Source organism: Macaca thibetana, chromosome 3, assembly GCF_024542745.1.
Source record: "Macaca thibetana thibetana isolate TM-01 chromosome 3, ASM2454274v1, whole genome shotgun sequence".
NCBI lineage: Eukaryota > Metazoa > Chordata > Mammalia > Primates > Cercopithecidae > Macaca > Macaca thibetana.
This window is the reverse complement of record NC_065580.1, coordinates 132,114,183-132,258,361: the sequence shown is the minus strand read 5'-3', so window position 1 is coordinate 132,258,361 and position 144,179 is coordinate 132,114,183.

Below are 144,179 nucleotides of genomic sequence, written 5' to 3'. Positions count from 1 at the left end.
CTCTTGACTGCCTCAGTGATGTTGGTTTCTGACCATCTGCCCCACCTTGTCTGCAGCATCCCAGGCAGTTTGAAGTCGTCCGTCCACCCGCTTCTTACCTTAATCTGCTTTCTTTTGCTCCCAGCACCATGTCTATTTGTCGTTTTCTGGGAATAGTGGCCTTGACTGGCAGGTGAGCTCTTCCTTCTCTTCTTTCCCCTCTTATTTAACCTTGCTTGAGCCTTGAGTCCTGTGCCGGCTCAGGCACTGACATAAAACTGGATTTCTGTCCTCAGGGCTCATAGCCTACTGGGGCCAACGTGATACATAGCAGCATATGACAACACACAGAAAGTGAACCAAACCCAGGCTGGAGGGAGGATGGGTCAGTGGAGACTTTTTCTATTGTTTTGTTGTTTTGAGACAAGGTCTTACTCTGTTGCGTAGGCTGGAGTGCAGTGGTGACTTTTTGTGTGTTTTTTGATTTTTGAGACAGGGACTGATTCTGTCACCCATGCTGGAGAGCAGTGGTGCAATCATAGCTCACTGCAGTCTTGACCTTTTGGGCTCAGGTGAGTCTCCTGCCTCAGCCTGCTGAGTAGTGGGGACTACAGTTGTGCGCCACCATGCCTGGCTAATTTTCTTATTTTTGTAGAGACAGGGTCTTCCTATGTTGCCTAGGCTGGTCTCAAATTCTTGAGCTGAAGCGATCCTCTTGCCTTGGCCTCCCAAAGTGCTGGGATTACAGGTGTGAGCCACTGTGCCCAGCCAGAGAAGGCTTTTTGAGGACATGGCCTGTGTCCTGGAGCACAAGGAGAGTTGAGCTGAGTGAAAGGGAAGTGTAAGGGGTGGGAGGTAGCAAAGGAGAAGAAAGAGAAAGCATGGGTATGGTGGACACTGGCCATTGCTCAAGGCCGCCCACCATCTGAACCCCCTTTCGATGTCTAGGGAGCTCCCTAGCTTGTGAGTCCAGATTAGTGGCCAGCGCACCATTGTGGAAGCCAGAGATGTCAGATGATCTCATTCCCAGCCTCATTTTCAGCTCAAATAGGCACATGACACAGGCATCACTAGTGTGTGCCCTTGTTCCATCTTTGATTGGAAACTGGACTGTATGGGACTCTGCAAGGTCCATCCTGCAAGGGAGTGAATGCTTCATTGTCTAGAGGTGGCACTGGTTGTAGGGTTTTGTTGTTGTTTTTTTTTTGATATGGAGTCTACTTTGTCCCTAGGCTGGAGTGCAGTGGCACAATCTCGGCTCAATGCAACCTCTGCCTCCCGGGTTCAAGCAATTCTCAATTATCTGCCTCAGCTTCCCCAGTAGCTGGGATTATAGGCACCCACCACCACGCCTAGCTAATTTGTTTTTGTATTTTTAGTAGAGACAGGGTTTCACTATCTTGGCCAGGCTGGTCTTGAACTCCTGACCTCGTGATCCACCCACCTCGGCCCCCCAAAGCACTGGGATTACAGGTGTGAGCCACCTTGCCCGGCCAGTTGCAGTTTTATCAGTAGTGTTCACGGCCAGCAGTGCAAGCTGAGGGCTCTTGGCCCAGTGGTGCTGTTATCCCAATGGTCATTCTGGACCTTGACTTTAGACCTCATCTTGGCCTTGGAACCTCCAGGTCTGGTTCTCCAATACTGGACAACACGTGAGCTCTCCATTATCATTTGTATATTTATTTTTAGAGACAAGGTCTTGCTCCATTGCCCAGGCTAAAGTGCAGTGACACAATCATAGCTCGCTGCAGTCCCGAACTCCTGGGCTCAGGACATCCTCCTGCCTCAGCCCTCTGAGTAGCTGGGATTATAGATGTGTGCCACCATACCTGGATTAATTAAAAAAAAAAAATTTATAGAGATGGGGTCTCACAATGTTGCCCAGGCTGATCTCAAAACTCCTGGGCTCAAGCAGTCCTCCTGCCTTGGCCTCTCAATGTGTTGGAATTACATGTGTGAGCCACAACGCCTGGCCTTTTATTTATTATTGTTATTGTTACTTTTTTTTTTTTGAGATGGAGTCTCACTCTGTCTCCCAGGCTGGAGTGCAGTAGCACAATCTTGGCTCACTGCAACCTCCATCTCCCAGGTTCAAGTGATTCTCCCACCTCGGTCTCCCGAGTGGCTGGGACCACAGGCATGTGCCACCACACCTGGGTAATTTTTTTTTTTTTGTATTTTTAGTAGAAATAGGGTTTCACCCTGTTGTCCAGGCTGGTCTTGGACTCCTGACCTCAAGTGATCTGCCCCCCTCAGCCTCCTAAAGTGCTGGGATTACAGGTGTGAGTCACTGTGCCCAGTCTGGCCTTTTATTTTTACATTAAACTTTTTATTTTGGGCAAATGGTAGATTCACATGCATTGGTAAAAAAAAAATACATAATATATAGTATATTAATTATTATATATAATAATTATACATGTACATATTATATATAATGTGTATATATAATATAATGTGTATATATAATACAATTAATATATAATACTATATATAATATATGTAATATATATTTTATATTGTATATTATATATTATATAAATATATAATGTAAATATATAATGCAATTTTTATATATAATACAATATGTAATATAATTAATATAATATATAATATAATCATATATAATGTGTATATATAATAATTATACATATTATATATAATATATAGTATATATTTTTTACCAATGCATGTGAATACTATATATTATATAATATATGCCAATATATTATATATACTATAAATAATATATACTATATTATTTATATAAATATATAATTTATATAAAATATACTATATTATTTATATAAATATATAAATAATAGTACATACTATATTATATACTATATATAACATATCATATATAGTATATTATATATAGTATCTAGTATATAGTATATACATATATAGTATATATATAATATATAGTATCTAGTATATAGTATATACACTATATCATATATAGTATATACTATATATGTACTACATATAAGGTATAGTATGTGTATAATATGTTATATAGTATATGTATATATTATATACATATTATATACATACTATACCTTATATGTAGTACATATATAGTATATATGTTAGTATATAATATATACTACATATAGTAGTATATATAGTATATAGCATATATGTAGTACATATATAATATATAATATGTTATATATTATATATACTATATATAATCATGTGTTATGTACGATTTTGGGATTGGCCTTTTTCACTTGGCCTATTCTCTGGAAATTCATCCAGGTTGTTATGTGTCTCAATAGTTCATTCTTTATTATTTCTGAGTTGTACTTTGTGGTGTGGGTGTACCACAGTTGTTTTTTAACCATTCATCCATTCAACCAGACAGGAGATCAAGAAAGATCAATAAAAAACAACACTATAGTGAAATTGGACCTAACAGGCGTTTACATAACACTCCACCCAACAGCAACAGAATACACATTCTTCCCAAGCACACATTAAATATTAACCAGGACAGATCACCCATGAAGTCTTAACCAACTGAGTTGTTTCCAGTTTTGGAATCACACAGAAAGCTGCTATGAATGTTTGTGTATACGCTTTTTCGTGTATATGTATAAGTCTCCATACTCCTGGGATAAACACCCAACTGTGCAATTGCTCAGATGGTAGTTGCATGTTTTGTTTCTAAGAATGTACAACCTATTTTTCTGAGTGGCTCTACCATTTTGCACTCCCATCAGTGTTATAGGAGTGACCCAGTTTCTCCTTATCATCATCAGAATTAGGTATTATCACTGTTTTGTATTTTAGTCACTTTTTATATGTGTGGAGAGATATCTTACTGGGATTTAAAATTGTATTTCCCTAGTTGCTAATTATACCAAACATCTTTTCATATGATTATTAGCCATCTCTAAATACCCTTTGATAAAATAGATGTCCATGTCCTTTACCTATTTCTAATTGGATTGTTTGATTTTTTTTTTTGCTGTTGAGAGTTCTTTATATATTTGTGATACTAGTCCTTTGTCAGCTATGTGGTTTGGAAATATTTGTTTTCAGACTGTAGCATGTCTTTTCAACTTTTTTTCACAGAGCAAAAGTTTAAAATTTTAATGAGGTCCAGTTTATCAAAGGTGTGTCTTATGTACCCTCCCAGGGTGAATGAGTAGGTCTTAAATGATAAATCTACACTAATATTTCTTTTCTTTCTTCTTTTTTTTTGAGATGGAGTTTCACTCTTTTTGCCCAGACTGGAGTACAATGGTGTGGTCTCAGCTCACTGCAACCTACACCTCCTGGGTTCAAGCGATTCTCTGGCCTCAGCCTCCCAAGTAGCTGGGATTACAGGCATGCACCACCATGCCTGGCTAATTTTGTATTTTTATAAGAGACCACCATGCTCCCCTCAGGCTCGTCTCGAACTCCTGATCTCAGGTGATCTACCTGCCTTGGCCTCCCAAAGTGCTGGGATTATAGGTGTGAGCCACCACACCACACCCACACTAATATTCAATCTCCCTAAATCTCTACATTAAGCCAAGAAAGGTTGGAAATTTCCAACTTGCTTACTCTGGGCCACCATCCTGGTCCATGTCTCAGCCAACCAACCAAATTGTTAGAGCCCTTTCTAACTCCCCAAGGTGCAACATTAAATGCAGAGCACATTAAGACCAAATACTTGACCATGGGCCACCAATTACTATGTGACTTGAGTGGCCCATGATCCAGTCAAGTGGACACATAAAATTAATTTTCAGTCTAGCTAAGTGTTTATTATTTTGTTGATCTTCTTAATAAATAGCTTAATTTCTTTGACTTTTCTATTGTTTTTCTCCTCTTTATTTTGTTTATTTCTGCTCTCATCTTCATTTTTTCCTTCTTTCTGCTAATCTTGGGTATAGTTTTTCTTTGTTTTTTAGTTCTTTGAGGTATTAAGTTAGGTTCTTAATTTGAGATTTCTTCTTTTTTTAAATGTAGGCATTTACCACTCTAAACTAAACTTACCTCTTAGTACCCCTTTTGCTGCATCCTATAAATTCTGTCAAGTTGTGTTTTTATTTTAATTTGTCTTACCATATTTTCTATTTTTGTTTGTGGTTTCTTCTTTGACCCATTGGTTGTTCAAGATGCTGTTATTTGATGTCCACATATTTAAAATTTTTTCAGTTTCTCTACTACTATTGATTTCTAATTTCATGCCATTGTGGTCATAAAAGAGTAAATACGATTGCAATCTTAAATTTGTTAAGACTTATTTTGTCACTTAGCATGTGACCTATCCACGTGTGCTTGAGAAGAATATGTATTCTGCTGCCTTTGGGTGGAGTGTTATGTATACGTCTGTTAGGTACAGTTGGTTGATAGTGTTCAAGTCCTCTGTTTTTTTTAACTGATCTTCTGTCTGGTTGTTTCATTCATTATCAAAAGTAGGGTGTTGGAATTTCATATTATTGTTGTGTTATTCTCTATTTCTCCCTTTTATTCTGTCTGCTTCAGTTTGCTTCATATATTTGGGTGCCGTGATGTTAGGTGCATATAAATTTATAAATGTTATATATCTTTCTGGTGTATTGAACCTTTTATCATTATATGATAATGTCTCTTTTTTGTTTCTTGGGACTTTTTTTTAACTTAAAGTGTATTTTGTGATATTGGTATGACCATCCATACTTTATTTTAGTTACCATTTGCTTGGAATACCCTTTTCCATCCTTTCACTTTCAGCCTATATATTTTTAAATCTAAAATGAGTTTCTTGTAGACAGCATATGGTTATATCTTGGTTAAAAAAATCATTCAGCCGCTCTATGTCTTTCGATTGGAAAGTTTAATACATTTACATTGAAAGTAGTTACTGACAGAAAAGAACTTATTATTGCCATTTTGTTAATTGTTTTGTGTCTGTCTTTTAGCTATTGTGTCCCTTTTTTAATCTCTTCATGCCCTTGTTTGTGTTTTATTAACTTTTTATGAAATATTTTGATTCTCATTTTGTGTATCTTCTATAGGTATTTTCTTTGTAGTTACTATGAGACTATGTAAAATACTTTATATTCATTTGAAGCTGATAACAACTTCACTTCAATCATATAAAAAGTTCTGCTCTTTTACATCTCCTCAGCCTCACTTTGTTATTGATGTACAAATTTCATCTTTCTGTATTGAATACCCATTAACATAGTTTTATAATTATCATTGTTTTTAAAGTTTTTTCTTTTAAATTTTATACCAGAATTAAAACTGCTTTATGAGGCTGGGTTCAGTGGCTCACACCTGTAATTCCAGCACTTTGGGAGGCCAAGGCAGGAGGACTACTTGAGGTCAGGAGTTTGATACCAGCCTGGTCAACATGGTGAAACCCTGTCTCTACAAAAATACAGAAAAAAAAATTAGCTGGGTGTAGTGGTGGGTACCTGTAATCCCAGCTGCTTGGGAGGCTGAGGCAGCAGAATTGCTTGAACCTGAGAGGCACAGGTCGCAATGAGCTGAGATTGCACCACTGCACTCCAGTCTTGGTTGACAGAGCAAGACTCCATCTCAAAAAAAAAAAAGTACTTTATGCATCATTACAATATTCTGTATTTGTCTATGTATTTACCTTTACCAGTCAGCTTTATATTTGTATATGCATTGTGTTGTTGTCTAGTGTCCTTTTATTTTAATTTCCAGGAATCCCCTTAGCATTTTTTGTAAGGTAGATCTGGTGGTAGCAAAGTCCCTCAGCTTTTGGTTATCTGGGAAAGCCTTCTTCTTTTTCATTGTTGAAGAGCAGTTTTGCCAGATAAAGCATTCTTGGTTGACATTGCTTTGGTTGTTTTCTTTTAGTACTTTGAATATATCATTCTACTTTCTTCTGGCCTGAAAGTTTTCTCCTGAGAAATCCACTGCTAATTTATGGGAGCTCCCTTGTACATGATAAGTTGCTTTCCTCTTGCTACTTTCAAGATTCTGTTTTTCTTTGGATTTGACAGTTTGATCATAATGTATCTCAGCATGAGCTTCTTTGGATTCGTCCTAGTTGGAGGCTTTTGAGCTCTTTTTGTTTTTTAGAAAGGGTCTTGCTCTGTCACTCAGGCTGGAGTGCAATGGTGTGATCTTGGCTCACTGCAACCTCTGCCCCCTTGGGCTCAAGTGACCCTCCCACTTTAACCTTCTGAGTAGCTGGGACAACAGGGCACACCACCATGCCTGGCTATTTTTTTTGGTATTTTTGGTAGAGACGGGATCTTGCTGTGTTGCCCAAGCTGGTCTTGAACTCCTGAGCTCAAGTGATCCACTTGCCTCAGCCTTCCAAAGTGTTGGGATTACAGGCAGGAGCCACCATGCCCAGCCTTTTTTGAGCTTCTTGAATTTAATGTTCATTGCCTTCCTCAGATTTAGAAGTTTTTGGCCATTATTTTTTTCAAAAAAGTGCTGTATTTGTTTTTCCTTCTCATCTCCTTCTGGGATATCTTTGATGCATTTTTTTGGTTGGCTTGATGGTGTCCCATAAGTCCTTTCAGCTTTGTTTACTCTTCTTCATTCTTTTTTCTTTTTTTCCCCTCTAATTTGATAATTTTAAATGGCCTGTCTTTGAGTTCACTGATCTTTTCTTCTGCTTGATGAAGTCTGCTGTAGAGTTTGTCTAGTGACTTTTTCAATTCAGTTATTGTATTCTTCAGACCAGAGTTTCTGTTTGGTTCATTTTTATGGTTCCTATCTTTTTGTGATATCCTCATTTTTCTTTTTTTCATGCATTTTCCCTCTGGTTTCATTTCATTGCTTGTCTGTATTCTACTGTAACATACTGAGCTTCTTAACATGATTATTTTGGATGGTCTTTCAGGTAATTCATAGATTCCCCTTAGTTTAGGCTTAATTTCCAGAGTATTTTTTTTCTTCTTCAATTGAGCCACGTTTTTCTTTTACTTTATGTACCTTGTGATTTTATTAATTTTTTTGCTAAGTTTTAAGCATTGGAACAAATAGACACCTCACCCAATCATTACAGACTGCCTCTGTATACAGGAAGATCTTCATCACTTAGCACTGCTAGAGATTATGGGCACTTTTGAAACCTTTTTTGAGGGATGCAATTTCTCTGGGCTTATGCATATAATTTCCCAATTAGAGAACTTCTTCAGTTTCTTTTTCGGGAGCTCATACTCTCTTTCTCTGGTGTCTGTCTGGTACTGAAGGTTCTCTGGTGTTGCTGCAGGAAACTTCTCAACTCTCCTTTGTCCTCAGTGACCCCAGGCATCCAAGGTTGCTAGGTCCCCAGCAGATCCCTGAGTCAGGTAAGACAGATATCAGTCCCTTGAGCAGCCGTCCAAAAACAGGAACATTGAGTGCCTGTTTCATTCCTCTCTTCCCCACTCAGAGGGAAATGTTATGAACCAGGGTGTTCTCTCTTGGTGCTGGGTTGTGCTGGCTTGGGGGTGGAGTGGTCACACAGGAAGTGAAACAGCTCTTCTTATCTGATTCAATATGGCTGTTCTTGGTTTCACACTCACCAGGGCTACTGCAACATTTTTTCTGGTTTTCAGGGTCCTCATATGCTTATTTTGTTCTATACATTGTTGTTGAGTGTGTTTCTGAGGGGATGAGGACCGTTATCTCTTATTCTACCATTTTGCTGATGTCTCTCTCCCCCATTATCTTTTGTTTTGTTTTGTTTGTTTGTTTTTTGAGACAGAGTCTCGCTCTGTTGTACAGGCTGGAGTGCATGGTGCAATCTTGGCTCACTGCAACCTCCACCTCCTGGATTCAGGTGATTCTCCTGCCTAAGCCTCCCAAGTAGCTGGGACTACACGTGTACACCGCCATGCCTGGCTGATTTTTGTATTTTTAGTAGAGACGGGGTTTTGCCACGTTGGCCAGGCTGGTCTTGAACTCCTGACTTCAGGTGATCCACCTGTCTAGGCCTCCCAGAGTACTGGGATTACAGACATGGACCACTGCACCCAGCCCCCATTATCTTTTAATTATTTTTCTTCTGAAATAAGCCAGAATTTGTCTCTGTGGCTTGACTTCAGGTTCTTTTTTTGGGGCCAATGTATTCCAGGCAGCAAGACTACATGGAAAGGCTCACAGATGAGAAGGAGTATGACTTGTTTGGGAACTGTGAATAGTTATTCGATAGCCTGCAATGCTCACATAACCCTGGCCAAAGGAGCCTCTGCTGACTGGTTCTCTGTCTCCATAGAATGTTTCTGGAAGTTGTAAGAACAGACCTGACTGCTGAGCATGGTCTGACATGGTGTGTTATAGACCTTCGCTAGTTGAAGTGTGGTCCATCACCTAGGAGCTTGTTAGAAACGCAGAACCTCATGTTCCTCCCTTGATTTAGCATCAGAATCTGCATTTTAACAAGAATCTGGGTGATTCTTCTTGCACTGAAGCCTGGGAAGCATGGATAGAGCTGGCCCTAGGATCTGGATACCTGTAAGACCTTCTGAGTTGGCCAAGCAGTGCATGGGGAGTGAAGTATCATCTGGGACCTGAGCTGGTAACCCATTCACTGCTTAAAATGTTCTATAACATGCTTGGTTGCATTTTTCTCCAATCCAAATCCTCAGTTAGTTAAACCTCCAAATTCTCAGTTAGTTAGTTAGAGCTTCCATATTAAATGGTTCTCTTCTTGAGAAAGGTTCAATATTTGCTCATTCAAATTAACCCAGCTCTAGACTTCCATCGAAACATTGTGCCAAAGGTAACAGCATCATTACTTTCCTTAATCTAGTTTAAAAATAGACTATAAACACATTCCTTTTTTTTTTTCTGGACAACCATGTAGGAAAATTTATCTTTCTTTACCTGAAAACTTTTAATTACTTGCATTTGGGATTCCAAGGCTGTCTCAGTAATACAATTAATTTTAATCGGGAGTCTAAGTTTACCATTCAATCCAATTATTCTAAATTAAGTGATTGTGTATTTCACTTCATTGTCAATTGATTGTGATTACCTGTTATCAAGCAAACTCAATATATTTATGATAACTTTATTAATCAGACAATGCTTGTTGTCTAAAAGCCACGGTTTTTAAATTCAGTGGCTCATATATGGGCACCCTGAAAGACTGTGACATACTGTGAAATCAATGCAAACCACAGATGTTTATTAAACTCCTGCATTGAAAATGTTTAGGACAATTGCTGCTCTTAAGAGCTTTATATGTAGCTGAGTTGAGCTGTGTGTGTGGGTGAGTATGGTAACTTGTCAGAAGGGTGATGCAAACAAAAGGTGCTGGTGCGTAGAGAAGGCCCTGCTGAGAAGGCTTCATGGTGGAAGCAGGACTTGGGTCTCTGGGAGGCTGTGATGCATAGACCCTATCAGGTGAATGCCTTACAAGTACTGACATTGGAAAGATCTGCGATGCTTGTTAGACATTTGCATCCATGGGCCCCACCCCAGAACTACGGAATCAGGATCTCTGGGGCATGGATCTAGGAATCTGATTTTTGATTAATTAATTCACTTTTTTTTGAGTCAGTATCTCATTCTGTTATCCAGGCTGGAGTGTGGTAGTGTGATCATCGCTCATTGCAGCCTCCAACTCCTAGGCTCAAGCAATCTTCCCACCTCAGTAGCTCCTGAGTAGCTGTGACTACAGGCATGCACCACCACACCCAGATGACTGTTAAATTTTTTGTAGAGATGGGGTCTTGCTGTGTTGCCCAGGCTAGTCTCAAACTCCTGTTCACAAGCGATTCTCCCACCTTGCCATCTCAAGGCACTGGGATTATAGATATGAGCCACTATACCTGGCCAGGAATCTGATTTTTAATAAGAAGATAAATCTAAGAAGGTGACTCATAGGCACAGGAAGTATGATAAACACTGTCATAGTGGTGACAAGAAAGATGTCGGACTCCAAAGCCTGATGCGACATTCCCAGTCCCAGCTCACTACCTTTATGATCTCAGGCCTGATGAGTCCCATGTTCACTTCTGTCTGACAGCATATGCAATTCAGCTTTGAATTCTGCCTCCAGCCAGGGCCCCTGCCTAACTCTAACCTCCCCTCTTCAACCCTCTGTCCACCTCTCTACTCTCCTCCACACTGGAGCCGTCGTGATTTCTTCCTCACTCTCATCAACCTGCTGCCTCCTGGTCTGCATAGACCCCTCCTTGCCTTCATCCCCACAGCACATAAACTTACCTTTCAAGTCTCAGCATACACATCACCTCCTCCTCAAATTGAGACTGCCTTTGCAAAATTATGACTGAGACAGTGAAAGAGATCTAACTTAACTGACTCCCTCTTGCTTCTCACCTCCAAGCTGTCCTTGTTCATTCCTGGGTGTAGGCTGAACTAACTTTGGGAGAAACTTAGTTTATAATTTAAACAAAGGCAATAACAGCCCTTTCCCAAAGAAGACCTCCTTTTTGCCTGGGGACTAGAATGCCTTTGTAGGACTAAGTTAGCCACAACATTAGAAATTATGGTTTAGGAGTCATGCCGCTGGAGGCTACAAGATTCTGACCCTCCCTAAACTGCTCCTAAGATCAGTGCTTGAGATATTTTGCAGACCCTGCACTTGATGGAGCAGCTGGTGCCACCCAGATCGATGAACTGGCTCATCCAATCTTGTGGCCCCCACCTGGGAAATGACTCAGCGCAAGAGTCAGCTTCGACTCCCTATGATTTCATCCCTAACCAATCAGCACCCCGGCTCACTGGCTTCCCCCTACCCATCAAGTTATCCTTAAAAACTCTGCTCCCTGATTTGAGTAATAATAAAACTCTGGTCTCCTGCATAGCCCGCTTTGCATGAATTACTCTTTCTTTGTTGTAATTTTCCTGTCTTGATGAATTGGCTCTGTCTAGGCAGTGGGCAAAGTGAATCCCTTGGACAGTTACAGATTCTTCTCTGGGCTTCTAAGGACAGGTTCCAGCCTCCTGCCATGTTCTTGCATAGTGGGGAAGAAGTTCTGTTGTTTGGGGAAGCCCAGCCCCTTCTACTTCCTCCTTTGTCAGAGCCTTACCCTTCCCATGGGGAAAGTGCACCCCACTCCTCTCCTCCCGAGCCATGTGATTCTGGAGGGAACATTCACAGGTATAGTGCTCTGTTTACCTGGCCAATCAGAGCCTGCCCTGGTGTTTTTATACTGAGGCAAAGAGAGAGCGCATAGGCGTGTTCCATGGGGGAAAAAATCCCCTGTTGCAGACAAATGAGGCAGACACTTGCAGAGAAGCAGACCTGGAAAGGGAACGAGAGAATCCCAAGGGTATCATTAACATCCTTGGGCTCAGTTCTGCCTGATGCTATCATCTCTGCCTTTCCAAGTATGTGGGTCAGTGGCAGGCCAGGTCTCACTAATGCGAGCCTCCATCACAACTGTTTCAGCACTGACTGTGTGGTTAAATTAAACATTAAAAACTAAAAAGGCCAGTGCCCTTATATGAAGGCTGGAATGTAACAAAAGCCCATCAAGAGTTTTGCCTAGGCCTTTCCTGGGCCACAAAGCATGACAAAATAATGAAGGAATTCTTAACAGGACCCATTTAGGATTAAACAAGTTTTACTGGGGGTCTGAAGAAACTCCTCAGGCCTCCACAGATAAGTTTACTGGAAGTCTGAAGGAACACCCCAAAACTCTGTGATTTAGCAGGAGACAAGATGAGTGTAATCACCCCAGCACCTAGACCCATTTAGATTAAGTAAATTTACTGAGACTCCAGAGGAAGTTCTTTATGACTCAGACCTTAGTTATAGATGAAAAGAAGTTAATCACTTAAATTTTTAGATGAATGCTCACTTGCATGTAGACATATGGCTTAGAAGGTATATAAGCTCTGAAAAATTTTGTAATTTTGAGTTGGTCTGGTGATAATTTCCAGGCCTTCTTCCTGTAACCGGTTACAGAAATAAAAACTCTCTTCCTCCCCAGTTCATCTGCATCTCGTTATTGGGCCACTAGAAATAGCAGCCCGACCGTCAGTTTGGTTCGAGAACAGGTCTGTAAATCCCCCTGTTGGCTTAAACTAGGTTGAGTGTTTTGGTCACTGATAACAGAAACAAGTTCTCATGATGGTAGCGGACATCACTCTTTTCCTCATCTGTCCTCCCAGCCGGGCTGGGAGTTTCTGGAGGTTCAGCCCCGGAGCACATAGGCACTCAATAAATGTTTGTTGAAGGAATGAATAAAGTGAGGACCTACACTTGAGTTTGTCTCATGCACCTTGGACTTGCACTCTTTGAATTAATGGATTGACAGTCAATATAAATATTTGAAGAGATTTATTCTGAGCCAAATATGAGTGACCATGGACCGTGACACAGCCCTCAGGAGGTCCTGAGAACATGTGCCCAAGGTGGGTGGTCAGGGTGCAGCTTGGTTTTATACATTTTAGGGAGGTATGAGACATCAAATACATTTAAGAAATACATTGGTTTGGTCCAGAAAGGTGGGACAACTCAAAGCGGGGTGTGGGGGAAGGAGTGGAGGTTTCCAGGCTATAGGTAAATTTAAACATTTTCTGGTTGACAATTGGTTGAGTTTATCTCAAGACATGGGATCATAAAAAAGAAATGTTCAGGTTAAGATAAAAGATTGTGGAGACGAAGGTTCTTCTGAAGTCTTATAGTGGCTGCAACAAATGTTTCCTATTCAGACCTTTAAAATGTGCTAGATTCTTAGTTAATCTCTTTAGGATTGGGAGGGCCTGGAAAAAAAGGTCTAGCTATGTGAATAGAGAATCTTCACAGATGCAAAATTTCCCCCACAAAGGACAGCTTTGCAGGGTCATTTCAAAATATGGCAAGGAAACATGTTTTGGGGTAAAAATATTTTGATTTTCTTCCTTGTCTTGTCATGTTATGCCAGAGTCAGGTTGGAAAGTAAGTCACAATATATAGGGTGAAATAAAACCCATCTGATGAGAATTTATGGTTTGTACGGCCTGACTCCCCAGACCCCTTAGGAATTGGGGAAATATAAAACTCAGAGTTTAGTCCTCAACTTTCTTCCCGGACTAGTCTGGCCCCATTGTTTCTGTTAGTTTGCTCCAGCCCCTGACTTAGCCCCCAACTCACAGGAGTTCTCAGTGAACGCCACAGTCAAGGCTGAACTATTTATAACAATATATCATCCTGTACTGTTTATGCTTCTAAGTGCCAGGGAAAGCCATAAAAATCAAAATTAGGCCAGGCGCGGTGGCTCAAGCCTGTAATCCCAGCACTTTGGGAGGCTAAGGCGGGTGGATCACGAGGTCAGGAGATCGAGACTATCCTGGCTAACATGGTGAAACCCCATCTCTACTAAAAATACAAAAAACTAGCCGGGCGTGGTGGCGGGCACCTATAGTCCCAGCTACTTGGGAGGCTGAGGCGGGAGAATGGCGTGAACCTGGGAGGCGGAGCTTGCAGTGAGCCGAGATCACGCCACTGCACTCCAGCCTGGGAGACACAGCGAGACTCCGTCTCAAAAAAAAAAAAAAAAAAAAAAAAAAAAAAAAAAAAAAAAAAAATCAAAATTAAAAATAATTTAACCACTTGGCTTCTAAGCGCTGGGGAAAGGCATAAAGATCAAAATTAAAAATAATTTAACCACTTGGCAAATGCTCATGTCTTCTCCACGACAGGAGAAGCTTCAAAGCACACTAAGGGCTTGCACACTTTGAGTGACGGGGAGCTCACTACCTCCTAAGGTGGTTCTTTCTATCTTAGGGAGGTTTCTTGCTAATAAATAGCTCATCCTTTTACTGAGCTGGAAACAGCTTCTCGTAACTAATTTCTCTCCTTTGGTCCTAGTTGTCACTTCTGGCTTCTCCATACTGAAAAGGCAGGACTCTTGGTTGGTTTTCTAACCTAAACATTCCCAGGCTGACACCAGTATTCATGGGAGCTTTCCCAAGTATTCAGGAGATCTTCCCAAGGCTGAATATGCTTTTCTTTGTCTACATCTGTCTTAAAATGAAGCCCACTTTTGCCACTGCTCCCATCCCAACTCAAGCCACCACCGTCTCACAGTGGAATATAATTTTGTTATAGCCTTCTTCCCCCAACCCCTCGGGTACTTTCTTTAATATTGTGACCCTTTCCCACAAACACAGCTAGACGAGGCCTCCATGATTTCTCTTCTTTTTTTGAGACACAGTTTCACTCTTGTTGCCCAGGCTGGAGTGCAGTGACGCCATCTCGGCTTCCTGTAACCTCTGTCTTCCTCAGCTCAAGCGATTCTCCTCTCTCAGCCTCCTGAGTAGCTTGGAATACAGGCACCCGCCACCACGCCTGGCTAACTTTTTGTATTTTTAGTAGAGACAGGGTTTCACCATGTTGGCCAGGCTGGTCTCAAACTCCTGACCTCAGGTGATCCACCCACCTGGGCTTCTCAAAGTGCTGGGATTACAGGCGTGAGCCACCACGCCCAGTGACCTCCATGGTCTCAAGGGAAGATTGTCACAGGGAACAGAATTCATTACATGACTCTGCATGAGGAATAAAATATGCGGACAACAGTAGGACTCTCACTTCCTTCATTCTAGAATCTATGCTTCTGTTAATGCAGCAGTCTCAGGTAGCTTCATTTTTGCCTTCTTTTCTCCACTTATGGAGACCTCATCCTATGTGAAGGAGTAGATGGAGGACAAAAAAGAGACAAAGAAGGAGAAGAGAAGCTTGTGTTATAGAAAAAGGAGAGAGGGAAGAAGGGACCTGTCATAGATGCACCTTTTGAAGTGGACACAAAGCAGGCTTTTTAGAGTGTTTCTGGGAGCCCAACACACAGCCCTCTACATGCGATGTTTGTGAATGTTTTCTTCATGTGAGCCTGGATTTTCTAACACACACTGACAGGTTTCTTCGTGGCAGGTCATGGCAATGAATTGGGTAACGGGAATTTGACAGCAAGCAGATAGTCCAGCCTGAGACTTAATTTCTAGTGACAGACTGACAGTCACTGGAGACAACCTTTAGGAGGGGAAATAAATGCAGGACAAAGCCTTTTATCTGCCTTCCAATGAGGTTCCCAGGGATTTTGGGCCAATCCATCTTATTACAGGCAACCTCCTGGGACTCTCTTCCCCTTATCTCCAAGTCCTGTCCCCTGATCTCTCTCTGTCTCTTCCTTCCTTCCTTCCTTCCTTCCTTCCTTCCTTCCTTCCTTCCTTCCTTCCTTCCTTCCTTCCTTCCTTCCTTCCTCCCTCCCTCCCTCCCTCCCTCCCTCCCTCACTCTCTTTCTTCCTTTCTTTCTTTCTTTCTTTCTTTCTTTCTTTCTTTCTTTCTTTCTTTCTTTCTTTCTTTCTTTCTTTCTTTCTTTCTTTCTTTCTTTCTTTTTTTTCCTTTCTTCCTTTTCTTCTTTTGTTTTTTGAGACAGAGTCTCACTCTGTCACCCAGGCTGGAGTGCAGTGGTGCAATCTCAGTTCACTGCAATCTCCACCTCCCAGGTTCAAGCGATTCTCCCACCTCAGCCTCTTGAGTAGCTGGGAGTACAGGTGCGTGCCACCAGGACCAACCAATTTTTGCATTTTTAGTAGAGAGGGTTTCACTATGTTGGCCAGGCTGGCCTTAAACTTTTGGCTTCAAGTGATCCTCCCACTTCAGCCTCCCAAAGTGCTGGGATTACAGGTGGGAGCCACTGTGCCCAGATTCTTCTCTTTTTAAAAAGCCTTCATCTCCTCATTTCCTCTTTCCCGGGGCCAGGCCACCATCTTCTTGTTGTGGGACCTTGTCTCGTGATTGGTATTATCCTGTGACCCCACTATCTAGGGCAGCTAGACAAGAGGCCTCTACTGCCTGAACAGAAAAGAAAAGAAAAAAAGAGGCCAGGTGCAGTGGCTCCCACGTGTTTGGAAGGCTGAAGTGGGAGGATCACTTGAGCCCAGGAGTTCAAGACCAGCCTGGGCAACAGGGTGAAACCTCGTCTCTACAAAAGATCACGAAACTTAGCCAGGCGAGGTGGCATGCACCTGTAGTCTCAACTACTCGGGACGCTGAGGTGGGAGGATTGCTTGAGCCCGGGAGGCAGAGGTTGCAATGAGCCAAGATCACACCAGTGCATTCTAGCCTGGCCAACAGCTAGGCCCTGTCTCAACAAAAGAAAAAAGAGTTAAGACCACGGTTTAGGGCCTGGTGTGAGATAGATTTAGAAGAATTCATGAGCTAGTTTTCCTCTAGGACAGAAGAAAGAGAAAGAATGAGGGAAGAGAAGGGAGTGTGATAATGGGGAGGAGATGGTGGCTTCAGGATGAGAGAACAGGATCAGAGACAACCCTACCTCTGCAAGGACGTGGGAGCCAATCCCCACTTGAGGGATGCAGTTTTTCAAAGAGAGCCCAGACTGGTCCCCTGAGCATTAGGATCCATGATGACCAGCCTGTCACCTGTGGATAGTCAAAAGAACGAGCTAGAAGAACTGCTCTTCTCGCTGGCGAACCGTCTCCCTCTGCCCTGTGAGCCTTGAGGTAGAGGGTGGACTCATGGACATTAGAGAGGTGGTGGGGGGCATATGGAAAGAAAGACTGCTCATTTCAGTTCCAAATCTTCTCTGCAAGGTGTGGTGGCTCATGTCTGTGGTCCCAATGCTTTAGGAGGCCAAGATGGGAAGATCGCTTGAGCCCAGGAGTTCAAGACCAGCCTGGGCAGCATAGCAAGACCCTGCCTCTTAAAAAAATTAAAAAGTCAGGTGTGGTGGTGCATACCTGTAGTCCCAGTTACTTGGGAGTGAGCCACTCTGGTCATGGCACCCTGTGTCTTTAAAAAAAGAAAATCCTCTCCTTATCTGGGACAGTGGAAACCCAAATTCTTTATTCTCTCTTGCTGGGGGACCACTAGTTGTCTAATTATGGCTATTTACACACAAACACTGGTTTTGTTTCTTATTCATTCTTTCAGGATCATCTGAGCCTGAGGAGGTTGAGGCTGTAGTGAGCTGTGATTGTGCCACTGTGTTCCAGCCTGGGTGACAGAGTGACCCTGTCTCAAAAAAAAAAAAAAAAAAAAAAAAAAAAGAAGAAGAGTATGTGGGATAAGAAATAATGTCATAATCTTGGAAAAATAAAATCTCCTATTCCTCTCTCTGTGTTCTGTGAGTCACACTCAACCCCAGGTTTCAGCTTAAACATCTCTTTCTCAGGAAGGCCAGTGGTCACTTAAACAGAGTGGATGCAACCATGTTATCTGATATCTATTACTCAGCACACTCTCACAATGATTGTTTACTGTCTGTCTTCCCCAGTAGATCATCCATACAAGCTAGCACCATCGACTCCCTTTCCCCTCACTGCTTGAGAAAGAAAGTCCAATCATTAGACATCTACATGCGCCATGCTTCATGCTAAGTTCTTCCTTCCTTCCTTCCTTCCTTCCTTCCTTCCTTCCTTCCTTTCTTTCTTCTTTCTTTCTTTCTTTCTTTCTTTCTTTCTTTCTTTCTTTCTTTCTTTCTTTCTTTCTTTCTTTCTTTCTTTCTTTCTTTCTTTCTTTCTTTCTTTCTTTCTTTCTTTCTTTCTTTCTTTCTTTCTTTCTTTCTTTCTTTCTTTTTCTTTCTTTCTTTCTCTTTCTTTTTCTCTCTCTTTTTTCTTTCTTTCTTTTTCTTTCTTTTTTTCTTTCTCTTTCTTCCTTCCTTCCTTCCTTCCTTCCTTCCTTCCTTCCTTCCTTCCTCTCCCCCCCCCCCCCCCCCCCCCCCCCGTCTCTCTGTCTTTTTCTCTCTCTCTTTCTTTCTTTTTAGAGGCAGGGTCTTGCTCCGTCACCCAGGCTGTAGTGCAGTGTTGCAATCACAGCTCTCTGCAACCTTGACTTCCTGGACTGAGGCCATCTTCCTGTCTTCAGCCTCTCAAGTACCTGGGACCACAGGTGCACACCACCCCACCCAGCTAATTTCTAAATTATTTGTAGAGACGTGGTTTCCCTGTGTTGCCCAGGCTGGTCTCGAATTCCTGGGCTCAAGCCATCCTCCTGTCTTGGCCTTCCAAAATGCTGAGATTAAGGCGTAAGCCGTCACCCAAGGCCCTGTGCTAAATTCCTTGATGTGTTATGTCTAATCCTTGTAACAACCCTCCAAGGTATTAATTACTTCCATTATTGCAGATGTGAGCAGAAACTGGAAGGTTAAAGAGAATTATCAAAAGCATACCCAGCTAGTAAGCTTTCAGAGCTAGATCTAAACCCAGGTCAACTAGTCATGAAGGCTTTGAACAGTTCCACTCCATCTTCTTGCCTCCCTGTGTTTTATTGTACATTTCCTGGGGATTACTACCTGAGGTTGAATATTTTCCTGTATGTTTCCAGATAGTTATATTTCTTTTCATGTGAATTCTTGGCGTATGTTTTCTTTTTCTTTTCTTTTTTTTTTTAATACAGAGTCTCAATCTGTTGCCCAGACTGGAGTGCAGTAGTGTGATCTTGGCTCACTGCAACCTCCGCCTCCTGGGTTCAAGTGATTCTCCTGCCTCAGCCTCCTGAGTAGCTGGGATTACAGGCACGCACCACCAGTTCCTGCTAATTTTTGTATTTTTAGTAGAGGTGGCATTTCACCATGTTGGTCAGGCTGGTCTCGAACTCCTGACCTTGGGTGATCAGCCCACCTTGGCCTCCCAAAGTACTGGGATTACAGGTATAAGCCATTGCACCTGGCCTTGGTGTATGTCATCTATCCATTTACGTTTTTCTTACTTATTGGTAAGAGTTCCACATAGAGTCAATTATTTTCATGGTTGTCTTTTGACTTTGGGTTTTAAGCAGTTTTAGACATTTGAAAGTTTTATAGTAATATTTTCATGTGGTCAAATACAAATCTTTCCTTTTGTGATTTCTTTCATCACTTCTCAAAGGCTTTATTATTTATTATTTTTCTTTTTAGAGACAGGGGCTCACTCTGTCACCCAGGTTGGAGTGCAATGGCGCAATCATAACTCACTGTAGCCTCGAACTCCTGGGCTCAAACAATTCTCCCACCTTGGCCTCCCAAGTAGCTGGGGCTACAGGTGTGTGCCACCATGCCCAGCTCATTTTTGTATTTTCTTTTGTAGAGACAGGGTCTCACTGTGTTGCTTAGGCTAGTCCTGAAATCCTGGTCTCAAGCGATCTTCCTACCACAGCCTCCCAAAGTGCTGGGATAACAGGTGTGTGCCACTGTGCCTGGCTTCTTTTGCTTTTCTGATGATAAAAGTGTTACGTGCTTATTATAGAGAATTCAAAAAATGCAAACAAGTATAAAGATAAAAATACAATCCCCTATAAACTTTCCACTTACTTTAAGACTACTCAGCATTATTGAAATGTATGCATACAGTTAAAGGAATATCAATAAGCCAGGTATGGCTCAGGCCTGTCGTTGCAGCACTTTGGGAGGCCAAGGCAGGAGGATCACTTGAGGCCAGAAGTTCAAGACCAGCCTGGGCAACATGGCAAGACCTTATCTCTACAAAAAGATTAAAAAATTAGCCACGCATGGTGGTGCATGCCTGTAGTCCCAGCTACTCAGGAGGCTGAAGCTATAGGATCACTTGAGCTCAGGAAGTAGAGGCTGCAGTGAGCTATGATCGTGCCACTGCACTCCAGCCTCTAGGTGACATAGCAAGATCTTGTCACACACACACACACACACACACACACACACACACACAGAGAGAGAGAGAGAGATTATCAATAAAACAAACACCTATGCATTATGAACAATGCTGCCGTTAGCTTTCTTATACATATCTCCTGATGCACATATATAAAAGTATCCTTCAGGAGTGTGTACCCACCACTTGGCTTAGGAAGTAAAACATTACCAGCACCTTAGAAAGCCCCAAGGTGCCATTTCCAATAATATCCCCCCATCTCCAAATACATCCCCTGTTTTCCAGAGGCAATCACAATACTAAATCTATGTTAATCACTCTCTTGGTTTTCTTCGTAGTTTTACTATCTAGCTGTCTACCATTAAACAATATAGTTTAGGCTTTTTTTTTTTTTTTTTTTTTTTTTTTTTTTTTTTTTTTTTTTTTTTTGAGACAGAGTCTCACTGTCGCCCAGGCTGGAGTGCAGTGGAATGATACTGGCTCACTGCAACCTCTGCTTCCCACGTTCAAGCGATTCTTCTGCCTCAGCTTCCCAAGTAGCTGGGGCTACAGGTGCGTGCCACCATGCCCGGCTAATTTTTGTATTTTTAGCAGAGATGGGGTTTCACTGTGTTGGTCAGGCTGGTCTCGAACTCCTGACCTCAAGTGATCCTTCTGCCTCGGCCTCCCAAAGTGCTGGGATTACAGGCGTTAGGCTATTTTTGAACTTTATTTCTGACATTTGCTTCTTTCCCTTGACATTATGTTTTCGAGGTTGGGTTGTGTAAACTGAGAAGGAAAGGACAGTTCATTCATGTTGTTGTTGTAGAGTATTGGAGTGCGTGCATATACTGTGGGTTATCCATTCTGCTTTTGATGGACATTTGGATTGCTTCCAACTTTGAGCTATTATGAATGACAATGCTATCAACTTTCTTACACTTGTCTCCTGACACTCGTATATAAAAGCATCCTAAGACGGGCATGCCTAGGATTGTCACTGCTGGGTTATATGCATGTGTTCAGCTTTCTAACACCTCATTCTTTCCCAAAGAGGCTGTAGCAATTTACACTCCCACCATACATTCACTCATTCATTCATCAAACACCTTCCAGCCCCAATAGCATGTCAGGTGCAAGTGCCTCAAAAGCACACACAGCATGCCTTCTGCCTGGCACAATGGCTCATGCCTGTAATCCCAGCAAGTAAATAACCGGCAGTAAATAATTCATCATTGCTGCACTTTCACTTGGCATTATTCTACTTAAAACTTCGTGCAGTTTGCTTGATATGAAGTAATAAGTTAATCATGAAAAAATGCTAAAATTGTTCTCATTTTTGATGTATTACAGGTATTTTATCAACTACTGAGAGAATTGGGGTAAAATACTTCCCTACGATGGTAGAGTTTGTCGATCAATTTCTCCTTATAGAGCTTTCTTTTTTTTCCCCCGGCTTCCAGTGTTTGGAGTCTATTAGGTACATGAAAGTCTAAAATTGCTACACCTTCTTGGTGTATTGAACCTTTTATCATTATGTAATGACCTCTTTATCTCTGTTAAGGCATTTTGCTTCAATCCTGTTTTAAATAATATGGACGTGGCTACTTTAGCTTTCCTTTGGTTAGTATTTGGCTGATATATCCCTTTTTCAATCTTTCAGTTTTTCTTCTGTGTCCTTGTGTGTGTGTGTATGTGTGTGTGTGTGTTTTCTTTTGAGATGGAGTCTCGCTCTGTTGCCTGGGCTAGAGTGCAGTGGCAGGATCTTGGCTCACTGCAACCTCCGCCTCCTGGATTCAAGTGATTCTCCTGCCTCAGCCTCCCAAGTAGCTGGGACTACAGGTGTGCACCACCACACCCAGCTAATTTTTGTATTTTTAGTAGAGACGGGGTTTCATCATGTTAGTTGGCCAGGATGGTCTCTATCTCTTGACCTTGTGATCTGCCCGCCTTGGCCTGTGTCCTTATGTTTTAAGCATATTTCCTAAAAACAGTATTGTCTTAGCCAACCTCCAATATCCAGTTCACACCTTGTGTAGCCTTCTGTGACATGGTACAATGGCAGGAGACACACACACACACACACATACACATATGTATAAATGTATATGTATGTATATTTTTATAATATATGTATATTTTATATATGTATAAATATATGTATGTGTATTTTATTTAGAGTTGGAGTCTTGCTCTATTGCCTAGGCTGGAGCACAGCGGTGCAATCACAGCTTACTGTAGTCTTGAAGTCCTGAGTCAAATGATCCTCCGTCCTCAGTCTCTCTAGTAGCTGAGACTGCAGGCGTGTGCCGCCACCCCCAGTTATTATTATTTTTTAATTTAATTTTTTGTAGAGACAGGCTCTTACTCCATTGCCCAGGCTAATCTTGAACTCCTGGGCTCAAGTGATTCTCTCACCTTGGCCTTTTGAGTATCTGGGACTATAGGTGTGTGCCATCACACCGGCTAATTTATTTGTTATTTTTTATATGTAGAGATGGGTCTCACTACATGGACCAGGCTGGCCCCAAATTCTTGGCCTCAAGATGTCCCCCTGCCTCAGCCTCCTGAGCGACTGTCCAGCAGAACACATGTTGGCTTTTGGGTTCCTTGCCCTGACATGCTGGAAGCTGGGGCTGGAAGGTGTTTGATGAATGAATGAGTGAATGTATGGTGCATATTAAGCAATATAGATAAGTGGAGGGTGGAAAAATATTCCCTTTCTGATAATGGTGTTTCATTGTAACATGAGTTACTTTTTTTCCAAAGCAAATTGATATACAGAATTTTCTTTAAAATAAATATATTTTTATTTATCATACCTCCAGCTTCAAAGACACAAAATGAGACACCTGCTTTTCTACGATGGCATCAGTGATAGAATGGGCTTTTGCGCTGGTGGGGGTAACGGCAGCCATGCTCTCCTTCCCGCCATGCTCTCCTTCCCGCCATGCTCTCCTTTCCTTCCCGCCATGGTAGCCAGCATCTGTTCTTGCAAGTGCCCGGATTCTTTTGTCTGTTTGCGTCTGAGCCTGGGGGGCTTAGTGCCTTTGTCAGGCATATTTGAGGCAAGGAGAAGGAACTGGGGCTATTGAGGAGGACTGCTGGCTGGATGCGGTAGCTCACTCCTGTATTCCCAGCACTTGGGGAAGCCAAGGTGGGAGGTTCCCTTGAGCCTAGGAGTTCGAGACCAGCCTGGGGCAATATAGTGAGAATCTTTCTCTGCATATTAAAAAAAAAAAAAAAAAAGATCTTCACGAACAGTAAGCCCCGCGTGGTGGCTCACACCTTGATATGGTTTGGCTTTGTGTCCCCACCGAAATCTCATCTCAAATTGTAATCCTCACGTGTTGAGGGAGGGACCTGGTAGGAGGTGGTTGGATCACAGGGGTGGTTTCCCCCATGCTCTTCTGATAGTTGGGGAGTTCTCACGAGATCTGATGGTTTTAAAAGTGGCAGTTTCCCCTGCATGCTATCTCTCTCCTGCCGCCTTGTGAAGAAGGTGCTTGTTTCGCCTTCACCTTCTGCCACGATTGCAAGTTTCCTGAGGCCTCCCCAGCCATGAGGAACTGTGAGTCCACTAAACCTCTCTTGTTTATAAATTACCCAGTCTCAGGTAGTATCTTTATAGCAGTGTGAAAATGGACAAACACTCGCCTGTAATCCTGGCATTTAGGGGGACAGAAGCAGAGGCCGGAGGATAGCTTAAACCCAGGAGTTTAAGACTTGCCTGGGCAATGCAGCAAGATCCCATTCTCCACAAAAAGGAAAAAAAAAGACCCCCACCAACAAAAAAAAAAGAAAAAAAAAGGAGAAAGTTTGAAGGGGTCTGCAGCTTGGTGGCAAAGTCATGGAGTTGGGGAAGTTTATTCATAGCAGCCTTCCCCGTGGGCTCTGAGAATTGAAGAGAGCCAGGAGAAGGAGGACTCAGGTCTCCGAGCCTGCCAGTTACTCTGGGATACTCTCAGGAGAATCACTTTCCTTCTCTGGGCCTGTGAGAAATGAGAAGGTAGGACTTGCTGCTTTCCAGGCACTTGGGATTTCAGAGTGTGGCTCAGTTGATAAGAACAGAGAAAGCAGCCATGGTGCCTGTCTGTTCTCACCTGAGTGTTCCTTGTTGCAGGTTCAGCAAAGCCCTGTAGAGAGAGGCTTGACCACCAGTCTGGGAAGGGTTTCATTCTGCCCACCTGGTACCTGTGAATCACCTGCTGTGATGGTGTGACTCAGACTTCCTCCTCTGCCCTGTGGGAGGGTTGAGGACTGTAGTGACCTCTGCTTTTCCCGAGTCACTTCCCCTTCCAAAGGGCTGAGGCTCTTCTGTCCCATCCTCTCAGGTAGAGGTCTGCTGCTGAGCATCACAAACAGAGAGGAAATATTTCTCTTGTGTGAAAGCACTTTTTATCTTACTTTTTTTTTTTTTTTGGAGACAGAGTCTTGCTCTGTTTTCCAGGCTGGTGTGCAGTGGCACAATCATAGCTCACTGTGACCTCAACCTCCTGAGCTCAAGGGATCCTCCCAAGAGGCTGGGATTACAGATGTGAGTCACCATGCCCAGCAAATCTTAAAAATTTTAAATAGAGACCAGGTCTTGCTATGCTGCCAAGGCTGGTCTCGAACTCCTGACCTCAAGTAACCCTCCTGTCCTGGCCTCCCAAAGTGCTGGGTTTACAGGTGTGAGTGACCACACCTGGCCCCTCTTACATTTAAAAATTAAGGCTGGGTGCAGTGGCTCATGCCTATAATCCCAGCACTTTGCGGGCGCTAAGGCAGGTGGATCACTTGAGATCAGGAGTTCAAGACCAGCCTGGCCACATGGCAAAACACCGTCTCAACTAAAAATATACACACGCGCACACGCACACGCACACACACACACACACACACACACACAATTAGCCGGGAGTTGTGATGTGCACCTGTAGTCCCAGCTACTTGTGAGGCTGAGGCAGGAGAATCGCTTGAACCCAGAGGCGGAGGTTGCCGTTAGCTGAAGTCACACCACTGCACTCCAGCCTGCTTGACAGGCTCAAAAAATAAAATAAAAAATATAAAAAATAAATAAAAATAAAAATTAAGCTACTAGAGCACTTTGAGGGTTAGCCAAGACAAAATGCTATTACTTGGCCTCAATTTCCTGTTGACCCCTCGAATCAGTTTAGCTGCTGAGCTCAGCACATTCCTTAAGTCAAAGACCATCTGGCTTTTCTCACCTCTCTGCCCCGTAGCCTGATGCACATGCCTAGTGAAGAAGGAGGCCCCACGGTGCAGCTGAATCTGTAACTTCAGTTTCCCTGAAGGATTGGGGTGAGCTAGAGGGGCCTCCAAGTAGAGAAAAGAATTGCAAAGCCAGCTCAATTGTCCAACTTCAAATTCTTCTTCCTCTTTTCTCTTTTCTTTTCTTTTCTGTCTTCTCTTCTCTCCTCTCTTCTTCTCTTCTCTTTTTTCTTTTTTTCTATTATTTTATTTTATTTTATTTTATTTTTTTGAGATGGAGTCTCTCTCTGTCACCCAGACTGGAGTGCAGTGGTGCGATCTCAGCTCACTGCAACCTCCGCCTCCCGGGTTCAAGGATTCTCCTGCTTCAGCTTCCTGAATAGCTGGGATTACAGGTGCACGCCACCATGCCCGGCTAATTTTTGTATTTTTAGTAAAGACTGGGTTTCACCATGTTGGCCAGGCTGGTCTCGAACTCCTAACCTCAAGTGATCCACCTGCCTCGGCCTCCCAAAGTGCTGGGATTAGAGAAGCCATCGTGCCTGGCCCCTTCCCCTTCACAGTTGCTAAAACATAATAATGAACCCATGGATTGAAGGGGGTAGGGCAGATACCGACCAGGGAGTTGAGGAAGGTACCCTTTCTTCAGGGGCCTTCCAAGGTCTTGTTCCTTCCCCGCTGAGATGCTGGGTGCATGGGAAGAAGCCGACAGGAAGAGTAAGTTTCAGGTTTTGACCTCCACAGGGGGCTGATGTGAGGCGCTGACAGCTGCACAGGATGATCTGATGAGGAATATGGAATGTCAGACCCTCAGGGAGCCCCCAGATCACAGCAGGATTGGCATCATCGATGGTGCTCACCTCCCACTTCCAAAACGCCACACTTCTGGTCTCCCTTTTCCTTCCTGGCTGCTCCTCCTACGTCCTGGCTTACAGTTTCATCTGCAAGAATGGCCTCCGTGTGTGGGAACCGCAGTGCTCAGCTGGGGCTCTCCTGTCCTGTGATTACCTCTCTCCCTGGTGATTACATCTTTTCCCTGGGTTAAGCACCTTCAGTAGGCTGAGGACTCCCAAAATGTGTATTTCCGGGCTGCATCCAGAGGGTTCTGGGTTTCTTATGTGACATCTCCCCTGGGACAGGCATCTAAATCTGATATGTCTTAGTCTTAGTATTGGCCTAAACCTGCTCCCTCAGTCTCCATAGATAGCACCATTTTCCACTCAGGAGCTTAATCTTCACCCTCCTCCACCCTTGGCCTGCAAGTAAACCCCAGTGGCTGTTAACAGTTCCCTCCTTTGTGTCTGTGTATACTCAATGTTTAGCTCCCACTTACAAGTGAGAACATACGGTATTTGGTTTTCTCTTCCTGTGTTAGTTTGCTTAGGATAATGGCCCCCAGCTCCATCCATGTTGCTGCAAAAGACATGATCTTGTCCTTTTCTATGACTGCATAGGATTCCATTGTGTGTGTGTGTATATGTGTGTGTGTATATATATATATATTTTTTTTTTTCTTTTTTTTTTTTTTTTTTTTGGGAGATGGAGTCTCACTCTGTCACCCAGGCTGGAGTGAAATGGTGTGATCTTGGCTTACTGCGACCTCTACCTCCCGGATTCAAGCAATTCTCCTTCCTTATCCTCCCAAATAGCTGGGATTACAGGTGCCTGCCACCATATATGGCCAATTTTTGTATTTTTAGTAGAGACCAGGTCTCCCCATGTTGGCCAGGCTGGTCTCAAACTCCTGACCTCATGTGATCCACCCACCTCTGCCTCGCAAAGTGCTAGGATTATAGGCATGAGCCAACGCACCCAGTCTCATGGTGTATGTGTTAACCACATTCTCTTTCTTTCTCTTTTTTCTTTTTTCTTGAGATAGGGTCTCACTCAGGCTGGAGTGCAGTGGTGTGATCACAGCTCACTGCAGCCTTGATCTCCTGGGCTCAAGCGATCCTCCTACCTCATCCTCCTGAGTAGCTGGGACTGTACGCCTGCACCATCATGCCTGGTTCATCTTTTAAATTTTGGGTAGAGATAGGGATCTGACCATGTTGCTCAGGCTGGTCTTGAACTCTTGGGCTCAGGCAGTCCTACCACCTTGGCCTCCCAAAGTGCTGGGATTCCAGGCCTGAGCCACCGCACCTGGCCCCTGTATCAGATTTTCTTTACTTAGTCTACCACTGATAAGCATTTAGGTTGATTCTATTTCTTTGCTATTGGGAATAGTGCTGCAATGAACACATGTATGCATGAGACTCCTAGAGTTTAAATAACAAAAGCGTTAGAAATGACCTCAAACAGCCCAAGTCAGGAAGTATTCAGTTATGGAGCTGGATCAGCACCTCAAACATGTCAGGTGCTGAATTTGAATTTCTGTGATTATCGGATGGATTTTCATGACTGCAAGATGCTGGTTGCAGCTCTGAGTTTCACTTACCAAGTTAGGAAGGGAGGGACGATCACCCAGATGCTGAAAGAAAGAACCATTCTCATCAGTGTCCTCCTTTCTATCAGAGAGGAGAAATCTTCCCCAGTAACCCTCTGGCTTATTTCCTCATTGGCTAGAGCTGTAGTCATGTGGCCACCTTTAGCTCCCTGGGCAACTGGAATGTGGGCAGCTCGTTGGGATTGCAAAACCTGCCTTGGACAGTCAGGATTCTCCCCTGAGGTTGATATAAAGCTGCCCAAGCCAATGGTGGTTAGCAGAGGTGGCAGGAGCACTGGCTATTGCCAGGGCCATTAACTGTGCCTACCACAGTGGCCACATCAGATTCCCAACTTTGCTGCCAGGGAGTTGACAAATAACTATCACCTTTTTCTAAAATGGACACGTTCTTACATTAGATGGATGGGACCATCAACTTATGGGTGAAGGGCATTATGCAAATGGAGCTGGGAGGGGTGGCTCACACCTGTAATCTCAGCATTTTGGGAGGCTGAAGTGGGAGGATTCCTCGAGGCCAGGAGTTTAAGACGAACTTGGGCAACATCGCAAGACCCCGTCTCTACAAAAAATTTAGCAGGGCTTGTGGAGACCCTGTCTTTACAACAATTTAGCTGGGCATGGTGGTGCATACCTGTAGTCCCAGCTACTTGGGAGGCTGAAGTGGGGGAGGATCACCTGAGCCCAGGAGTTGGAGGCTACAGGGCTACAGTGAGCTATGATCACACCACTGCACTCCAGCCTGGGTGACAGAGCAAGACTCTGTCTCCAAGGAAAAAAAAAAAAAAAAAAAAAAGGAAGTGGCAGGAGGTGTCTTTTCAAAACTCCCAGTGTAACTGACCAACTTCTTTTTTTTTTTTTTTTTGAGACAGAGTCTCGCTCTTGTTGCCCAGGCTGGAGTGCAATGGCACAATCTCAACTCACTGCAACCTCCGTCCCCCGGGTTCAAGTGATTCCCCTGCCTCAGTCTCTTGAGTAGTTGGGATTACAGGCACACACCACCATGCCCGGCTGATTTTTTTTTGTAATTTTAGTAGAGACAGGGTTTCGCCATGTTGGCCAGGCTGGTCTCGAACTCCTGACCTCAGGTGATCCACCCACCTCGGCCTCACAAAGCGTAGGGATTACAGGCATGAGTCACCGTGCCTGGCCTGGCCAACATTTTCTAAGCAGGATGGGCACATCTGTCCACATCCTTTCCATGATTGGTCCAAGGTCAGATGGACTTTCTCAAGTTTCCTGGCTCCCAGTATCTACACCACGGAGGAATGAGAACCGCATCTGTACTGCACAATGGTGTGCTGTGGCTCAGGTTACACCACCAACGTGGGTTGGAATTTCAAACAGAGAAATGAATAACAAAACCTGTCCTGACTAGCAAAAGCCCTGGGGACCTAGCGGAAGTAAATATAAAACTGCTCTTTATGGACTTGGTCACAGTCCAAAGGGCATGAAATCCCATAGAAAAGACACTCCTCTCCACCTTGGAAGAGGAAATAATAACAGACATTATCACTCACGGGAGGGAGAGTCTCAGCTGTGAATGTATCAGCTTTCCACGAACTCAAAATGAAGGCACAAGCTGGAAAATTCTATTGAACAGGTACATTTAATATCACTAAAATGGATAAAGAGAGAGAGAGAGAAATGGAAGATGGAAAACACAATGAAACTATGTGTATATATTATAAAAAGACTCAACAGAACTTCTAGGGAAAGTATTCACTGGAATGAACCATGATTTTTATTTTTTTCTTTCAGACAGGGTCTTACTCTGTCGCCCAGGCTGGAGTGCAATGGTACGATCATAGCTCACTGCAGCCTCCAATTCCTGGGCTCAAGTGATCCTCCTGCTTCAGTCTTCTGGGTAGTTGAGACTACAGGCGTGCATCACTGACCATCACTTTTTTATAGTGCTCTTTACTTTTGCATTGATGTTCCCATCCATCAGATGCAAACACATGTCAGAGCAAGGCTACTCTTGGGGTCCCTTTTAATGAATGTGACGGGTTTGTAGGGCAGGGAAAAGTGTCCTAGACCTGTGTGTGAACAGCAGAATGATTCCCTGTGCGGGAAATCAAATTCTCAACCTTGGCCTAGAGAACTTCGCATTTTGCTTATATGATGGTGCAAACATTTTATACACACACACACACACACACACATATATATATATATATATATATATATAGAGAGAGAGAGAGAGAGAGAGAGAGAGAGAGAGTGCGAGAGAGAGATGACAGAGACGATGGAGTCTCGCCCTGTCACCCAGGCTGGAGTTGCAATGGCATAATCTTGGCTCACTGCAACCTCCACCTCCGGGGTTCAAATGATTCTCCTGCCTCAGCCTCCCGAGTAGCTGGGATTACAGATGCCAGTCACCATGCCCAGCTAATTTTTGTATTTTTAGTAGAGACGGGGTTTCACCATGTCGGCCAGGCCGGTCTTGAACTCCTGACCTCGAGAGCCACCCAGCTTGGCCTCCCGAAATGCTGGGATTACAGGCGTGAGCCACCACGCCCGGCCACAATTTTTAATATTTAAGTGTTCCCAGCCACTGTGAGTTTCCTCCCTTGCCTATGAAGAGAAATCGTCTTTGATGCATGCAACTTCACAATCCACAAGGTGACTCAGCCTTCATCAAATGATTTCCTGTAATTTTTAAAAAATGCTGAATTGTAGAATTTTCCTATGATGAGTGAGAGATAAGAAGCAAAGGCAAGGACTTGATGAGAAAGGCCCAAAACAGCTGCATAAGAAGGAGTCAGGAGAGGGAGGAAAAAAGCCACATGGGTAGGGTAGGTGCCTGGATGCGGGGGAGAGAGGTTTCTCTGAGTGTGGGGAAGACAAGTCTATTGGCAATGAAAATCTCTGCAGAATACACGAGCACTGGCCAGGAGAGGAAGACGAGCACACAGTAAGTGTTGCTAAAGCTAGGGTTTGGGTCCTCTGATATTTCTCAAGAGATGCTAGCTAAAGATGAAAATTGCTATTTATTTATTTATTTATTTATTTCAAGGAGAGTTGTTTTGTTAAAATTCTGGGTGGCTCACACGATCCTCTGAACGCGATTCTCAACAGAGATGGATGTCAGAGGTTTCCAACTCTCTATGTTCAGAGGTCCAGTGATCAATGCACATATACATGTTAACTTGGAAATCCCTTGAACACAGGCGCACACATCTCCTTTCTTTGGTCTGGGTTAGTGAGGCACTCCTTAAGAGTAACAGCCCTTTTGATGGGGGAATACAAGAGGAAGGTAAACCTCAAGTTGATTGCGGCTATGATTTTGGGGGTATTTAAAACATTTTATTGTGAATTAACATATTGTAAAATGGACACCCCCCTGCCCCCGGTATACAGTTCTATGAGGTTTTTTGTTTGTTTTGTTTTGAGACACAGTTTCACTCTTGTTGTCCAGACTATAGTGCAATGGTGCAATCCCTATTCACGGCAACTTCTGCCTCCTGGGTTCAAACGATTCTCCTGCCTCAGCCTCCTGAGTACCTGGGATTACAAGCATGCACCACCATGCCCAGCTAATTTTCTATTTTCAGTAGAGACATAGTTTCACCGTGTTGGCCAGGCTGGTCTCGAACTCCTGACCTCAAGTGATTCGCCCACCTCGGCCTCCCAAAATGCTGGGATTACAAGCATAAGCCACCGCGCCTGGCCGTATGATTTTTAACACATATGTAGATTGGTGCAGCAAAATGCAGTCAGGACACAGAGCAGTTCCATCAACCTAGAACATTCCCCTATGCTACCTCCACTCTGCCCTACCCAGTCTTCAGCCACCTCCGATCTAGTCTCCATCACTATAGTTTGCCTTTTCAAGAATGTCAAATAAATGGAATCCTCCAGTATAAATTATTTTTAGCATCTTTACTCGGTTTGTAAGCAAACTTTTATTTTTTACTTATTTTCAGTTCTTTTAATTTTTAATGTTTGTGGGTACATACTAAGTGTATATATTTATGGGATACATGAGAATTTTTTATATACGCATGCAATGCGTCATGATCACATCATGGAGAATGGGGTATCTGTTCCCTCAAGCATTGATCCTTTGAATTACAAACAATCCAATTATACTATTTTAGTTATTTTTAAACATAGAGTTATTTATTGACTATAGTCACCCTGTTGTGCTATCAAATAGTGGGTCTTATTCTTTCGAATCATATTTTTTGGGACTCATTAACCAACTTCTCTCCACAGCCCCTCCCTACCCTTCCCAGCCTCTGGTAACCATCCTTCTACTCTCTGTCCTGATAGGTTCAATTGTTTTGATTTTTAGATCTCACAAATAAGTGGGATCATGCAATGTTTGTCTTCCTGTGCCTGGCTTATTTTACTTAACATAATGACCTCCAGTTCCATCCACGTTTTTGCAAATAACAGAATCTTTCTTTTTTATGGTTGAATAGTATTCCCTTGTGTATGCGTACCACATTTTTAAAATCCAATCATCTGTTGACAGGCACAGGTTTCTTCCAAATCTTGGCAATTGTGAACAGTGCTGCAACAAACACAGGAGTGCAGATATCTCTTCAAGGTATTAATGTCCTTTCTTTTGGGTATATACCCAGTCGTGGGATTATTGGATCTAATTGTAGCTCTATTTTTAGTTTTTTGAGGAACCTCCAAAGTTCTCCACAGTGGTAAGTGAACTTTTAAAGACTGGCTTGTTTCACTCAGCCTTTGAGGTCTATCCAAGTTTTTGTGCATAATAAGAGTTTATTCCTTTCTTTCTTTTTCTTTTCTTTTTTTTTTTTTTTTTTTTTTTTTTTTTTTGAGACGGAGTCTCACTTTGTTGCCATCCTGGAGTGCAGCGGCGCGATCTCGGCTCACTGCAAGCTCCACCTCCCGGGTTCCCGCCATTCTCTTTCCTCAGCTTCCCAAGTAGCTGGGACTACAGGCGCCCAACAACACGCCCGGCTAATTTTTTGTATTTTTAGTAGAGATGAGGTTTCACCGTGTTAGCCAGGATGGTCTCCATCTCCTGACCTCATGATCCGTCCGCCTCGGCCTCCCAAAGTGCTGGGATTACAGGCGTGAGCCACCGCGGCCCGGCCAAGAGTTTATTCCTTTTTACTGCTGAGTAGTATTCCATTATATGGAGGTGCCACATTTTAAAAAATCGATTGACCTGTTAATCACTTGTTGAAGGACATTTGGCTCATTTCCAATTTTGAGTGATAATGAATACAGATGCTGCAAACATTTATATGCAGGGTTTTTTGGGTGACAACGTAAGTTTTTATTTCTCTAAGATAAATGCCCGGAAGTGGTATGATTTCTTTATAAGAAATTGCCAGGCGAGCCATGGTGGCTCACGCCGGTAGTCCTAGCACTTTGGGAAGGGGAGGTGGGAGGATCACTTGAAGCCAGGAGTTCAAGAGTAGCCTGACCAACACAGTGAGACCCTGTCTCCACAAAAAAATAAAAAAGAAAATTAGCCAGGTGTAGTGGCTCATGCCTGTAGTCCTAGCTACTCAGGAGGCTGAGGTGGGAGGATTGCGTAAGTTCAAAAGGTTGAGTCTGCAGTGAGTTATGATCGCACCACTGCACTGCAGCCCTGGTGACAGACTGAGAAAGAAATGGCCAAACTCCGGACTGGCTGTACCATTTTGCATTCTCAGCAGCAGTGCATAATGCTTCTAGTTTCTCTGCATGCTTGTCAGCACTTGGTCTTTTTTCTTTATAGCCATTCTAGGAGGTATGTCTCATCACGGTTTTAACTTGTATTTCCCTAATAATCATAAAGGTGAGTATTTTTTCAAGAGCTTATTTGACTTCTCTGTGTCCTCTTTGATGAAAGGTCTGTTCAAAGACCTTTGTCTATTTTTAATTGGGCTGTTCGTTTCTTAGTATTGACTTTTGAGGATTCTTTGTATGTTTTGTGTACAAGCCATTTGTTGAATATGTGATTTGCAAATACGTTATTCCAGTCTGTAGCTTATCATTTAATTTTCTTAATAAGTTTGATGATGTCCAGGCCAAGTGTGGTGGCTCATGTTTGGGCGGGAGGATTGCTTGAGGCTAGGAGTTGGAGACCAACCTGGGCAACATGGTGAAATCCTGTCTCTATAAAAAATACAAAAATTAGCTGTGTGTAATTTTTGAACACCTGTAGTCCCAGCTACAGTAGCCCTGCTGAGGAAGGAGGATGGTATGATCCGGGAGGTTGAGGCTGCAGTGAGCCCTGATTGTACCACTGGACTCTAGCCTGAGTGATAGAGTGAGACCCTGTCTGAAAAAAATAAAAATAAGTGATTTTGATAAAGTCCAGTTTATTACTTTTTTTTTTTCTTCCATGGATTGTGCTTTTGGTTTCCTGTCTAGAAACTCCTTGCCAACTTCAGGTCTTAAAAATTTTCTCTTATGTGTCCTAAAAGTTTTACAGTTTTATATTTTATATTGAGATATGTCATCTATTTTGTGTTAATTTTTTTATAAGATATGAGATTTTGGTTGAGGTTCCTTTTGCACATGGATGTCTAAATGTTTGATATCATTTATTGAAAAAGCTATCTTTCCTCATTGAATTGTTTTTGCATCTTTGTCAATTGGCATTTTGTGTAAAATTTGTGAGTATTGAGAAAAAAGGGTCAACTGGATATTTGTATGGGTCTATTTCTGAACCCTCTCTTCTATTGATCTATGTGTCTGTTGCTTCACCAATACCACACTGTCTTAATTACTGTAGTGATATAGTACATCTTAAAATTGGGCAGTGAGATCCCTCCAACATCACTTTTATTTTTTAATTGAATTGAATTGAATTTTTTGAGACAGGGTCTTGCTGTGTCACCCAGACTAGAGTGCAGTGACGTGATCATGGCTCACTGCAGCCTCAACCTCCCAGGCTCAAGCAATCCTCCCACCTCAGCCTCCCACGTAGCTGGGACTGCAAGTGTGCATCACCATGCCTGCTAATTTATTTTTATTTTTTGTATAGATGGGGCTCTCAACTATGTTGCTCAGGCTAGTCTTGAACTCCTGGGCCCAAGTGATGCTCCCGTCTCAGCCTCCCAAAGTGCTGGGATTACAAGCATGAAGCACTGCACCTAGCAACCCTTCTTTTATTAAAAAAAAAAAAAAAAAAAACAAAAACAGTTTTGGCTATTCTAGGTCTTTAACTTTTTAATATACATTTACATATAAATTGATATTATTTTTACGGATTGGAATTGCAGTATATAGATTAATTTGGGAAGAACTGACCTGTCTACTATGTTGAGTCTTCTGACTCATGAACATGGTATGTCTTTTCATTTATTTATGTCTTCATTGATTTCTTTCATCAGTATTTTATGGTTTTCAGCAATAGGTGCTGTATGTGTTTTGTTAGATTTACACTTGAGCATTACATTTTTTTAGAGTTGTTTTAACTATTAGTTTTAAAATTCTGGTTTCCAAATGCTGATTGCTGATATGGAGAAAGATAATTGATGTTGTGGTTGATTTTGTATCCTACAACCTTGCTGAACTTACTAGTTTTAGGAGTTATTTTTATGGATCCCTTGAGAATTTCTATGTAGATAATCATGTTGTCTATGAATAAGGACAGTTTTAGTTCTTCTTTTCCAATCTGTATGCCTTCTGTTTCTTTTTCTTGCATTATTTTACTGATTTTAATTTTCGGTGTGATCCTGAATAGAATGGTAAGAGTGAACATCCTTACTTTGCTCCTAATTTTAACTGGCAAAACACTAACTTTTTTCCCATTAAATGTGAGGTGAGCTTGTCGGGGTTTTTGTTTTTGTTTTTTTATAGATAGCCTGTATCAGCTTGAGGAACTTTTACTTCTAGTTAACTGAGAGTCATTGTTTTTTTTAAGAATCACATATGGATATGAAGTCGAATATTTTTTCTGCATCCATTCATATGGTCACATGCTTTTTCTTCTTTCAACTGTACTTTGACCCATGTTTGGGTGGATACAGATGGAGAGAAGGGAAAATGAAGAATGGCAAGAAGGAGACAAAGAATTCAGCAGAAGTAGTGAATTGCAGCAAGAAGTGGCTAGAAGTGTTAACTTTCCTCTCCACTAAATAATTCTGATGTGTTGGAAAGATCCTAGACTTCTTGCTATATAAGGGATGAAGCTCAATGTTTTTATTGAAGTTCTAAAGGACAAGGTTGACTTCAGCAGTCTGGAGGACTTGGGGACACCTGAGGCAGATGACTTCTAGGGGAAATATGTCCCTCTACTGTCGGTTCACCCTTTTGTGTGCAAATTCATCAATGTATTTGATGAAGCTTCCAAGACATCACCCAGGCCAGTGCCCAGCATATGACAGGTACTTTATATACACCTGTCAGATGAGTGACTGAGTGAAATGTCATCAACTAGACAGTATGACATTGTGATTAAAAGCATAAGTTAGGAGCCGAATACCTGAGTCGAACCGTGGCTCTACCTCTGTAGAGGTTATACTGCAGCAGTTATTAAAGCTCTTTATAGCCCAGGCAACATGGAGAATCCCCATCTTTACAAAAAATATCCAAAATTAACCAGACATGGTGGTGTGTGCCTGTGGTCCCAGCTACTAGGGAGGCTGAGGTGGGAGGATCACTTGAGCCCAAGAGGCTAAAGTTGCAGTGAGGCATGATTGCACTACTGCACTCCAGCCTGAGTGACAGAGCGAGACGATTTGCAGGGCTTAGTAAAGTGCCTGGCCCATAATGAGTGCAATGTAAGTCTGACTGTTTTTATTATTATTCACATTCGTATTCGGGATTGAACACTCTGCCATTACTTTTCCATTACATTTCCATCATTTTCTTCCTTCCTTTAAGGTAAAGCTTAAAGTAGTTTCTCCTATAGCCATAGAATTGGAAAAAACTTAAGTGGCAATCTAATTAAAGCTTCCTGCTTTCTGTGTGAGGAAAGGGAGGCTCAGAGAAGCCAAGTGGTCCCCCTCATCTGGGGCATCTGGGGCTTCGGTCACCTGGAGCACCATTGCAAAGCTGAGCCTGAGCTTGCTCTCCTCTAGCCACAAATCAGTTGCAGCTCAGGACCCTCAAAACAACCCAAATATTTAATATCTGCTTTGTTGGAAGTTACAGCGCAGGTGCCCATTCAGAACCAGGAGACTTGTAGCTTGAAACATGGCAGTCACCGCATCCGTGTGCTGGAGAGCGGACAGGCAGATACAGTGCAAGGGCAGAGTCAGCAACAAACACTGTCCACACCTCCTCCACCAGGAGGAGGCTGTTCTGAGACCTGTAGGAAGCCTTCATTTCGTGGCGGGTCCCCTGATAGGTCACACATACCCAGAGGCTGCCTTTGTTGCCCCTCATCTTTCCAGGCCCGTGAAGCCATTTAGTTGCTTCTCCAGCAAAGGGCTGAGGCAGCAGCCTTGCAAATCTCCGTGACCCACCCAGAATGCATTTGGCGTGTGTGTCCATAAATATTTTAGGCCGTGCTGCTTAGTTATTAATAGAGTGAAATGAAAGAGAATTCTTTAGCCTCTCCCCTTCTCTACAGATGGAAAACGAGAGCCAGAATTTGAAGGGCTGGAGTGACAGGTGTTTAGGGACTTGAGATGCTGGGATTGAAGCTGCAGATGAATTTTCTCTGTCCCATCCTTATTGTGAAAAGAGGGCCCTGGTCCCTTGATTCCAAAGAACCACAGAGTTACCCTCATTCCCCTGATCCCTGGGAGGTGGGGTACAGATGTTGTCCTGTGATGCCTGTCCCCACTTCTTGCACGGAGCAGACTGCCCAGCATGCACAGATGGAATGGGATCAACTACAATGACCGCCTTTGGAAGAGTGAGCCTGGGGAGGTCCCCTGGAGCCCCAACTTGGGACAGGGGCTGGTGACCTGTCAGCCACTCTCAGACAGTCCCATCCTATGGCCTGAAAGGGTGGTGGCCATGTAGTTGGATGACTTTCCTCCCTGCCCCCTCTTCCTTATTCAGTGTTAAAGAACCAGCATTTGAGGGTGGCCTTGGGTGACAAATTCCCCACTGTCAAAACCCCCTGTGGGTTGGCAGCAGCCAGGAAGAACCGGCTTTTTTTCTGGGAGTAGAAGCAAGGGTGATGATGGCTTATCTCACTGTTCCTTTTCATTTGGGACATAATACTTCCCACAAAGCTCAGGCCCCACACTGAAAAAATCAATCATGTTGCACAGCATTTTTAGTGCTCTGAGTCTCCGAGCAAAGGAAATAGGTGAGACATTGTTGTCATGGTAGCTAGTCGCAAATTGTCTCTTAAAATAGTATTCACGCTCTGTAAGTAGGGGCTTGATGCTTCAAGATTAATAGCGAAGACATACCCTCACCAGGCCTCCCCTTGGGTTTACCTGGGAGCTGCCACTTGACCTGGCTCTGGGAGGAGCCTCCTTCCTGAATGGACTGAAGCTCCCAGCTCCAGGCCACAACCTGGGATTTAGGCTCAGGGATTGCTACTCTTGTCTATTCAATTCATTAAAAGATCCTCAGTGATGTGCCGGGTGCTGTTCTAGGCGCTGGAGGTGCAGCTGTGAACAAGATGGGCCACTGACCTTCTAGAGCTTATGTTCTAGTGGGGATAGCTAATCATCAGTGGGATACAAAGACACAGCTTCGGGGAGTGAAGATGAAAGAGAGACCGACTATGTGTGTATGTGTGTATGTGGGTCAGAGGGTGTTTTTTATAGAGAGTGCATCAGCAAAGGCCTCTCAGATCTGAGAGATGAGAATGAAGTGGGCATTTGGAGCCCTTGATTACTGGGGGATGCACTTTCTCTAAGTAGCGTAGTGCCATCACACACCTGGTGTCTCCCCGTCCCTTTCTTCACTATACCCAGGGCAGGGAGACCTACTGATCTGGTTGGTAGAGTTCAGGAGAATACACAAGATACCTTCAACTCTCCCCCTTGGGAGCAAGCTGCTCATGGGGTGCAGGACTTCTCCTCTGCTCTGAGTCTCATCTCGGTGAGACTGGTCTGTGCTGTGTGGTTGGGCTCAGGTCTGGCTGGAGAGTCGCACTGGTTCTGGAGTGCAAGATTCAGGGCTACTCAGTGTTTACCTCGAACTCCACCCTCCAACCTGGCCTTCATGACTCATGAAAGGGAGTAATGAGCTTCTTTTGCCAATTTGGTGGGTCTTGTTTCTCCATTTGCTCAGACTCAAGTTGAGAAGAGAAGGGCTTTTATTGAATCCCTTCCTAGGCTCCAGCTTTGGGGAAGGAGGCTCCACATGAAGAGAACGTGCAATGATTCTGAGGTGGGAGGGAACTGGGCCCATTTGAAGATGAGAAAGAGGCCGTGTCTGGCCAGGACAGAGTGGTCAACTAGGAGAGTGTCAAGGAAGAAGAGAAATGGGGCAGATGGATGGTCTCAGAGTCTTGGGTGGAGTTTTGTTTTAAGCCCATTTGGGAGAATTTTAAGCACAGGGATGGCATAGTCTGGTTTCTTTTTTCTTTTTTTTTTTTTTTTTTTTTTTTTTTGAGACAGAGTTGCACTCTTTTACCCAGGCTGGAGTGCAATGACCTGATCTCGGCTCGCTGCAACCTCTGCCTCCCAAGTTCAAATGATTCTCTCGCCTCAGCCTCCCGAGTAGCTGAGACTACAGGTGCCCGCCACCATGCCTGGCTAATTTTTGTATTTTTAGTAGAGACAGGGTTTCACTACATTGGCCAGGCTGGTCTCGAACTCCTGACTTCAGGTAACTGCCCACCTCGGCCTCCCAAAGGGCTGGTATTACAGGCGTGAGCCACCGTGCCCGGCCTGGTTTCTATTAAAGAGAACAAAGCAGAAAGCAAGGAGATCAGTTAGGACAAGGCAGTAGTTTTCTAGGTATGATATGATGGCAGCTTGGAGAAGGTCTTAGTGAAGATGGAGAGAGAGGTCGCTGTATTCTGGAGGTAGACCTAAGAGGACTTGTTGAAAGGTTGGAAGCATTTGGGAAAGAGGATTACAGAGAAAACCTAGGAAGTCAAAGTGGACCAGCTATGCTGACTCACACCCCAGACTCAATGAGGCTGGGGTGGCTGATCCAATGGCCAATGGAGAGTCACAAGGCTTGGTGGGGAGCACACGCCCCAGGAGGACACAGGGTAAAGAGCCAGGAGGAAACCTGGCCAGTCTATTTTCTGTTGCTTATATGAGGTTGGTGCAAAAGTAATTAAAAGTAATGGCAAAAACCACAATCACTTTTGCATCAACAAATAACAGAATATATGTATTTTTTGAGATGGAGTTTTGTTTTTTCCACCTAGGCTGGAGTGCAATGGCGCGACCTCAGTTCACTGCAACCTCTGCCTCCCAGTTTCAAGTGATTCTCCCACCTCAGCCTCCTCAGTAGCTGGGATTACAGGCATGCACCAGCATGCCCAGCTAATTTCATATTTTTAGTAGAGACAGGGTTTCATCATGCTGGCCAGGCTGGTCTTGAACTCTTGACCTCAGGTGATCCACCTGCCTTGGCCTCCCAAAGTGCTGGGATTACAGGTCTGAGCTACCATGCCCAGCCTAATAACAGAATACTTGAAACTGGGTAATTTTCAAAGAAAAGGAATTTCTTACAGTCCTGAAGGCTGAGAAGTCAAAGTTCAAGGGGTACATCTGGTGAAGGCCTTCTTACTAGTGGTGACTCTCTGATGAGTCCTCAGGCAGTACAGGGCATCATACAATGATATAGTTTGGATATTTATCCCTGCCCAAACCTCATGTTAAATTGTAATCCCCAGTATTGGAGGTTGGGCCCGGTGGAAGGTGACTGAATCATGGGGACAGATTCCTCATGAATGGCTTGGACCATCCCCTTGGTGATAAGTGAGCTCTCGCTCTGAGTTCACACAAAATTGGTCATTTAAAAGCGCGTGTCATCTCCCCTCTACTCTCTCTCTCTTTCTTGTTCAGGCTCTGGCCTGTGATGTGCTTGCTCCCCCTTTGCCTTCCTCCGTGATTGGAAGCTTCCAGAGGCCTCCCTAGAAGCTGAGTACATGTCAGCGCCCTGCTTCCTGTAAAACCTGCAGAGCCATGAGCCAATTACGCCACTTTTCTTAATAAATTACCCAGTCTCAGCTATTTATTTATAGCAATGCAAGACTGGCCTAATACATGTGGCAAGGGGGCTAATTGTACTGATTCAGTTCTATCTTCTTCTTCTTATAAAGCCAACAGTACCACTCCCATGATAGACAATTCATCCGTTAGCCCACTATTCCTTTCATTCATTAATCCATTCATGCAGGCAGAGCTGTCATGATCTGATCACCTCTTAAAGGCCCCACCTTTCAATACTGCCACATTTGGGAATGAATTTCAATATGAGTTTTGGAGGGAGAAATATTCAAGCCATAACACCTAGGAGGAGGCCAAGGTACGAGTCTTCCTTCACACAAAGCCATGCCTGTTTGTTAAATGAGCAGACCCTCACACCTTATTCCATTAATGATGTTACGGTCCTTTGGGTCTATCAAGTTAGAACCCTCAGAATAACTATCAATGCCATTGTTCCCCCACCTCCTCTCTTCAACGCTTTGGCAGTCACTGCTCTACTCACTCCACCCCTACCCCACCCCAAATGTCTTTGCCTTTTTCTTTTGTCATGCCTAGCATAAACTTTCTTTTTTATTATTTATTTGTTTGAGACAGAGTTTCACTCTTGTCGCCCAGGCCGGAGGGCAATGGCGTGATCTCGGCACACTGCAACCTCCGCCTCCCGGGTTCAAGCAATTCTCCTGCCTCAGCCTCCCTAGTAGCTGGGATTACAGGCATGCACTGCCACACCTGGCTAATTTTTGTATTTTTAGTCGAGACAGGGTTTTGCCATGTTGGCCAGGCTGGTCTCGAACTCCTGACCTCAGGTGATCTGCCCACCTCGGCCTCCCAAAGTGCTGGGATTACAGGTGTGAGCCTCCGTGCCTGACTACCTAGCATAAACGTTCGTCTCCTCCCAGGAGTTGTTCTTTTTATTTCTATTTTTTGAGACAGGGTCTTGCTCTGTCACCTAGGCGGAAGTGCAGTGGTGCGATCATAGCTCACTGCAGCCTCTGGGGCTCAAGCAATCCTCCCACCTCAGCCTCCTGAGTAGTTAGAACTACAGATGCACACCAACACGTCTCGCTAATTAAAATTTTTTTTTTTTTTTTTTAGAGACAGGGTCTCACTGCATTGTTCAAGCTGGGTTTGAACTCCTGGCTTCAAGCAATCCTCCTGCCTCAGCCTCCCAAGTAGCTGGAACTACAGGTAGGCATCACCACATCCAGCTAATTTTTATTTTTATTTTTTGCAGAGATGGGGTCTTGCTATGTTGCCCAGGTTGGTCTTAAGCTCCTGGCCTCAAGTGATCCTCCTGCTTTGGCCTCCCAAAGCTCTGAGATTATAGGTGTGAGCCACTGCACCTAGTCCTCCTTGGAGTCTTACACCAGCTTTGCTTTCCTCACTGAATGATCCTTTCCATTCTCTCCTCTTTACTTCTCATTTCATCTTTCAAACTGTCAGAACAGCCTCTCTGAGAAATATAGGTGGAATCACAGTTCTCCACCCAGAAAATCACTCAATGCCGAGTTTTATAAATAATACTACTTTATAATTATTAATAATAATTTATAATAAATAATTAGCATGACATTCAGGGACCTCTATAATCCTTTCATGCTGTTCCAGTTACTATGTCTGCAAAACCAGCCACCCCAAAACTTAGCAACTTAAAACAATGACATTTATGATGAATCTAGATTGTGTGGGTGAGGAGTTCAGAAACAGCTTGGCAGAGTCATCCTTGCTCGGGGCCTTTCCCTGTGCCCTCAGAGGTCAACTGCAACTTGATGATTTTTGGAGTTTTCTGGACACTTGATGGTGGCTGGTTTCAAGGTGGCCCACTCACATGGCTGCGGAGTTGGTGCTGACTGTTGCCTGAGGGGATCTCAGTTTCTCTCCACAGAGCTGCTTGAGCATCCTCATGGTATGGCAGTGAGCTTCCTCCAGAATAAATGATCCAAAAGGCTAATCAGAAGCTGTAATGTCTTTCATGATTTAGCCTTGGAAGTCTCACCTTGTTAGAGTAGACAGATAGCTAGACATGAGCAAAAGTGGGGACATTACTGGGTATATACCCAAAAGAATATAGTTCTATTATAAAGGCACATACATGCATATGTTCACTGCAGCACTATTCACAATAGCAAAGACATGGAATCAACATAAATGCCCATCAATGATAGACTGGATAAAGAAAATGTGTTACATATACACCATGGAATACTATGCAGCCATTAAAAAAGAGTGGGATCATATTCTTTGCAGGGACATAGATGGAGCTGGAGGTCATTATCTTCAGTGAATTAACACAGGAACAGAAAACCAAATACCGCATGTTTTCATTTATAAGTGGAAGCTAAATGATGAGAACACATGGACACAAAGAGGTGAACCATAGACACTGGGGCCTGTGGGAGGGTGGAGGGTGGAAGAAGGAAGAGGATCAGGAAACATAACTAATGGATACTAGGCTTAATACCTGGGTGATGAAATAATCTGTACAACAAGCCCCCATGACACAAGTTTACTTATAACAAACCTGCACCTGTTCCCCCTGAACGTAAAATAAAAGTTAAATTAAAAAGAAAAAGAAGAAGAAGAAGAAGGCCAGGCGCAGTGGTTCACACCTATAATTCCAGCACTTTGGGAGGCCGAGGTGAGTGGACCATTTGAGGTCAGGAGTTAGAGACCAGCGTGGCCAACATAGTGAAACTCCATCTTTATTAAAAATATAAAAATTGGCCGGGCGTGGTGGCAGGCACCTGTAATCCCAGCTACTTGGGAGGCTGAGGCAGGAGAATCACTTGAACCTGGGAGGCGGAGGTTGCAGTGAGCCGAGATCATACCATTACACTGCAGTCTGGGTAACAGAGTGAGACTCCATCTCAAAAACAAAAAAAAAAAAAAAGAGAAAATTTTTAGAGGTAAAAACAGAGAGGTCTGGAAAGTCTTATACCCCAGGGACTACCCAAAACCTGAATGCTCTATATAAACAGAGAGGAAGAAAAATAACTAAGCAAAAAGGATTTCTTCTCAAGATGCTCAATAATCACTCACTCTACAGTTACCCCGTCAAAACATAGCTACATACTAATAAAGAGGAAAAGGAAAAATTCTTAAAATATACACAGGCATAATAAGTACAGATTTAATCACTATACGACCTTCCTGGGGTGACAATAATAAACAGCACAGTGGCTCATGCCTGTAATCCCAGCACTTTGGGAGTCCGAGGCAGGAGATCATTTGAGCCTAGGGGTTTGAGACCAGCCTGGGCAAAATAGAGAGACCCCCCCCAATCTCTACAAAAAATACAAAAATTAGCCGGGCATCATGGCACATACCTGTAATCTCAGCTACTCAGGAGGCTGGAGCGGGAGAAACGCTTGAGCCCAGGAAGTCAAGGATGCAGAGAGTCATAATTGTGCCACTGCACTCCAGGCTGGGCAACAGAGCAAGACCCTGTCTCAAAAAGCAAAACAAAACCCCCAAATAAATTACACAGCCTTAGGTAGGATTTGCATCCAGCACTAATAATCAGGAAGGGTCCTACAAACCCAGGGCGGGAATTAGGCAGAGACCTAAGGGAGGAGCCAAAAAACTAGACAAAGAAAAAAGGCAGAGACTTAGGACAGAGGCAGGAACTTCAAAAAAGAGTCTGACATCATCAAAACCCAACACGGAGGCCAGGCACGGTGGCTCACGCCTGTAATCCCAGCACTTTGGGAGGCCAAGGGGGCAGATCACCTGAGGTCAAGAATTCGAGACCAGCCTGGCCAACTAAAAATACAAAATTAGCTGGGCGTGGTGGCAGGCACCTATAATCCTAGCTACTCAAGAGGCTGAGGCAGGAGAATCGCTTGAACCCAGGAGGTGGAGATTGCAGTGAGCCGAGATCACACCACTGCACTCTAGCCTGGGTGACAAGAGCGAAATCCGTCTCAAAAAACAACAACAACAAACCCAACACAGAACTCCCGAGCTGCTGCGGGCTCACTGACATCTGGAGCCTGCTCTGCCTCATCTCTGCAGCGTACTTCCCTTTAGATAACTCTCTGCTCCTTATTTCCCTTCAATAAATTCTCTTTGTTGGCTAAATTAGTGGTTTTGTCTAAAATCTCTTTCTCCCAAGATGACAAAGAACCGAGAAGTCCTATGCTTCCTGGTACTGGCATCACCACTTCTGCCATATTCCGCTGGCTGAAGCAGTTCCAAAGGTCTGCCTAGGTTCAAGGAGAGGGAACGTAGACTTCCGCCTCTTGATGTCAATATCATATCCTGAGAAGAGCAAAGAGGATGGGACATATACTAGTGCTGCCATTTCTGCAGAATGCACTGGGCCACGCAACCCCATCTTCCACATTTCTCCAGGCGCTTGGGCTTCACACGCTGGACACATGCTTTCACAACCTTGTTTCTTTCCTTTGCTGTCCCATTGAACAGGAAGGCCCTCACCCACTTCATCATCCTTCAAGGGCAGCTCAAATAACCCTTCCTGGATGACGTTTCCTTGATCCTTTGGGGGAAAATGAGCTATTCTCCCTGTGCACTCCCTCTGCACCCTGGTTGGACCTCTAGTTAGTATGTTCTCCTCTCTGCTATATTATTACTATTATTATTTTGAGACAGAATCTCACTCTGTTGCGCAGGCTGGAGTGCAGTGGCATGATCTCGGCTCACTGCAATGTCTGCTTCCCAGGTTCAAGCAATTCTCGTGCCTCAACCTCCTGAGTAGCTGGGACTACAGGTGCAGGCCACCACACCAGGCTACTTTTTGTATTTTTGGTGGAGATGGGGTTTTCCCATGTTCACCAGGCTGGTCTCGAACTCCTGACCTCAAATGATCTGTCCACCTCAGCCTCCCAAAGTGTTGGGATTACAGGCATGAGTCACCGCACCCAGCCTCTGCTATATTATTTAAGTCTATCTCCCCAACCCCACCGTGAGACTGTTAAATTCATCTTCCAACCTCCACTGCCTAGCCCATGGTCTGGCCCAGAGGAAGTTCTGAATAATTATGTTTGCCAAGTTACGTGTACATCTGAGAGATGGCCCAAGAAAGAGAGGCAGTCATGGCAGGATGGTCATGATTCTGTGTGGAGCATCAGCTTCTAGACCCATCAGGCTTGTTCTAAGTCAGGGACCTTCTGTTGAGGAGATCCTGCATATTGGTGTCAAAGCTGGTCCTGGTGTCCCAGATCCCAAGATTAAGGTAAATATGCAGAACCATGTCTGTGAAGCAGAATTGCCCCTGGCTGGGTCTGGAGTGAGGAAATTGCGGAGGAAAACGTTCTTAGTTACAGTTACACTCACTCAGCCTTGACTACAGCCTGACACTGCAGATTCACGGTCTCAGATTTAACATATCTAAAATGTTCTGTTTCTCCCACCCAGTCTCACCCTGGCCCAGCCTCTGCCTCCCCAAGTCTTCCCATTTCAAAACACAGCCCGCTTTGCTCAGGCTGAAACTCCCCCATGACCACTCCTTGAATCCTTTCCTGTGTTCACACCCCACACTCCAGCCATCCTCAAGTCCCAGCAGCACCACCTTTGAATAAACCCTGAATCTGATCACTTCTCGTCTTCTGCCCCACCACCCTGGCCAAACCACCACCATCTCATCCAGATAGTTGCAGAGGCTCCGGATCATTCTCTACTTCCACGTTCTCCTCTCTCATCCTGACCATCTGCACAATAGCTCAAGCGACCTTTCTGAAACATACATCAGGTCGCATCACTCTTGTGTGCAGACCCCTTCCAAGGGCCACCCATAACCCTGGGGGGTGAAATCCCAGCTCCATGCTTGGTATGAAGGCCCTGAGTGATGTGCCCTTTGGTCACCCCTTCCTCTCCTCATGGTCACTCCGGTGGCTCTCCAAGCTCCAGTCCCATTGGCCTTCCCCTCTTTCTCAAGCATGCCAGCCTTGTTCCCATCTCCAGCACTTTGCACTGGCTGTTCCCCATCCTTGGATGCTCTTCCTCCCATCTCATGATTGGCTCTTTCAAAGAGGAGCTCTAGCTTCTGGTCACCCTCTCCCACTGCCCTGCTTTTCCTTCCTCTGTGGTTCTTATCCCTACTAGAATTATGATATGTAACTATTGGTGGACTTTGTAAACCAAAAATCAAATCCTAAGCTTCCCAAATGACTGAACGGACCCCCCACCCTGAATCTTGGACAGAGGGGTCCCAAAGAAAATCTGAAAACCTAATTCAGGCCATGATGGGAAGGGAGGTTGGACACACCTCACTATACCCCTTCCATTTTGGAGTTCAGGCACAACTGACCCTGGTACAGTGTCACGTGATACATAGCAGGCCCTGAAGGAAATCAAACTATTTTACCCCCAAATATATTTGTCTGACATGTTTTGGAATGGCCCTGCAAAGCTGTCTCTTGAGGGGGAAAATTTGCACTCTGTAGAGAACGCCCTTCCCTTCCTGGGTCTATTCCTGATGCAGGAGAGATTTAACTAAGAGTCTGACACCTTTTAAGGTCTGATAAGATACAGTTACCATCAATTTTCTCTGAAGCCTGCTACTCAGAGTCTTCATCTACATAACAAGAACCTCAGCTTCCACAACTCTCCTTTCCTTTCTCCTGACTTCAACTCTTCAGGCAAAGCTTAACTGTTTCAACCAATTGCCAATCAGAACATCTTTGAAACCACCTATGACCTGTAAGCTCCTCCTACCCCTTGAGATGCCCCACCTTTCTCAGTGAACTAATGTATACCTTCCATGCATTGATTTATGTCTTTGGCTCTAACTTCTGTCTCCCTAAAATGCATAAAACCAAGCTGTAACCCAACTACCTTGGGCACATGTTCTCAAGACCTCCTGAAGCTGTGTCATGGGCCATTTGGCTTAGAATGAACCTCTTCAGATCTTTTACTGAGTTTAGATTTTTCATTTGTATTTTTTGGTCACCAACTTGTTTGTTGTATGTCTCTTTCAGTAAAATGTCAAGTCCAGGAGACCAGAGACCTTGTCTATCCAGGGCTGTGTTGGTCCTTGGCACCTCTCCTGTCTGCAGCATGCTTTGCACTGGGTGTGGATTTAGGGAGGCAAGTGGCAGGAGAACCCTTACTCACCTAAAACAGGCAAGGAAAGAGGCAGTACAAGAAGCAACAAAACAAAGAGAAAAAAAATAATAAAATAAAGCAAAAAACAAAAACAGCTGGAATCAGAAAAGAGTGGCTGGTCTTCCTGAAGGAGATCTGCTGCCTTCTGGTGTATTGTACTCCTAGCCTCTGCAGAAATGTACTCCTAGCCTTATCCTTTGGGGCTTGTTCCTTGGGATCCTGTATGTGTGGGGGCCTCAGGGTTGGGGAGCTTCCTGGGAAATGCAGAACTGCCCCCACATGTTCTGCAGCCCCTTGACTGTTTTCTGCCTTCCCAGAGGAGCCTTGGAACTGGATCTCACCCAAACATGGCTGCCCCCTCAGCTTCTGTTCATCTTTTGGCAGGGGGATTATATTCACCAAGCTGAGCAACTAGCGACCTCCTTCAGCACCCACTGGGGAAGAAATCATTAATGCCAAACACAAAGAAACTCCAATTTGCAGTTCCTTTACAGCCATTCCCAGCATTCGGATAATGAATGTGTTTTGCACACAGTTGTAGGAGGTAGGGCTTCAGGAGACGGGAGTAAAGAAGTCCCAGGTCTTTGAGCACAGGCAGCTCTGCCGATTTCAGGCAGTGTGACCTGTGACCTGAAGTCTTCCTCTGTGAAATCGGGGTGGTTGTACATACCTTGTACATACCTGCTTACCTGGCAAGCGTGGTGGGAATCACCAATTATGACAATGGACAGGTCGCTGCTTGGTAAACAGTTTCATTGCACTCTATCTTTGATTGCACCTCACTTGGATATCCCCTTTACAATGTAAGAAACTTGGCTCCAGTTTTCCTGAAAGAGCTTGAACTTGGCTTTCCCTTAGCATAGTCATGCTGTTCATGATTGTTGTAACCACCTTGGTAACTCCAAATAACAAGAAGGCCAAGGCTCATATAAAGAACTCACTTGCCCCTTAGACTTAGAGTTGATGTTCAAGAGGAACATAGGAATATGCTGTGGACTTTTCAAGGGTCCCTAGAACCCTCCTCTTCCCTTCTTTTCTTGTGAATCTCTAGGCAGAGGGAGATGGTCAGGTCCTACTCTGTCCAAGTAAGTGGATGAGGCAGGGGAACCAGGGGGTCTCCACAGGGGTTGGTTAGTGGCTCGAGGACAGGTTGGGAAGGGCACAAAGACAGGCAGAAGAGGGTCTGGCACCTGGTGGGTCTAAGTGGTGGGTCTATTCCTCAGAAAGACCATGAGAGACACATAGCATTCCTACTTTTCAAGAGGAAAATTGAGTGTGCTCTGTCCCAGAAATGTCCTGGATGAAACAGCTTCTCATCTTTGCCCTGCAGTGACTCTGGGCCCCAGCCTATTCTTGGGGACTGGAACCCTTGCACTGAGAATGCTGACCAGCAAGGCAAAAATTATGAGTTTGTCTTCCTGATAACCTGAAGGAGTGTGTGTGTGTGTTTGAATGAGTATCTGTCTCACACTCATTGTCCATCCATCCATCCATCCATCCATCCATCCATCCATCCATCCACCCATCCATCCATTAATGGATGGATCCACCATTCGATCATTAATCAACAAACTTGTACTGGGCTCCTAACATACAGGACTTCCACACCTGTTGCCTTCTGACCTTTTCAACCCTGTGAAGTCAGGCCACTCATCCCATCTTACTACCAGTGCCACTGAGGCTTAGGGAGTCTAAGAGCTCCCAGGGTCATGCAGTGACATCATGTAGGGTTGGGATTAGAACCTAGATATTCTGTCTCAAAGTTGACTGTTCTATCTAATGTAATAACAGTTATCGTTATGTCCAGTTTGTGCTTTGTGTTAGAGCCCGAACTAGGGGTTTTATGCCTATCTTACTTAATACCCGCTGCTCTGGTTTGATCGTGTGTTCCCTCCAAAATTCATGTTGAAACTGAACCTCCATTGTGGTGGTATTGAGAGGTGGGACCTTTTTGGGAAGTGATTAAGTCATGAGGACTCCCACTCTTATGAGCAGATTAATGCCCTTTACTTCTCTTATTCTTCTGCTCTTCTGCCATGTGAGGACTCAGAGTTTGTTCCCTTTCCATCCCTTCCTCTATGTAAGGACACCTGGATGGCCCCATCTATGAGCAATGGGCCTCCTCTAGACACCAAACCAACCGCTGTCTTGATGTTGGACCTCCCAGCATCTAGAACTGTGAGAAATAAATTTCCGTTCTTTATAAATTACCCAGTCTATGGTCTTTTGTTATACCAGTTGAACAGTTTGGATATTTGTCCCCTCCAAATATCATGTGAAAATGTGATCTCCAATGTTAGAGGTAAGGTCTGGTGGGAGTGTTTGGGTCATGAGGTTGGATCCCTCATGAATGTCTTGGTGCCATTTTCTCAGGAGTGAATGAGTTCTCACTCTTAATTCCCATGATAACTGATTCTTAAAAGGACTCTGGCACTTCCCTCCTCTCTGTCTTGCTCCATTTCTCATCATGTGATATGCTGGCCCCCTTCACCTTCCACCATGAGTGGAAACTTCCTGAGGTCCTCCCCAGAAGCAGATGCTGGCACCATGCTTCTTGTACAGGCTGCAGAACTGTGAGCAAAATAAACCTCTTTTCTTGATAAATTACCCAGCAAACGGACTAAGACACTCACCTTTTGAGGTGAACAGTATTCACCCAACTTTACAGCTGAGTCAATAGAGGCCAAGAAGGGTTAAATGATTTGCCCAAGGCTATTCAGTGTGGAAGTCTTGGTACTCTGGGTGGGACAGACCAAGCAGCTGGCAGCTGCCATGGAGCCTGCAGCCTGGGGATAGAGAGAACTTTGCCTTGGAGAACAGAGGGTGTGGTAGCTCTCTCAGGCCTCCAGAGGTCCAGCCAGCCCTAGGCTGAAGCATTCTGCAGAAGTCTTTCATAGAGGAGGTCCTGTGAGCCAAGCGGCCCAGGGATTTGAAACTGGGATTTGAACTCTCATCCTTCTGAATTGAAGGTCATGTCTGTGCTACAAATCCCACCCTCCACCCCCTGCTTACAATGCATAGTTAAAAACCAGCTTTATTGAATATAATTCACGTGCAGTGCAATTCATTACACAACTCATTGGGTTTTAGTATATTCACAGAGTTAATTGTCACTAGAATTTTAGAACATTTTCATCACTTAAAAAGGCAGCCCCACCTTTTATCTGTCGTCCCCCAAACCCCATACCCCTGGGCCCTAGGCAAGCATAAGCTACTTTCTATCTCCATAGATTTGCTGATTCTGGACACTTCGATACAAGTGGAATCATACGATATATGATCCTTTGTGACTGCCTTCTTTCACTTAATGTGATGTTTTGAGATTCATCTATATTGTAGCATGCATCAGTACTTCATTGTTTTTTCTATGGCTTAATAATATTCCACAGTGTGGATAGTCCACAGTCCACATTTTGCTTATCCATTTATCAGTTGATAGTCATTTGAGTTGTTTCCACTCTTGGCTATGGTGAATAATGCTCATAATGCATATTTAAAATTTTTTATTTAATTTTTAAAAATTTTTTATAGATGTGGGGGTACACATGCAGTTGTGTGTTACCTGAATATATTGCATAGTGGTGAAGTCTGGGCTGCTAGTGTACCTATCACCCAACTAGTATGTATTGTACCCAATAGGTAGTATTTCATCCTTCAGCTCCCTCCCACCTCCCCACCTTTTGCAGTCTCCAATGTCTATAATTCCACTCTGTATGTCTGTGTGTACCCATTGTTTAGCTCCTGTTTGTAAGAGAGAAAATGTGGTTCTTGACTTTTTGTTTCTGAATCATTTTACTTAGGGCAATAGCCTTCAGTTCCATCCATGCTGCTGCAAAAGATTATTTCATCCTTTTTCATGGCCAAGTAGTATTCCATGATGTGTGCGTGTGTGTATGTGTGTGTGATATATATATATATATATACACACACACACAAAAAATATATATATATATGTTGTATGTATATATATATACACACACACACAACACACACACACACAGACCATGGAATACTACTACAACAAAAATGCAAGATATATATGAGATACATGTCTAGATCTCACATTTTCTTTATTCAAACATCTATTGGTAGACACTTAGGTTGATTCCATGACTTTGCTATTGTGAATGGTGCTGTGATGAAAATATGACTATAGGTGTCTTTTTGACAAAATTTATTTTCCTTGGGTAGTTACCCAGTAGTGGGATTATAGGACTGAAGAATATTTCTATTTTCACTTCTTTGAGAAATCTCCATACTGTTTTCCATAGAGGTTGTACTAATTTACATTCCCACCAATGATGTATGAGCATTCCCTTTTCTCTGCATTTTTTCCAACATCTGTTGTTTTATGACTTTTACTAATAGCCATTCTGACTGGTATGAGATGGTATCTTATTGTGGTTTTAATCGTATTCCTCTGATGATTAGTGATGTTGAGCATTGTTTCAAATGTTTTTTGGCTACTCGTTTGTCTTCTTTTGAAAAATGTCTGTTCACGTCCCTTGCTCACTTTTTAATGGGGTTATTTGTTTTTTCCTTGTTGAGCTGTTTATGTTCCTTGTAGATTCTGGACACTAGCCATTTGTTGGATGCATTTACAATGCATTTAGAAAAGAGAAGATAGAAAAAAAAAAAAAAACCCACAGAAGATAAAAGAGACCCAAGGCCTGGTCAGTTCACATTGCCTACTTGCCCATCTCAAGAATGGACAGTGTGTTGGGTGCAGTGGCTCACACCTGTAATCCCAGCACTTTGGGAGGCTGAGATGGGCAGATCACCTGAGGTCAGGAGTTCGAGACTAGCCTGGCCAACATGGTGAAAAAAAAAAATGGCCGGGTGTGGTGGCACATGCCTATACTCCCAGGTACTCAGGAGGCTGAGGCAGAATAATTGCTTGAACCCAGGAGGTAGAGGTTGCAGTGAGATCCCGCCACTGGGATCTCAGCTCTAGCCTGGGTGATAAGAGTGAAACTTCGTCTCAAAAAAATTAAAAAAAATTAAGAATGGACAGTGTGAGGGTGGTCATGGTGAGGACAGAGAGCTGACCTAGCTGCCACCCACCCTGAGGCCATGCCCCTGGGCTTAAATAACCTCCTCTATGAGAGACTTCTTTAGAATGCTTCAGCCTATGGCTGGCTGGACCTCTGGAGGCCTGAAGAGAGCTGCCACACCCTCTCTTCTCCAAGGGAAGGTTCTCCCTCTCCCCAGGCTATAAGCGCCATAGCAGCTGCCAGCTCCCTGGTCTGTTACACCCAGAACAGGGATCAGGGAGACACAGGGTGCTGGCATTTTCTCTGTACACTCCTATAGCCAGACAGCCCCAGGCCTCCGCCTCTCCTGACACAGTCACACACCTCAGCCTTTGAATCAATTTAGCACCAGCCAGGGCACCACTTAAGTAGGTTCGTTAGGTCTCTGTTGCTCTGCTGGAGAGGAAACTCATTTGCAGGGTAATTTAAAAAGCCTGTTACATGCATCTGATTCCAGAAATGAACCTTTTGATTCCTCAAAGAAGAAAAAGTGAAAAAAAACTTGAAAGGCGTTTATTACTTTTTTAATGAAATGGGCAAGATGTGGATTCTCGCTTCAGGAGAAAAAGAGCAGGAGAGATTGCTGGCTCAGTGGGGACCCCTACCTTCAGCCCTTGCCCTTCCGGTGGCTGAGAGAGATCAAGTGTTGGCTATCTCCTTAGAAAGGTGCCCTGCCGTCTTGGTGGCAGCCACTGTGAGTGAGCCTTGGAGATACTGAGGTAGGATAGGTTTTGATGGGAGCTGGGCCAGTGTATGTCAGTGGGGAAAAGTACCAGGAGCTGAATGTGTGAGCTACAACAGAACAGCATGTTCTGGGCAGCATCATGGGCCTTGTAGTTGCAGAATCATTTAGAAGAATGAAGGCAGAAGGACAGGAGACTCCGAAGTAGATAGCATCAACGTTGACCCGCTCCAAGTGGGAAGTGGGCTCAAACTCAGGAACAGAGATTTTCTGGGCCAGCACGTTACAGAATCTGAAGATTTCTTGGAACAAGAAGATTTGTTAGATCTGTGGCCACCAAATGAACCACGGTTACGGAGGCCGGGGCGCAGGCAGGACAGGGAAAGCAGGAGCCCTCTTGGTGCCACCGTTAGAAGGACAGAGATGAGTCAGTGGTTTGGGAGGACATATCAGTAATAGGACATGTCCTGTTACTCACAGTTCTGCCTTGCTGGGGACACATCTGCAGAGCAGGCGTAGGTTAGCAAAGGGACCAGATGTCCTTAGGGTTTCTACCTTACACCTGTCTCCTTACACAGGTGTCCCGGTGACAACAAGTTGGTGATACTCGATGTACTCCTGCATCTGGGGTGGCTTGCTGTGCACTACCCAGTGATGTGGACTTGGGACCATGGGAGAGGATGCCTCCTCATTCCAGGGATTCCTGGGCCCCTCTGCTGGCCTCAGGCAGGAAAGGGCTGGGGAGTTGTGATGGGGTACATGAATGATGGGTTCTGAGATCCAAATTTGGGGAAACGGTGAATCAGGGAGATTGAAGAAAGAACTTCAAGTCGTGGGGAGCTGCAGAGTTTATGAGTCTTTGGGGCTCCCTGTTGAGGCAGAGCTAGTCTGCCTCTCAGGGGCTCCCTTTGCCTGTGGGTCACCACCTAAACAGTTGGAAAGCAGTTTGTTCTCCAGGTGCCCTGGGACCCATTTTGATGCAGTATCAGAGCGTGGCATAGCACAGCTGGAAACTGTCTTAACAGTGGGGTCCTGGGGTTTTAAACAGATCCCAAAACCCTAAGGGGTTGCTTAAAAGGAGTCTCTGGGAAACTAGAGGGAAAGAGGGCATGACAGAATTGGCCACCAGCTGGCCTACATAGAGTCTTTGTGCAAATTAGAAAAAACAGCCCTATTGGGCAGATGCATCCCTTTAGGCGCATGCCTGGTACCAGATAGAATCTCTTTGCAAAGAAAAAGAAATATGATTCGGCAGATGAACTGCAGGCTGGATTTGTGTTGCCTCTGTGCAGTCTACAACCTACTCAACCATATGTAGGCTGCGAAAAATCTCCACGTCTTCATACCTGGAACCTGTAAATGTTATCCCTCATGGCAAAGCAGACTTGCAGATGTGATTAAGTTAATGATTTTGAGATGGGGAGATTAGCCTGGATTATTGAGTGGATGCAGTGTAATCACAAGGGTTCTTATAAAAGGGAGGAAAGAAGGTGAAAGGAGGAGGTAGGAGATGTGATTCTAGGAATGGGTCATGTGCCAAGGAGTGCAGGTGGGGGACGCTTCTAGAAACTGGAAACGGCAAGAAAACAGATTCTCCCCAAGAACTTCCGAAAGGAATGAGTCAGCCAATACCTTGACTTCAGCCCTGTGAGATCTGACTTTTGACCTCCAGAACAGTAAGTTAATAATATGTGTTGTTTTAAGCCACCAAGTCAGTAGTAATTTGATACAGAAGCAGTAGTGTATTAGTTCATTCTCATGCTGCTGTAAGGAACTGCCTGAAACTAGGTAATTTATAAAGGAAAGAGGTTTTATTGACTCACAGTTCTGCATTGCTGGAGAGGTCCCAGGAAAGTTACAATCATGGCGGAAGGCAAAGGAGAAGCAGCATGGAGTGAGCGGAAGCAGGGGAAATGCCAGATGCTTATAAAACCATCAGATCTCGTGAAACTCACTCATTATCAATGAGAACGGCATTGGGGAAATTGCCCCCGGGATCCAATTACCTCCAGCTCGTCCTGCCCTTGACACGTGGGGATTATGGGAACTACAATTCAAGGTGAGATTTGGGTGGGGACACAGAGTCAAACCGTATCAAGCAGGAAATAGCTCTTCCGTTGCCTCCTTCCTCAAGCAAGCCTTCTATTTTCATCTGTGAAGTACGTTGGAATTCCAAGTAAGATTTTATTTGAAGAAGCAGGACTGCTGCTGAAAGCATTTGAAGAATACATTGCTAGATGGCAAAGTATTGTTTCGATGTTAAATTTACTGAGGTTGATAACTGCACTGGAGTTCTAAAAGAATCTCCTTATTCTTAGGAAATACACACAGAAACATTTAGTGTAGTGCATGGAACTTATTCTGAAATGGTTCAGAAAAATGTGTGTGTGTAATGTGCACATACACACATATATGAAGAGACAGAGTGATACATAAAACTGGTGGAAACATCTTCACAATAGGTAAATCTCAGTGAAGGCATATATATGCATGTTCTTCGTGTTCTTACAACTTTTCTATAAATTTCAAGTTATTTCCAAATAACAAAGTGAAGAAGAAAACCTGTGATCCAATTTGATATGATTTGGTTGTGTCCCCACCCAAATGTCACCTTGAAATGTAGCTCCCATAATTTCCACGTATTGTGGGAGTGACACAGTGGGAGGTAATTAAAGCATGGCGGAGTTTCTTTCTTGTGCTTTTTCTCATGATAGTGAATAAGTCTCATGAGATCTGATGGTTTATAAAGGGGAGTTTCCCTACATACGCTGTCTCTTGCCTGCTGCCATGTAAGACGTGAGCTTGCTCCTCCTTTGCCTTCTGCTATGATTGTGAGGCCTTCTCAGCCATGTGGAACTGTGAGTCCATTAAACCTCTTTTATTTTATAAATTACCCGGTCTCGGATATGTGCTTATTAGCAATGTGAGAACAGACACAACTTCTCTCCGGTTAGGGATGAGAACTTGGAAAGTCATAGGACCTCAGAAATAGTTTGTAGCTAAGCTGAGACCACTGGCCCCTGATGTTAATGGTGTTTTTTGAGGCAAGCACTCCTGGGAGTTGTAGTATATTAAACCAGTTTATTCTAAGGTGTTGATGACTTCCCAGGGGCTATTCTTCTGACTATAGGATTTTGGTTGCCTGATGGCTTTCTGACCGTAGACGGAGCAGGGAAATGATCTCAAAGGGTGACAAAAAGCCCAGAAACTTTCCAGTTTTCTTCATGAGTGGTCTTGTCCTAGAAACATCGCATCGTGACATTATTTGCCACTATCCTGAGCATATAAAGGTATTGGAATTCACGAACTGTCTTTCCAGTGTCTCAGGGAAGACTCTGATCATTCATTCATTGATTTATTTAATCAATAAACATTTATTGAACACATGCTATGTGGTCAGTTTATTATAAGTGCTAGTCACACAATAACAAATAATGTAGCATGAATAAGTGAGAGAGTTTGCATGGAGCTTACATTTTAGGGGAGAGAAAGGATTAAGAAGTAAAACAAAAGAAAAATTTTGTTTAGTGGTAAAGAAGATAGCAAAAAAGGGTGTTATTATAAGACAGCAGTTCCCAACTATTTTGATTGCATGCCTCTTTATCAAAACATTTTGAGCAGGCTGGGCGTGGTGACTCCTGCCTGTAACTCCAGTGCCTTGGGGAGGCTAAGGTGGGAGGATCTCTTGAAGCTAGGAGTTTGAGACCAGGCTGGGCAACATAGTGAGACCCCATCTTTAAGCCCCCCCAAATTTTGAGCACTTACCATAATACATGCACACATTTAGACATATGCATAATTGTTTATACCTAATATGATGTACCATTGTACTAAGGCATTATAAAACACACAAAATAGAGATGTTATAAAAGTCGGGTGAAACATAACAGAGATGAAAATTCTATCACTTTCTTCTTGTTCCTCATTATGTCATATTTGGCACCCCAGGGGGGTGTCTGAGGCCCCCTGAGGGAGAGGAAAGGGATCGGAATGGCCAAGGAAGGTCTCTCTGGGAAGGAAAAGGAAAATAAAATATTGTAACCCCAAGCTCACTTGCTAAAGGGAAAGTTAAGCTTGGAAAACTGATTCAGTAAAACTACCTTCCTTTTGTTCCCAGACAGCTGTAATTTCACACGCTTACTTTATCTTATGTAAAATGTAGATCTACCAAGGGAGATGAATGCAAAATTGACTTTTCCCCCGCACTCGGCTCTTTTCACATGTAAAATGTGGATTCAGTCGCGCTCTTCAAAGCCTCACAATGATGTGACCACTTGCCTCACGGTCTACCTTCCCCCTCCTGCCCACTCTTTTCCCTTGAAATATTGAAGTTCACAAAATCCTCTTTGGAAAAAGCACGGGCCACAGATCTGACTGTAACTTGTGTTTCATTTTCCCAGGTGTGTCCTCAACCAAGGCAAATTAAACCTCTAAATCCACTGAGACTTGTCTCAGTCACTTTCGGTTTACAGGGGAGATAGCATTTGCTTTGAGCCATAACCATGGAGAAGGAGTTGCCAAGAGGTCTTGGGGAGAAGCTTCTAAGTAGAGGGACCGGTAGTTACCAGACCCAGAGGAGGGAGTGGGCTTGGTGTTTCTGAGGAAGAGACAGAGGGTCAGGGTGGCAGAGCAGAGGTAATGCAAGGCAGAATAGCCAGAGTGCAATCTAAGAGGAAGGCAGAAGCCAGATCCAGGAGACCTGCAGGCCCTTCTGGGAGTGTGGATTTCATTCTAACATCCCAGGAAGCCATTAGAGGGCTCCCAGCAGGAAAATGATATAATCACCTGTATGTGTGTGTGTGTGTGTGTCTATATATTGACACACACATATATATAGACACATACATACATCTATATACATACAGATGTAGACACATATACATATATATTTTTTGGGTGGGGGAGAGGGACAGGGTCTTACTGTGTTCTCCAGGCTGAAGTGCAGTGGCACAATCTGCTCACCGCAGCCTCGAACTCCTGGGCTCAAGCCATCCTCATGACTCAGCCTCCTGAGTGACTGGGACAAAAGGTGCGCACCACCATGACTGGCTAACTTTTAATTTTTGTAGAGATAGAGGTCTTGCTATATTGCCTAGGCTGGTCTTGAACTCCTGGCCTCAAGGGATCCTCCCACTTTGGCCTCCCACAGTGCTGGGATGACAGGCATGCGCTACTGCACTTAAACCATACGTACATTTTAAACAATTTTACCAGCTGCTCTTAGAGAAGACATTGGAGGCTCGGGAGCAGACATAGGGAGAGCAGGCAGAGCTTTCTGCGATAGTCTGGGTGGGAGATGATGGCGGTTTGAATTAGGGTGGCCAAGGAGCGAGAGGGGAGCAGATAGATTGGGATCTATTGTGGAGGGAGAGTTGACAGTTTAGGTGGGCTGTGAAGGGGTGAAGGGTCAGGGCTGCCTCCTGGATTTCTGGCCCGAGTAACTGGGTGAAAGGGGGTGCCCTTCACTGACATTGGAACTCGGGGTGAAGGAGGGGCTCAATGCCAATCCTGATGGGAAAGAGAACAGGCGGACTCTTTTTTTTTTTTTTTTTTTTGAGATGGAGTCTCGCCGCTCTCTCACCCAGGCTGGAGTGTAGTAGCGCGATCTCGGCTCACTGCAATCTCCGCCTCCCCAGTTCAAGCGATTCTCCTGCCGCACCCTTCTGAGCTGGGATTACAGGTACGGGCCACCACACCCAGCTATTTTTTTTTTTTTTTTGGTATTTTTAGTAGAGATGGAGTTTTACCATGTTGGTCAGACTGGTCTCGAACTCCTGACCTTGTGACCTGCCAGGTGGACTCTTAGATGTATGACTCTGTATACACATGCAGGGAAAGTCAGGACTGTGGGTGTACATTTGAGCATTGTGGAGGAGACAGGTGGAGGCTTCTGGGCACGGCTGGCCTGTGCAGGGTGTCAGAGAGCAGCGTGTAAGTAGCAGGGGGCAGCACGGGAACCCAGGACAGAAGAAAGCTGCAGAAAGATAGCAAAACATCACTAGACAGGCACTGCACCCTCATTCAAATTTTGCCCCCATTCAGTCGAAATTGTTTTGCGTTGTGAAGTGATGTAGCTTTATTGCAGCAGCAGCCATGGGGTTCTGGAGCTGGGAGGCTCAGAGGACCTTTGCTATGGAAGAATGTCAAGTTCACTCTCTGGCAGCAGGTGGCTGGCTCAGAAACCTCTGCATGCAGGAGCCCACAATGGTCCCTGAGGAGGCACTTGTGCAGCGCCCCCGGACTCGCCTCCCTGACTCCTCTCTTCCTCTGCATTGCAGCTGGTTCCCAGGGCCTGGAGCTCATGACACCTTGACAAATGATGCAGCCCAGCAAAGCAAATCACTATTCCAGCAGGAGAGACGTAGGCTTCTCCAGGAGGGCCAAACGCATTTTCACACGTTTGTCGGTAGAGCTGGTACACTGCCCAGTCACAGATTCCTGCAGTAAGCAATAGCATTTGATTTTCTTATAATAGCACTTAATGTGTCTTTTTTTTTTTTTTTTTTTTCCTGGAGACAGGGTCTCACTCTTGCCCAGGCTGGAGTATAGTAGTGAGATCATAGCCCCCTGCAGCCTCCAACTCCTGGGCTCAAGTGATCCTCCCATCTCAGCCTCCCAAAGTGCTGGGCTTACAGGCATGAGCCCACCCTGTCTGGCCCAGTATTCTCATCTTAACTTAAACATTATTTTCTGCTAACTCCAAGTTTTAAGACAAAGTTTTGCTCCTTTTTAATGAATTGCAGATTGAAGACTCATCTCTGAAGCCACCTATGACTTGTAAGTTCCTACTTCAAGATTTCACCTTTTTGAGGCCCAACCAATATATACCTTCCATGTATTGATGTATGTCTTTGCCAACAACTCCTGCCTCCCTAATATGTGTAAAACCAAACTGTAATCCGACTGCCTTGGGACCACCTACTCGAAGCTTCTTGGGTTTGGGTTTTCCCTGGGCCATGGTCACTCATATGGGCTCAGAATAAACCTCTTTAAAACATTTTACAGAGTTTGATTTTGCCATTAACAAGTTCCAAATACTAATTTTTGAGCTAGCTCCCAGGCATCTAATTAACTGGATACTGGAGGCCCCGGGTTGGCAAGGACCCAAATGAAAACTGAGACATCTTTCTCTGCTGAGCCTGAACCCCCATAACTTCCCACAACACCTCCTAAGATAGGGAGCTCGCTGCCATAATCTTCAGGTGTTTCTCGCTTTAGAAAATTCTTCCTTAATCCAAGGCAAAATTCTGCCTCTTGTCATTTCCATTTATTGATCCTGACTCTGTCCTCTAGATAGGAAACAAAACAAAGCTTTTCCCCATGAAAGCTTAGGAGGAAGTATTCAGTGTTCTTCATAATCTTCAAGAGCTAAACCTTTTTTTTTTTTTTTTTCCAGACAGTGTCTCACTCTGTCACTCAGGCTGGAGTGCAGTGGTGTGATTTCAGCTCACTGCAACCTCCACCTCCCCGGTTCAAGCAACTCTCATGCCTCAGCCTCCTGAGTAGCTGGAATTACAGGTGCATGCCACCACGCCCAGCTAATTTTTGTATTTTTAGTAGAAACAAGGTTTCACCATGTGGCCAAACTGGTCTTGAACTCCTGATCTCAAGTGATAGGCCTGCCTTGGCCTCCTGAAGTGCTGGAATTACAGCGTGAGCCACCGCCCCCAGCCCAGCTAAACCTTCTTGAAACTAAATGTTCCCAGGTCCTCTGATGGCTCTTCTGATTATGGCATTTTAGAAGTTTGTCCTTCCGGTCACAGCCTGGGGCCAGGCTGGCCTTAGCTGGTAATGTAGGAAGAGAGGGACCAGATCTGCCCCTCTGGGGACCCAGGTGGTATGGATAGGAGGTGCCTATCTGGAGGGCAGAACACAGGCCCCAAGGGGTAATTATGGCTAACATTGATCAAGTGACCAGTATGTGCCAGGATTCAGCTAATTTTTTTTTTTTTTTGAGACAGAATTTTGCTCTTGTTACCCAGGCTGGAGTGCAACGGCACGATCTCAGCTCACCACAACCTCCACCTCCCAGGTTCAAGCGATTCCCCTGCCTTAGCCTCCTGAGTAGCTGGGATTACAGGCATGCACCACCACGCCTGGCTAATTTTGTACTTTTAGTGGAGACAGGGTTTCTCCATGTTGGCCAGGCTGGTCTCGAACTCCTGACCTCAGGTAATCTGCTCACCTGGGCCTCCCAAAGTGCTGGGATTACAGGCATGAGCCACTGCGCCCTGCCTCAGCTAATTTAATGATCACAACAAGCCATTCGTCCTTATTCCCACTCAGCAGATGATGAGACAGTGGCATGAAGAGGTTAAGTAACTTGCCCCAGGTAACAGAGCCAGGATGTGGCAGAACCAAATACAAATTTCTCTGTTCTCTCCAGGTCCCCTCTGCTAACCACAATGCCCCTGCAGCAACAACAGATGGTGGCCAATGGATTACTCAGAAATGGGGGGTGAGATGGGAGGACTCTCAGTGGCCTCCACATTCTCGCTGCCTGCTTATAAACTCAGACTTGATTCAAGGCCTCCTGGGACTCAAGACCCACTTTGAGAGCTCAGGAGTTGATGTCACCCAGCAGGAAGCTGGAATTAGAGCAAGGGCTGCTTGGGAGGAGCTGGGATACAGAGGGAGGGGCTGTCAGTGTAAATGGGAAGCCCAGAGAAACCTCACCACTGCCAGAGGAGGGAAGGGTGGGGATGCACCCTGGTTGCTCCTCTCCTCCTCTCTTCCAAGCTTCTGTTTGTTACTTGCACTGGCAATAGGGCCTGGGAAATGTTGTCTGCAGGGGTCACACCCTGTGACAGGAGCAGAGCAGAGAAACAAATCTTGGAGCAAATAGGCAAATGACTGGCACATTTGCAAATAGGTGACCTCCAGAAAAGAGGTCTCAGCAGAGCAGGTTAAGGAAAGACCATCCCATTGGGCCAAGGTAGTCATGAACGGATCCTCAGACCAGAACATGTCCACTGGGGCACCCTTTGTCTTTTTTTTTTAAGCATTTTGACCTCCTGGGTTCAAGAAATCCTCCTGCCTCAGCCTCCTGAGTATTGGGATTACAGGCATAAGCCATCATGCCCAGCCATTTTTTTAAAATACATTTAAAAATTACCATCCTTCATAATTTATTACCATTTTTAAAATTTATTATAATTATATAAAGAAAGATATTTTGTACAATAGGAAAAAAAGTGAAGTAAAGATATTTCAGGGTGAATAAAAACTGATAAATCCCTTATAGCGTGTCTGCACTTGAAAAAACCTAAAGGAAATCCTTTATACTGAAGGCCGGTTATACCAAAGGGAAACAGATAGACAGTCAAGAATTATGGGCAGCAGAAATAGCAATCATGTAAATATTTGGATCCTCTTTAGGGACTCTGATATTCACTGAGCTATGCTTCTAAGTGGCATGAAGAGATTGTTCACAAGGCTACAGCGAGGTATGATTGCACCTCTGTACTTCAACTTGAGCAACAAAATGATACCCTGTCTAAAAAAAAAAAAAAAAAAAAAAAAAAAAAAAAAAAAAAAAAAAAAGGATTTATTGTAAGTAGAAGGCTTCCCTTAGTATTGGGTATAGTAGAACTCTCTTGATGGCTAATCTTATCTATCAACTTGGCTGGGCCTTAGTGCCCGTATAGTTGCTTGAACATTATTCTAGATGTTTCTGAAAGGATGTTTTTTTGGATGAGATTGACATTTGAATTAGTGGACTTTGAGTGAACCTGATTACAATCCAGAATGTGGATGTCTCCTCCAGCCCAGGACTTCAGGTAGCTCTAGATTTTGGCATATTCCGCATTGTGCAGAGACTCACTTTATGTGCTTACAGGGGGCTGTTGGACCAATCCTACCCTGTGTCTCTAGGGAAAAAGCCTCATTTGAATTCAAACCTGCCCTCACATCCTGGAGCTTGCACCACCTTTATCCTTGTGTGCTGCCTGGAGGGTCCACTTTACTCAAGGCTCAAGACCATTTTGACCCTGGACACTATACACGCATACACGTATGAGATTTCCTGATTCTGTGGCCTGCCTGATGTCAGTCTTTCCCACCTCCTGGGGGCCTCTTAAAGCTTCCTCTTGAGAACAGAGAGCGTTCCTTTTATCTTCCTCTTCCCAACCTCCAGAACAAGACTGAGAATATAATAAATAACTCATGCTTGTTGAATAAATAAATAGATGAATATGACTTTCCCCACCTTTTTCCCAAAGAAGCAAGTATACCCCAAACTGGAAGATTCCCACCTGAAGCCAAAATAGCTCTTGCATGGCAGCCAGAATTTTTCGTGAACAAACTTGTCCACAATAGGGTCTAGACCAAGGCAAATAAGTAAGAAGGATGAGATGGAGATATATAATGCCAGCAAATGTTGGTTGAGAACTTGCCCTGCCACAAAGGTGTTTGCCTTTTTGGTTCCAGTTGGGCTTGGTTAAGGCAGAAAACCCACCTTCATTTAACACTGGTTAATGACTTTTTGGTGAACTTCACTATTTATCCTTCTGGCACATATCACCTCACTGCTCCATGTACACACCCTACCTAGGACTGGTGGCTTTGACTTTACCTGTCTCGGATGAGGTATCAGGAGGTTGCCACAAATGTTCTGAGGGAAAAAATTAAAAACAGAACTACCACTACCATTTGACCCAGCAATCCCATTACTGGGTATATACCCAAAGGAATATATATTGTCCTATCAAAAAGACACCTGCACCCACAGCACTATTTGCAGTAGCAAAGACATGGGACAAACCAAGGTGCCCATCAACAGTTGATTGGATAAAGAAAATGTGGTAGATATACACACATAGTGGTAGATCCAACATCCAACATTTGATTGGATAAAGAAAATGTGGTAGATATACCCACATTTTATGCAACAATAAAAGAGAACAAAATCATGGCCTCTGCAGCAATATGGAGGCAGCTGGAGGCCATTATCCTAAGTGAATTAATCCAGAAACGGAAAACTAAATACCACATGTTCTTACTTACAAATGGGAGGTAAACAATGGGTACACATGGACACATGGAACAATAAACACTGGGGATTCCAAAAGGAGGGAGAAAGAGCGGGAGGGAGGGAAGGGAGCAAAGTTTGTAAAACTACCTACCAGGTACTATATTCACTACTTGGCTGATGGGATCTTTAGAAGTCCAAACCTCAGCATCATGTAATATACCCATGTAACAAACCTGCAGAGGTACGCTCTGAATCTAAAAACTCCCCACAAACCAAAAAATCCCCAAAGGTATTTTCAGATTCCCTAAGTATATCGTCTTTCTCTTCCCTGTCAATCAACATATCAGACCTCTTTTGAGAAATAGCTTCTTCGTGTATTCATGAATACTTCTAACTAAGTGTATGACTATCCCAGCCATTTTCTTTGGATTTCCCTTCAGTCTTATAGGGATTGGGTTCCTAGAGTTTAAAAGGAGCTGTAGAAGGCCACCCTCATTGCCAATAATAATAATCAGCCAAAAGGGCCACTGATTTTCTGCTAGGTCTTTCTCTTCTACCCATCCTAACTACAGAACTCTTGCAGGAACACTAGAGGGGTCATGAAGTTGTAGCAAGGAGCATGTAACTTGAGCTACTGCTTCTTGGGAAAATGTCCAAATTTCCTTTTTGCAAGAACTAAGAGGGACTCAACCTAAGATGCTGGCCAAGGGTCAAAGTGAAGGTGGGATTCTGTTCTGTGACTCCCAGGAGTGGACTAAGTCTGAGAATGGATAAGAAGGCACTCAGTAAAATCAGTGACCAAGATCAAAGCCCAAATCCATAAGGCCAGGACACAAGCATGAGTGGCCAAACTGTAATGAAGGGAGAGTCAAGCCAAGGGGTGTCAGGGGGAGTTGCAGAGACTGGGATATTACACATTGAATTATGTTCTCCCAAGATTCATAGGTTGAAGCCCTCCCTGCCACCAACCCAGTACTTCAGAATGTAACTGTATTTGGAGATAAAGTATTTAAAGAAGTGTTTTAGTCCATTTTGTCTTGCTATAACAAAATACCACAGACTGAGTAATTTATAAAGAAAAGAAATTTATTTCTCACAGTTCTGGAGGCTGGGAAGTCCAGTATCAAGGTACCGGCATCTGATGAGGCCCTTTGTGCTGTGTCATCCCATAGAAGAAGGCAGAATGGTGACAGAACACACTCAACAGAGAAAGGCAAGAGAGGGCCAAACTCACTTTGATCACAAATCTACTTTGTGATAATGAATCCACTACCATGACAACAATATTAATGCATGCATGAGGGCTCTGTCCTCTTAAAGGTTCCACCTCTCAACATTGTTGCATTGGGCATTAGGTTTGCAACATGTGAGCTTTGGGGGATACATTCAAACCACAGCAAGAGACTAATTAAGTTAGAATGAGCTTGTCAGAGTAGATCTCTAATCCAATCTGACTGGTGTCTGCATATGAAGAGAAAGAGACATCAGAGATGCACTCACATAGAGAAAAGTTCATGTGAGGATACAGGGAGAAGGTGGCCATCTGAAAGCCAAGGAGAGAGGCCTCCGAAGGAACCGACCCTGCCAACACTTTGATCTTGGACTTCCTTCCTCCATAACTGTGTGACAATATATGTCTGCTGTTTGGGGCCCCCAGGTATTTTGTTGTGGCAGCTTAATGTAAGGCTAAGGTGTCCCTGCCTCAATGTTGCTGGTTACTAGTCAGGTGGATCAAAGCTAGGTTGGCCTGAGTAAAGGATACAAAGTTGGGATTAGGTAACTACCATGTGACTTCCTTAAACTTAAGGAAAAGGGGACAGAAGGTGGCTCTGGATGTTGACAGAGTCTCCTGACCCCTCAGTTGGAGGGAGAACAAGTTTGAGCCTCCTTGTGGTTTTGGTGTCTGAGGAGAGGTGGCTTCACCTCTGTTAACCCCACCCTGGGTCTGTCCCTTTACACATCTCAGGTTGTTGAGGTTCTAAGAGGGTCAGGTCTCTCAGCCTGCCCTCCTCTGACTCAGCCTCCTCATCTGCTTGTCTGCAATAGGGTCTAGACCAAGGCAAATTAGTAAGAAGGATGACATAGAGACATATTATGTTAGCAAATGTTGGTAGAGAACTTGCCCTGCCACCAAGGTGTTTGCCTTTTTGGTTCCAGTTGGGCTTGGTTAAGGCAGAAAACCCACTTTTATTTAACACTGTTTGCTTGGGTAGGTTAAACAATTGCGTTATTGTGGTTCACTTTGTAATAAATTGAGGTGAGTTATTTCAGTATGTTGGCAAACTGGGTCTGATGATACCTACATATGTAGTTCTAGATGAAAGTTAGTGTGACAAAAGGATTTTTATCACAAAACTCTCTTTATGCTAAATATGTATTTTGCCTAAAAAACCAGTGACAACTTTTAATCCAACATAATAATTCACTGTAATACAAAGTCCTATAAGTTATTAATGTGCTGTATCTACATCTTTATTCAGGAAACATAAACACCCTAAGAGACAGGCAGGATACGTATTAGTTAACTCTGTCTTACCAAGAAGGAGAAGTAATCACTGGGTCTGAAATCTGAAGCTCCCTTCTCTGTTCTGGCATTCTTTCAGTTTCTTGGTGTTTGATTTTCATGAATAATAATATTTTCCCACCGAACTGCCTGGTTTTGCAATATATACCCTTATGGAAATAGGGTGCATCTTCACCTACTCTTTGGCCTGATGTAGACATGGCCTGGAATGCATACTGACTCTCCTATGTTCTGCAGGTGTAGGAGAAAATCCTTGTTATATAAATTTTTGTCCAGCTCTGGGAGATGAAAAAAGGACTCCAGTACTCCAAAGTGAGTATCAATTTCACTGTTCATCAGAATCACCTGGGAGCTCTAAAAAATGATACATGTCTGGGTCCCACCCCAGTGATTTGGTTTTGATTGGTGTTACTTTTAAGTTCCCCAGGTGATACTCACATGCAGACAGAGTTGAGTACCACTGGGCTAAAATAGGATCCATTTTACGTTTGGTCACCAGTTAAGGAAGCATCCCCTTTCCAGGTATTGGACATTAGGAGCATTATTTCTCCTCAACAACAGCATTGGCTGCTCCTCATACTTAAACTCTTTCTCCACTGGGTCTTCTGCAGTGTGCCTGATTCCCATGGGTGAAATCAGAGAGGATGTCATCTGCTCTCACTTAAGAACTGAGTTATAGCCAAAACTGAATTATAGCCTTCACTGGGGGGACAATGTGAGATAACAAATCCTCAGGGGGCTTGCCAGGGAAATGAAGACTGGGTTGATGGCTGCTACAAATAATACATGTAAGCCCCCTCATCTATGTCCCATCTGGGATCTTAAGAGTTTGCTTTGTATGGGAGACCCTGAAGGGGCAAGCCAGGCTGCTGGTCTGGGAGGGATGAATCACATTCTGGGTTGCTGACATGGTGGCTTGTCCCGGGCCTGGCTCTCAACAGACCCTGAAGCATTGGTCCAGTGCGAGGGAGCACAGAGGAAGAAACAATGTCCGTGGGGAACACTCACAGGGAGTTGAAGTTCACTCTGGGCCTTGTGAATTTCTTGATCTTTCTTTATCATCATCATCCCGTAATCAGAGCTTAATGCTGTTCAGTGTTCAATGCCTCTCTCTGCATGTAAGTATCACCTGGGGAACTTAAAAGTAACACCAATCAAAAACAAATCACTGGGGTGGGACCCAGACATGTATCATTTTTTAGAGCTCCCAGGTGATTCTGATGCACAGAGAGATTGATACTCACTTTGGAGTACTGGAGTCCTTTTCTCATCCCCCCGAGCTGGACAAAAATTTATACACAGAGGAAGAGGAGCAAGTGATCCTTCTCAGAGGAAGCAACATATGAGCTGGACTTTGGAGGCTAAGCAGCAGATCATAGAGGCTAAGATGGCAGGAAATGAGAGCTTGCTAGTCCAAGGGCAAAACAATTTCTCTCCTTACACTCACATATCATCAACTCAGTGCAGGAGAAGTGGGGAATTGGTCAATTTGGGCCCATGCAAAAGGTTTGGCAGGCATTTGGGTTTTCTCGGGTGCCGTATGTAGCTGTAGCTGTGGACACCTGGGAACACTGAGCAATTGCAGATACTACAGAAACGATCAGGGGACACCCACAGGGCCTTGTGAGTTCACTCTGGGCCCTGTGGATTTCCTGGTCTTTCTTTATCATTATCATCCTGTAATCAGAACTTAATGCTGTTCAGTGTTCAAGGGTGTCATTGTCTCATAATTTTGTGAAGTGAACAGAATGGGGATCACTGTCACCATCTGACTGATACAGAAACTGAGGCGTTTTGATTGATGTTACTTTTAAGTTCTCCAGGTAATACTGGAGAACTTAAATGACATGGCCAAGGAATAATAGAATGGCAACTAGAAACCTAATTCTGGGCTCTGAACACCAAGGGTTTACAAGTGTTACCCAACCAGTCTGGGTCTGTTAGCCTGAGTGCAACGGAAAGCCAAACATAGAAGCATCAGATTTTTGCATTAAGAAAGGTTTATTGCAAGCCAGTGGGCAAGGAGACAGGAGGAAATGCTCAAATCTGTCTCCCCAAGCTGGGGATTTGGGCAGGTTTTATAGCCAGAGGGTAACGAGACATAATCTGGTTGGATCTTGCAATGAGATGATGCCAGGAGGCGTGATCTGATTGGATTTTGTAATGGGGTGATGCCAGGGCTGGATCTGATTGGATCCTGGATCCTGCCATGCTGTGTCCACTGTATAATTTAGTCCCTGATCCTCAATTCAAGCCCTTAGGTTCCATCCATGTATGCACACTTGGTTCATCTGCATGCTCAGGTTATCTGACCTTCAACTTGGCAGCCACAGAAACTGAAAAACAACCCAGAACTTTGTTACATAAAAGTTGAACCAGATTGGTCTGATGAGGTTACATGGACTCCTTTTTAGATCTCAGACACATTTGTGAATGGGGTTAAAATATCTTTTAGAGACATTACCATCAAGACATCTGTACTTTGGCCCCGTGTTTCACTGACAACACAATAAAATGCATACTATGATCTGTTCTGAGCACCTTAGTCTATTAATTAATTTCATCTTCACAATATCTCCATTTTACAGATGAGGAAACTGATGCATAGGGGTTGAATAACTCCCCACAGAAGAACCCTGCTCTTCATCATGCTTCCTGGATACAGCAGGGGCTTAAGAATCAGACAAATGTGAATGAGAGTCTGGTGTTGCTACAGGTTTACTGCAATGATGTACCCATTTGAGCCTGCAGGTCTGCAGTTGTGGACAAGGTGGACCAGGGCAACGCTGTTGTGAAGGTAAAATGAGGTCACTTCTGTAAAGCACCCAGCACGGTGTCAGGGACCTGGTAGTATTCCATCTGCATTAGGGTAGTCCTTTTTTTTTTTTTTTTTTTTTTTTTAGGAGTCTCGTTGTCTCCCAGGTTGGAGTGCAGTGGTGCGATCTCGGCTCACTGCAAGCTCTGCCTCCCGGGTTCACGCCATTCTCCTGCCTCAGCCTTGCGAGTAGCTGGGACTACAGGTGCCCACCACCACGCCCAGCTAATTTTTCATATTTTTAGTAGAGATGGGATTTCACTGTATCAACCAGGATGGTCTCGATCTTCTGCCCTCGTGATCTGCCCGCCTCGGCCTCCGAAAGTGCTGGGATTATAGGCGTGAGCCACCGCGCCCAGCTGCATTAGGGTAGTCTTACTGAGCAGGTCACAGGGGACAGGAGCAGGAGGTGTGATTGCTGGGGAAGGCTTCTCTGGCTCAACGACGTGATCATGCCCTTCTCAGGGCCTGTGTCATCCACCATATTGTACTCTGCAAAAGCTGCTTCCCTGGCCCATGCAGAATATTAATGGCCATGTGGAATTTAAAAAAATGGCCATGGCAGAACCAGCAGCAGCTGAGGAGTCAGGGAACAATAAATGAAATTAAATCATGCTTCCAGCTTATATGGCTTCATGGTGACCTCCCAGGAACACATTTCGATATAGATAATTTACCCGGTAAAGGGATATTGAGCCCGCCACTAGGAGCTGCAGGGATACTAATAAATTCTTTATTTTGTGAATCAAAGGGAGGCATCCCATAATAAAAGTGAGAACCCTGGACCAGGAGCCTGGAGTTCTGGGCCCCTGTCCTTGGTTGACCACAAGGCAGCAACCCCGAGCCTCTTTATCCTGTCTGCTCAGGACAGAAAAATCTCAGAAATACTTCCTCAACATTATCTTACCTCTTGTGCACATATTTCCTCAACATTGTCTTACCTCTTGTGCACATTGTCTTACCTCTTGTCCACAGACATTGAGCACTTGGACAAGTCAGACCAACCGCTAGTGGTTTGAGTGGCATTTCACACCCACAGGCACATACACACGCATGTGTCAGAGAAAGAAAAGTGTTACTTTGGACAGATAAAAATAATTCAAGTGATTTTTCAATCCAAGAGAAGCCAGAGGCAAGTGGACAGGAGGGCATAGTGGAAATGATAAGTGCCAGAGCTCCTGCCTTGGAAACATTAACTGTCTCCTTGGGATGGCTTGGGCAGAGGAAGCAGCTGCTATGCAATGAAAGGAGCTGGGATTTGTTCTTGCCATGGGCTCTGCAAACCTACCTCCTTTTGTTTCAGGCTAGGTTGGCTTCCCAGGCCCAAAGATCATTTTCTCTTCTTTCATCAGGACAGCCTCACTCTTGTTGAGCTGGACTCCTCTTGCTGGGCCACCATGCCAGACCTAGTGACGTCTGACCCAGCCTTTCACTTCCAGCACTTGCTCAACGTCAGGTTATCTTCTGCTCTTGAGAGGCTGTTTTCATTGTTACCACTGCACAGAGCTGAAAGTGTGTGGCATCTCTCCCCTCTTTTGCTCCTGCTCTGGCCATGTGACATGACTATTCCCACTTCACCTTCTACCATGAGTTAAAGCTCGCTGAGGCCTCCCCAGAAGCCAAGCAGATGCCAGCGTCATGCTCCCTAAACAGCCTGCAGAACCGTGAGCCAATTAAACCTCTGTTATTCATAAATTACTCAGTCTCAGGTATTCTTTTATAGCAATGCAAGAATGGCCTGGCACACAGTGTCTCACTCTATCACCTAGGATGGACTGCAGTGGTCAGGAGGTGAATGCCAGAGTCTACAGGGCTAGCCAGCCACATCCATCTCAGCTAGGAAATAAACAACCTGAGAAATGAAAAACTGTCCATCTCCAGATTAAAATTTAAAAAGCCTTAATTTCTAACCATACCTCCATTATGAAAGATAATATGTTCCACAACACATTTTGTGGTCACAAATGTATACTGGTGGCATAGAAATTCACCTTAGGGCACAAGAATTCTCTCTCTCCTTTCCTTCTTTCTTCCATTTGGAAATATTTCTTAAGTACCTATTGCAAGGAAGAAACTCAAAAAGACTCATACGGGAGTTGGAGAGAGAGAAGACAGAGCCTGTGCTCCCTAGTGGGAGATACAGAAACACAAACCAAATATTCCAAGGTGGTGCATTAAGTCCTACAACAGAGGAAAAACAGGAGACCACAGGACAAGGACAGGGGACATCTTACTCAACCGTGAAATGAACAGGGGAGCAGGGTCAGCAAAAATTATAGAGGAGGAGATAGTTGAGCTGAGCTTTGAGAACAAGGAAAGGCATGGGGTAGCTTTCCAGACAGAAGGCGCACAAAGCAATAAGCCAGAGAAGGCGGTGCTGCAGCCACATGCAACAAGACCTGCAAGGTTGGAGCTCAGTGTGCAACCTGTACCACATCCAAAATGGATACATGGGTTGGACAGGGCTTCATGGATTCAGAGCACCATGCAAAGAGATTGGAGCTTTACCTGGAAGGCTCTCTGGAGCTGTGTCAGTCCAGGTCCAGTTGGGAAGACTACAGACTCCCACTAGGTATTTCAAACGAGGGTATTTAATACAGGGAATTGGGTTGGGTACAGTGGCTCATGCCTGTAATCTTAGTGCTTTCAGAGGCTGAGGAGGGAGGATTGCTTGAGGCCAGGAGTTTGAGACCAGCCTGGGCAAACTAGAGAGACTCTTGTCTCTGCAAAAAATAAAAAAATAAGCTGGACTACTACACAAGCCTGTAGTCTCGGCTACTAGGGAGGCTGAGGTTGGAGGCTTCCCTGAGTCCAGGAGTTCAAGGCTGTAATGAGTGAACCATGATCGCACCACTGCTCTCCAGCCTGGGTGACAGAGTGAGACCCTGTGTTCAAGGCCATTCTTGCATTGCTATAAAGGTATACCTGCAACTGAGTAATTTGTAAAGGAAAAATGTTTAATTGGCTCATGGTTCTGCAAGTTGTACAGGAAGGATGACACTGGCATCTGCTTGGCTTCTGGGGAGACCTCAGGGAGCTTTTATGCAGTGTGGCAGGCTGGCATAAAAAAAGGAGATGGGATGTCACATGGCCAGAACAGGAGCAAAGGAGGGGAGAGATACCACACACTTTCAAACAATCAGATCATGTGAGAACTCACTCACCATCTTGAGGACAGCACCAAGCCGTGAAGGATCCAAGCTCATGACCCAAACACCTCCCGCCAGGCCCCACCTTCAACACTGAGGATTACAATTCAACATGGTACTTAAAGGGGACAACATCCAAATGTTATCACCCTGTCTCTAAAATTAAAAAAAAAAATCTCTCACATCGATCCTATCTATCTATCATCTATCTATCTATCTATCTATCTATCTATCTATCTATCTATCTATCATATATCTCTCATCTATCTAATCTATCATATCTATCAATCTATTCTATCTAATCTATCATATCTATGTAATCTATCATATCAATCTACCATATGAATCTATCGTATCTATCTATCCAATCATCTATCTATCATCTATCTAGTCTGTCATCTATCCCTATCTATCTATCATATCCATCAGCTATCTATCTATCATCCACCTATTATCCTATCATCTCTATCATCTATGTATGTATGTATGTATGTATCTATCATCTATCTATCTCTTTCATCAATCAATCAACCAATCAATCAATCATCTATTGAATTAGTTACCCATTTGCTGGAGGGGCTAGAAGAGTAGAAAGGAATGGTGGAAACTCAAAGATAAAAACTGCAGAACATGGCTACCAGCTGCAGGGCTTGGGGAACAAAAGGAAGAGGTTTCATGAGGACCTAGAGGCTCAGAGGAGGGGCGCACAGAGTGAGTGCTGGAACCTCTGAAGAGGGGTTGCTGCCCAACTGGTGCTGGTGTCTCAGAAGCCACATGTCGGGCTGGTTCTGGGAGGGTCAAGAGAAGCCACACAACTGCCACATGGGGCTCAGTGTCACTGCTTGTGAAACTCTGTCCCCAAAGAGTTAAAGAAACCAGTGACTGATACAAAATTCTTGAGCTTGCAGGATGGCAGATAAGAAAAGAGACAACTTGCTGAAATGCTGAAACTCCCTCTGTTTGTGAGATTTAAAAACTGGGTAAAATCAGTTAGAACCAATATGCCCAATTGAAATCTGTACAGAATGAGCTTCCTGATGTCACAGCCTGATTTCCACCCCATGTTTCACACTAACTCCCCCTGAATTTTCGCTGACTCCCCCCAAAGTTGCACACGTGACCCACAAGGAGGCACAAAGAGATAACTGTGCATGCCTGAGGACTTTCGAGACCTCCCCTTTCCTTCCTTTAATCAACTGCTAACCCCAGAATCCACCCACTAAGACTTTTCTGATAAAATTACTTCCTTGGCTGGGCGCCATAGCTCATGCCTGTAATTCCAGCACTTTGGGAGGTCAAGGAAGTAGGATCACTTGAGCCCAGGAGTTTGAGACCACCCTGGGTAACACAGCGAGGTCTCATCTCTATAAATTGTTTTTTAAAAACATTAGAAGAGTGGTGCTTGCCTGTGGTCCCAGCTACTTGGAAGGCTGGAGCAGGATGATGGCTTGAGCCTAGAGGGTGGAGGCTGGTGTGAGCTATGATCACACCACTGCACTCCAGCCTGGGCAGCAGAGCAAGACCCTGTCTCAGAAAAAAATTACTGCCTTAAAGCCAGCACAAGGAGACAGATTTGAGCTGGATTCCTATCTCCTTGTTAGTCAGCTTGTAATAAAATCTTTCCTTTTCTCAAAGACCTGATGTCATAGTATTGGTTTCTAGTGTATCAGGAAGTGAGTCCTTTTTGCTTGGTAACAATTGGGCAAAGCTGATGGGAGCAGCAGGTGCACAAGAAAGAGAAAGGCCCTTTTCCTCATGTACAGCCTCATGGGAAGTTGGCTGGCAAAGCAGAAATGTGATCTGCAGAGCCTCAGCCAAAGCATCCCAGAGCAGAATCTAGAAGGCGGGTGTGAAGCTGAGAGATAATAGCTAAAGCATTGTGCATTTGGGTTTTGCGGAGGCCACTCTGGATGCAGTGTAGGGAATGAATTGGATGGGGAGGGAGGCCAGTGAAGAGGCAGATGTCCTACCCCAGGAGGAGATGGTGAGAACCTAGGGGAAGGGTGAGAAGAGGTGAATGAACTTGGGGCTCAAACCACCCAGTGGGTGTGGCAGAGAAGTGTTACCAGAAAAGGGGTCTTGATCCAGACCCCAAGAGAGTGTTCTTGGATCTCATGCAGGAAGGAATTCAAGGTGAGTCACAGAGTGCAGTAAGAAGAGACGGTTTATTGAAAACCACTCCATTAGAGACTAGGATGTCCTCAGAAAGCAAGAGGAAGAACGCCCTAGCTTTGTGTTTAAGTTTTTCTTATAAAGGAGTCTTGTCTATGTAAAGACTGTCTGTGTGCAGATAGGCTGACAGCATGATGAAATTTATTATTCTATTGATTTAAAGACACTTATCTGTATTAGTCTGTTCTAGTATTGCTATAAAGAAAAACCTGGGACTGGGTAATTTATAAAGAACTAAGCTTTAATTGACTCACGGTTCCACAGGCTGTAAAGGAAGCATGATGCTGGCTTCTGCTTGGGCTCTGGGGAGGCCTCAGGAAACTTACAATCATGGAGGGAGGGGAAGGAGAAGCAGGCACCTCTTACACAGAGAAGGAGCAAGTGAGGGTGTGGGAGATGCGACACACTGTAAACAATCAGATCTAATGATAACCCACTCACTACCATGAGAACAGCACTGAGGTGATGGTGCCAAACCATTCATGAAAGATCCAACCCCATGATCCAATCACCTTCAAACAGGCCCCACCTCCAACACTGGGATTACAATTGAACATGAGATTTGGGTGGGGACAGAGATCCAAATCATATCACTATCCTTGACATTTCAGTGTGTAAATACATCAAAGCATTAACTATAATGATGTTGAAAGCATATATTTTTAAGAGTTTGGGGATATCTGGACTTTCTGTTGTTGTAGGAGTTTGTCCTTGCAGGCATTGCTAAGCTGCTCCCTTAGCTGCAAATGTCTTAGAACCATGGGTCATGACTGGTAAGGAATGTGCCTTGTTAGTCTCAAGATGCAGTTGAACTGGAAATGGCATTACTCTGCCTCTTGTAAGCTCCTGCTTCCTTAACAGAAGGAGAGATGAGAATCAAGGGTGAACTCTGCACACCTACATGGGCAGGATGAGCAATGTCGTACTGTTTCCAGCGTTAGTGCACATAGCAGGAAAATAAAGAATAAGAAAAAAATGGGGGAGAAAGGAGAAGAATATAGTCATTCTACCTCTGCTTGTCAACTGCTAAGAACAGGAAGGTCATTTCTTTGCAAGACATACCGTTCTAATGTTAGCCATAAATGCTAACAACCTTGCCCTTTTACAGAAGAAACAATTGCGTTTCCATAATTTCCACACACAGGCCCTAATGCTGTCCTCTGGAGTGACACAGAAGGCTTATCTTCCACCAGACAAATATTTGAAGACAATAGTTGGCAAAAAGAATGAATAAGAGGTGTGTAAAGCATTGTAATTTGACAGAAAAAAGCCTGGAATATTTGGTTTGGGGCCAAAAGCAGCACTCACTAAGCAGGTGTTAATAGCAGGCTTGTGGCTTGAGACCAAAGGGATAAGTTGACAGATGTCTCAGATTCTAGACAGGGATTTTTCTGGGAGGGTGCTGAGCCTCCTGGAATAATGGAATTCCCCTGGAGGCTACATCAGTCTCTGTGTTATTTTGTTTTGTTTAGAGACAGGGTCTCGCACTGTTGCCCAGGCTGGAATGTAGTGGTGCCATCCTAGCTCACTATAACCTTGAACTCGTGGGCTCAAGTGACTCTCCCACCTCAGCCTCCCAAGTAGCTCTAGGAAAGCAGGTGGAGGTTTGTGCGGCAGAGTGAGAATACCAGGAGATGCGTGGGGAGATCGGAGAGAGTCCCAAGGATTCCCAAGGGAGATCAGTTCATATGTGCTTGTTGAGAGAATGAAGGACTGAAGACTCTTTGGTCAAGAACAGAGGGCTTTCCAGGTGTAGTGGCTCACACCTGTAATCCCAGTGCTTTGAGAGGCTGAGGTGGGAGTATCTCTTGAGCCCAGGAGTTCAAGACCAGCCTGAGCACTGTAGCGAGATCCTATTGCTACAAAAATTTAAAAATTAGCTAGGTGTGGTGGTGCACTCCTGTAGTCCCAGTTACTTGGGAGGCTCAGGCGGGAGGATCCCTTGAGCCCAGGAGTTTGAGGTTATAGTGAGCTATGATGGCACCGCTACACTCCAGCCTGGGCGACAGAACAAGACACTGTCTCTAAACAAAACAAAATAACACAGAGGACTGAGGTAGCCTCCAGGGAACGCCTTCCTCATTGGGGAAGTGACAGAGACCAAAGGAGACATAAACCCCACCCAATGTGACCTTGCATGATCAGGTGACTGGGCCAGAGGAGACCCTGGAAAGAAAACCCACGTGCCTGTAGCCACGGATGATGCAAATAATTGAGATAGTGGAAGGCAGAAGACTCGGGGGAATGACAATGATAAAAAATAATAAAACTGATGAATACCTTGTATTAGTTTGCTAGGGTTGCGATAACAAAATGCTGCAGGCTGAGTGACTTGAAGAACAGAAATTTATTTTCTCACCATCCTGAATGCTAGAAGTTTGAGATTAGCGTGTCAGCAGGGTTGGTTTTTACTAAGGCCTCTCTCCGTGGTTTGCAGTTGACCATCTCCTCCTTTTATCTTCACATGATCTTCCCTTTGTGTGTCTGGGTCTTAATCTCTTCTCATAAGGACAACAATCATATTGGATGAGGCCCTGCTCTTATGACCTCACTTTAACTTAATTACTTCTTTAAAGACCCTGTCTCCAAATACAGCCCTATTCTGAGTTAGGAGTTAGAGCTTCAACAGATGAATTTTGCAGGGGACACAATTGAGCCCATAACACCCCCTAAAATCAAGGACCATGTCTCATATTTTTAATGATTGATTAATTGATATTTTTAGAGACAGGGTCTTGCTCTGTTGCCCAGGGTAGAGTTCAGTGGTGCAGTCACAGCTCACTGCAGCCTTGAACTCATGGGCTTAACTGATTCTCTTGCCTTAGCTTCCTGAGTAGCTGGGACTACAGGAATACATCACCACACCCAGCTAATTTTTTAGATTTTTTTGTAGGGATAGGGGGTCTCACTATTTTGCCCAAACTGATGTCAAAAATCCTAGCCTCAAGTTATCCTTCTGTCTCAGCCTCCCAAAGTGCTGGGATAATAGGTGTGAGCCACCAAGACCAGCCTAGTTTTTTAAAAAATACAGCTCATTCTCAAGCCTCAAATGTAATCGGACTATGTTAACTGACCAGAAAAAAAATGGCCAGGAACCATGCCCAAAGCATGCCTCATTTATTCTGTTGACATCTGATCACTTTTTCAGGACTTATATTGACCCACAGCATTCTTCAGGCTCTGTCTAAAAATACAGCTTGAGTTAATAACTCTCAGTAAACCACAAAGTATTTGTGAATGAAATTTATCAAAACTCTGCAAATTAATTATTCATTCAGTTTCCATGTATAGAATGATAATCTTGGTTTTTTTCTTTAAATTTTTCCTGGAAGCCTAGTTAGATTTTTCTTTTTGTTTTGGTCCAGTGGGAGGCAGATATTAACAATCTTCAGGAGAGAAGGTTAATAATTCAATATGATGCATTATACTCAAATCCATACAAATGTATATCTGTCAATATTTTAAGAGGTAAAGGAGGAAGTAATGTGATATGTTATTTTGCCATTAGGTCCTCTAGGGAAGGCAAAAGAAAGCCTGAGCCAATCAAGAAAACTGCTGGAGTTCTTTCTAAACTTTGAAGCATGAATACCCAATATAGACATCTTTATATTTTCCCTGTTGGATTTCTCAATTTAAATGGGCTTGAAGACTTGTTTCTTATTTCACTGGAGATATGAAATATATGATGAAGCTTGCTGTTATACCCAAACATAAAATATCATACATTTTTAATCTCATATGCCTTTGAAAACCAAATTCATCAAAAACTTATTAATTCAAACTTGCCTTAGAGCTCATGATTGCCAAGGGTTTTAAAAAGATTACAGTTTTGCTCTACATGCCTATGGAGGAACCTTCATATTATTAATAATAGTGGCTAACATTTATAAATCTTTTACTCTGAGCCAGGCACTCTGCTGTGTATTTTACATTGCATCACCTTGTTTAATTCTCACAGTAACTTTATGAAGTGAGGGTGATTATTTCTCCATATTCCCAAAGCTATAACTTGCCCTCCGTCCTGTAGCTAGAATGTGTTGGAGCTGGGCTGGGCGTGGTGGCTCATGCCTGTAATCCCAGCACGTTGGAAGCCCAGGGTGAGAGGATCACTTGAGGCTGAGGGTTTGAGACCAGCCTGGGCAACTTAGTGAGACCCCATCAGTAAAAAAATGGGCCGTGTGTGGTGGCACGTGCCTGTAGTCCCAGCTACTTAGGAGGCTGAGGTGGGAGGATTGCTTGAGCCCAGGAGTTGGAAGCTGCAGTGAGCTATGATCACGCCATGGCACTCCAGCATGGATGACAGAGTGAGACCTTGTCTCTAAAAAATAATAATAATAAAAGAAAAAGAAGTCAATGATGAATCTGTGGGCTTATCACCTGGATATTTGTGCAATTTTCCTGATAGCACTTGGTGATTTTGGAGGAAGAGAAAAGAAAACGAACAGTTGGATTGGCCCCAACATGGGGATTTACAGGCAGGGTGGTGGGAAAGTGGAGAGGCATGAACTTGCGAGTACTGGCTGCTGTGTTGCTGGATGTTTACCTTGGACATCACACTAGGTAGGAAAGAGATGGAGCCAAAAGTGGTGGTGAGGGGCGAAGATCAGAAAGAATCAAGGTCAGAGCTCTAGATAATATGTAATAATCATACTAGTAAGGGCAGGCAGAAAACAAGAGGGCTGAACTGGCAAGGTGCATTTTAATTTTTTTTTTTTTTTTTTTTGAGACAGAGTCTCACTCTGTCGCCCAGGCTGGAGTGCAGTGGCATGATCTTGACTCTCAGCAACCTCTACCTTCTAGGTTCAAGTGATTCTCCTGCCTCAGCCTCCCGAGTAGCTGGGATTACAGGTGCATGCCACCACACCTGGCTAAATTTTGTGTATTTTTTAGTAGAGACAGGGTTTCATCATGTTGGCCAGGCTGGTCTTGAACTCCTGACCTCAAGTGATTCGCCCACCTTGGCCTCCCAAAGTGCTGGGATTACAGGCATGAGCCACTGCACCCTGCCTGTTTTAAAACTTTTAAGAAAGAGCATTCTGGGTAATGTTGGGGTCCAGGATATGACTGGGGCTGGGGAGGGGAATGTCAGGCGTGGAAGAGCTGTTTCCCTTAGTGACATCCTTTCCCTCTTACAAACATTTTCTCCAAGCGTACGTCTGGTCCAGTTTCCAGGGGAAGATAGAGGTGCTGGCCGAGTGGGTACCAGCAATGTCTGTGGGGTTCTCCCAGCTCTGCAGCCTGCAGCCCACACAGGCCACTGCGCCAAGACCTGGGCTCAGCCCACAGAATCAACCTTTATTGGCTGCAGCAGCTGCCAAACAAATCTCCCATCCCCAGATTTGGGGAGGTTCAGTTAATTAAATGGAGATGGGTACACTGTTTTACTTATTTATTTTTTTTTAGAGATAAGGTTTAGCTCTGTTGCCCAGGCTGGAGTGCAGTAGTGCAATCACAGTTCACTGCAGCCTCAAACTCCTGGGCTCAAGGGACTCACCCACCTCAGGATCCCGAGTAGCTGGGACTACAGGTGTGCACCAGCACGCTTAGCTGATTTTTAATTTTTTTTTTTTTTTGTAGAGATGAGGTCTTGCTATGTTGCCCAGCCTCAACTTGAACAGCTGGCTTCAAGGGATCCTCCCACTTTGGTCTCCCAAAGCACTGGGATTATAGGTGTGAGCCACTGTGCCTGGCTTCTTTTCCTTTTAAAAAGTAAAACATGCTTAGATTATTCCATGGAAAGAGAGTTAATGCCGCATTCCACTGAGATCACTGTCATGGGAGTCACTTTTGGCCACAGGTGCAAAAGCAGGTTGTCAACCTGCCCCTCCTCCTGGGGCTGACCACTCAGAAAGCCTGACTGGGATTCTCCAGCGCCAGTGCCCCCGGCTGTCCTCTGGCCTGATGGGAGGGTGGCAGGCCTGTGAACACGTGCCTCTGTCAGGACGCTGAAGGTGTCTCCCTTCCCCCAGCTGCGACATCGATTCGTCTGTCTCAGCCCCACACCTGCCAATAACCCCAGCGCCACTCTCGGTGGGCTGCAAATGTCTAATGCACTTGTCACTGTCGCTGAGTTCGGGGAGTGTCAGGGACACCATCCCGGCAGTCCCAGCACTGAATCAATGAGGATCATCCACAGAATACTGAGTGTGCCAGAGGACAGAGGGTCGGGGGAGAGGAAATAATTGCTTGCAGCTATACAAAGGTCCCTGGCTGGGAGAGTTAAGGAATATTTTTGTCTCCAAAGACTCTGTGAAAGACGCAGACAGCAAACCTTCAAGAAGCATTCATAAGCATTCAGTTTCTCTGCTCAATAGGGCCAGCATGTTTCTGCTCCATCCTAGTGGTCTATGTGGCCAGGACTGATTAAGAATAGTCACGAATCTCCCCTGCTCCTGCCCCCAAGACAGCTTGGTTTTTACATTTGCGCTGAGACATCCAGACAACCAGACCAGAACGTTCTGGTTTCTTCCTGCTCTGTGATTCTGTGTCTAAAAGGTAACACCCTGGACTCCATTGAACACGCAGTATTGGATTTTTCTTTCCCTGAGTGAGTGAAAGTGCAATGGAGGTAAAGAGTGCCATTAGTCCTCTCAACTAGAGCCTTCACTCCAAAAAATGACTTTGCTTTTTGGCAAAAGGTTCCAAAAATAAAGTTGTTAAAAGTGATGTCTTCAGGGACTTTTAGGCTAGCAGAGTCACTCTAGACAATGACTACTCTAAACACCATTGCTCTTAAAAAATTACGAGCGCGGTGGCTCAAGCCTGTAATCCCAGCACTTTGGGAGGCCGAGACGGGCGGATCACGAGGTCAGGAGATCGAGACCATCCTGGCTAACTCGGTGAAACCCCGTCTCTACTAAAAAAATACAAAAAACTAGCCGGGCCAGATGGCGGGCGCCTGTAGTCCCAGCTACTTGGGGGGCTGAGGCAGGAGAATGGCGTGAACCCAGGAGGCGGAGCTTGCAGTGAGCTGAGATCCGGCCACTGCACTCCAGCCTGGGCCACAGAGCCAGACTCCGTCTCAAAAAAAAAAAAAAAAAAAAAAAAAAAAAAAAAATCACTTACCAAAAAAAGCAAGGGCTCTCAGCTTTTTGACATTTCCTTAGTCTCTCAAACATGCAAGCTTGCCAATGGTAGGGAGTGGTAATGTTGCAAGTTGCTGATGAGCTTCTCAATCAAGGACACACAGTCAGCCATTTCTGGCGGCTCTGGACTCTGTCCTCACTGGTTTGACCCAGTACACTCAACTGAGATCGTTTGACTTCTTAAAGGATTCCCAAGCTCCTGTGTTCTTGTTTGCAGGATAGAATGACCGCCTCTATTGTAGATGAAAATCTATTACTTACAAAACCCCATTATTAGCTAATCGACAACAATGTCGCACATATATAGGCAACTAACACCGGCACTTCAGAAGACAAATATACCTTTCCCTAAATCTGCAACTGCAATGACACATTAAGGCATTTTGTTGAGTGCCCAAGAGGAAGCAATTATTGACTAAAAGCTTTTGAAGATCTCTCTAGGTGATATTATGTCTTAATATAAAAGTGATCTTTTTTTCCAATATGTGTTTTTTGTTAAAGCAACACTGTAACAACATTAAGGTTATGAAAAACAGAAACAGTCAACTTATAATATCTTCACCTGAGCACAGCTGTTATAAATAATATCATAAGTATGTCTTAGTCATACATCTTTGTCCACTTTTCTGGTTATTTCCTGAGAATATATCCCTAGAAGAGGCAGGATTGGCTATGTGAGCATACGCATTTTTAAAATTATTGCTACATTTTGCCAGGTGACTTCCCAGAAATAGTAGTTTACTGTCTCATTTTTATTTAATATATATTTCTTTGAATATTAATGATCTTAAGTAATATTTTACATAGTTATTAGTTATGTATATATCTTCCTATGATTTTTTTATTATAAATTTTATTTCATAGAGACAGGGTTTCCCCATGTTGCCCAGGCTGGTCTTGAACTCCTGGGCTTGAGTGATCTGCTCACCTTGGCCTCCCAAAGCGGCGGGATTACAGGTGTGAGCCACTCTGCCCATCCTCTATGAATTATTGTTAATTTTTATTTATTTATTTAGATTTCTACATACAACACTGACCTATAAATTATAGTCTTTTGTCCCTTTATCCACTAGGGACTTTATATTTTTCAATCAGTTTATATAAACTATTTATTTATTTTTCTCTTTTATTAGTATATATTATAGTAATTTATATCTTTATGGAGAACATGTGAGTGTTTGTTACATGCATAGAATGTGTAATGATCAAGTCAGGGTCATTGGGATATCCATCACCTTGCATGTTTATCATATTTATGGGTTGGTTTTTTTTTATGGGTTGGTATTATTTTATGGGTTGGTATTAATGGGTTGGTATCCTATCTTCCAGTTACTTTCAAAGATACATAATATTGGCTGGGCGCCGTGGCTCACGCCTGTAATCCCAGCACTTTGGGAGGCTGAGGTGGGTGGAACAAGGTCAGGAGTTCGAGACCCACCTGGCCAACATAGTGAAACCTCGTTTCTACTAAAAATACAAAAATTAGCTCAGTGTGGTGACACGCACCTGTAGTCCTAGCTACTTGGGAGGCTGAGGCAGGAGAATCATTTGAACCTGGGAGGCGGAGGTTGCAGTGAGCTGAGACTGTGCCATTGCACTTCAGCCTGGGTAACAGAGCGAGACTCCATCTCAAAAAAAAAAACAAAAAAAAAGATACATAATATTGTTGCTAAGCATAGTCCCCCTAGTCTGCTATCAAACATTAAGACTTATTTCTTCTATCTAACTGTGTGTTTGCACCCATAACCAACCTCTCTTTATTCCTCCCCAGCCCTTGCCCTGTCTCCTGGTATCTATCACTCCATTCTCTACGTCCACAAGATCAAGATTTTTAACTCCCATATATGAATGAGAACATGTGGTATTTGTCTTTCCATGCCTGGCTTATTTCACTTAACATGACCTCCATTTCCAGCTATGTTGCTGCAAACGATAGGATCTCATTCTTTCTTATGGCTGAATAGTATTCCCTTGGGTATATTTACCACATTTTCTTTATCCATTTGTTTGTTGAAGGGCATTTAGGTTGTTTGTATATCTCTGCTATTGTGAACAGTGCTGCCATGAACATGCAAATGCAGGTACCCCATTGATATACTGATTTCTTTTCCTTTGGGTAGATTCCTGGTAGCAGGATTGCTGGGTTGTACGGTATAAACTTTTTCTTTAATTAAGGCTATCATTTGTTGCAAAAATTTTCCTGTTTATCTTTTATTCTTATTAATGTTTTGGTAGATACAGAACTTTAACATTTTTATGTATTCAAATTTATCCAACCATCTGTGTTATACATGCTTGATAATTGCTATGTATTATTTAATAATATGTATTATTTGATAATGATATATTCATATTTACATTATTAACATGAATATTCAATTATTAATAAAACATTCATTTTAACAATATGAATGTGAATATATTCATATTAGTGATATGAATATATGAATATTAATTAATAACACGAATATTATTTCTTGAATAATATATAGTATTTACCAAGCATCTATACTATGTGCTTGAGGATTTATGCTTATATTCTATTTGATCCTTATGTCAAGCACTAGAGGTAGGTGATAATATACCCATTATACAGATGAGACCATAACAATAATAAAGTAAGATAATAACAAGAACAATAATAACGGCTAACATTGAGTAATCACCACGCTCTAGGTATTTTTAATAAGCACTTTTAATGCATTCTTAACTCATCTAATACTCAATTCAACCCCATAATGTAAGTATTATTTTCATTCTTATTTTGTAAAGAATACTGAGGACAAAGACACTGAGTTAATTGCCCAAGGATACACAGCTGGAAAGTGTGGCAAGATAGTGGAGGGCAAAGAACTGGCTCCAAGTCACAGAACTGGCCAATGGTAATTGCACGATTTAACTCAGGGTCTAAATTCACAGCCTAGGCTTGCTCTTTTATGCTAAAATTCTTGTCTACTCAACCTTAACACTTGGCTTACTTTATGTTATCCTGGGTTTCAGATCTATGTTTATATCATTCTTGTTGTCTTCTTTCTCTTATGGCTTTTGTTCCATGTATTATGTCCTACTTTCTTTCATCTGATACACAGTTTTGGAAGATAAACATCCTATATTTTATCCCATGGAATGAAACCTCACAGTACTTGGAATTTTGCTACTTAAGTGCCATGAAACCAGCCCAATTGTGCTACAGAACTGAGGTTTATGACTCCTTTTGAACAAACTTAGAAATTAATCTTCCTAGTCTCGAAACTTGAGAAAGTTGCATTTGTCTTAGTTGAGTTCCTTTCTCCGGAAACCAACGATTAGGCCTACCAGATAGTATCAAGGAATGGAAACTTACCAGATCATTGCTTCTAGACAAAGAGACACCAGACCCCTCACCCATCATGATTGCCTAAGTAACCACCTGCTTCATGTTGACCGACTCCCATTTCTTTCCCCTCCCTAATTCCTATTTTCCCACACGATTACATTTCTTCCTTGCTATATAATCCCATAATTTTAGTTATCAGGGGGATGGATTTGAGACTGATCTCCCATCTCCTTGGCTGCAGCACCCAATTAAAGCCTTCTTCCCTGGCAATACTTGTTGTCTCAGTGATTGGCTTTCCGTGTGTTGAGCAATGGGACCTAGACCAAACTCCTGGCATTTAGTAACAGATACACAATGTTCTAAACAAAGTACAATAAAAATAATATTTTAAACCATCAAGACTATGCTTTAAAGGGGACATTATGTCTCTAATGTTAATTACATACATCTTTTTGTGTGTGTGTGTGTGTGTGTGATGAAAGCTATGATCACTTCCAGAAGTCATGTTTCTCTGCAGTTAACATAAAGTGAGTAGTTGGGACATTTAGACTTCTCCAATTTTTGTTTAGCAAAGACATATGAGACCAGAAAGAAGAGAACTGGGAGGCAGAAGGAGCTGCCTATGTACAAAGGAAGGAGCACATGCATAGAGCACATTGCAAATCAAAGAACCAGCATGGAGTTAGGTTTTTAGGCAGTGGAGCAATGTTGTGTCCCATTCACCTACCGCAAATTTGACTCTACACATCTCAGGGAGAGCATATGAGAATATGTTTGCCTGCTTCTTAGAATGTCAAATCATATTTTACTTTGCTTTCTTCCTTCCAATAGTGTTTTGTCCTCGGCAGGCAGGTAAGTTACTTGTAGATCACTTTGATCCCTTTGAGCTTTGCTGGGGTAGGTCTAGAGTAGCCTTCACTTCAAAGACAGTTGAGCCTTACCACTGGAGTGGGGTCTCTGGGCTCTCCACTGGATGACCCAGTGATCAACAAACACCAGTCTGGCTGGTTGGAGCTCAGATGTCTTTCCATTTTGTGTGAGCTCTGGCAATTGTTCAACTTGCACATCCCAAGTCATCTTTTATTTAGCCTGGTGCAGTTGACTTTATACAGCCTAGTACTCAGCAAAGAAACAAGGGCATTCCTATGCAGATTTATGAAGCAGTTTAATTGCATAGGTCCCTCCTTTCCAGAACTCTGTCCCGAATTTCCAACTGCCTCAGCCTCTCCAAGCTTCAAGCTCTATATTCTCTGCTAAGAAGGTCCTGTTGCATTGCCCTCCCTAGGTCCCTGGTCTGGAATGGAGCCTGGGCAATTTTAGGGCTTACTTCCTTTGTTTCTCTTCTCCAGCGTTCATAGTCCTTTGCCATCTATGGCCCAAGGTCTGAAAACAGTTTATTTAGGCTGGTTGTGATGGTTCACACCGGTAATCCCAGCACTTTGGGAAGCTGAGGTGGGAAGATCACTTGAAACCAGGAGTTCAAGACTAGCCTGGGCAACAAAGCAAGACCCCCTGTCTTTACAAAAAATAATTTAAAAAATAGCTGGGCATGGTGGCATGCACCTGTAGCCCCTGGTACTCAGGAGGCTGAGGCAGGAAGATCCCTTGAGCCCAGGAGTTTGAGGCTGCAGTGAGCGATGATCATGCCACTGCACTCCAGCTTGGGCAACAGAGCAAGATCCTGTTTCAAAAAAAAAAAAATCAAAATAATAGTTAAAAACGGTTTGTCTAGTTTTCAAGTTGTTTATGATGGGAGGGGAAGTTCAATCCTTATTACTCCAAAATAGTTGGACAAGAGTGAGAATGATTTAAATACCATGGGCTATTTAAATATCAGGTCCACCTACTGAATGTGTGCCCCAGCAGGCTGTGTGTGAAGGGAGGTATGAATCTGCTTCTTCTATTTGTCTTCTGGTCCCAGGGCTACCCTGGGCTGAGTGTTCATCTTGTGTTTCAAGAGGTACATTTTTCGTAGGCCAGGTGTGGGGACTCATGCCTGTAATCCCAGCACTTTGGGAGGCTGAGGCAGGAGCATTGCTTAAGGCCAGGTGTTCAAGATCAGCCTGGGCAACACAGAGAGACTCCATCTCTTAAAAAAAAAAAAAAGTAAAACTTAGCCAAGCATAGTGGCATGTGCCTGTAGTCCCAGCTACTTGGGAGGCTGAGGCAGGAGGATCACTTGAGCCCAGGAGTTTGAGGCTGCAGTGAGCTGTGATCGTGCCATTGCCTGAGTGACAGACTTTGTCTCCCACCTGAAAAAAGGTATATTTTTCATAGAAAATGGCCCCTCAGTGCAAGTCAATTATGTCATCACGTACTCATCCAAAAAACAATAATTCGGTGTCAAAATATCACATGTACCCCATACATATGTACAAATATTATGTACCAATGAAAAACAATGCTTAAGAAACTGGAAGCCTATTTTTAAAATCCCAAAACAACAAACCAAACCAAACGCAAAAAGTGAAGTTCTATCCTTGTAGGGGAAACCTTGCCTGCTTGGAGTTATTGAGACGCAGAATGTTAATCTCATTGGACAGACTTTTCAAGGGCCATTTTTACATGACACCATTCTCATCTTATAGGCTGACTTTAGAACCTACCCTCCTCCTAAGGCACAGCTCCACCATACTTGGATCAACTTTTAGAGGTTGAGTGAACCTTTCTTTTGCTTAGGAGACCTGAGGTGAGGTGTTTTGCTCTTGGCTTGGTTCCAGTCTCTTCTCCTCAGCTGGAATTCCCAGAATCCTCTGCCACCAGCAGTGTGCTATTTATGAGCAGTTGTTCCCACTTTAACCCAGGCCCTGCTTCTACCTAATGACATTTTTATACCTATTAGCTGTCTTTAATGGAAGACTCCGAGCGCTGTAAATCTGGGCAGACTTGGCATTAAATTTTTCACTCTTCTCCTGCAATGTAAAAACAAAGGCACATTGTTTACAGCTCCGAGCCTTGATCTCCTCATTTGTAAGTGATAGTGATGATTCTCACCTTATAACGTAGTTTGAATCATTAATTGAGTTCAGGCCCATTTACTTTCAACTCTCCGGTGTGGCTTTCATACTCATTTCGCCATGGAAACAGCCCCTGTCAGAGTTACCAATGTCCACCATGTTGCAAAATCCAAAAGACTTTTCTTGCTCCTTATTTTACTAGATTCCTCAGCAATATTTGATATTGTAATCACTGTGTTTTTGAAACACTTTTTTTGGGATGGAGTCTCACTCTGTCACCCAGGCTGGAGTGCAGTGGCATGAACTCGCCTCAGTGCAACCTCCACCTCCTGGGTTCAAGCGATTTTCCTGCCTCAGCCTCCCAAGTAGCTGGGATTACAGGTGTGTACCACCACACCCTGCTAATTTTTGTCTACTTTAGAAGAGATAGGGTTTCACCGTTTTGGCCAGGCTGGTTTCAAACTTCTGGTGTCAAATTTATATGATTCTTGTTGTCTTCTCTCTCTTATGTCTTTTGTTACATGTATTATGTCCTACTTCTTTCATCTGATCTGCCCTCCTCGGCCTCCCAGAATGTTCGAGTTACAGACGTTGAGTCACCATGACTGGCCTGAAACACTTTTTAAAAAACTTCTTGACTTCCTATTTTTCTAGTTGCTATAGTTTGAATATTTGACTTTTTTTTTTTTTTTTTTTTTTTTTTTTTGAGACGGAGTCTCACTCTCACCCAGGCTGGAGTGCAGTGGCGCTATCTCGGCTCACTGCAAGCTCCGCCTCCTGGGTTCACGCCATTCTCCTGCCTCAGCCTCCCGAGTAGCTGGGACCACAGGCGCCTACCACCACACCCGGCTAATTTTTTGTATTTTTAGTAGAGATGGGGTTTCACCCTGTTAGCCAGGATGGTCTTGATCTCCTGACCTCGTGATCCGCCCACCTCGGCCTCCCAAAGTGCTGGGATTACAGGCGTGAGCCACCGTGCCCGGCCTGAATATTTGACTCTTCAAACCTCATGTTGAAACTTGATTCCTAATGTTGGAGTTGGAGCCTGGTGAAAAGTGTTTGAGTCACTCATGAATAGGTTAATGACCTGGGTAGGGGGAGGTGAATGAGCTCTTACTCTGTTAGTTCCTGCAGGAACTGGTTGTGAAAAAGAGCCTGGTGACTGGGCATGGTGGCTCATGCCTGTAATCCCAGCACTCTGGGAAACCAAAGCGGGCAGATCACTTGAGGTCAGGAGTTTGAGACCAGCCTGGCCAACTTGGTGAAACCCCATCTCTACTAAAAATACAAAAAATTAGCTGGGCGTGGTGGTGCACACCTGTAATCCCAGCTACTTGGGAGGCTGAGGCAGGAGAATCACTTAAACCTGGGAGGCAGAAGTTTCAGTGAGCCAAGATCACGCCACTGCACTCCAGCCTGGGTGATAGAGCAAGACTCTGTCTCAAAATAAATAAATTAATCAATTAATTTAATTAAATTAAAAGAGCCTGGCACCTCCTTCCTCTCTCTCTTGCTTCCTCTCTTGCCATGTGATGTCTGCACATGCCAGCTCCCCTTCTCTTTCCACCATGAGGGCAAGCAGCCTGCAGCCCTCACCAGGAGTAAATGCTGGTGCTGTGGTTCTTTGTAGCCCACAGAACTGTAAGCCAAACAAACCTCTTTTCTTATCTTTTTTTAAAAGACAGTGTCTTGCTCTGTTGTCCAGGCTGTAGTACAATGGTGCAGTCATAGCTTACTGTAGCGTTCATATCTTTTGCTCAACGGATCCCCCTGCCTCAACCTCCTGAGTAGCTGGGTCGTCAGGTGTCTGCCACTGAAGGAAATAATCTATACAGTAGTCAATTTCCAAGACAAAGTGCCTTAACTTGGCACTTGGTAAGCAAACTACAGAAGAAACAGGGTATATTAGGCCCCTGCTTGGATAGCCAATACCTGCTTGTTGGCACCCCCACCCCTGTAGTTGCCCTTATTTGAACCAAAAAAGTTCAGTCTAAGATAAAAGTTTGCTAGCTGGCAAAATAGCTCACTTTGTCCGTTCTTATCAGCCTGCCCAGCTACTTAGGTCAGAAGCCAAAAAGCCCCTGAACTAACTAGCATTGCAATGCATTGTGGGCTGCACAACATGCAGCAAGACAACCCTAAAAATACTACTACTACTGCTACTACTACTACTACTACTACTAATAATAATAATAATAACGAAACACCTAAAACCCCCTACCCAACAATCAACAGGCGATGTCCGAGAAGATTGTGATCCCACAGTACTCAGCCTAGGAGGAACAGAGGAGGGACCTGCACGCTAGGGGATAAATTATTTGTTGAAACTGTGCTGGGTGTGCCTGCCCATCAAACACCTGATCTTGCAAGACCGTCCTTAAAAGTCTCACTTTCGCTGTTCTCCGATTCTCTGAGTACATTCTTTGGGTTTGGATGGATGAGTTTGTTTCTCACAAAACCATGGCTGGTCAACTCTTCCTTCCTTTCCTTCCTTCCCTTTCCTTCCTTCCTTTCCTTCCTTCCCTTCCCTTCCTTCCTTTCCTTCCTTCCCTTCCCTTCTTTCCTTCCTTTCTCTCTCTCTTTTTCTTTCTTTCTCTTTCTCTCTCTCTTTCCTTCCTCCCTCCCTCCCTTTCTCCCTTCCTTCCTTCCTCCCTTCTTTCTTTCCTTCCTTCCTTCTTCTTTCCTTCCTTCCTCCCTCCCTCCCTCCCTCCCTCCCTCTCTTCCTTCCTTCCTCCCTCCCTCCCTCCCTTTCTTCTGTTTGTTTGTTCATTGTGTCTCCCTATGTTGCCCAAGCTGGTGTAAAACTCCTGGCCTCAAGAAATCCTCCTGCCTTGGCCTCTCAAAGTGCTAGAATTACAGGTGTAAACCATTGTGCCCAGCCTCTCTTTTCTATATAAATCACCCAGCCTCAGGTATTCCTTTATAGCAACAGAAACAGACTAAGACACTAGTTTTCCCCCTTCCTCTCTAGCCACAGCTTGTCTGACTCAATTTCTTCTATTTCAACTTCTAAATCAGTAGCCTCCCAATTTATATTAATTTCTATTTTAATCAGTTTTATTTTTAAAAATCTCATCCTCCAAAATTTCGCACGTGTGTGTGTGTGTGTGTGTGTATGTTTTATGGTAGACACAATATTTAAGCGCAGTAGCACATGTTCAAAATTTTAAATGAACATGTGCACTGGGAATATAGACTAAAAATGTTTGCTGATGGAAGTGAAATCAGACACACTTTGGAGGGTGCCACTGCTCTAAGTGCTGCAAATCCTCAAGGATTGACCATGGACCCTCTTCTCTTATGCTTGTTCTCCCGGTGGTCACATCCATGTTCACTTATATGTCAATAACTCCTCAATTTACATGCCATCCAGACCTTTCTTCTAAGCCACTATTCATACATGCAACTTCTAATTTAATGATTCGCTGCTTTTCACTGACTTCTCCAACCAAAGAGCTCCTCAACTAAACTCTTTTTTTCTTTTTTTTTTTTTTAAGACAGAGTCTCGCTCTGTTGCCAGACTGGAGTGCAGTGGTGTGATCTTGGCTCACTGCAGCCTCCGTCTCCTGAGTTCAAGCGATTCTCCTCCCTCAGCCTCCCGAGTAACTGGGACTATAGACGCCCGCCACCATGCCCAGCTAATTTTTGTGTTTTTAGTAGAGACGGGGCTTTACCGTGTTGGCCAGGATGGTCTCGATCTCTTGACCTCATGATCTGCTCGCCTCAACCTCCCGAAGGGCTGGGATTCCAGGCATGAGCCACCGCTCAACTAAACTTAATCATCTCAGCTGAATATGCTCTTCTTCCAGCTTTTCCTCAGTCGATGTCACATCCATATATTTTTGCTGGTTCCTAGAACACACCAAGTTGTTTCTGATAGCCAGGTACTCATTCCTAGCATCTTCTTGGCCTCTAATGTCCACTTGCGTATTCCTTGATTATCTTTCAAGGGTTAGCTGAAAGGTCACTCCTCGAGAGAGTCACTTTTCCTTTCCAGCATCTCATCCTCCTCTTCTGTTGGTACCAGTACTCCAATTTTTCCTTGGCAGGCAAGCAGTCTTGATAAGACAGGCCGTCAAGGTATCTAATTTCCCCAATCCATTCCCAGAACCCTTCCAAGGAATTCGCACATGACCAAGGTAAATCCACTGGACTCTGTTCCAGAAATTTGAGTTTTTTCCAAGGGAGTAAAATTGTGCGAACCCCTTCCTTCCTTCCTTCCTTCCTTCCTTCCTTCCTTCCTTCCTTCCTTCCTTCCTTCCTTCCTTCCTTCCTTCCTTCCTTCCTTCCTTCCTTCCTTCCTCCCTCCCTCCCTCCCTCCCTCCCTCCCTCTCTCTCTCTCTCTCTCTCTCTCTCTTTCTTTCTTTCTTTCTTTCTTTCTTTCTTTCTTTCTTTCTTTCTTTCTTTTCTCTCTCTTTCTTTCTTTTTTTGAGTTGTAGTCTTTCTCTGTTCCCCAGGCTGGAGTACGGTGGTATAATCACACCTAGGCTCAAACAATTTTCCTGCCTCAGCCTCCTGAGTAGCTGGGACAACTGGCACATGCCACCACACCCAGTTAATTTTTTAAATTCTTTGTAGAAATGGGGTCTTGCTATGTTTCCTAGGCTGGTTTCCAACTCCTGGTCTGAAGAGATCCTCCCACCTGGGACTCCCAAATTGTTGGGATTACAGGCATGAGCTACTGTGCCTGGACAGGAACATTATATATATATATATACACACACACACACACACACGATATATATATGTGTGTATATATATGTGTATATATATCATATATACGAAATATACACGTATTATATATAATTTTAGTTTTTAATTTTATATCTTATATATAATTTCAATTTTTTATTTATTTTTGGTTAATAGTTTTAGGGGCGCAAGTGATTTTTGGTTACATGGATGAATTGCATAGTGATGAAGTCCTGGTTTCAGTATACCTGTCACCCAAATAGTGTACGTCGTACCAAATAGGTGATTTTTTTCAATCTCTCACCCCCCTACCACCCTGCCCATTTCTGAGTCTCCAGTGTCCATTATACCACTCTGGATGCCTTTGCATAGCCATGGCTTAGCTCCTACTTATAAGTGAGAATATGCAGTGTTTGGCTTTCTGTTCCTGAGTTACTTGGGTTAGGATAATTACCTTCGGTTCCATACGGGAACACAATTCTTTTGATGGTGGTACCCTCAAAAGTCTGCCCAGTGACTCCTGCTCCCAGATCCCAGAACTTCCATGGTTTTTGTCCTTCCCACGGCTTAGTTGTTCAGCATTTACTTTGATTCTCTACCCCATCTCCTTTGAATAAATTCCTTATGTTTACATAAATTAGCACTTTTCTGTAACTTACCCTCAAAGAAGGCTAATTGATACACATTCCATGCTAAATTAGGCTGCACCTGTTATTCTGTGTCACATAACACCTCTGTTAGTTGCCTAAGGCTGTCCCAAACAAGGTACACAAGCTCGGTGCCTTAAAACAACAGAAATGTATTCTGTCATGGTTCTGGAGGCTAGAATTCCCAAATCAAGGTGTTAGCAGGATCATTCTTCCTCCAAAGCCTCTGGTGGAAGATCCTTGCCTACTTCTCCCTAGCTTGTGGTGGTCCCAGGTGTTCTCGGGCTGGTAGAATCACAACTCCAATCTCTGATTCCATTCTCATATGGTCATCTTCCCTCTCAGCATCTCCGTCGTCATATTGCATCTTCCTCTCTGTATCTCTCTTGTAACAGCACAGTCATATTGGATTAAGAGCCCACTCTACTCCAGTATGGCTGCATCTTAACTAATTATACTGCCATGACCCTATTTCCAAGCAAGGTCACATTCTGAGTTGTCAGGGGCTTAGGATTCTAATATACCTTTTGGGGGACACAAGTCAACCCATAACAGCACCCAGTTTTTGCAGCATTTTCACTGTTTACAATTATACGTATATTTAAAACAAATTTTTAGAGATGGGATCTTGCTGTGTTGCCCTGGCTGGAGTGCAGTGGCACAATCATAGCTCACTGCACCTTGAACTCCTGGGCTTAAGCAATCCTCCTATCTCAGCCTCCTAAAGTGCTGAGATTATAAGTGTGAGCCATCATACCCAACCATTACAATTATATTTTTAATTTGTAGTTTTGTTTAAAGCTCGTGTTTCCTATTAGTCCACGAGGGCAAAAAACTGTATAGACTTTATCATCTCTGTCTAGCCAGTGCCTAGCATCCCTGGCATAACTATGATTTCTACACAGCACCTAGCTAATGTCTGGCGCATCAAAAACTTCAAGAAATAACCATTTCTTTAGATTGTTTAGAATTGTTGGAACACTTTACATTGTAAGCATCTTGTCAGAATCTATCATATTCTGTACATGTGTAAGGAACAAGGGAAAGAGGCTTGGGTTAAAATACTCAAGGGCCATGTGTGTTCTTTAAATATTAGGAGTCATGTTTGGCTGTGGAATGGAATGGCCGTGCCTGCCCCCAGGTGTCTCTTAAGGGACCGCCAGCTGCTGTGTAAGAACGAGGCCCCATTGTGATGCTGTGATGCACAGGCAGCCACCGGGCCGTCTGGGGAGAGTGTCTGCATCCCTGCCAATGCTCATCTTTTACCTCTGTCATCCATTTCCCACTGGCAGGGCTTTCTCTGTCTGGCTCAGGGATAGAATATGAATCAGGCCATCCCTGGTATCCAGAATTAATCATTTCTCCTTCAAATTGATTGGATGTGGAGGAGGGACAAATCTCCTTCCTCAACATCTAAGTTTCCCAGACACTCCATTCTGCCCACGCTTGTGAGAAATGGCTCTTGTCATTGTCAACAATGAACTCCTATTGCCAAATATAATGGCCAATGCTCATACCACACCTCTTGGCAACATTTGACAGGTTGACTACACTCTTCCTTGAAATATTTCTTTGCTTGGTGCTTGGACACCTCGAGCTTTTGGTTTCCAGTTCTCCTGGCTATCCTCCTCCACTGACCACAAGTTGTTGCTGGTCTCCCTTCCTGGCTCCTCTTCCAAGCCTTCTAGTGCTGACATGCCCAGACTCCATCCTCTTAGCTCTCCTTTACACTCCCTAGGTGACACCTTCAGTACCATGGCTTAAATGCTGTCCATATCTGATGACTTCCAACTTTATCCCTATTCTCTATCTTGCTTCTGAACCCCAGGCACCTGTATCCAAAGCCTTTCTGGATATTTCCACTTAGGTGCCTGTCTTAGTTTATTTTGTGCTGCTGTAACAGAATACTTAAGACTGGGTAGTTTATAATGAACAGAAATTGAATTTTCATGGTTCTGGAGGCTGGGAATCCAAGATCAAGGCACTGATAAGTTTGCTGTCTTATAAAAGCCCGGTCTTTGCTACCAGGATGGTACCATGAACACTGCATCCTCTGGAAGGAAGAACACTGTTTCTCACATAGTAGAAGAGCAGAAGACAGGAAGCTCACTCCCACTAGCCCTTCTTGTAGCAGTATTAACTCATTCATAAGGGCAGAGCCCTCATAACCTAAACACCTCCCATTAGGCTCCACCTCTCAACACTGTTGCATTAAAATTAAGTTTCAACAGCAGTTTTGAATAGGATGAAAACATTCCAGACATAGCAGTGCCTAATTGACACAAGAGGTGGAGGTTGCAGTGAGTCAAGATTGCACCAAGCACTCCGCCTGGGCCTCACAAAAATGTTCAATAGTTGATACTTATGATTGCTATTTATATATTTATGCAAAATTCTGACTCTGAATTGCCTGCAGCTAACTGATAATGAGCTAACAATAATGTAAAATGGAGTTGTTGTTCTTGCTTAACAACCATTAAGTCTGGCTTAATAAAAAAGAGTTTAAGATCAGTGCAGGCATGTAGGATTGGGAGAGGTAAGAAATTCCTTATTGTTGTCTCTGATTTTGTTTTGGAGGTCAAAACATCTGCATAAAAAATGAGCATTAGTCTGTATAAAAACAAATATTTATACATTCAGAAATTCTGAGCCCATGAGGCCAAAATGTCTGGTCTTTGGCAATCTTTGGAAAATCTTTTCCCCAGGCGGCCCATGTACTGCTGGGGCCTCAGCATAGTTTTGTAGCCCAAGGCCCAGGATACAGGGTGAGTGGGTGGTGAAGAGAGATCTCTGGCAAAGCTTACTCCAGAGTCTGGAATTTAAATAAATACTGTTTTAAATTATCCAAAGAGTTCCTAGCAAACAGATGTTTAACATTACATAGCTGTAATATAACAATAAGCGGCTAAATTTTCCATGTAACCAATAGAAAAGTGAAAGAGAACCATCCGCTTCCCTTGGAGTATGGCTACAAAGGTTTTGCTGCTAGTATTTTGCACTTTTTTTTTTTTTTTTTTTTTTGCCTATTCTCTAAACCCTTTGGTATATTTTCTTACCAGGAGCAGCATGCTATTTCAGAGTCCTTGATAGTGCCTCATTCAGTGTTGCCATATTGCCTAACACCAGTCCTCTTGTAAATGGATCTGGAATTGGGGAAAATAGCCTTTTTTTTTTTTTTTGAGACGGAGTCTTGCTCTGTCATCCAGGCTGGAATGTAGTGGTGCGATCTTGGCTCACTGCAAGCTCTGCCTCGCGGGTTCATGCTATTCTCCTGCCTCCGCCACCCGAGCAGCTGGGACTACAGGCGCCCACCACCATGTCCAGCTAATTTTTTGTATATGTAATTTTTTTTTTAGTAGAGATGGGGTTTCACCGTGTTTAGCCAGGATGGTCTCCATCTCCTGACCTTGTTATCCGCCCGCCTCGGCCTCCCAAAGTGCTGGGATTACAGGCGTGAGCCACTGTGCCCGGCCGAAAGTAGGCTTCTTACTGCTATTCCTGGAGAATTCCTTTCTTTATATAAAAAGGCCATCCTCCTCACCAAGATGTAATATTGGGTTTTGAAGCCTTTAGAGGATGGAGGAGAACTGGGAATCACCCTCTTGGGCGATCCAATCAGTTGCCTCATTCATAGTGGTCCATGGGGTGATGAATGTCCCAACAAGGTTCCCCTCATCTCCAGGCTGATATTTATAGCAACTCTGAGGAGAAGGCTTTACATTTTAAAAAGAGAAATCAATATGCCCAGAGCTGCTAAATTTAAACATTAGGTGGAAATCAAACATAGTATCTAAGAGAATAAAAACAAATAAATGAAGAGATGAACTTCCCAGGAGACACTGCAATCCATTTATCTGACTGCCTTAAGTCACTGTTTTTTATAGTCATGAATATTTTTTGCCTCAGAAGACTCTTGCCATTGAAGTGCTGATGAGGGGAAAGTTTTGGTGTTTTGGATAGGCAATAAAGCCAGTCACAACATTCCCTTAAGCCAGAGCCTAATCCACAGCAAGGTCCTAACGCTCTTCAATTCTTTTTTTTTTTTTTTTTTTTGAGATGGAGTCTTACTGTCCCCCAGGCTGGAGTACAGTGACGCGATCTCTGCTCACTGCAAGCTCTGCCTTCCAGGTTCACGCCATTCTCCTCCCTTGGCCTCCCAAGTAGCTGGGACTACAGGCACCCACCACCATGCCCGGCTACTTTTTTGTATTTTTAGTAGAGACAGGGTTTCACCGTGTTAGCCAGGATGGTCTCGATCTCCTGACCTAGTGATCCACTCGCCTCGGCCTCCCAAAGTGCTGGAATTACAGGCGTGAGCCACCATGCCCAGCCAACTCTCTTCAATTCTATTAAGGCTGAGAGAGGTGAGGAAGCAGCCGAAGAAAAGTTGACACGCAGAGGTGGGGTCATGAGGTTTAAGGAAATAAGCCACCTCTATAACATAAAAATGCAGGGTGAAGCAGCAACTGCTGATGGAGAAGCTTTAGCAAGTTATCCAGAAGATCTAGCTAAGATCATTGATGAAGATGGGCTATACTCAACAACAGACTAGAAGCTTTAAAGCTTCAAAATACAAATTGACTCTCTTGTTAAGGGCTAATGGAGTTGATGACTGTAGATTGGAGCCAATGCTCATTTACCATTCTGAAAACACCAGAGCCCTTAAGAATTATGCTGCAACTACTCTGCCTGTGCTCTAAAAATGGAACAACAAAGCCAGAACCACAGCACATCTGTTTACAGCATGGTTTACTGAATATTTTAAGCCCACTGTTGATACCTACTGCTCAGAAAAAAAAGGATTCTTTCCAAAACATGACTGCTCATTGACAATGCAGCTGGTCACCCAAGAGCTCTGATGGAGATGTACGAGAAGACTTTCCCCTCATCAGCAGTAAGTCTGTTTCAGGTTCTTACCATCCATGTGTTCACTGGAGTAGCACTTTTAATTTCCATCAAGAACTGTTCCTTTGCACTACTTGGCTTGTTGCTTGGTGTAAGAGGCCTAGCTTCCAGTCTGTCTTGACTTGATGTGCCTTCCTCACTTAACGTAATCATTTCTAGCTTTGGATTTAAAGAGAGCTGCGTTACTCTTCCTTTCACTTGAACACTTAGAGGCCATTGCAGAATTATTAGTTGGCCTAATTTCAGTATTGTTGTGTCTCAGGGAATAAGGAAGCCCAAGGAAAGAGAGAGATGGGAGAATGGTCGGTTGGTGGAGCAGTTGAAACACACACATTTATCAATTAAGTTCATGATCTTATATGAGCATGGCTCATGGAACCCCAAAATTATTATAATAGTAACATCAAAGATAACTGATAGGCCGGGCGCAGTGGCTCACGCCTGTAATCCCAGCACTTTGGGAGACTGAGGCGGGCGGATCATGAGGTCAGGAGATTGAGACCATCCTGGCTAACACGGTGAAACCCCGTCTCTACCGAAAATACAAAAAATTAGCCGGGTCTGGTGTGGGTGCCTATAGTCCCAGCTGTTTTCGTGTCTGCTGACACAATGGCCATCCTGCAGCTCATGGATCAAGGAGTAATTTTGACTTTCAAGTCTTACTATTTAAGAAGTGTGTTTTGTAAGGCAATAGTTGCCATAGATATTGATTCCTCTGATGAATCTAGGCAAAGTGAATCAAAAACTTCATAGAAAGAATTCACCATTCTAGATGCCAGTAAAAACATTCATAATTTATGGGAGGAGATCAAAACATCAATATAACAGGAGTTTGGAATGAGTGGATTCCAACCTTCTTGGTTAACTCTGAGGGTTTGAAGACTTCAGTGGAGGAAGGAACTGCAGATGTGGTGGAAACAGCAAGAGAACTAGAATTAGCCTGAAGATGTGACTGAAGCTGTTATTATCTCATGATCAACCTTGAACAGATGAGGACTTGCTTCTTATGAATGAGCAAATAAAGTGGTTCCTTGAGGTGGAATCTACTCCTGGTGAAGATGCTGTGAACATAGTTGAAATGACAGCAGAGGTTTTAGAATACTCCATAAACTTAGCTGATAAAACATTGGTAGGATTTAAGAGAATTGACTCCAATTTTGAAGGAAGTTCTACTTGGGTAAAATGCCATCAGACAGCATTGCATGCTACAGAGAAATTTCATGAAAGAGTCAATCAATGTGGTAAATGTTATTGTTGTCTTAATTTCAGAAATAGCCACAGCCACTGCAATGTGCAGCAACCACCACCCTGATCAGTCAGCAGCCATCAACACTGAGGCAAGACTCTTCACCAGCAAAAAGATTTATGACTTGCTGAAGGCCCAGATGATTGTTAGCATTTTTCATCAATAATTTTAAATTAAGGAATATACATTGTTCTTCTAGACATAATACTATTGCACACTTAATGGACTACAGTATAGTGTAAACATAACTTTTATATGCACTGGGAAACCAAAAAATGCACATGACTTGTGTGATGGTGAATATTGAGTGTCAACTTGAATGGATTGAAAGATGCAAAGTATTGTTCCTGGGTGTGTCCGTGAGGGTGTTGCCAAAGGAGATTAACATTTGAGTCAGTGGGCTGTGAGAGGCAGACCCACCTTTAATCTGGGTGGGCACCCTCTAATCAAGTGCCAGTGTAGCTAGAATAATGCAGGCAGAAAAAGGTGGAAAGAGCAGACTTGCTGAGTCTTCCGGTCTTCATCTTTCTCCCGTGCTGGATGCTTCCTGCCCTTGAACATCAGACTCCAAGTTCTTCAGCTTTTGGACTGTTGGACTCACACCAGTGGTTTTCCAGGGACTCTCAGGCCTTTGGCCACAGATTGAAAACTGCTCTCTCAGCTTCCCTACTTTTAAGGTTTTTGGGACTTGGACTGGCTTCCTTGCTCCTCAGCTTGCAGACGGCCTGTTATGGGACTTCACCTTGTGATCCGGTGAGTCAATACTCCTTAATAAACTCCCCTTCATATATACATCTATCCTATTAGTTCTGTCCCTCTAGACAACCCTGACTAATAGAACTTGCTTCATTGAAATATTTGCTCTACTACAGTGGTCTGCAGTTGAACCCGCAATATCTCCAAGATGATTCTGTAAGTTTTAGTCATTCCTTTACTAGAAACCAAATTTAGTGGTCTGTAATTTAATATCTTTTTGCACCCAAAGATGTGCATCTTGACCCTCCTTGTGCTTTTGAATTACCTGGTGAGTTTTGAAAAAATACAGGTGCCTGGGCCTCAACCCATACCCTGACGTGGAGCCAAAATTGTAACTGGTGGTGGAGGTTTTTTGTATGTCTGTTTTAAGCTCCCTAGGTGATTTGAATGCACAGTCAGATTGGAGAAACTCCAGTGGATTTCTCAGCATGACTGAATCACATTCTTCAGGACTAACTCAAATTTTACTCCCACTGAGAGACTTCCTTATTTGATAAACCCCTGGCCCATACCCCACCCCCAATGCTCCTTATATTTTTCTGTTTGACTTTCTTCCAGGTTTACTATCTATCTTTCTCTCTTACTCTTTTTCTCTTGTGGGACTTTATTTCATTATTTTCTCTTTGGTCTTTAATTCTGAGGGCCCCATTTATTGTATAGGGTGAGGGTTTGGGGAGCATGTGTGATGGAGTGGTGGGTGATTGGTTGCTAGTTATTACAACTCTAGCTAGAGAAACCATTGAGAGTTCTGGTGGCTTTGATGGCTTCCCTTATTGACCACAACCATAATCAGGGATGCCGTCTCCATGACTATGGTGGCTCCATGATTCACCTAGGACAGGCTCTTCAGCCTCTTGGGTCACTGCACATATATTTGGGGGATGCTATAAGAATTTCCCAGGCTTTATTGGCTCACCACTCACCTTTTCCTCCCTTTCCCTCTCTAGTGGTAGCTGCCTGGTTAGAAACCACACTGGGATATGCTCACCAGAATCCTCTCCAGCTACCACTTTCTAAAGTGTAAGCCAGGAAGTTGTGCCCCTTCTTATTTACTGGGGAGTTTGAGGTGGGTTTTCACTCTGAAATTATTTCTATCCTCTTTGGTTCATTTCGTTAGCGTGGGAGAGGAAGAATCACTAAGCCTGCTTGACTCCACTATCTTTATCATGACTCTGCAAAGTCAGTTTAATAACACAGCATAAAGCTAATGTCATGGTGTTCAGTAAAAATCCCAGGCCCCAATACGTGGAGGTTATATGATATTGACCATATTTAATCTAAAAAGATGAGAAGAAATACAACAAAAATATAACAGGAATGGACTTTTACGGAGAGATTATAAAAGGAGTTGATTTAAAACTTCACTAATTGTCAAGTTTTTCAAAACATTCTTATTTTGCTTTTATAGGGATAAAAACACTGTGTGGGGATTAAAGAAAACTTTACAAAATGAAAAGCACAAAGCAGTCCTCTCTGGAGACCATACCCTTTCTCATATAGTTCTGTCGTTGGTCAAATAGTTAACTTCTCTTTTTCATAATTGTCTAGATTCTGTGGTCTCTTTTCTAATCGAAGCTCATCTTCATCTAAAGACTTGTGCCAAATTTGGTGAATAAATGAGTGATTAGGCTGGGAAATGCCATGTAACTCCACAGAGGGTTAAAAAGTATGGCTTGGCAGTTGACTTTGGGGTCCCCTCCCAGGGACAAGCCCAGAGATGCTTCGCACACTCTCTTAGTCCATTTCATGCTGCTATACAGAATACCACACTGGGTAATTTATAAAGAACAGAAAATTTTTTCCTCACAGCTCTGGAGGTTGGGAAGTCCAAGATCAAGGCATCAGCATCTGGTGGGGGCCTTCAGCATGGCAGAAGGCAGTGTATGGGAGAAGTGGAGGTGAGAGAGAAAGAGAGACAGAGACAGAGAGAGAGAGAGAGACAGAGAGAGAGAGGGAGAGAGAGAGAGAGAGAGAGAGAGAGAGAGAGAGAGAGAGAGAGAGGAGCTGAATTCATCCCCACTCCCATGATAACAAACCCATTCCCAAAATAACAACATTAATCCTAATCACCTCTTAAAGATCCCATCTCCCATTATTGTTGCATTGGGGATTAAGTCTCCAGCACATAAACTTTGGGGACTACATTCAAACCATAGCAGACACTGACAACAGCTAAAATGCCTCAAGTGCATACTCTGGGCCAGGCGCTGTCCCAAGTGCTTTAGACACCCAAGTGTACTTAACATATAGGGCAACCCTATACATATGGAAATACTTCAATTCCAACTTGCAGATGAGAAAACTGAGGTTAAGTAACTTGCTTAAGATTAGAGGACAAGTGACAGAGTATGCGATCTACCATGATGGGTACTTCTTTCTACCACTTATTACTATCAAGGAGCCTAAAATGTAACTGCAGAAATAAAATAATTGAAACAACTATAAAGCAAAGCAGAATCTGACAAAATGGTTCAAGAGAAGAATAAATCCAGGGCTGAGAAAAGGCTTCTGTCCAGGGGAAGGGGTTTGGCAAGGGAGGACATAAAATGGTCGTGGAGAATGTGCTGTCTTAAGTCAGAACATGCACTGTCTTAAACATGCTGTTTTGACTCTGAACTTCTGACTCACACTTTCAACAGCTGTTCTCTACTAATACTTGCGGCAAGATGGCAGCATCATTAGGAAGATCCAAGGTAATGTCCCCAGAAGACAACTTAGAGAGAGCAACAGAAAATTCACATGTGTGTGAACAGACCTGATAGTAATTTTCCAGGCAGATTGGTTAGCCACAGAGTGATGTGTACGAGTGCTGGGGAGGATTGGAGTGGCGGTGTGTTATCCGTATTGGGTACTGACTGATCCTCAAGCACATGAACCACTGACCATTGCTAGCACCCAGCAAGGTCAATCCTTACTGCTGAGTGCGCTTCAGAATTAATCCAGTGCCATCCTAAAGACTCTCCTCTGCCATTCTGCTGTGACTGGGGAAAGTGATCAGGCAGGGCAGGATTGAGGTCATGCTGTCATTTGTCCCCTTAGGACTCATTATCTCATAAGCATGCACCTGCACACACACCCCTGTCCCCGAGCACTAGCAGCCTGTTGGGAACTTAGTACTTAGCATGTTTTGGAAACAAGGATCAGACTTCTCTGCTTCCCCTGAGGACCACTGTGTAAACATGTAATGTGGAATAGTTCTTATGTTTCTCACATTCCTCCCTTCCTCTCTCTGTTTCTAACCACTTCTCGCTTTCTGTTACCTTGCTGGCATTCCTTCCTTTCATTCCCCTTTCTTCATTCATCCATCTCCCCTTCAAACTGTGGTTCTTAGTCTTTTGAGAGGTCACAGATGCCTTTGAGACTCCGGTGAAAGCTGTGGATCTCCTCCCTCTTAAAACAGACAGATCACACACCCATTCCTGAATGTGTATGCATGCAGCTTTTCCTTAGACCCATTATGAGTCTCTCTATGCCAGCAGAAATCCCTGGTTGATATGGTTTGGCTGTGTCCCCACCCAAATCTCATCTTGAATTGTAGACCCCTTAATTCCCACATGTCGTGGGAGGGACCCAGTGGGAGGTAATTGAGTCATGTGGGTGGGTCACTCCCCTGCTGTTCTTGGGATAGTGAATAAGTCTCATGAGATCTGACGGTTTTATAAAGGGGAGTTCCCCTACACAAGCTTTCTCTTGCCTGCTGCCATGTAAGATGTGTCCTTGCTCTTCCTTCACCTTCCGCCATGATTGTGAAGCCTCCCCAGCCATGTGGAACTGTGAGTCCATTAAATTTCTCTCTCTCTCTTTTTTTTTTAAATAAATTACCCAGTCTTGGGTATGTCTTTATTTAGCAGCATGAGAATGGACTAACACTGGTCTATAGGTGGAATTCTTCCTTCATCCCTTTCATATGCACTGCAATCAAGAGCATGGGCTTCACTCAGGTCCTCTCCATTGACCAGCGAGTGAGCACGCTAGGTCCCACTTTTCCTTTCCTCTCAGGCCCTTCTCATGGCCAAGTGATTGAAGGCATGGACCTTGAGGACAGGTTATCTGGGTAAAAATTTAGGTTCTGTCCTTTTGTTATGTGCCCTTGGATGGGCAAGTCTCTTCATCAAAAAATTGAGACTAACTGTGTATTCCTTATAGGAATTTATTATGATGACTTGCATTAATAAATATCAAAGCCCTTAGAACAATGCCTGGCAAGGATTAAATGATATCAGTCCTTGCCATTTTTATTATTTGGGTGCTCAGTATTGAAGGAACGGGAAGGGGCTTTGCTTTGAGGACCAGTTATACCTTCCTCCTCTTTCTTCTTATTTCTGGAGGTAGTAGAACCAATAAGTACAGTCCCACATAATATAAACATCCAGGAAACATTTAAGTCCTTGGCGGATGATTAAGATAACACTTGTTACCATCAAGGAGCTTAAAATTAAGCTTCAGAAACAAAGTAAAACAATCAAAACAACTATAGTGCAAGGCGGAATCTGACAAATGGTTCAAGAGAAGAAGAAATCCAGGGCTGAGAAAGGGATTCTGTCCAGAGGATGGAGAGGGATTGGTAAGGGAGGACATAAAACTGCACCATGGAGAATGTGCTGTCCTAAGTCAGTAACAGAATAATATGGAGAGCAGGGGCTTTTGCACAGAAGGAGTGGTATTCAGAGGTACTCAGGCAGCCAGTGCTGGAGGTGTCTGGGAAACAAGGAAGCCTGAGGAAGGCTCTGTCCTGGGGGATGTTAGGAGAAATGGCTGGAAAGGCAGGGTGAGCCAAATAGGGAGAAATCTTTAAAAGATGCATGTTTTGGAGGTAACTTCATTGCAAGAGCAGAAACTCACTCAAGTCAGCTTACCTAAATGGAACTTTATTTCAGGATGTCATAGTTTCTCACACAGCTCATAGGAATGAAGTAAAGCCAGGTCACTCCAAGGATTTAAACTGGAAATCAGAGAGAAGTGCCCATTGGGGTGTGTCTCACACTCTATCTCCACCCATCGCCTTATCTCTCTGCCTTTCTGTGTCTCTGTCCTTCTCAGTCCCCCTCCTGGGTGTCTCTGTCATTCTCGCTCCAGCACTCAGGGGCCCAAAATGGCAGCCCTAAACCCATGTCCATATGATCCTTGGGGTTCATAAATGCACAGATCAACCCCATCTCAGCAGGACTGCTATGTATGGTTAGGCAGGTTGGACCCTGCACAAGGCTACTGGCCAAGGGGGTGAATGCTGGCTGAAATCCAGTGTAATTCCCTCACTAATATTTCATTGGCTAAAGCATACCACACAAATTTCAAAGGGACGTGTGTTCCTACCATGTTCCAGAAGGCGGAAAACCTAGCGTTTTGGTAATAGTTCTAAAGTTTACTACACAGAAAAAAAGAAGCCTTTAAACTGCACAAACTGGTATTTTCTGATAATTTCTAGCATCTACCATTCTATTTAACTTCTGCATAATGTTCCATCTCATTCCTTTTAACTACTGTACTGCACAGCTCATTGCCATTAAGATATGCTGCATAATATTCCATTGTACGACTGCATTATGGCTGATTTCTGCCATGCTAAGGGACTTTTAGGTTTTTCTAAGTCGTTCTTTCTAGTACAAATAATGAGGTAATACATTTCTTTCTCTCTCTCTCTCTCTCTCTCTGTGTGTGTGTGTATATATATATATATATATCTGTATGTGTGTGTGTTAGGGGAATACATATACATGCATATATACACAGTCAGGTGCCTCAAAAAGACATTGTGGTCAAAGATAGCCCACATATACAACTGGGTCCCATAAGACTATCATGAAGTTGAAAAATTCCTGTTGCCTACAGTTGTCATAGCTGTGGTAACGTCATAGTGCAATGTGTTACCTTTTTTATGTTTAGGTAGGTTCAGATACATAAATACTTACCATTGTGTTACAATTGTCTACAGTATTCAGTACCATCACATTCTGTACAGGTTTGTAGCCTCAGAGCAATAGGCTGTACCGTGTAACCTAGGTATGTAGGTTACCTGGTAGGCTAGATCATCTAGATTTGTGTAAGTACATTCCGTGATGGTCAAACAATGACAAAATTGCCTAATGACACATTTCTCAAAATGAATACACATTATTAAGTGATGCATGACTGATTTTTTTTCCTTTTATATTTGAAAGTACATCTCTGGGATATGTAGAGAATTTAAAGATCAGCTCCTTTTGTTACAAGATAAAAGCTAGACAGGCATCACATTAATGACTTTTCGCGAACCCATTAGAGAGCTGAGATTAGAGAACAGGTCACAGGACACACCGCCATCTTGAAGAGAAACAGGTGCTTGCAGGGAAACTCCTGACCTGCTTATTTGCTTACCTGGGGGAGAAGCAAAGAAGAAGCTACTGGGTATCATATACACTCATAGAAACACGAAATGAGAAATTCTGCTTCCTATTAGGCTAGTATGACAGTGTGAGGCTCCTGGGGGCTGTAGTCATGGGGGCAGGAGATTCCCTCCTCCCTTTTCAGGTTTTCCTCCAGGAACTCCACCAGGATCTCATAGGAAGTGTTACAGGTGGAGGGTCTTGACTACGAATTGTCCCAGTTCTTGGCATTTTGAATAAAGAACTGGACAAAATGCACAAACAAAGCAATGAAAGAAGGAAGCAACAAAAGTACAGATTTACTGAAATGAAAGTACACTCCACAGAGCGGGAGTGGGTTCAAGCAAGCAATTCAAGAGTCCTGGTTACAGAATTATCTGGGATTTAAATACCCTCTAGAGGTTTCCCATTGGTTACTTGGTTTACACCCTATGTAAATGAAGGAGTGGTCTTTGATCAGTCTCATTGATTGCAGAAGGCAACCAATCAAAGGCTGAAGTGAAGTTACAAAGTCACACTTCTATGCAAATGAGACTCTGTCTCAAAAAAAAAAAAAAAGAAAAGAAACTAGGCAAGAAAGAAGGAAGACAGTGGAGTAATGCCTTTTAAAGTGGTGAAAGAAAATAGTGTGAAGAAGGGTCTCTGTGGAGTTCCGTCAGTGGCTGCCACTCCCCTTCCCCAGCCAGTGCCTCTGGATTATCTCCATCCGTCTGAGGCAGGAGAATAGGGTCTAGAGTCAGGGAACCTAAGACTGATTCACACTCACTTCCTAGAACTAAATCAAAAGGAAAACTTCAACTTTCTATGCCCAAGTAACAAAGAAAGAGGTTTTTTCTTCAGGCAGAAGGAATATTATTAAGGAAAGAAACTTGGATATACACGAAGAAATGAAGAGCATTGGAATTGAGATGAATAAAAGTAAAATATAACTAAGAAAAATTTTAGTTGCTATAAAAAAAATCACTGACTGTAGAACGAAATAACAGTAGTGATGTATCGGTGCTTATATCATATGTAAATGAGAAATATATGACCACAGTAAAACAAGACATGGGAAGAAGGAACTGGGATTCGGGTATTTTGTTTTAAGTTCCTTTCACTATGCATGAAGTGATATGATATTTTGATGAAATGTTATTATAATCAGAGATGGACGTAGATTACTTAAAAATGTATACTGTAAACCATAAGGAAACCACTAGAAAAGTTAAAAAGTACAAACAGTAAATTAATAGAGAAGATAAAACAGAATCATAAAAATGCTCATTAAAACCAGAGAAGGCAAACAAAAACAAAAACAAACCAGTAAACAGGAAACAAAGAACAAATACAACAAAAAGAAAAGAGCTTGGAAATGTGGTAAGTTTTAGTCCAAATATATGAGTCATTCCTTTTTTTAAATTTTATTTTAGTTTTTGAGACAGAGTCTGGCTCTGTCACTCAGGCTGGAGTGTAGTGGTGTGATCTCTGCTCAGTGGAAACTCTACTTCCCAGGTTCAAGCAATCCTCCTACCTCAGCCTCCCAAGTAACTGGGATTACAGGTGTGTGCCACCACACCTGGCTAATTTTTGTATTCTTAGTAGAGATGCGGTTTCACCATGTTGGCCAGGCTGGTCTTGAACTCCTGGCCTCAAGTGATTCACCTGCCTCAGCTTCTCAAAGTGCTGGGATTATAGGCATGAGCCACTGTGCTAGACCATTATTTTAAATGTGAATGATCTAAACACACCAGTTGAAAGACAGACATTGTCAGATTGGATTTAAAAAAAAATCAAGCCTCAACTATATTTTATTTTGTATACAATGTACTCACTTTAAATATACTGCAAAGACATGGATAGTTTTTTCTTTCTTTTTTTTTTTTTTTTGATGGAGACTTGCTCTGTCACCCAGGCTGGAGTGCAGTGGTGCGATCTTGGCTCACTGCAGCCTCCGCCTCCTGTGTTTAGGCAATTCTCCCACCTCAGCTTCCCAAGTAGCTGGGATTACAGGATTGTGCCACCACGCCCAGCTAATTTTTGTATTTCTAGTAGAGATGGGGTTTCACCATGTTGGCCAGGCTTGTCTCGATCTCCTGACCTCAGGTGACCACCCAACTCAGCATCTGCAAGTGCTGGGATTATAGGCATGAGCCACCACGCCCAGCCCATGGATATGTTTTTTAAAAAAAGGATGAAGAAAAATATACCATGAAAACATTAACCAAAAAAAGCAGGAGTCATCATATTAATGTTGGACAAATCACTAACAATCAATTTTAGACAAAATGTAATCAACTGACTTAACCTAACTGACATTTATAGAACACTTTATTCAACAATAGTAGAATACACATTTATCTCAAGTACACAAGCAGCATTCATCACAATAGATCATATTCTGGGCTACAAAACAAACCTCAAAAAATGTAAAGGAATAGAAATAATACAGTGGACATTCTTGCATCATATCCAAATTGCACTAGAAATCAATAAGACATAGTAAGAAAAGCCCAACGATTTGGAAATTAAACACTATACTTTTAAATAGCCCATGGGTCTAAAAAGAGATGTCTTAAGGGAAACTTCAGTCTTCTGAAATAAAATAAATCAGAATTTGTGGGATCCAGAAAAAGTAGTCTTTAGAGGGAGAAGTATAGCATTGAACACTTATATTCGACAAAGATGAAAAATCACAAATTTGCCTAAATTTCCACCTTAGGAAACTCGTGAGAGAAAGAAAACCTATTTCCGAGGCCAAGGGGAAAGAATTGCTTGAGGCCAGGAGTTCCAGACAGCGTGGGCAACATAGCGAGACCCCCCAAAATTTAAAAACAAAATTAGCTGGGTGAGGTGGCATGTGCCCATAGTCCCAGCTACTAGGGAGGCTGAGGCAGGAGGATCGCTTGATCCTGGGAGTCTGAGGCTGCAGTGAGCTATGATTGGGCCACTGCATTCCAGCCTGGGGGGCACAGCAAGATCCTGTCTAAAGAAAGAAAGGAAAGGAAGAAGAAAAGAAAGAAAAAGAAGAAAGAAAGAAAGAAGGAAAGAAAGAAAGAAAGAAAGAAAGAAAGAAAGAAAGAAAGAAAGAAAGAAAGAAAGAAAGAAAGAAAGAAAGAAAGAAAGAAAGAAAAGAAAAGAAAAGAAAAAGAGGAAAGGAAAGAAAGAGGAAAGGAAAGGAAGAAAGAAAGAGAAAGAAGAAAGGAAGAAAGAAGAAAGAAAAAGAAAGAGGAAAGAAGAAAAGAAAGAAAGAAAGAAAGAGAAAGAGAGAAAGAAAGAAAAGCAAATATAAAGCAAGCAGCAGGAAGAAGATAAAAATTAGAGCAGAGCTCAACCAAATCAAAAACAGGAAAACAATAGAGAGAATCAAAGAAACCAACAGCTGATTCTTTAGAAGAATATCTCTAGAATAAATTCCCAGAAGTGTGTGATGGCTCAAAGAGCTTGTGAATTTTAAATTTGGAAAGATAGCACTGCATAGATCAATTTCCCACCCCAGTGTGTGAAAATCTCAGTTTCTGCATATTCTTGTCTGCACTGTACAGATCAATATTTTTATTCTTTGACAATCTAATACAAATAATAGAAATGGTGCCTTTTCTTGTAAAGTTTTGCCTTCCTTTTCATGTGTTTCTAAGTTAAGTCTATCTTTTTCTGGGAAGTATTTCAAGTCCTTTGCCCATTCATTTTTCTATTGATTAGTTGCTATTTTTTCTTATTGATTCAAAAGTAGTATTTAAATATTTAGTTTAAGGGAACTAACCATTTTAACATACAACAAATTTCCTCTACTTTGATTTATTTATTTATTTATTTAGAGACAGGGTCTCACTCTTTCATCCAGGCTGGAGTGAGGTGGTATGTTCATGCTCACTGCAGCCTTGACTTCAAGGGTTCAGGGGATTCTCCCACCTCAGCCTCATGAGTACCTAGGACCACAGGTATGTGCCACTGTGCCTGGTTAATTTTTAAAATTTATCATGTAGAGATGGCGTTTCACCACGTTGCCCAGGCTGGTCTCAAACTCCTAGGTTCCAGTGATCCTCCCGCCTCCACCTCCCAAAATGCTAGGATTACAGGCATAAGCCACTTAGTCCCATGTATTTTGACTTTGTTCACTGTATTTGCTGCCACCAAGTGTATTGGATGAACCTATCTTTCTCAAACCTCAAAAGCCACAGAAGTCTCAACTACACCAATATTCTTCTAATTCTTTCATTGCTTCATTTTTTACTTTTAAATTTTTGATCTATCCTTTTGATATATAAGGAGTGATGTGTCATTGAATTTCAAGGTTATTTCTGAACATCTGAAAAGCAGTTTGCTGCCTTTTTTCTGAAGCCTGAATTTTTTTTACACATAATTCATGTTCCTTAAGAAAAATCTGAAAATAGATAAAAAGAATTAAAAACACCCACAATCGCATCGTTTAGATATATCTTCTGTTATTTTATTATATAACATTTCTCAATGAAAAAAATATGTAAATATAACACTTTTTAAAACAAGAAATGGAATTGCAGTACACATCATGTTTTACCATCTGTATTTTTTTATTCACAACATATTGTGATGATCTTTCCAAGGGCATCTTTTTGGTCATGCTTTGGGTTGAAATCGTGATTACGAGGGTTGAGGAAGGTGAAGGAGCAGAGGTGTCTGGACGAATCTTTCTTTCTCCAAGTTTGCTGGTAACAGGAAGGAGAACTGAAGGGCGGCAGCTTGAGGACCATCTGGGTTGAGGAGTCATATTTTCCTTGGGATGGAACAGTCCTGCTCTAGACACCAAGGAACAACCGGGAAAGTGAAGGGGAAAATGGGAGGGGGCTGGAGGCAAAGGGGAGGGATTCTCTTGCCAGGAGAAGAGAGAAAAGGAAGACAGGAGGGTGAGGGGATGGATATTAAGAAGCAGAAGGGATGGAATTTAGAGTTCACGCTGCGTGGTTCCAATCTCCCTGAAGCAGATGAGGTCATCGGCTGAGAGTGAGGAGGACTGGAGTGAGTTTGGCGCCTCCAGGAAGCAGGAATGTTGGAGCAGAGGCTCTGGGAACTTCATCAGGGAGAAGAGCAGCGGCAAAAGCCAACTAGGGGAATAGTCGGAGCAGTCACTTGGCTCCACCAGCCCCACTCTGGATCCAGGAGCGGAAAAGAGGAAGGAGGCTTCAGGCATGGCCAGGGTGGAGGTATGGGGAGGGGGGACGGGTACAGCAGGCCCCCTGGGCTGCAGCAAGCACCCTTGGGTGTCCAGAACGGAGGCCAAATGCAGGGAAGGTTGCCTCTCATCAATACCATGCTCGTGGATGGGCCCGGTGGCTCACGCCCATAATCCCAGCACTTTGCCAGGCTGAGGCAGGCGGATCATTTGAGGTCAAGAGTTTGAGACCAACCTGACGAACACGTCGAAACCCCTTCCCTACTAAAAATGCAAAAATTAGCTGGGCATGGTGGTGCAGGCCTGTAATCCCAGCTACTTGGGAGGCTGAGGCAGGAGAATCGCTTGAACCCAGGAGGTGGAAGTTGCAGTGAGCCGAGATCATGCCATTGCACTCCAGCCTGGGTAACAGAGCAGGACCCCATCTTAAAAAACAAAAAACAAAAAACACCACACTGTGCCGTCTGCTCAGGTGGTCTTATTTCTGCCTTCCTACTCTAGAACTCCTATCTGTAGCCTCCCATCCATTTGCCACCCAGCTGGCCGCCAGGCTCATCATCCCCTTCTCCTCGAGCTGGGGCCTCCTGATCTTCAGAAACAGACTCCCTCTCATCTCCAGATTCCAGGGAGCAGGAGAAATTCAAGCACTGGCCAGCACTGCATCCTTGAACTCCTCAGCAAGGCACCAAAGTTCTCCAGGTATCACTGCCCAAAAATGTCCAGGCAGCCTCCCATCTCCCCAGGGTCCTAACAGCATGACTGTTCAAATCCACAGTGTCTTGAACATCTTGTGCAGAGATGGATCAAACCATGCTGCTGCCTGAAGGAAGTTTGGAGCAGGTGTCTTAGTCCCTTCGGGCTGCTGTAGCAAAGCGCTATAGGCTGGGTGGCTCAAAAACAACAGCAATTTATTTTTCATAGCTCTGGAGGCTGGAAGTCCAAGATCAGGATGTCAGCATGGGCGGGTCCTGGTGAGGCCCCTCTTCTGGGTTGTAGACTTCCGTCTTCTCTCTGTGTCCTCACATGGTGGAAAGACAGCTGGTTAGCTCTCTGGCCTCTTCTCATAAGTGCACTAATCTGGCCGGACACAGTGGCTCATGCCTGTAATCCCAGCACTTTGGGAGGCCAAGGTGGGTGGATCACCTGAGGTCAGGAGTTTGAGACCAGCTTGGCCAACATGGTGAAACCCTGTCCCTACTCAGAATGCAAAAATTAGCGGGGTGGGGTGGCTCATGCCTGTAGTCCCAGTTACTCAGGAGGCTGCGACAGGAGAATCGCTTAAACCTGGGAGGCGGAGGTTGCTGTGAGCCAAGATTGTGCAACTACATTCCAGGCTGGGCAATACGGTGAGACTCTGTCTCAAAAAACCAAAAAATTATAACTGCATTAATGCTATTCATGGGGGTTCCACTTTGTGAAAAGCAAATAAATCTTATGGTCCTTAAATCACTAAGCTAAAGGGAAAAGTCAAGTTGAGAACTGCTTCAGGCCAACCTGCCTCTCATTCTATTCAAAGTTACCCCTCTGTTCACTGAGATAAATGCATAGCTGATTGCCTCCTTTGGACAGGTGAATCAGAAATGCAAAAGAATGCAATCATTTATCTCTTACCTATCTATGACCTGGAAGCCCCCTCCCCACTTTGAGTTGTCCCGCCTTTCCCGACCGAACCCATGTTCATCTTACATATGTTGATTGATCTCTCAAGTCTTCCTAGAATGTATACAACCAAACTGTGCTCTGACAACTTGGCCACATGTGGTCAGTGTAAGATTCTCCCCAGGGCCTGAAAGCTTGAAGGGCTGAGTAATTCCTCCCTTCTCACTCAGGCCCAGTCCCAATACGCAAGGCCACTTGTGTCAGCAGTGTGTGTCAGCAAGATAGCAGAAGCAGGAAGAGAGCCGGCCGGAAGACACGTACCCTGGCCGGAAGACACGTACCCCTGAAGATCGAGAAAGAGGCCATCCGGGTACAACGTAGCAGTTGTGTCAGACTAGGACACTTCCTGTTTACAGGAGACTATAAAACCTTTGTCCCATACTCACGTGAGGTTGACACCGTTTTAGGCCTCAGCCCACCTGGACCCAGGCGCTCATTAAAACAGCATGTTGCTCCACACTGCCTTGTGTTGTCTGTTGGTGCACTCTTGGGGTTCGAATGGATACAAGAACCTCACAGTCAGGACCTCCTAAGGCTTTGTCACTGGCGCACGTTCTCAACCTTGGCAAAATAAACTTTCTAAATTAACTGAGACCTGTCTCAGATTTTCGGGGTTCAGAACTCTCATGACCTAATTACCTTCCAAAGGCCCCACCTCCAAATACCATCACATTGAGATTAGGGTTTCAACATATGAATTTTAGCAGGAGACAGACATTCAGTCCATTACAACAGGAAACAACAGGGGTAATTCATCCAGGCAAATAATTCCAACGCAGCGGGGCAGGCATACGACAGAGGCTGGCAAAAGGCATTCCGGGGCCGGGTGTGCTGGCTCACACCTGTAATCCCAGCACTTTAGGAGGCTGAGGCAGGAGGATCCCTTGGGGCTGGGAGTTCGAGACCAGCCTGGAATGGAGCTGCAGCCATCACTTCTGCAGTCCTATGGCAATACAGGATGGCACAAGATCACTCTCTGGTTCCTATATTCAAGGAGGTATGGTAGGCCAGCCATGGAGCCTCATGTCTGTAGTCCCAGCACTTTAGGAGCTGAGGTGGGAGCATCCCTTGAGTCCAGGAGCTTGAGACCAGCACGGGCAACCTAGCAAGACTCCATCTCTATATACAATTAAAAGTTGAGCTGAGGATAGGGGTACATGCCTGTAATCCCAGCTACGCAGGAGGCTGAGCCCAGGAGTTGGAGGCTGCAGTGAGCTGTGATCACACCCCTGCACTCCAGCCTGGGTGATAAAGCAAAACTCTATCTCCAAAAAATGAAAATAAAAAAAGCACAACATTAGAGATGAGCTCTAAAGGACACCAGGAAAGAAAGGGGAAGGGAATTCCAGGCAGAAGGAACCCAATGAGCAAAGGTTCCAAGTCAAGAAGAGCCTGCAATGTGGGGTCATTCAAGATCAGAATAGCTTGAAGCTGTGGCAACTGTGGGCCCCGACCCTCAGCATAGCAGGCTTTTTTTTTTTTGAGACGGAGTCTTGCTCTGTTGCCAGGCTGGAGTGCAGTGGCGCGATCTCGGCTCACTGCAACCTCCGACTCCCTGGTTCAAGCGATTCTCCTGCCCCAGTCTACTGAGTAGCTGGGATTATAGGCATGTACCACCATGCCCAGCTAACTTTTGTATTTTTTTTTAGTAGAGATGGGGTTTCACCATGTTGGCCAAGATGGTCTCCATCTCCTGACCTCATGATCTGCCCGTCTCAACCTCCCAAAGTGCTGGGATTACAGGCGTGAACTACTGGGCCAGGCCCATAGCAGGCTCTTATATGCACTGCCGTGGGCTGGGCCTCGATTCTGTGGCTGCTGTGGTGTGACCAAGTGTGGGTTCCACCTGGGTCTGGGACGCCGGCCCTCCTCCTGGGGCTGCCCAGCCATGCAGGCTCTGAGCCCTCATCGTGAGGCATTTTGCTCTCTGTCCTCTGAGCCGGTCTCTGCCTGCAGAAACCATCTCCCCTCTGTTTCCAGTGCTGTAATTCCTGCTAAGACCTAGGCAAGGCTTGACGCTGGGTTCTCGTTCTCACCGGGGATGCCTTGGCCCTGTGAGTTTCAAGCCAAGTCACTCCTCCACTCTCGCGGGGTCTATTTCTTCATCCATGACCCCAGGAGGGGGCCTGGAGGGAGGCACAGTGGATGGACCTGCAACCACGGCCTGTCCTCTCCTGCCTTGTCTTTCTTTCCTTTTGTGGTGCTGTTTTATCTGGAACTTTGCTGAAGCGGCAGTTTATTCTAATTCTCTCCAGCAGGACACATTGTAGACTGTGGTTCATCATATGCTAATAACATAATTATGTGGTTAGAAGATCAGGTCAGCAGAACATCGGCCAGGATGGGAAATAAATCAAGGCCAGGCGTTTTCAGGGGAAAGTTCCAAGTGTTTCTTTAGCAAGGCCTCTCCGGGCTCCCGGCCCAGGGTACAAGGCTGCAAAGCCCTACCACGCAGGGGGAAGATGAGAAGGCAGCTGCCAGGCTGTCAAATTGAGGTCCCCGACCAGCAACCCCAGGGGCCAGTCACCAACCCGCTTGGAAAAACAGGATTAGTCTCTAAATAATGCTTGACAGATTTTTGGAACTTTCTTCTGTCCAAAGGGGACCCTGGGGTTTGTAGTCTGTTGTGTAATCTCATAACTACATTGAAGGCAAACAGAAAAGTACTAGGAGACATGATAACTTGCTAGTTAGGCACAAGCACAAGCTCCTTAGTGCTTGGTGAGGCTAGAACCTGGTCTTCTGACCCCGGAGAGAAGTTGCTTTTATTGCACTCTGTGCCTCCTCAAATACTTGCCTGTTACTGCAGCTTCTTCAGAAATGAGGGAGCAGGGAGTCAGGACGACTGTCCACACTGGGACGATTGGAGGTCAACTGCAGGAATTCTTTTCTTTTTTTGGAGACAAAGTCTCCATCTGTCACCCAGGCTGCAGTGCAATGGCACGATCTCAACTCACTGCAACCTCTGCCTCCTGGGTTCAAGTGATTATCATGTCTCAGCCTCCTGAGTAGCTGGGACTATAGGCACACACCACCATGCCTGGCTTTTTTTTTTTTTTTTTTTGTCTTTTGAGTAAAGACAGGGTTTTACCATGTTGCCCAGGCTGATCTTGAACTCCTGACCTCAGACAGTCTGCCACCTTGGCCTCCCAAAGTGCTGGGATTACAGGCATGAGCCACTGCACCCAGCCAGGGACTCCTTTCTATAGTGCTTTTTTTTTTTTTCCTTAAGAGACAGGGTCTTGCTGTGTTGCCCAGGCTGGAGTGCAGTGGTGTGATCACAGCTCCCTGCAGCTTTGACCTCTTGTGCTCAAGCGATCCTCCTGCCCCAGCCTCCTGAGTAGCTGGGACTACAGGTATACACCACTGTGCCTGGCTGATTTTTTTAAAAAACACTTTTGTAGGCCAGGCCTGGTGGCTCATGGCTGTAATCCCAGCACTTTGGAAGGCCAAGGCCAGCAGATCACTTTGAGACCAGCCTGGCCAACATGGTGAAACCCCATCTCTACTAAAAATGCAAAAATTAGGTAGGTGTGGTGGCAGATGCCTGTAGTTCCAGCTACTCAGCTGGCTGAGGCAGGAGAATTGCTTGAGCCCGGGGAGTGGAGGTTGCAGTGAGCCAAGATCCAGCCACTGTATTCCAGCCTGGGCAACAGAGCAAGATTCTGTCTCAAAAAAAAAAAAAAAAAAAAAGGAGGAGAGAGGAGAAGAGGGATGTCAAGAGGTTAGGCAGCAGATGGTGTGAAACGGACCAGGACTTCAGGCAGCTGAGAACTATTTGTCACACCCTATGGACATGGCTCCCCTAGCTCTCTTTCCGGTAGGAGAACAGGCCTTCTTTCAAGGTGGAGACTGTGCGTGAAGGGTTTGTCTATGGAAATCCAAAGGTTTAGTTCATGAAGTTGGCCAGGGGCCCCCTTCTCATCTCTTTCTGGAAACTCTTCCCACTCCCAGGAGCCCCTTCTCTTCCAAGAACCTCCCAGAACCTGGATTTCATTAAATACCAAGGAGTAAAACACTTGTTAATCATCTGTAAGATTTGAACTCTTAAAGGCCCACATCTGTGGTTGTCAAAATGTGGCTCCAGTACCATTGATGGGTGCCTGGGAGTGGGTCAGAAATGCAAAAGCAGACCAGGCGCTGCGGCTCGCACCCATGATCCCAGCACTTTGGGAGGCCATGGCAGGAAGACCGCTCGAACCCGGAAGTTCGAGGCTGCAGGGAGCCGTGATTTACACCACTGCCCTCCAGCCTAGATGACAGAGAGAGACTCTGTCAAAAAAAAAAAAAAAAAAAAAAAAAAAAGGGCCAGGCACAGTGGCTTATAAGGCCTGTATTCCCAGCACTTTGGGAGGCCAAGGTGGGATGATGGCCTGAGCCTAGGAATTTGAGACCAGCCTGAGTAATATGGTGAAACTCCATTTCTACAAAAAAAAAAAAAAAAAAAAAAAAAAACAAAAATTACTCCAACATGGTGGCATGTGCCTGTAGTCCCCAGCAACCTGGGGGGCTGAGGCAGGAGGATCACTTGAGCCCGGGAGGTTGAGGTTGCAGTGAGCTGAGAGATTGTGCCACTGTGCTCCAGGACAAAGTGAGACCCTGTCAAGAAAGAAAGAAAGAAAGAAAGAAAAAGAGAGAGAGAGAGAGAGAGAGAGAAAGAAAGAAAGAAAGAAAGAAAGAAAGAAAGAAAGAAAGAAAGAAAGAAAGAAGAAAAGAAGAAAAGAAGAAGGAAGAAAAGAAGGGAAGAAGGAAAGAAAAGAAAGGGAAGAAAGGAAGGGAAGGAAGGGAAAGAAGGGAAGGAAGGGAAGGAAGGGAAGGAAGGGAAGGAAAGGGAAGGAAGGGAAGGAAAAAGAAAAGGAAAAAGAAAAGAAGGAAAGGAAAAGGAAGGAAAGAAAGAAGAAAGGAAGGAGAGAGGAAGAGAGGACAGGAAGGAAGGAAGGAAGGAAGGAAGGAAGGAAGGAAGGAATGCAAAAATAGCTAAATTCCAATTCAGCAGCAAGGATAGAAAAGCATCTCTCCTCCCTCAGCAGGTACCTTAGGCTGCCAATGTCCAGGTAAGATGCCCTTGTCCTATAAAGCTGGGGCAAAATTAATATTCATGCAGCACCTCACAAGGGCCAGGCATGGAGGTAAACACCTCTCTTTCACGGATGAAGAAACTCAAGTTCAGAGAAGTTCAGTAACTTGCCCAAGTCTGCACGGCTAGGAGGCTGCACAGTCAGCATTTGTTTTTGTTTTTTTGAGACAGAGTCTCACGCTGTCGCCCAGGCTGGAGTGCAGTGGTGTGATCTCAGCTTACTGCAACCTCCACCTCCTGGACTCAAGTGATTCTCCTGCCTCAGTCTCCCGAGTAGCTAGGACCACAGGTGTGCGCCACCAGGCCTGGCTATTTTTTGTATTTTTAGTAGAGGCAGGGTTTCACCATGTTGGCCAGGCTGGTCTTGAACTCCTGACCTCAAATCGTCCACCCACCTCATCCTCCCAAAGTCCTGGGATTATAGGTGTGAGCCATCACGCCTGGTCACACTGAGCATTTGAACCCAGATCTGGTGTTCTTTAAACCCCTTAAGCTCCTGTTGAGTAGAAAACAGTTTTCAAACTCTTTCAAACTCTTTGAACTCAGGGAAAGTTTCCTTTGCACTCTTAAAAATTATTGAGCATATCAAAAATCTTTTGTTTATGTGTGCTGTATCTAGGGATATTTACTGTGTGAGAAGATAAAACTGATAAATTCTTAAAATATTAATTCATTTTAAACAATAAGGAACCCATTGCATATTTAACATAAATAACATGCTTTTAAAAACCAGATCATTCCCAAACAGAAAAGCATAGTGAGAAGAATGGCATTTTTTTTCTGGTTGTTGTTTAAGACGGAGTTTCACTCTTGTTGTTCAGGCTGGAGTGCAATAGTGCAATCTCAGCTCACCGCAACCTCCGTCTCCAGGGTTTAAGCAATTCTCCTGCTTTAGCTTCCCGAGTAGCTGGTATTACAGTCATGCACCACTACACCCAGCTAATTTTGTATTTTTAGTAGAGACGAGGTTTCTCCATGTTGGTCAGGCTGGTCTCGAACCCCCGACCTCACGTGATCCACCCGCCTCAGCCTCCCAAAGTGCTGGGATTACAGGTGTGAGCCACCATGCCTGGCAGGCATTGTTTTATTTTATTTATTCATTTATTTTTTGAGACGGAGTCTTGCTCTGTTGCCCAGGCTGGAGTGCAGTGGCCGGATCTCAGCTCACTGCAAGCTCCGCCTCCTGGGTTTACGCCATTCTCCTGCCTCAGCCTCCTGAGTAGCTGGGACTACAGGCGCCCGCCACCTCGTCCAGCTAGTTTTTTGTATTTTTTAGTAGAGACGGGGTTTCACCGTGTTAGCCAGGATAGTCTCGATCTCCTGACCTCGTGATCCGCCCATCTCGGCCTCCCAAAGTGCTGGGATTGCAGGCTTGAGCCACCGCGCCTGGCCCTTGTTTTATATTTTTGCAAATCTCTTCAATATCTGGCTGAAGACAGCTAGATTCTCAAATCCACCTTTAATCTGTTGCAGTACCCCACGTCATGTAGCCTCTGGAAAACACTCTGTGCTTGTGAATGAAAGGAATGTGAATGAAAAGGCCAATACCGTGTTAGGATTGTTGTAAAGTAACTTTGCCCCTGCAGACCCCCGAAAGGGTCTTGAAGAGCCCAGAGATCCCCAGACCCACACTTAAAATTTTTTTAATTAAAATTTCTTAAAAAGTTGTATGTGTATATAGTATATATCTACGGCACACAAGAGGTACTTTGATACAGGCCTGGAATGCGTAATGATCACATCAGGGTAAATGAGGTATCCATCACCTCAAGCATCTATCATTTCTTTGTGTCACAAATGTTCCAATTACACTTTTAGTTACTTTAAAATGTACCATAAGTTATTGTTCACTGCAGTCTCCCTGCTGTGCTATCGAATACTAGATCTTATTCATTCTATCTAACTATATGTTTGTGCTCATTAATCATCACCACGTACCCCCTCCCTACTACCCTCTTCCCAGCCCCTGGTAATCATCATTCTATTCTCTATCTCCATGAATTCAGTTGCTTTTGATTTTTATCTCCATGAGTTCAGTTTCTTTGATGTTTAAATCACATAAATCAGTGAGAACATGAGAACTTAGACCCAGACTACACTTAGAAAACTGCTGGAATAGAGTAAAACTGAGGAATCATCTTAATTCAAGGGCTTGTAGGTGCTCTTTTTAAATTTCTTTCTTTTTTTTTTTTGAGATGGAGTTTCACTCTGTTGCCCAGGCCAGAGTGCAGTGGTGTGATCTCAGCTCACTGCAACCTCCACCTCCTAGTTTCAAGCGATTCTCCTGCCTCAGCCTCCTGAGTAGCTGGGACTACAGGCGTACACAACCATGCCCGGCTAATTTTTGTATTTTTAGTAGTGATGGGGTTTCACCATGTTGGCTAGGCTGGTCTCGAACTCCTGACCTCAGGTGATCCACCTGCCTCGGCCTCCCAAAAAGTGCTGGGATTACAGGCGTGAACCACCACGGCCGGCCTTTTAAAAATTTTCTTAGCGATAGAGTCTCACTGTTGCCCATACTGGAGTGCAGTGGCGTGATCTTAGCTCGCTGCAGCCTCGAACTTCTGGGCTCAAGCGATCCTCACACCCCAGCCTCTCAGGTAGTGGGAACCACAGGCTTGCACTACCACACCGAGCTAAGTTTTTTAATTTTTTGTACAGACGCGGTCTTACGATGTTGCCCTGACTGGTCCCCAATGCCTGGACCCAAATCTATCCTCCCACATTGGCCTCCCAAAGCTCTAGGATCATAGGCGTGAGCTATCATGCCTGGCATCATTTTGATAATCCATCGTTCATAAATAAATACCGGGTTATGTCTGCAGTCTGGCTTCTGCCAAGTTTTCATGCAGAGACTGAGAAATGGGCTGAGAAAAGGGGGGAAAAAGGGAATGTGGGAACCAGCATGTGCCGCTGGAATTCTGAACTACGCCCCTCGGTCACCAGGAAGGAAGAGTGGGTCTCTGGCTGCTTGTTTGGGGTGCTATCTGAAGAGCAGGATGCCCAGCCGAGCCCTGCCGCCCATGATCTGCCCAGGGATAACTCCCCATGACTCATCTCTGACCTCAAGTGCCCAACATGTGTAACAGTGTGGTAAACATTCAACCCGGCAATGCCATTATTGGTATATACCCAAAGGACTAGAAAGCATTCTACCATAGGCCAGGCATGGTGGCTCACACCTGGAGGCTCAGTTGTTTGGGAGGCCGAGGGGGGCGGATCACCTGAGGTCAGGAGTTTGAGACCAGCCTGGCCAACATGGCGAAACTCCGTCTCAACTAAAAATACAAAAAATTAGCTGGATGTGGTGGCACGTGCCTGTAATCTCAGCTACTCGGTTGTCTGAGGCGTAAGAATCACTTGAACCCAAGAGGCAGAGATTGCAGTGATCTGAGATCACGCCACTGCGCTGCAGCCTGGTTGACAGATCAAGACTCTATCTCAAAAATCAATCAATCCATCTTTTACCATACACATAAATAAATAGGTCATTCAACCATGCACATTCCACCTAGTGCTGCATTGGACATGTGTGTGCATGCAAAGACACATGGACATATATGTTCATTTCAGCACTATTCACAATAGCAAAGATATGGAATCAACCCAAATGCCCATCAATGGTAGACTGGATAAAGAAAATAGGGTACATATACACGATGGAATACTATGCAGCTATAAAAAAGTGAGATCATGGCCTTTGCAGCAGTATGGATGTAGCTGGAGGCCATTATCCTTAGCAGGTTAACACAGGAACAGAAAACCAAATACCACATGTTCTCACTTGCAAGTGGGAGCTAAACATTGAGTATACAAGGACACAAATAGGGGAACAACAGACACTGGGCCCAATTTGAGGATGAGGATTGGAAAACTATCTACGAGTATTATACTGATGACCTGGGTGACAATATAATCTGCATACCAAGCCCTTGTGTCCTGCAATGTTCCCATGTAACAAACCTACATATGTGCCCCTGAACCTAAAAACAAGTTGAAAATTAAAAAAAAAAAAAAAAAATTTAAAAAGAATGTGTGTGGCTGGGTGCGGTGGCTCAAGCCTGTAATCCCAGCACTTTGGGAGGCCGAGACGGGCGGGTCACGAGGTCAGGAGATAGAGACCATCCCAGCTAACATGGAAAACCCCGTCTCTACTAAAAAATACAAAAAAACTAGCTGGGCAAGGTGGCGGGCGCCTGTAGTCCCAGCTACTCAGGAGGCTGAGGCAGGAGAATGGCGTAAACCCGGGAGGCGGAGCTTGCAGTGAGCCGAGATGGCGCGGCTGCACTCCAGCCTGGGCCACAGAGCGAGACTCTGTCTCAGAAAAAAAAAAAAAAAAAAAAGAATGTGTGATGGAATTGTATAGTCTCTAGGATATTCAAGCTGGGTCAGACCCACAATGGGGAAACTGAGGCCCAAGGATTGCAGCCTATGCAAGACTCCCAGGACTGTTCCCGGGAGAGCTGAGATGGAATCCACATGCTTCCTCTACCTGCTGACACCCCGGGACTAGATTTTCCAGCTCGGCAGATCCTCCAGGAAAATCTGCTTGTCCAGAGGAAACTCTGAGTCAGGGGAGGGGACTTTTTGATTTAATTTTGTTTTATTGAGATGTGGTCTTGTTCTGTCACCCAAGCTGGAGTGCAGTGGCATGATCATAGCTTACTGCAGCTTTGAATTTCTGGGTTCAAGTGATCCCTCCCACCTCTACCTCCCAAGTACTTGGGACTACAGGCTTGCACCACCATATCCAGTTGATTTCCATTTTTTTTGGTCTTGTGATGTTGCCCAGGCTGGTCTCGAATTCCTGGATTCATGATCCTCCTGCTTCAGCCTCCCAAAGTGCGGGGATTACAGGTGCGAGCCTCCGTGCCTGGCCAGAGGAGACGGACTTACTAGTCAGGGGCTATAGTCAATATGTTACAAATCAAGGTTATGTGCTGCTTAGGTGCCATTTAAAAAAAAATGTAATGGAGATTGTGGGAACAAACTCACTTCTACACCCAACCTTGTCCTGCACATCCCAGGGACTGTGGCAATCATGCCACACGTTGTCAGAGAGCAACCTTCAGGCCAACCACCGTGGGGGTCTTGGCTCTGGTGCTCTGTTCTCCCTGCACCCACGGGGCCCCATGACTGCATGTAGCCTGGGGTTTTTTCCTTCTGCTAAACATTTGCAACGCCCCTTCTGCCAGGAGCTGTGCTTGTTGCTGGGAACACGGAGCAGGGCCATTCACAGTCTTTGCTCTTGAAAAGCCCCTTCTATCAATGGAGAGAGGAGAGTAGGGGACCATGTTCTAGGGTGTGAGCAATATTTCTCAGGGATAAGGTAACATAAGGAGGAAACAGACAAGTAACACTTAAGCAGCCGTGGGCACTGGGAGGCCAGGCAGTGGAGAACCCTGAAGTCTCAGATGTGAAGCCAAAGGGTGTGAGGGAGGGAGTGGCTTGCGGGGTTTGTCATAGTCACTCTAGGGCTTCTGGAGGTAGCTTGCCCCACATAGGATTCTACCACCTCCAGCAGAAGAATTCTGTGTGGCTTCCTTGGATTTTGAGCAGCCACAGAGGTTTATCTGTCCTGCTCTCTTGTTCCTGGCTAGGCACGGATCTTCCTAGAACTTGATGGGGCTGATGGTGAGCCCAGTTCCAGGCAACAGGAAAGAAGAGAGACAAGGCAGAGAGGGCGGGCAGGTGGGACCCTGGAGGAGAAAACTGAGCTGGGCTTGGCAATGATCGCCTGGTTAATTAGCACCATGGGCCTCATTGTTGCGTCCGAGCAAGGTCTCCTGCTCTCTGGGGTCCTGAATCTAGGCCTCCCTTGGGGAGTTCAGAGCCAGGGCAGGATGGCGGATCCCTGCCTGGGCACCACATCCCACAGTTCTGCTTTCTCTCCACCAAGATATCTTCCCTCCTTTCGGGCAGGATGGGCGATCTCAGCAATCAGGCGTGGGATTGAGTCCTGCCTGTCACACGGATTTTTGTTTAGTTGCTTTTATTTTGATTTTTCAGACAGAGTCTCGCTCTGTTGCTCAGGCTGGAGTGCAGTGGCGCGATCTCAGCTCACTGCAACCTCTGCCTCCCACGTTCAAGTGACTCTTGTGCCTCAGCCTCCAGAGTAGCTGGGATTACAGGTGTGAGCCACCAAGCCCGGCTAATTTTGGTATTTTTAGTAGAGACGTGGTTTCACCATGTTGGCCAGGCTGGTCTTGAACCCCTGACCTCAGGTCACCTACCTCGGCCTCCCAAAGTGCCGTGATTATAGGCGTGAGCCACCACGCTCGGCCTATTTAGTTGCTTTTAGTTGTCAGCTTCTTCATCTCTGGGATATTTTGATTTTAAAAATCTTACGAAGCTGTAAATTAAGCTTGCCTATGTTTACACTGTTTTGAAAATCCTCCTGGTGTTGAGATGATCACAGATTAAATGTGTTTAGAGGCTGGATGCAGCCACTTATGCCTGTAATCCCAGCACTTTGGGAGGCCAAGGTAGGAGGATTACTTGAAGCCAGGGGTTTCAGATCGGCCTGGGCAACATAGTGAGACCCTGTGCCTCCAGAAAATTTAAAACTTAGCCAAGGGCAGCGGCACACGCCTGTAGTCCCAGTTTGTCACGAGGCTAAGGCTGGACGATCGCTTGAGCCCAGGAGTTTGAGGCTGCCCTGAGCTATGATCGCACCAAGCGATGCAGCCTTGATGACACAGCAAGACCCTGTCTCTTAAAAAAAAATTATGAAAGTGTAAGACAAGCATGCTTAAATTTATCCTGGTTTGAAAACCCTCCCTGTGTTAAGATGATCACAGCTTAAAAATATTTAGAGAATAGGATCACGAGGTCAGGAGATCGAGACCATCCTGGCTAACATGGCGAAACTCCGTCTCTACTAAAAATACAAAACGTTAGCTGGGCATGGTGGTGGGCACCTATAGTCCCAGCTACTTGGGAGGCTGAGATAGGAGAATAGAGTGGATCCGGGAGGTGGAGCTTGCAGTGAGCCGAGATCACGCCACTGCACTCCAGCCTGGGTGACAGAGCAAGACTGTCTCAAAAAAAAAAAAAAAATGCTTAGAGAATAAATGGCCCAAAATCCCTGCTATCACTTTACATCAATGCTGAAATTCAAGAACAGATTGAGGCTGCCACTGCGAGTGTTGAATCCCCTTCAGCCGGTCTAGAGGCCATCGGCAGAGCTGAAGGCCAAGCTGGAGATTGCATTCTTCACCTTTGTCTTCTCCATTTCCGAGACAAACATCTGAAGTCCAAAGAGGTTAAGAGGTCCAAGATCTGATGGGAAATTCCTGGCAGAACTTGAAGTGGATATGGTGGGTGGCTGCTGGTGGCAGAGAGGTCTCTCAGCAGTAACAGGGGTCCTTTGCCCTTTGACCTCTCCACATATTTGCAAGGACTGAAAGGGGACCTGCTGGCTAGATGCTCTAGGGCAGGGGTATCCAATCTTTTGGCTTCCCTGGGCCACACTGGAAGAAGAATGATCTGGAGCCACACATAAAATACATTAACACTAATGACAGCTGATGAGCTAAAAAAAAAAAAAAAATTCCAAAAAAGTTTCATAATTGTTTTGAGTGTGTGTTATTTATTTATATTTATTTATTTATTGAGACGGAGTTTTGCTCTTGTTGCCCAGGTTGGAGTGCAATGGTGCAATCTCAACTCACTGCAACCTCCACCTCCTGAGTTCAAGTGATTCTTCTGCCTCAGCCTCCCAAGTACCTAGGATTATAGGCATGCGCCACCACACCCAGCTAATTTTGTATTTTTACTAGAGATGGGGTTTCACCATGTTGGTCAGGCTGGTCTCGAACTCCTGAACTCAGGTGATCCTCCTCCCTCGGCCTCCCATAGTGCTGGGATTACAGGCGTGAGACACCAAGCCCGGCCTCATAATGTTGTAAGAAGTTTATGAATTTGTGTTGGGCTGCATTCAAAGCCATCTTGGGCTGCATGTTTACCACAGGCTTCAGGTGGACAAGCCCGCTCTAGGACGTCAGGGTGGCTCTGATTCTAGGTGGGGGTAGCTCTGGCTTGAGGACTCAGTCCACTAGGCTTCAATGTCTGTGCCTGAGTTCTGTGAAAGAAAAATCTCAGGCACCGTGACAGGTAATGCTGAGTGTCAACTTGATTGGATTGAGGGATACAAAGTATTAATCCTGGGTGTGTCTGTGAGGGTGTTGCCAAAGGAGACTAACATTTGAGTCAGTGGGCTGAGAAGGGCAGACCCACCCTTCACCTGGTTGGCACCATCTAATCAGCTTCTAGTGAATATAAAGCAGGCAGAAAAACGTGAAAAAGGAGATGGGCCTAGCCTCCCAGCCTACATCTTTCTCCTGTGCCGGATGCTTCCTGCCCTCGAATATCGGACTCCAAGTTCTTCACTTTTGGGACTCGGACTGGCTCTCCTTGCTCCTCAGCTTGCAGACGGCCTATTGTGGGACCTTGTGATCATGTAAGTTAATACTTAATATAACTCCTACATATATCTTATTAGTTCTGTCCCTCTAAGAGAACTCTAATACAGGCACAATACAATTCTGAAGCGTTTATTTGGGTAAGAAGCAATTTGGCAATTGGGAAATGCCAAACTGAAAAAGATCAAATGTTGCCACGACCAGTCTTGAAAGGCAAGCATGTGTAGGATATATGCGGAAGCAAAATAAATAATTTGATGGGTTGCGATGCTATTAGTTGTCTTATTTGGTCTATCATCTCAGAAAGTTCCTAGTTATAGCATTATGAGTTTGATGGCTACTTCTGATTCATTGAACTTAAGTCTTATTTTTCTTTAATATAGGCAGTGATAAGAAATAGCTCAAGTTAAGGAGCTGGGTGTGGTGGTTCATGCCTGTAATTCCAGCACTTTGGGAGTCTGAGGTGGGAAGATTGCTTGAGGCCAGGAATTTGAGGCCAGCCTGGGCAACATAGTGAGACTTCGTCTCTACTTAAAATCAAAAAAATTAGCCAGATGTAGTGGTGCATGCCTGTAGTCCCAACCACCTGGGAGGCTGAGGTGGGAGGATCACTTGAGTCCAGGAGTTCTAGGCTGTATTGAGCTATGATTGCACCACTGCCCCCAGCCTGGGTAGCAGAGAGAGACCCTGTTAAAAAAAAAAAAAAGGAAAAAAACAGAAGCAGCTCAGTTTGAGTTTTGCTCATATTTGCAAATCAAGCAAGGTGTAGGTCGCTGATAAGGAGGCCTAACTAGTATCTGCCCAGGGATTCTTCAGGTCTGTTCTCCTTCTTCATTTACTTTAAGTGTTCTTACTAAAATGAGAATGTCATCATCCCAAAGCAAATGAAGTGTGAAGAACCACAGCTGCCATTCATTGATCTCCCACTGTGTCCCAGCCACACTATCTACTGTCCCTAAATGCTTGACACACATTGTCACAATGGACTCTTATAACCCCACTTTGCAGCTTTGAAAACTGAGGCATGAACTGACTGCAAGACACACTGAAGCTCCCACATCTACTCAAGGGATGGAGCTGGAGTTTGGGGCCATGTTTATCTGACCCTAAAGTCCTGCCTCCCGGATTCAAGCGATTCTCCTGCCTCAGCCTCCTGAGTAGCTGGGATAACAGGTGCCCGCCACTATGCCTGGCTAATTTTTTATATTTTTAGTAGAGATGGGGTTTCACCACATTGGCCAAGCTGGTCTCAAACTCCTGACTTCAGGTGATCTACCTGCGTCAGCCTCCCAAAGTGCTGGGATTACAGGCGTGAGCCACCACGCCCTGCCAAAGCCCTGCTTTTAACAGTTCTGACAGCAAATGTCAACAAGTGAAGTTGACTCCTGACCAGAATCTGGGAGGTCCAGGCCTTCCCCATCTGCCATTGAGACTTTGAGACCATTTAAGACTTCCTTTTTCAAATTTTAGATTATTTGATATTTATGTGTTTTAAATTTCCATAGGTTTTTGGGGAACAGGTGGCATTTGGTTACATGAATAAGTTCTTTAGTGGTGATTTGTAAGATTTTGGTAAAACCATCACCTGAACTCAAAAGAAGATATACAAATGGCCAACAAACATATGAAAAAAACGCTCAGTATCACTAATTATCAGGGAAATGCAAATCAAAACCACAATATCATACCACCTGACTCTTGCAAGAACGGTCATAACCAAAAAATAATAGATGTTGGCGTGGACGTGATGAAAAAGGAACATTTCTACACTGCTGGTGGGAATGTAAACTAGTACAACCACTATGGAAAACATTGTGGAGATTCCTTAAATAACTAGAAGTAGAACTATCATTTGATCCAGCAATCCCACTACTAGGTATCTACCCAGAGGAAAAGAAATCATTACACAAAAAAGATACTTGCACACGCATGTTTATAGCACCACGATTCGCAATTGCAAAACTGTGGAACCAGCCCAAATGCCCATCAATCAACGAGTGAATCCTAGGTGCGGTGGCTCACGCCTGTAATCCCAACACTTTGGGAGGCCTAGACGGGCAGATCACGAGTTCAGGAGATCGAGACCATCCTGGCTAACTCGGTGAAACCCTGTCTCTATTAAACATACAAAAAATTAGCCAGGCATGGTGGCGGACACCTGTAGTCCCAGCTACTCAGGAGGCTGAGGCAGGAGAATGGCATGAACCCGGGAAGCGGAGCTTGCAGTGAGCCGAGATCATGCCACTGCACTCCAGCTTGGTGACAGAGCGAGACTACATTTCAAAAAAAAAAAAAAAGAAAGAAAGAAACTACTATATATATATATGATGGAATACTACTCAGCCATAAAGAGGAATGAATTAATGGCATTCACAGCAATCTCTGGATGGGATTGGAGACCATTATTCTCAGTGAAGTAACTTAGGAATGAAAAACCAAACATCGTATGCTCTCAGTCATAAGTGGGAGCTAAGCTATGAGGATGCAAAGGCATAAGAATGACACAATGGACTTTGGGGACTTGTGGGGAAAGCATGGGAAGGGGGTGAGGGATTAAAGACTACAAATTGGATTCAGTGACACCATTTAAGACTTTCATACCATAGTAGCCTTGTGAGTGACGGTTCTCCCAAAAGCAGACACCAAAACAGGATTAGACATGCAGGGGGTTACTGGGGGAAACACCTGGTGAGGGAAAGTGGGGAGGAAGCCAGAGCAGGCTGGAAAAGGCTTAGACTATAATGCAAGTCTGACCCTTATGAAGGAGAGAGGGAGGGAAGAAAGGAAAGAAGAAAGGTCTTAGGCTGCAGTTCAGAGCTAAGACCAATTGGTCAAAGTTACAGACTGTCCTTGAGCCAAAGTTGTCCATGATAGGAGTCCCATATCTCGCAGAAACAGGCCCCTCTTCGTGTCCCCAGATTTCCCAGTGAGCCGAGAAGCAGAGCGTCAGTGCAAACGGAGTGATGGATCTCCGAATGCACCAGCTGGGGCCATGGTAGGAGACCTAGGTGAGGCATTTTCATAGCTGCCACATAGTCCCCCACTAGGACAATGTGTTAATTGGTCAGAACTAAAAACCTTCTGAATTTGATTCACAGGGATGTCAGAGCAATTGAACTGGAGCTTATGGGCAGGCATAAGTGATACCACTGGGCCGGGTGCAGTGGCTCACCTTGTAATCCTAGCACTTGGGGAGGCCAAGGCAGGTGGATCGCTTGAGCTCAGGGGGTTGAGACTAGCCTGGGCATGATGGCAAAACCCTGTCTCTACAAAAAATACAAAAAGTAGCCAGGCATGCTGGCTCACACCTGTAGTCCCAGCTACTTAGGAGGCTGAGGTAGGAGGATTGCTTGAGCCCAAGAGATGGAGGCTGCAGTGATCTCTTTGATTGTGCCACTGCACTCCAGTCTGGGTGACAGACAGAGCAAACCCCTGTTGCAAATTTTAAAAAAGAAAAAGATTGATGGCACTAAGGAAACACTGGAAGCTGTGTTTCTTTGCTTTCAAGCTTCAAGCCATTCCTTACTTTCTGAAGGTGCTTGGAAGAGGACAGAAGTCCTGGAAAGATCGTTGTGACCTGTCATGCTGCAATAGGCAGGTGAGGAGGAGAGGTGGATGCTGGCAACCAGAAGTCATACAGTGAGGTCAGAGAGAAGACGCTAGAACCACAACCAGGAGTCAAGAACAGGAAAAGGTAGGAAGGAAGTCTAGGAATATAAGCTGAGCCAGTTTCCAGAGAGCCAGGATTAAATGGCCTGGAATTGGTTGTTGGAACTGAAAGTCACATAGTAACATAGCTGAAGCCCTAGGACAAAGCAAGAGTGAGAGACAAAGCTGGGCTTAACAGAGAGAGAGACCAGGACCTCCAAGATGGGCCAGTGAACACTGTTCCACTGTGTACACTAGCGCGGAACTGTGGTGGAAGGCCTAAAATTAAAGTCCAATATCATGTTCTGCCCTGACGTCTGGTGAAACCAGGAGGGCCACAGGTGGTGTAACTGCAAGTTCACCTCCCTCTTTTGCTTCTAAATAAGGTCTCCCAGCCAAACAACTGTTCTTATCAAAGGGACCAGGCACAGTTTCCACTTACCCTTGAGTAGCCAATCACATCTTCCTGTGGGAATGCAGGCCACCCCATCCTCTGGATACTACAAAGCCACCTTCCACAGTGGCTTCTTCTTCACTTTGCTCTCCAGTGCAGTCCTCATGTGGTCCTGTGTGGCATGCAATGTCCTCTGTCAGTATATGTGATGAATTAACTGCTGTCAGTCTCATCTACCCAGTGTTGGGTGTCGCGTAAAATCGGCCATCCCCGTAACCCTAGGGCAGGAATCCCTTCTTCACAAATGGGGTGAATAAGGGGCAATTCTTGCAGGAACAGACCAGATCCCTGAGGATTCCAGCTGGAAAGACAAGACATAAAAGATCACAAGTGTCGAGTGACACGCATGGACCAGACAAGAAATATCAACCATTCATTCATCCATTCATTCGACAAATACGAACTGAGCCCTCACTATGTGCCAAACACTGCTCTAGGCCCTGGAAACTCCACCGTGAAGAAACATGAAATTCCTGCCTCCATAGAATTTATATTCTCTGGTCAGGCTGGGGAGGCTGACAATAGGGGTTATGAAGAAAAATAATTAGGGTACCAGAGATGAGGAGAGCTAGGGGTTGCTATCTTGTTTACAGAGGATGGTCATCGAGTTCGTTAACATGAAGATATTTGAACATGGGCTGTTACAGAGCTGTGGCCCCAGGACAAAGCAGCAGTGAAAGGCAAAGCCAGGCTTAGTAGAGAGAGAGAGACACCAGGACTTCCAAGATGGGTCAGTGAACCCTGTTTAACCATATACGCTAGAGAAGAACTGTGGTAGGAGGCCTAAAATTAAGACTCAATATTACATGCTGCTCTGAATGTGAGAGTGCAAGCACATGAAAGTCTGGGGTAAAAGCATTTGCAGCAGAAGGAATAGCCAAGGCAAAGGCATGGAGGTAGCAGCAGGAGAAGATGGAGAGCTTACTATGAACAAGGAACTTCTAAAAGGGAATAACTTGAATAGACTTAAAAGAGCAGTAAGTATAATGACCAACCAATAATGATTAATCAATAAGTATAATGATCAATCAATTAGTATATATGTACAGATTAGCAAATAATTGTGAAGCAAATAGTTGTGTGACCACCACTCAGGTCAATAAATAGCGGGTTTTGACCAAAGGAAGCTTGTGAGATTCTATGTTGGCCTCTTCCATTGGCCTCTATGCATGGTGCCCAGGAGTCTAGAACCTGCAGAGATGGTCTGGCAATGCCCTGGACCCCAAACTTGGAGTCTGAGAACTGGTTGGCATACTCACGCTCTCACCCATATTTTGTAAGATTTGGATATTAACAACTTGTATTAGCTGCAGACCTGGTTCATCCAGTGACAGGACAAATCAAAGCCCATGTTAGGGGTACTGGGGTTGGCCTCAGTGTTCCCACCCACTTCTGTCGAGAACCAAACCCCTCTTTCCCACCTCTAGCAGTGTGGGGTCGCCACTACTTCATGAAGGAGCTCACAGTCTCCTTCCGTTTTACCAAGAGCAGGGTAGTTTGCTTACAGTCATGAAACCACAAACAAACAAACAAAAATACTCTGAGCCTCCTGCAAACTGTGGCATTCTTTAGAGCCATCCTCTTCCCTCGTTATCCAATCATTTAACAATTGTTGAGGTTTTCCACTGGGCAATTCACTTTGCTGGGTGCTAGCCAGACAGAAACAAAAAGACAGACATGAAGTGTGGGTCCTCAGCAGAAGAGGGTAACTCTTGTATCCAGCCCTACAAGACTTCTTGGACTCTGGTTACAGCTCTTCTGGACTCATAGGCTTGACTGCGTTTATTTAAGTGCCTAGATCAACCACTGGGAGCTACAACCATGGCTCCCAAGCTGAGATCGAAGAACACAGGCTTAGCTATTCCTCCAACCCAAAGCAGACATCCTACTGTAGCTGCATGACCATGACACACATACGTGCACACACACACACACACACACACACACACACTACTTTCCCTACATGGGGTTTCTGCCTTCAAGACCAGCTCCATTCCCTCTCTTTCACTTTAAGTATTTTTGGTGTTTCATCTCTATAGATAATGCATAAAAGCTTATATGTATCTACTGAAGTATTTATAGGTGAGATGATGTAAAACCTGCAATTGGCTTCAAAATGTCCCATGCTTTCCAAAACTGGAAGGCATGCATAAATGAAACAAAAATAGCAAAATGTGAATAATTGTTGCAGCTGGGTTTATTATATTATGGTTTTTACTTTTGGGAATGGTTGAAAATTTCCAAAATGAAAAATTACATAAAAATCAATCAATAAGTATATATGTACAGATAAGCAAATAATGAGGCAAATACCTGTGTGACCACCACCGAGGTCAGTAAATAGAAAGTTGCCAGCCCCCAAATATGTCTTTTTGTGCTCTCTTCAAACCGGACATAATCAGTAGCCTAGTTTTTTTTTTGTTCTTTCCAGTTTTTTTATTGTGTTAAAATTTACGTAACATGAAATTTACCATTTTAACCATTTTTAAGTGTACAGTCTGTGGCATTAAGTACATTCATATTGTGCCACTACCATCACCACCCACCACCAGACTTTTTTCATCTTGCAAATTGAAACTGTATACCCATTAAACAATAAATCTTCATTCCCCTCCTCACATCCCCTGTGAATTAGGTTTCTCTGGAGGGACAGGACTAATAGGATAGATGTATATACAAATGGGAATTTATTAAGGAGTATTGACTTACACGATCACAAGGTGAAGTCCCACAGTAGGCCGTCTGCAAGCTGAGGAGCAAGGAAGTCAGTCCGAGCCCCAAAAACTCAAAAGTAGGGAAGCCAAAAGTGTAGCTTTTAGTCTGTGGCTGAAGGCTGGAGAGCCTCTGGCAAACCACTGGTGTAAGTCCGAGAGTCCAAAAGCTGAAGAACTTGTAGTGCAATGTTCGAGTGCAGGAAACATCCAGCACGGGAGAAAGGCGGGGACCAAAAGACTCACCCAGTCTAGTCTTTCCACGTTTCTCTTCCTGCTTTAATTCTAGCCGCATGGGCAGCTGATGAGATGGTGTCCACCCAGATTGAGGATGGGTCTGTGTCTCCCAGTCCACCGACCCAAATGTTAATCTCCCTTGGCAACACCCTCACGGACACACCCAGGAACAATACTTTGCATCCTTTGATCCAATCAGGTTAACACTCAATACTCCCTATCAGACCCTGGTGCTATGATCTGAATATTTGCTGGCTCCAAAACTCATGTTTAATCTCCACTGTGTTACTATTGAGATGTGGGGTCTTTAAGAGGTGATTGGTTCATGAGAGCTCTGCCCTCGTGAATAGATTAATCCATTTGTGGATTAAAAGATCAATGGGCTCATGGATTAATGGGTTACACAGGAGTTGGACTACTGGCTTTATAAGACAGGGAAGAAAGACCTACTCAGCCCCCTCACCATGTGATGCCTGGAGCAGCATCAGGACTCTGCAGAGAGCCCCTACAAGCAAGAAGACCCTCACCAGATGCATCCCCTTGACCCTGGACTCCTCGCTTCCAGAACTGTAAGAAATAAATTTTGGGCCGGGCACGGTGACTCACGCCTGTAATCCCAGCACTTTGGGAGGCCGAGGTGGGCAGATTGCCTGAGGTCAGGAGTTCAAGACCAGCCTGGCCAACATGGTGAAACCCCATCTCTACTAAAATACAAAAATTAGCTGGGCATGGTGGTGGACGCCTGTAATCCCAGCTACTCAGGAGGCTGATGCAGGAGAATCTCTTGAACCCAGGAGGTAGAGGTTGCAGTAAGCCGAGGTTGCACCATTGTACTCCAACCTGGGTGACAAGAGTGAGACTTCATCTCAAAAAAAAAAAAAAAAGAAAGAAAAGAAAAAAGAAATAAATTTTGTTTCTGTATTACCTAGTTTCAGGTATTCTGTTATAACCAACAGAAAATGGACCAAGAAACCTGGCAATCACCATTCTATTTTATGTCTATGAATTTGCCCATTCTAGGTACCTCCTCTAAGTGGAATCATATAGTATGTGTGTTTTTGTGACTGACTTATTTTATTTCACATCATGTCCTCAAGGTTCATCTATGTTGTAGCATCTGTCAGAGTCTGCTTCTCCTTTAAGGCTGAATAATATTCCATTGTATGTATATATCACATTTTGCTTTTGTGACAATCATTTCCTTGGCCTTTTTATTATTTTGCCATATAAGTAGTAAAATAAACAATACATTCCTAAACAATACAATTTAGTTTTTCCTGTTATTGAGCTATGTAAATGGAATCATATAGTGTGTGTTCTTTTATGAGAAGAAGAGAAAATGTGAGGCAAGAGCTTGACTAAGTTGGGAAGAGTTTTAGTCTGTCTTTGTATGAACGAGAAAACCCAGGCTCAGGGAGAGGGAATTTCCACCCAAAGTCCCACATGAGGAATAGGCTGGCCTCCAGGTCCCTGGGCTATCAGATTAGAGCTATTCCACTGATCTCACAGTTTTGTTCAAGACCACACAATCAGCAGCAGGACTGAGAAGAGGACCGTCACAGTGGCTTGCGTGAACTTCACGAGGACTATTGGCCATTGGCAGATTTGCACATGAGGCTGGCTGCTCTAGATGGATTCAGTTCAGAGGAGTTTAGCTTGTGAAGGACAGAAATAATTTCTCCCAAGACAAAGTCAAACAGAAGACAGCCTTGGGGGAGCAAATCCAAGCAGCGTCGTAGGGAAGAAGGGCTAGTGATTTGCATCATAAAAATTTATGTAGTATATGACCTATGACGTAGGCAGGCTGACTAATGACCCCTAAGATATTCATGTCCTAATTTCTAGAACCTATGCCTATTACCTTATATGACAAAGACTTTGCAGATGTGATTAATTTAAGGGTCTTGAGATGGGGGGATCATCCTGGATTATCCTGGTGAGCCCTAAGTGTCAGCACAAGTCCTTGTAAGAAGGTGGTAGATGGAAATTACAGAAAGAAGAGGAGGAAATGTGACCAAGAAGGCAGAAATTGGAGTGATACTGGAGTGATGTAACCATGTGCTAAGGAATTCCAACAGCCCCCTGGAAGCTGAAAGAGGCAAGGAACAAATTCTCCCATAAAGCCTCCAGAGGGAGCCAGCCCTGCTGCCATCTTGATTTTGGTCTAGTCAAACCAATTTTAGACTTCTGGATTCCAGACCTGTGAGAGGATAATTGTTTTTTTTGAGAAGGAGTCTATCTGTGTAGCCCAGCTGGAGTGCAGTGTCGCGATCTCGGCTCACTGCAAGCTCCCCCTCCCAGGTTCACACCATTCTCCTGCCTCAGCCTCCCAAGTAGCTGGGACTACAGGCGCCCACCACCATGCCCGGCTAATTTTTTGTTAGTACAGACAAGGTGTCACTGTGGTCTTGATCTCCTGACCTCATAATCTGCCCACCTCGGCCTCCCAAAGTGCTGGGATTACAGGCTTGAGCCACCACAACCAGCCATTTGTATTGTTTTAAGCTACCAAGTTTGTAGTAATTTATACAGCAGCCATAGGAAAAATAATACAGATGTACTTATTGAATATCTACAGTTCACTTGGGATTAAATAACACATAAATAAATAAATCTACGGTTCACTTGGGCATTTGAGATGAAAGAATAAATAAGACCTCGCCTTATTTATTCAGGGGGGGGGGGGGGGGGGGGGGGGGGGGGGGGGGGGGGGGGGGGGGGGGGGGGGGGGGGGGGGGGGTGTTTGTGCTGTTATAACAGAATACAGAGACTGGATAATTTATAAAGAAGAGACATTTATTTTCTTACAGTTTTGGAGCCCGGAAAGTCCAAGATCAAGGCGCCAGCAAGTCTGGTGTCTGGTGAGGGCTGCTCTCTGCTTCCAAGATGGTGCATTGAACACTGCACCTGCCAGATGGAAGGAAGACAGTGTCCTAATGTGGCAGAAAGCAGAAAGGCAAAAAGGCGTGAACTCACTGTCAAGCCATTTGATAAGGGCAACTAATACCATGCCTAAGGGCAACTAGTCTCTGCCCTCATGATTTGGTCACCTCCCAAAGACCACACCTCTCAATACTATTGCAATGGCAATTAAGTTTCAACATGTATTTTTGTAGGGGACAAAAACATTCAAACCATAGAGTAGTTCCTGGCATCAGGAAGTCAAAATAGTCTGATGGAAGGAAGGATATATCAAGGAAGGCTTCTTAGAGGAGGTAATGTTTCAGCCCAACATAAAATAACGAGTAGGAGTGAGGCAGGTGAAGAAAAAGAAGTACATGCTAGCCAGGCATGGTGGCTCATGCCTGTAATCCCAGCACTTTGAGAGGCTGAGGCAGGTGGATCACTTGAGACCAGCCTGGCCAACTTGGAGAAGCCCCATCTCTACTAAAAATACAAAAATTACCCAGGCGAGGTGGCACACACGTGTAATCCCAGCTACTTGGGACGCTGAGGCAGGAGAATTGCTTGAACCTGGAAGGTGGAGGTTGCAGCCTGGGTGAGAACAAAACAGAAAGAAAGAAAGAGAGAAAGAAAGAAAGAGAGAGAGAGAAGGAAGGAAGGAAGGAAGGAAGGAAGGAAGGAAGGGAAAGAAAGAAGTAAAGAAAGGAAGAAGTAAAGAAAGGAAGAAGGAAAGAAAGGAAGGAAGGAAAGGTGAGGGAGGGAGGGAGGAAGGAAGGAAGGAAAGGTGAGGGAGGGAGGGAGGAAGGAAGGAAGGAAGAAAGGAAGGAAGGAAGGAAGGAAAAAAAATACATGCTGAATAGAAGAGGAGCACCAGCTACATAGCAAGGAGCTCACAGAAGCTCTGGAAGGATCTGAGAACCATACACAGAGGGTATGCAAGCGGGAATGATGTCCACTGTAAAATGGCTCCATGGAGACACAGCTGCCACTACATGATGCTTGTGACTCGGGAATCGGGACTGGAAATGCAGCTGCCGGGCCAGCTGCAAAAATGACCCCACGTGGTTTCTGCTTCTTCACATCTCTTACGTCCTACTTGGAGTCCAGGCAGGAGCTCGTGATCAGCTGAGCCAGGTCGTGCATCCACCTGCAAGGGAATCTGAGAAAATGAGTAGCTTGCACTTTTGGCTTCTATTTTAGAGGGGAGTTATTTCTCCAAAACATGTTAAGAGGGGTCAGGTGCTGGGTAGCCCCAAGAGAATAATGATTATCACTTCACCAAGAATGGACGTGAGAGGATGGACTTAAATGACATCATAGACTTCCTCGGAGAGAAAGTGCCCAAGCTGATGGAAGTTAAGAGACTCTGATACCTGGTCATTATGGTTTTATTAACTCCTAAGGAGAGCCTTTCACTGCCTAAACAGAAGCTTTAGCACTGCAAATTGAATGCAGCTCTCTGTTGTTGCATAGTGTTTTATGATCAGAGTACGTGGATGCTGTCCTTTGCAAACCACTGCCCATTACAGAAACAGCAGGTGTTTCAATTGCTACTTCTCTGATGAGCCCAGTCTGACATTTCAAGTATTTTATATTTCAACCCAGAAGGCATATGTTAATGTTTTCATCCTGAGCATTGCAGAAGGATGAAGAGATGATTCTGGGAGCTACTTCAGACCTAACAGGGACTCAAGAACCTCCATAGCATCTTGGATTCTTCAATCTTTTTTAGGAGGGTCTGGCTCCTCCTCAGAGAAGTGTTCTACTTGGAGCAGAATCTTTTCTTGTTTCTCTTTCTGGGGGCATTTCTACAAATCCAGACACTTTAGAAAGATGCCCGTTTTCGGCCGGGCGTGGTGGCTCAAGCCTGTAATCCCAGCACTTTGGGAGGCCAAGACGGGTGGATCACGAGGTCAGGAGATCGAGACCATCCTGGCTAATCCGGTGAAACCCCGTCTCTACTAAAAAATACAAAAAAAAAAAAAAAAAAAAACTAGCCGGGCGAGGTGGCGGGCGCCTGTAGTCCCAGCTACATGGGAGGCTGAGGCAGGAGAATGTCGTAAACCTGGGAGGCGGAGCTTGCAGTGAGCTGAGATCCGGCCACTGCACTCCAGCCTGGGCCACAGAGCGAGACTCCGTCTCAAAAAAAAAAAAAAAAAAAAAAAAAGAAAGATGCCCATTTTCCCAGAAAACTTGAACTCTCTCATCATTGTGATTGTTATAATAACTTTTTTTTTTTTTTTTTCTCAGCCAGGTCTTAGCTTCGCTTCACCAAATGCCACAACAGCTTTTTGAAGGTATATATAATTCACAGTATATATAATAAGTATATATGATCTATAATAATTAATGGTTTACAAATGAGAAAATGGAGACAGTGAGCGATTAAGGGACTTAACCATGTTTAGGGGAGACAGGAAGCCAAGATGGGAACCCAGGTTGTCTGATACCTCAGTGTGCTCCTCTGTCTCAAAAGGTATATCTTGTATTTAGCCTTAACTTGGCTCACTCTTGAGAGAAGTAGGAGAGCTTCACACTTCAGACCACGGATGTCCAATATTTTGGCTTCCTTAAGCCACATTGGAAGAATAATTGCCTTGGGCCACACAAAAAATACCCTAACACTAACGATAGCTGATGAGTTAAAAAACAAAAAACAAGAAACTCAAAAAAAAAACCACCTCATAATAATGATAATAATTATTATTTGAGGCAGAGGCTTATTCTGTTACTCAGGCTGGAGTGCAGTGGCACGATCTCAGCTCACTGCAACCTCCGCCTCCTGGGTTCAAGTGATTCTCCTGCCTCAGTCTCCTGAGTAGCTGGGATTATAGGTGCACACCACCATGCCTGGCTAATTTTTGTATTTTTAGTTGAGACAGGATTTCGCCATGTTGGCCAGGCTGGTCTCGAACTCCTGACCTCAAGCGATCCGCCCTCCTCTGCCTCCCAAAGTGCTGGGATTCCAGGCATGAGCTACCGCCCGGCTCTCATGCTTTAAGAAAGTTTACGAATTTGTGTTGGGCCGCATTCAAAGCCTTCCTGGGCCGCAGGTTGGACAAGCTTGCTTTAGACCCTGCTGCAGTGATAATAAAGGAAGCTTTGGGAGGTGGTGAAGAAATGCAAGGGTTTGCAGCAACTGAAGACTCTGGTTTGGCACCAGGCAATGCCCATCTGAGAAATAGGAACATCTGCTGTAGGGGGAAGAGTCAGCAAAGCCTGTTCCATGTTGGAGACTTGGGACAGAGTGACAGCATCCCTTAGGTCCTGAGTGGCAGTAGCAGTCATGGCTCTGAGAAGTCAGATCCCTGGACTGCAGGGTAGTAATTGATCAGTAGAGATAGAAACAGGCACAGTCAGGAGCGATCAACAACTCCAGTTGCTTGCATTTTTATCTTGGCCACTCTCCCTCGATGGCGATTGCCACTTGACCTCTCTCAGACATAAACATTAGTGCTGTGAGGAGTGGTTATTAATATCTCAGAGTCAGCACATGGCTAATTTGGGGGAGATAAACAGCTTTGCAGCTTTCATCCTCCCCAAATGAGAGAAAGGAAAAACAAATTTGTGAGCACCAAAATAGATATTTCTGGATAACAGCGTCTAACATGAGAATGATGCTGAGATTTTCCATTTATTTTATGCGCTATGAAGTCAAATCATTTACAGGGAAAAACAAACACACTATCCAATTTAAAAAAAAACACACCCAGATTATTTTAAAATGCTAACTCTTTACATGTATCTGGCAAAACTAGTTGAGCTGAAAAACAATGTGGCAGGCAGTGGGGAACATGAGGACTTCTGTGATTCAGAGGATGCTGGTCTGGGGTGGATGGTCTTCATCGGGTCTAGAATGTGCCCATCCCAGGCATTTTCAAGCTTCAGTTTACCCTTTGGATAGTCAACTTATCACCTGGCACAAGCTGAGTACTGAAGAATATGGCAGGATGTAGGAGTCTTGGCTCGCAAAATCGAAACCATAATGAGATACCGTCTCACATCAGTCAGGATGGCTATTACTAAAAAATAAAAAATTAACTGAAGTTGGCAGGGTTGCGGAGAAAGGGGAACACTCATACACGACTGGTGGGATTGTAAATTAGTTCAGCCTCTGTGGAGAGCAGTTTGGAGATTTCTTAAAGAACTAAAAATGGAATTATCTTTTAACCCAGCAATCCCATCACTGGGTATCTACCCCCTACCCTGCAAAATTAAATTGTTTTACCAAAAAGACACCTGCACTCACATGTTTGTCGCAGTACTATTTACAATAGCAAAGACATGGAACCAACCCAGGTGCCTATCAGCGGAGATTGCATAGTGAAGATGTGGTACGTATATACCATGGAATACTATGCAACCATAAAAAAGAACAAAATCAGCCAGGCACGGTGGCTCACACCTGTAATCCCAGCACTTTGGGAGGCCGAGGAGGGCGGATCACGAGGTCAGGAGATCGAGACCATCCTGGCTAACACGGTGAAACCCCGTCTCTACTAAAAATGCAAAAAATTAGCCGGGCATGGTGGCGGGCACCTGTAGTCCCAGCTACTTGGGAGGCTGAGGCAGAATGGCGTGAACCCTGGAGGTGGAGCTTCTAGTGAGCCGAGATCACGCCACTGCACTCCAGTCTGGGCGACTGAGCGAGACTCCATCTCAAAAAAAAAAAAAAAAAAAAAAGGAACAAAATCATGTCCTTTGCAGTAACATGGATGCAGCTGGAGGCCATTATCTTAAGTAAATCAACACAGAAACTGAAAACTAAATACTGCATGTTCTCATTTATAATTGGGAGCTAAACACTGGGTACTCAGGGACATAAAGATGGGAACAATAGATCCTGGGGGCTCCAAAAGGAAGAAGGAAGGGCGAGAGGCAAGGGTTGAAAATCTACCTATTGGGTACTCTGTTCACTATTTGGGTAACAGGTTCAATGGAAGCCCAAACTTCAGCATCATGCAATCTACTCATGTAACAAACCTTGCACATGTACCCCATGAATCTAAAATAAAAACTTTTTAAAAGGGTCGTAGCATGTGGAAGGAACCCTGATCCATCACCTGCTAGTATAAATGTCTAGGATTGTCCTTTGACCCCTGTATATCTTAGTTGTCAAAGGGGAGAATAGTTTTCCCCCACAGAGATAAATCAATGCACGTGTGGTATGTAAATCGGCAAATGACCCACATGAATTTGTTATTTCTCATTAGCGTGGTGGTCTCCCTGTTCTTTCTGTTCACAGCTTGCTGCCATAGGCACTGTGGACCATTTAACCCGTCTGATCCCATTTGTTTCCCAGGAAAATAATTTACTCATCAAAATGAGAGAAAGAACAGCTAGGACCAGAGAGACAGCAATAGGAAGCCAACAGGTATTGAACTATTGATTCATTTCTGGAACTAAAGAAGGACATGGTCATGTTTTAAACACAAACAGTGTTTCTGGGTCAGGAAACAGAAATAATTGCTGTCTTATTATTTCTAGCTTTTTCTATGTGAATGCGATGTGTTCCAGAGGACTCAATTTAGTAGAGCAGACAGAGGAGGACTTTTGTCGGCAACTGGGTTCTGCGGGCATCCTGTGATCTGTGCAGTGTGCAAAAGTCATTAGCAGTCTACACCGCTGCAGGCTTGTATAATCACCTCTCCAGGGTCTTAGCTGAAAGTCTTGAGATGTGAGCTCCTCTTTCAGACTGGCCCACTATGAAAGCCAGTTCTGCCAGAGCAGATTAAAGGTGTGAGTGGTAAAACAAATTTCTTCCTCTTTTAAAGTCATCTTATCCCTGCCTTTTGAAGATGACATGGCTAAGCCACAGCCACCAGCATGTAAACTAGGAGTTGTTTCTCTGAGGCAGAGAGGGATTTATCCTGTTTCATCCATATGTTCTGGTCTATTGCTTATGCAAGAATTGTCAGGCACCTGGCCAAGTTCAGAGGACTGGGACTCAGCAAACTGACTGAGGAAGGAAGCCACACCGTGGCCCCTTGTGCCAGCCAGCCTCCTCAAATCTCAGAGGTGGAGGCAAAGATGGGGAAATGGGAAGACCCTTGGAGGAAATACTATCTAGCCTTGCTTCATTGTAAAGCTCTCACAGCCTATCATTTTAATCACAGCATTCTTAATGCAGTTTTTAATCAATGGCACCACCCTTCCATTTAACATTCTTAGCACTTGCTTTAGTGAGAACACTGTTAGGATTGAGGAATAGAGAGAGACACCACGGTGCTACAGACTGCACAAGACAGTCAGGACTCAAGAAATATTGGCCAAGCACGGTGGCTCACACCTGTAATCCCAGCACTTTGGGAGGCCAAGGCAGGAGGATTGCTTGAGTCCAGGAATTGGAGATCAGCCTGGGCAACGTAGCGAGACCCTGCCTTCAAAATAAAATAAAATAAATACATAATAAATAAATATTTTTAAAAGAAATATAAATAGGTAGATAAGCAAA